Here is a 144,179-nt window from a genome sequence, read left to right on the forward strand (position 1 = left end):
TTAGACACTAACCATCTAAATAAGTGTTCTCGAATAAAAAGTTACTTAGGGGTAATTATAACTTGAATATTACTAGCTTGTGACTATTTTGAAAAAGAAAAAGAATTACCTTTCTTCGAAAATTATAAAAAGTGGTGATATAGTAGAAGTGATTTTTAAAGTCAAAGATTCCAAATGATAAACCAATACTTGGCTATAAAAGACACCTTGAGCAAACCTATCACATGCTTTTCACACTTCATAAAACTCAAAATAGTGCCAAACTAGTGGGCGCTCGAGCCTACGGTCGATCGTGGATCGACCGCATAGGCTCTGATCAAAATGTGCTTTTGCAATTTTAAGATCGGCCATGATTTGATACTTTTAGATGTTGATTCTTTGTAAATTGGTTTTAACATTAGTTTTACATTGTTTATTGGAAAGATCTACACATTGTTAAATGTAAAGCTATTTATTGTTATCAAATGACACTTGTTTATATAAATGATAGTGATTCCCAAACAACTATAAGTGTACACGATAAATTATTCTCACTAAAAACATGAACTTGGTTTATCAAATCTTATAATATAAACATGTATAAAAGGATAAACTCTAGTGTTTGAGAAAGGTACTAAAATGGGTTAGGGCAAGAGTATTTAATGCTAACAACCTCGGACCCAACAAACATTGGGTACCACGTTTTGTTTTTCTAACAAGTTGTAGGTTTGTTAACCAGTGTGGTGGAAGACGATGTAATCACAAGTACTCAAAACACGTCCAAGATAAATATGTCACCCCAAGACAAAGAACATGATGACGTGATGGACATATTTGAAATACCATTATCGGTAGAGGTAACATCTCTTGCAAGTAAATGTGCTACTTAAGTTTTAGCTTGCTATGTGCATATATCTTAACATGCTAGTTACGTCACAACTTATTTGAATGTAGAAAAATGTTATGCATACAATTAGGTAGAATGTCTTATATGCTTGCAAGTGAAATTGGTGAAAAGATAAGAACATGTCAATATATGCGTTGCATCAATACATGTTTTTAGATGGCATATAAGATTAGATCACATAACCATGAAACTAATCATTAGAGATCTACCTAAAATTAATATATGATGATCATTAAGTGAGCTAAGGTGTTAAAAAGATCATTCTCATTAGTTTGCTTCAACAAAGTAAATATTTGATAAACAATGATAGCAAAGAGAATCATGTTAAACAAATCTTAGGAGACATCAATAGGAGTCAAATTAGATTTGAAGTGTGTAGTCTAAGTTCTTCATTCTCTAGGTATATTATAGATTTCCAAAGTTCAACTTTGTAGTCTTAGTAGAGGGGTTATATATGATTTCCATCTTCTATGCTTAAGGAGATATATTCGTGATGATAGAACTCATTCTAGGCTCATACCTAAAATACAAAAAGAAAATGATATTATTCTTGTCTAAATTGCTAGAGTAGTAGTCATTAATAAAAATTGTTAGTTAAACGCATAAGCGTTTGTTGAGTTGTTAAAATGTCTAAAACACACTTAGAAATATTAGGACGGATGATTCTAAATCTTTGAGGTTAGAAAGTTTTAAGAATAGTTCATACTCTTAATTTCTATACTAGAATTAGGTTTGCGTCAAACTAACACCTAGAACAAACAAGTAAAATGAAAAGTTTTACTAACCTTTTAGATAAGTGCTAAGGCATTAGACACACTATGGAAATCAATGCTAGATTATCACTTAAAGGTGTATGTGTACATCTCTAGGATACTCTTTAGAAAGCAAAACCTAACTAGGTCTAAATATACGTCCGACTAGCCTTAATGAATAATCGAACATACACGAAAAGGCTATATCTTTGCGTCTTGAAAGTCTTGATAAACTTAGGACATACTTGCTTGATCATGTGTGTGAAATGGTAAAAGTTGGCAATACATTATTTGCTAAGAAGCATAAGAATAAAATGTTAACAGATGTTCATGACTTGGTTATTGATCTAATTAACCATTTTCCTTGTGAAAAGCTCCTTGAACTCATGGATGATAAGTTTGAAACATACTTGATATAGAAACTTGAATGCGTTATCATATGCTTTACACTCTAGGATTAACTCTAGGCTTCCGCTCGTTATACAGTAGGTGTAAACTGCATAATCTTTCTCTTTATCTCTCACATGTGCCATATATATGTTCATTACTTGTATAAGTGTGTGTGCAATATCTACCTGCCATATTTGTATGCTTATATGTTCTTATATGTGCAAATCTATTTGTCATACTCGCATGCTCACATGATCTTCATACTTGACAACTTGAGTTATCTCTTTCGAACATATGTTGCTTGAAATCACCTTGAAAGATGTTACCCTACACACTTAAGGATCATTAATGTACTAATTGAATTTTATTTGTGAGGGCACTGTGCTTAATATTTGCTACATCCAACATGCTATATGTTTTTCATCATGCTTATGTGCTTACGTGCTTATGATTTATTAACATGTTGAAAAATTATGCTAGGATATTTTTGTGCTCACAGAACACTCCAAATTATTAACTAAAATACGTCGATAATGTTAACCGGTTAACATTATTCATAGTCAAGTTAATAACATATGTTGACATGATGATAATTATCTTAGATCATAATTGTCGAGTGCCTAATAAGTAATTGGATATTATCTTGTTTGCCATGAACTATGTGATTGCTTGTTATGTTATATCATTTAAGTGCAATCTGGGGCTATATTTGAAAAGATAACTAAATAAGTAGTGATTTAACGTATATCGTATTTTGATATGAATTGCGAGTTAAATACCTTCCCGGTCTAGTTATTTAGGTTATGAATATGCTCATCAAAATTCATGCTATGGAACATGCCTCTATTTGATTATCATGATTACTTACTTGTTATGCATGATTGTTACTTGTAGTGTGAATTCTAATTGAGCTTATTATGCATGATTGCTTGTTTTGATGTGATATATGCTTACTATAATTATTCTTGAGTTCTATGTATGCATATATATCTAACAATGCTTGTGAGACTTCAAACGCACTGTTATGCTCATCACCCAAGAAAAGGAAAGTCCAAATATGTCACATTTTCGAGCCATTAAAAGGATCTTTAGAGAAATCTAAAGAGTTCTATGCATCATAAATATCATGTGCCTTGGAGATTCGAATAATGATGGATAGCTACTATTTAGAAGAGTGGTGTATGTGCATTAGTTGGTTTATGCATAACCTCTTGGCTCTCAAAGAAACAAACACTTGTAGCTCTCTCTCTACTACCAAAGTCGAGTATATAGCAATTGAAATATCATGTGCTCAAGGCTTATGGATGAAACAAACTTTCCTCAATTAAGGTACCACTTCTTCCGAAACTCATATATATTTGCATCATCTTGCTAAATTTGGACTAGTCAACCTAATAAGTGATTATTTGAACACCAATTTAGCTTTGATCATTACAAGTAAAATATTATCATGCTCTATATGTATAGGTTATACATATGTTCATCACTAAGTATACAAAGAGATATGCTCTTAATTGAATAACTTGAAACTTAGTGTATGATTTTTCAGTGATAACTTATCATGTGGATAACATTTCGACTTATCATATATGCCTTATTGATCACTATTGCTTGACATGCTATGCTTATGATATGTTCCATATGTATGCCATGCTTGTATCCATGCATGCTTGTTGAAACTACTATGTTAGTATCTATAGTGTTGCATGATATGATTACGTATGATGCTCTTTGATGTGTGAAATCTAGTATATAATTTATCTTGGAAAATGCCGATTTAAAGATTACTACACACTAACAGGCAGTGGACCCGATCGTGCAATAGTATAAAGTTGGTAGTTCCGAAATCGTTCCAAGGACAGTTCAAACGTGAGAATTAGATTGCAACTAACAAAAGTAAACTAAGTTAATCTATGAAAGTTGAAAGTACGAGATAATTTGTTTTACGGCTATTTAACGATTAGCCAAATCAAGATTTGATTATAAACAGAAAAAGAACAATATTTTTGGTATTTTAGAATTTAAGCCTTATTCTAAGCCTTAAAGCAAACAGACAAATAAAATAAGATAGTTTAAATCAAATAGGAAAAAACGAATGTTCGTCTAGACTCTTTACACCTAGTCTTGGATGCATTTAGATTAAGCCCCAGTTATTATCTAACCTATGCGAATTATATAATTGGCTCACCTGGAATTCACCAGTACAAACACTTCAATTAAGATTACACGACACGGAATTCCCCGTAGCCTAAGACCTCCTAATTGTGACCAAATATTTCAACTGAGATGAAGACTTGAATTGCAATCACACCAACTCTCGTTGTGTGTAATTCACCCCTATTTCGTCTAGCCTTTTGAATTCAATTTACTCTCGTCTCTGAGAAAGCAAACTAGAAATTAAGATAAACCAATTGTAAATCTATGTATTAAATTAATGAACTCTCATCCTATCAAACAAATACACAACCAATTGAATCGAAAAGTCTAACTTTAATAAGAATCGTTCTTTAATTCAAACAGCAAATCATCATAAATTAAACGAATAACTGATAAGTAGCATCCAATACATAGGTTTATAAGTCTAGACAAACATTAAATAACTTAGCCAATAACCATGGCAACAATAGAAATCAAAATAACAAATAATAAAGAAAACATTGTTTGATAAAATAGAATCAACCTAACACAATGAATCATGATGAGTGCTGATATTGATCCTTAAAATCGGAATGATTGGAGCGTTAGAGTTACCTTGGAATTCCCCAAAAGTCACTGAAAATCTCCCCTAATGCTCTCGAAATCGGCTACCAAAAAGATAACCCTCATAATAGAAATCTGCACCCTATTTATAGCAAAAGAAATCTGGCCGACTCCAAATGCGTGGTGCGCAAATAAGTGCACGGCGTGCACTAACAAACAAAAAATGATGTTCGAAAATTAATGTCTTCTGATCTATTTTGAGGTAGAACCACGCGGTGCGCACCCCAATGCGCGGCGCGCATAACTGTTTTCAGCCATTCTTGCTTTTTAAATATAACAAGTCCTGGTCACGTCCCAAATCCACAAATAACACATAAACTGCTGTAAATGCACCATAAAAACCATAATTCAATCATTTGACACTTCTCGGCTCTCAAATCATAATCTTCCAAATATTCGCGAATAATAACCAAAACCGTATTCGAATGGACTAAAAATGACGGATATTGCCATGATAAATATATGAGAAATGCGCAATATCAAATCACCCCACACTAGAGTCTTGCTTGTCCTCAAGAAAAGTCGACTCGAAAATAATCTTCTACTAGGTGATAACGTCTTCATAAGTGTAAGTAGAACCAACGAACATGAACCAAAAGAGAAACTAGCGTGGGTACGGTTTAAAGAGAACAAATTAACCATGTGGCTTCCACTTGTAATCCCGAAATCTCCAACATCCCCAATTAAAGTATCGGTATAATAAAAATAACTCGAACAACGTGCACTAAATATGTAATCCAAATAAATGTAGAGAATCTCGAACCTGATAATGTCTTCAAATATATGAAACAAGGGATACAAGTGGAAGCCATGAGCCGAGAAGGTGAAACACACTAACTAAAGAACCGTACGGGTTACCCCGCAATTGGTCAAGCCAATGCCTCCCACAGTACCTAACATCGTGAGATTTCGGTAAGAAAATAATGTGCTTTGGAGGATACACATTACGTCCAGATATCATCGATAATCATGAGGTAATCATCTAATCCGTTAAGTCAACCATAAAGATTGAAATTCATCAGGCTTAAAAGCTGATATCTTACCTTTCTGAAGGTTATCTACTAGGAATCTGATCAATCACTGACATTTTGTGTATCATGGTGCGCTTCCCATTTGGCTAGCAAATCTCCCTCATTGAGATAAGCTTTGACTACCAGTTTCCCTGTTTGATGTTGTGTTTGATGTTGAGGCCTGGTAGATTTCCAGTCGATTTTAGCAATGACTTTTCAAGATTTTTCGTCACCCTACAATGAGGATCACCCTGTTTAAATTTGTCGATCTAGCGCATGGTCCGGTTTCGACCACACGCTACTATCACCATTCATACGGTTGACACCCGCCTTGGTGCAGATGACCTACGTATGAATTTTTATGTTCATGTACGATTTTACATTCAAAATAATGAACATGTTTTGAAAGTTCAAGACTTTCACCTCTAACAGTACCTCATCGTGAAATGATGGGTAATGAAATGGTATAGCTTAAGAGGTATACGTACCAAGTGAAACGGTCGAAAGACTTTACTTCCTTAATGAGTGGATCTGAGTCACTCGAAAGTACCAATCTATTTCAATTGACACTTGATTTAAATCCCAAAAACCTTTGGGTGCCATAGCTTTTGGCTATGGATTGTGTTGTCTAAGCAAACACAAGCACGTAGCTATTGTTCCTAAAAAGGACAACACTGGTGAAGCTCAAGGCTCCTCTTCCCACAGTATCACACTATTAGATGATGTAATAATAAAATGGTATAGTTTCGGAAGTCTGCTATACCAAGAAACCAAAAGTTTTTTATCTGGCACGTGATTCGATCACAATCACACTATGCAATCACCGCTCTCTCACGGTTTACACCCGTTTTGGTACATGTGACCTACTATTGAGTTCCCCGAACTCGTAGGATTTCATGTCCAATGGTAATGAACATGTGAAACAATTTTGGCTTCTTTGAAATTACGAAATATGCCATAAAATACCAAGCCAATTTTCATAATAAAGGTTTTGACCGAATTTTCAATTGTTTTTCTACTTTTTTTTATTTTAAACTAACTTTTTTATTTTTTTTTATTTTACCCCTAATTTTTTTCATTTTTTTACGACCAAAACCCGTGAAACGTCAAGCCTTTTTTTAAAAATCAAAACTAATATGATGATGATTCCATTAACAACCAACCCGAGAGATTTTACGTCCCCCACCCCACACTTGAGATCAAGTAATGTCCCCATCACTTGAGATCAAAATTAGATAAAAATTGAAAGGATTATGTGAGAAAGAAAATATAAAAACTTATTGAGCTTAACCACTGATCGAGGAATGCCAGTGACAGATGGCGCTGAACTGACTGCCAGCATAAGAACATCGTCCATTCTCGATCATCACACCAGTATCATCAATCATGCAGTTTGTAGTGACCCGAACTTTTCCGAACCTTTCTATGATTATATGTTTAATGAAAACTATATTTACATGATTAAATGTTTCCAACATGTTAAGCAATCAAACTTGTTAAGACTTGGTTAATTGAAACGGAAATTTTGTAAACGTCTGATTACCCAGTTTGACCAATGATTCACGAACGCTATAAGTTGTATATGACATGATGATACATAAATGAATAAATATATATGTTTAACATGATATAATGATCATCAAGTATCTCATTAAAAATAGTAACAATAAGTTATATACTTAAAAAGGAGACTATTGACGTATGAAACTCGAAACGATACATATAACGATTATCGTTATAACCACGTCTTACTAAATATATATGAAGCATATTAATACATTGTTATATTATATATAACATGATAATATGATAATTAAATATATCATTAAGTGTATTAACAATGAACTACATAAGTAAAAACAAGACTACTAACTTAAGGATTTCGAAACGAGACATATATGTAACGATTATCATTGTAACGACATTTAAATGTATATATCATATTAATATTAAGATATATTAATATATAATAATATCATGATAATATTATAATTTAAAATCTCATTTGATATTATAAACTTGGGTTACAAGATCGTTAACCTAAAGGGCTCAAAACAACACTTACATGTAACGACTAACGATGACTTAACGACTTAGTTAAAATGTATATACATGTATTGTTTTAATATGTATTCATACACTTTTGAAATACTTCAAGACACTTATCAAAATACTTCTACTTACCAAAAATGCTTACAATTACATCCTCGTTCAGTTTCATCAACAATTCTACTCGTATGCACCCGTATTCGTACTCGTACAATACACAGCTTTTAGATGTATGTACTATTGGTATATACACTCCAATGATCAGCTCTTAGCAGTCCATGTGAGTTACCTAACACATGTGGGAACCATCATTTGGCAACTAGCATGAAATATCTCATAAAATTACAAAAATATGAGTAATCATTCATGACTTATTTACATGAAAACAAAATTACATATCCTTTATATCTAATCCATACACCAACGACCAAAAACACCTACAAACACTTTAATTCTTCAATTTTCTTCATCTAATTTATCTCTCTCAAGTTCTATCTTCAAGTTCTAAGTGTTCTTCATAAATTCTACAAGTTCTAGTTTCATAAAATCAAGAATACTTCCAAGTTTGCTAGCTTACTTCCAATCTTTTAGAGTGATCATCCAATCTCAAGAAATCTTTCTTAATTACAGTAAGATATCTTTCTAATACAATGTAATACTCATATTCAAACTTTGATTCAATTTCTATAACTATAACAATCTTATTTCGAGTAGAAATCTTACTTAAACTTGTTTTCGTGTCATGATTCTACTTCAAGAACTTTCAAGCCATCCAAGATTCTTTGAAGCTAGATCCATTTGTCTCTTTTCCAGTAGGTTTATCCACAAAACTTGAGTTAGTAATGATGTTCATAACATATTCGATTCATACATATAAAACTATCTTATTCGAAGGTTTAAACTTGTAATCACTAGAACATAGTTTAGTTAATTCTAAACTTGTTCACAAACAAAATTTAATCCTTCTGACATGACTTTTAAAATCAACTAAACACATTTTCTATATCTATATGATATGCTAACTTAATGATTTAAAATCTAGAAACACGAAGAACACCGTAAAACCGGACATACACCGTCATAGTAACACCGCGGGCTGTTTTGGGTTAGTTAATTAAAAACTATGACAAACTTTGATTTAAAAGTTGTTCTTCTGGTAAAATGATTTTTCTTATGAACATGAAACTATATCCAAAAATTATGGTTAAACTCAAAGTGAAAGTATGTTTTCCAAAATGGTCATCAAGATGTAATTTTTTCGACAGAAATGACTACCTCTTTATTAATTGACATGTAACTTAAATTTCTGACAATAAACCTATACAATTTCTGTTTATATTCTTAAATTAGAGTTCAATATGAAACCATAGCAATTTGATTCACTCAAAACGGATTTAAAATAAAGAAGTTATGGGTAAAACAAGATTGGATAATTTTTCTCATTTTAGCTACGTGAAAATTGGTAACAAATCTATTCCAACCATAACTTAATCAACTTGTATTGTATATTATGTAATCTTGAGATACCATAGACACGTATACAATTTTTCGACCTATCATGTCGACACATCTATATATATTTTGGAACAACCATAGACACTCTATATGTGAATGTTGGAGTTAGCTATACAGGGTTGAGGTTGATTTCAAAATATATATAGTTTGAGTTGTGATCAATACTGAGATATGTATACACTGGGTCGTGGATTGATTCAAGATAATATATATCGATTTATTTCTGTACATCTAACTGTGGACAACTAGTTGTAGGTTACTAACGACGACAACTGACTTAATAAACTTAAAACATCAAAATGTATTAAAAGTGTTGTAAATTATATTTTGAACATACTTTGATATATATGTACATATTTGTTATAGGTTCGTGAATCGACCAGTGGCCAAATCTTACTTCCCGACGAAGTAAAAAAATCTGTGAAAGTGAATTATAGTCCCACTTTTAAAATCTAATATTTTTGGGATGAGAATACATGCAGGTTTTATAAATGATTTACAAAATAGACACAAGTATGTGAAGCTACATTCTATGGTTGAATTATCGAAATCGAATATGCCCCTTTTTATTAAGTCTGGTAATCTAAGAATTAGGGAACAGAAACCCTAATTGATGCGAATCCTAAAGATAGATCTATTGGGCCTAACAAACCCCATCCAAATTACCGGATGCTTTAGTACTTCGAAATTTATATCATATCCGAAGGGTGTCCCGGAATGATGGGGATATTCTTAAATATGCATCTTGTTAATGTCGGTTACCAGGTGTTCACCATATGAATGATTTTTATCTCTATGTATGGGATGTGTATTGAAATATGAAATCTTGTGGTCTATTATTATGATTTGATAATATATAGGTTAAACCTATAACTCACCAACATTTTTGTTGATGTTTTAAGCATGTTTATTCTCAGGTGATTATTAAGAGCTTCCGCTGTCGCATACTTAAATAAGGATGAGATTTGGAGTCCATGCTTGTATGATATTGTGTAAAAACTGCATTCAAGAAACTTATTTCGTTGTAACATATTTGTATTGTAAACCATTATGTAATGGTCGTGTGTAAACAGGATATTTTAGATTATCATTATTTGATAATCTACGTAAAGCTTTTTAAACATTTATTGATGAAATAAAGGTTATGGTTTGTTTTAAAATGTGTGCAGTCTTTGAAAAACGTCTCATATAGAGGTCAAAATCTCGCAACGAAATCAATTAATATGGAACGTTTTTTAATCAATAAGAACGGGACATTTCAGTTGGTATCCGAGCGTTGGTCTTAGAGAACCAGAAAATTTGCATTTGTGTGTCTTATCAAGTTTGTTAGGATGCATTAGTGAGTCTGGACTTCGACCGTGTTTTCTTTAAAAATGATTGCTTAACATTTTTGTTGGAAACTATATGTTACTAACATGTATATATTATGTGATATATTAATCTCTTAACATGTTTGATATTGTGTGATAGATGTCTACCTCTAGCACAAATCTCATTGACTCACCTAATAATAACGAAGAGTTGAATATATATTGGACTGATTCACAAGTTCCTGAAGAGGAACCAGAAGAAGAATCAGAACCGGAAGAAGAATCAGAACCTGAAGAGGAGGAACCGGAGGAGGAAATAGAACCGGTGGGGGAAATAATAAAATTGTTAAGTAAAAGAAAATCCTCAACCAACCGACCAAGGTTAATTATGGTCAATGGTGTTTCCGCTGTGATGACCCGGGAATTTCCGACCAAATTTAAACTTAATGTTTATTCGATTTCGACACGAGAAGCAAAGTTTGTAATATTGAGTCTCAAAACTTTTGAACTGTTTACATGTATACTTTTACCTTTCGACAATTCCCGCCGATTCACGAACCATTGTTGTAAATTCATATGTAACATATGTATGTAATTATATATTATGTATAAATTTGAAGATAAGTATATATATAATAATATGAAATAATAAAATACAAAATCAATCATTAGAATTAATAGTATACAAAATAATTAAGCTACTATTAAAAAAAAAAATATATATATATATATATATATATATATATATATATATATATATATATATATATATATATATATATATATATGACTCTATACAAAGTAAATGTTGAAAATATATAAATTATAATTACAAGTTTAGATATAGAACTATATCAATATTATTATTACCCTCATTATTATTATTGATATGGATATTAATATTATTATTTGTATTATTAACATCCTCATAATATGTTGTTATGAAATTTAAGATGTATGATTTGTTATATTGTTATTATCATAATAATAATAATATCAATATTGTTGTAAGTAATATTATTATTAGTATGCTTATTAATAATAATAATAATATCAATATTATTATTAATATAATTATTAATTATTAAAAATTGAAATAATATCTATAGAATCAGATATATATACGTTTATATGCTTGTGATATATGGTCGACCAAGGGAGTCAGTAAATCAATCTATTTTTTTTCCTTTTCCTTAGCAATCGATCTATAAAAAAAATCATTCTTCATCACAAATCAAATACCGCTACTCCTTTTTGGTACAGGCGGTTGATAAATTTTTTATTTATTTTTTTTTCCTCTGTCGTATAACTCTTTTGCTCATAACTCGAAATCGAATTCATTTTAAAAATATAACAATGCAGTAAGGTTAGGATTCAGTTAGTTAATCTTTCTGCAAAATTTCGTATTTCAATTCTTATTATCAAACTCAAATTTTGGAGTCAAACTTTAATTTGTAAAAGTCAAACCTTTTGTTCTTGGTGCAAATTCGGAATTGTTTTGATATTTCAAGTAAAATTAATGATTCGTATAGTTTACATAAACAATTTAAAGCTTGTTCCATGTTATAACCATAGCCTAATATGTAATCAAAAGCGAAAATCAAATTTTTTTTTAAAAAATTCTGCGACGAACAGGGAACAGCAAAAGAGCTGTTTTAAATTTTTTTTTTGTGTTTCCATTCAATATAAACTCTTGATATTAATTAGTTATTATTATCTGGAAATATACAAATTATTATTTTTTGATGATTGGAACGTATTGGTCGATTAAGCTATGAAGCAAGAAGAAGATGGAAACTGTTATAAAATACCGTTTATAAAAATTGAACTCAGCTTAATTATAGAAATGTTAGACGGATCAGTTGGTTGGTGTGTTTATGTGGGAAAGAGGGGGTCATGGGTTCGAGTCTGAATGGGGGCTTTTCTTTTTATCAAATAAATTGAGGTAGTAAATCCTTTCATTATTATTATTATTATTATTATTATTATTATTATTATTATTATTATTATTATTATTATTAACTTTATTAGCATTATTATTATTGATATTGTTATTATTAATTATTTTTATTTATAATTATTGTTAGCATTACAAGCATTACAAGTGTTATTATTATTATCATTAAAATTTATGAATATTATGATTATTATCATTATTATCATTAAGTATTAGAATTAGAATTATTATTAGTGTTAATATTACGTATTACGAACACTAGTTATTATTATTATTATTATTATTATTATTATTATTATTATTATTATTATTATTATTAGTAATACCCATATCATTAGAAATATTATGATTATTAAAATAAATAAATATATATATATACATACATATTTAATACAAAACTTAACTATACAGATGTGGTTATTTACTTAATATATATATAAAATGATACATATAGGCTTCTAACAAGAACTATATTAATAATAATAATAATTACATATATATTTTTTTTCGATTACAATTATGTATATTAATTTAAATACAAATGATATAGGTTCGTGAATCCGAGGCCAACCTTGCATTGTTCAGTTGTTCAATATAGTCATATGTATTTTTACTACAAAATACATTAGGTGAGTTTCATTTACCTTTTTACCCTTTATATTTTTAGGCTGAGAATACATGCGCAATTTTTATAAATGTTTTACGAAATAGACACAAGTAATCGAAACTACATTATATGGTTGAATTATCGAAATCGAATATGCCCCTTTTTATTAAGTGTGGTAATCTAAGAATTAGGGAAGGTACTGTAGTGACCCGAACTTTTCCATGTTTATATATATTAATTGAGATTGATATTTACATGATTAAATGTTTCCAACATGTTAAGCAATCAAACTTGTTAAGACTTGATTAATTGAAATATGTTTCATATAGACAATTGACCACCCAAGTTGACCGGTGATTCAAGAACGTTAAAACTTGTAAAAACTATATGATGACATATATATGGATATATATATATATATATATATAGTTAACATGATACTATGATAAGTAAACATATCATTAAGTATATTAACACTGAACTACATATGTAAAAACAAGACTACTAACTTAATGATTTTTAAACGAGACATATATGTAACGATTATCGTTGTAAAGACATTTAATGTATATATATCATATTAAGAGATATTCATACATGATAATATCATGATAATATAATAATTTAAAATCTCATTTGATATTATAAACATTGGGTTAACAACATTTAAAAAGATCGTTAACCTAAAGGTTTCAAAACAACACTTACATGTAACGACTAACGATGACTTAACGACTCAGTTAAAATGTATATACATGTAGTGTTTTAATATGTATTTATACACTTTTGGAAGACTTCAATACACTTATCAAAATACTTCTACTTAACAAAAATGCTTACAATTACATCCTCGTTCAGTTTCATCAACAATTCTACTCGTATGCACCCGTATTCGTACTCGTACAATACACAGCTTTTAGATGTATGTACTATTGGTATATACACTCCAATGATTAGCTCTTAGCAGCCCATGTGAGTCACCTAACACATGTGGGAACCATCATTTGGCAACTAGCATGAAATATCTCATAAAATTACAAAAATATGAGTAATCATTCATGACTTAATTACATGAAAATAAAATTACATATCCTTTATATCTAATCCATACACCAACGACCAAAAACACCTACAAACACTTTCATTCTTCAATTTTCTTCATCTAATTGATCTCTCTCAAGTTATATCTTCAAGTTCTAAGTGTTCTTCATAAATTCTACAAGTTCTAGTTACATAAAATCAAGAATACTTTCAAGTTTGCTAGCTCACTTCCAATCTTGTAAGGTGATCATCCAACCTCAAGAAATCTTTGTTTCTTACAGTAGGTTATCATTCTAATACAAGGTAATAATCATATTCAAACTTTGATTCAATTTCTATAACTATAACAATCTTATTTCAAGTGATGATCTTACTTGAACTTGTTTTCGTGTCATGATTCTGCTTCAAGAACTTCGAGCCATCCAAGGATCCGTTGAAGCTAGATCCATTTTTCTCTTTTCCAGTAGGTTTATCCAAGGAACTTAAGGTAGTAATGATGTTCATAACATCATTCGATTCATATATATAAAGCTATCTTATTCGAAGGTTTAAACTTGTAATCACTAGAACATAGTTTAGTTAATTCTAAACTTGTTCGCAAACAAAAGTTAATCCTTCTAACTTGACTTTTAAAATCAACTAAACACATGTTCTATATCTATATGATATGCTAACTTAATGATTTAAAACCTGGAAACACAAAAAACACCGTAAAACCGGATTTACGCCGTCGTAGTAACACCGCGGGCTGTTTTGGGTTAGTTAATTAAAAACTATGATAAACTTTGATTTAAAAGTTGTTATTTTGAGAAAATGATTTTTATTATGAACATGAAACTATATCCAAAAATTATAGTTAAACTCAAAGTGGAAGTATGTTTTCTAAAATGGTCATCTAGACGTCGTTCTTTCGACTGAAATGACTACCTTTACAAAAACGACTTGTAACTTATTTTTCCGACTATAAACCTATACTTTTTCTATTTAGATTCATAAAATAGAGTTCAATATGAAACCATAGCAATTTGATTCACTCAAAACGGATTTAAAATGAAGAAGTTATGGGTAAAACAAAATTGGATAATTTTTCTCATTTTAGCTACGTGAAAATTGGTAACAAATCTATTCCAATCATAACTTAATAAACTTGTATTGTATATTATGTAATCTTGAGATACCATAGACACGTATACAATGTTTCGACCTATCATGTCGACACATCTATATATATTTCGGAACAACCATAGACACTCTATATGTGAATGTTGGAGTTAGCTATACAGGGTTGAGGTTGATTCCAAAATATATATAGTTTGAGTTGTGATCAATACTGAGATACGTATACACTGGGTCGTGGATTGATTCAAGATAATATTTATCGATTTATTTCTGTACATCTAACTGTGGACAACTAGTTGTAGGTTACTAACGAGGACAGCTGACTTAATAAACTTAAAACATCAAAATATATTAAAAGTGTTGTAAATATATTTTGAACATACTTTGATATATATGTATATATTGATATAGGTTCGTGAATCAACCAGTGGCCAAGTCTTACTTCCCGACGAAGTAAAATCTGTGAAAGTGAGTTATAGTCTCACTTTTAAAATCTAATATTTTTGGGATGAGAATACATGCAGGTTTTATAAATGATTTACAAAATAGACACAAGTACGTGAAACTACATTCTATGGTTGAATTATCGAAATCGAATATGCCCCTTTTTATTAAGTCTGGTAATCTAAGAATTAGGGAACAGACACCCTAATTGACGCGAATCCTAAAGATAGATCTATTGGGCCTAACAAACCCCATCCAAAGTACCGGATGCTTTAGTACTTCGAAATTTATATCATATCCGAAGGGTGTCCCGGAATGATGGGGATATTCTTATATATGCATCTTGTTAATGTCGGTTACCAGGTGTTCACCATATGAATGATTTTTATCTCTATGTATGGGATGTGTATTGAAATATGAAATCTTGTGGTCTATTATTATGATTTGATATATATAGGTTAAACCTATAACTCACCAACATTTTTGTTGACGTTTTAAGCATGTTTATTCTCAGGTGATTATTAAGAGCTTTCGCTGTCGCATACTTAAATAAGGACGAGATTTGGAGTCCATGCTTGTATTATATTGTGTAAAAACTGCATTCAAGAAACTTATTTTGTTGTAACATATTTGTATTGTAAACCATTATGTAATGGTCGTGTGTAAACAGGATATTTTAGATTATCATTATTTGATAATCTACGTAAAGCTTTTTAAACCTTTATTGATGAAATAAAGGTTATGGTTTGTTTTAAAATGAATGCAGTCTTTGAAAAACGTCTCATATAGAGGTCAAAACCTCGCAACGAAATCAATTAATATGGAACGTTTTTAATCAATAAGAACGGGACATTTCAGTTGGTATCCGAGCGTTGGTCTTAGAGAACCAGAAAATTTGCATTAGTGTGTCTTATCGAGTTTGTTAGGATGCATTAGTGAGTCTGGACTTCGACCGTGTTTTCTTTAAAAATGATTGCTTAACATTTTTGTTGGAAACTATATATTTTTAACATATGAATATTATGTGATATATTAATCTCTTATCGTGTTTGATATTATGTGATAGATGTCTACCTCTAGAACAAGTCCCATTGACTCACCTAATAATAATGAAGAGTCAAATGTAAATTGGAATGATTCGTGGACTGATTCACAAGTTCCCGAAGAGGAACCGGAAGAAGAGTCAGAACCGGAAGAAGAATCGGAACCGGAAGAAGAATCGGAACCGGAAGAAGAAATAGAACCGGTGGGGAAAATAATAAAACGGTTAAGTAAAAGAGAATCCTCAACCAACCGACCAAGGTTAATTATGGTCAATGGTGTTTCCGCCAAGGAAGCAAAATATTGGGAGGATTACCAATTCTCCGATGAATCGGATTCCGACGAGAATTCCGATGATGTTATAGAAATTACCCCAACTGAATTTAAAAAGGCAAAAGAAAATAATAAGGGAAAGGGCATAAAAATAGAGAAATCTAATTCCAACCCCGATGAACTTTATATGTATCGTCAACCACCGAAGTCCTTAAGTTGTAACAATGACCCGGGAACCTCTAAACCACCAGGTTTTTCTAAACCAATGTGGATAACGACGGCTCGTATTAGGGGAACATCATATATCCCTAGAAACTTGGCAAAACGAACCAAAACCGAACAAGAAGAAATGAGCGAGTCGGAATAAGATAGTTATATTCGTGTGGTATAATATATGTAATATAGTGTGCTTATGCTTTATGATATATGTAAAAATTGCTTGTATTAATAAGTATTTTTTTTTATGAATCTAACTCTTGTCTATTTTACAGTATAAAAACACAAAATAGATAGACAACCCAATATTTTAAGAGACCTACCCGGAGACATGATTGATGAAATCTTGTCCAGAGTCGGTCAGAATTCCTCGGCACAACTATTTAAGGCGAGATCAGTTTGTAAGACATTCGAAGAACGTTCCAAGAATGCCTTGGTTTATAAAAGGCTTTCGTTTGGAAGATGGGGAATATCACATTGGGAAATCCATAAGTTACGATGTGTTTACTTTGACGCATATATTGCGGGGAACCCAAATGCTATTTTACGCAACGGGTTAAGAAATTATTTTGACTCAGTATATCCGAATATAGGACTTCGTGATTTAGAAAAAGCGGCTAACATGCAACATAAAGAAGCATGTTATGCTTACGGGTTAGTAATGTTCGCTTCTCACCAAAGTGAGAACAAGAACATCGGGCTACAACTATTAAACAAAACGTTCCCACAAGTGACGGAGTCGGTAATTGGGGTAAGAAATGAGGTTTTTAGGTTATTACGAGACTGTTGGTCATTACGTAACCCTCGTCCCTTTGATGACGTTACAACACGCTGTCTTATCAACGGCCATAACAGTTATGTTCCAAAAGACCAAGGATGGGAAGTAGTCCTAGTAAAACCAGAATGCATGACTTGTTTCTGGACGTATGAATTACGTGTCTTTATTGCCTTTGCTGAACGACTTGTGTACTAGCTAGAATTATCTTCACAACTATCTTGTATCAAAGTTATTGTGTGCTATATTTCATGCTTTATGTAAAATAAGCGGTATTGTAAGTTTGTAAAATATTGTATAAAAGTTTGAACGCGAAATATTATTACAATCAGTTTTTCATATAGAATTGTAGTAGTTGAATTGTATATTAGCTACTAAGTATGAACTTAACGGGTAGGTACTACCCGAATTTAAACTTATAAAACGCTAATATGAAGAAAAAGCTTTTATAAATGAGTTCATATTATGCTACGAAATACTATTAACTACTCTTAATATTCTGTATGATTAACTTGTTCCATTTGACTATTTTGAAGGAAATGGCACCAACTACTCGACACACCGTGAATATGAATGAAGAGGAATTCCGTACTTTTCTAGCTTCAAACATAGCCGCAGTACAGGCTGCGCTACATACCAACAATAACCTTGGATCTGGCAGTACATGAAATCGTGTAGGATGCACCTACAAAGAATTCACTGCCTGCAAACCTTTGGAATTTGATGGAACCGAAGGACCGATCGGATTGAAACGGTGGACCGACAAGGTCGAATCGGTGTTTGCCATAAGTAAGTGTACTGAAGAGGACAAAGTGAAGTACGCTACGCATACCTTCACAGGTTCTGCGTTAACATGGTGGAATACCTATCTAGAGCAAGTGGGACAAGATGATGCGTACGCACTACCGTGGTCAGCATTCAAGCACTTGATGAACGAGAAGTACCGTCCCAGAACCGAGGTCAATAAGCTTAAGACAGAACTTAGAGGGTTACGAACCCAAGGATTTGATATTACCACGTACGAAAGACGATTCACAGAATTGTGCCTATTGTGTCCGGGAGCATTCGAAGATGAGGAAGAGAAGATCGACGCGTTTGTGAAAGGATTACCGGAAAGAATCCAAGAAGATATAAGTTCACACGAGCCCGCCTCCATACAACAGGCATGTAGAATGGCTCACAAACTAGTGAACCAGATTGAAGAAAGAATTAAAGAACAGACTGCTGAAGAGGCCAATGTGAAGCAAGTCAAAAGAAAGTGGGAGGAAAACGGTGATAAGAATCACCAATACAACAACAATAGCAATTACAACAATAATCGCAACAATTATCCCAACAATCGCAACATCAATCGCAACTACAACAAACGGCCCAACAACAACAACAACAACAACAACAACAGCAACAGCAACTACAACAATCATCCCAACAACAATAATAACCGCAACAACAACAACAATCAGAAGCAGCTATGCCAAAGGTGTGAAAAGTATCACTCGGGGTTCTGCATAAAATTTTGCAACAAGTGTAAAAGAAATGGTCATAGCGCGGCGAAGTGTGAGGTCTACGGACCAGGGGTTAATAGAACGAAAGGAACAAATGGTGTCGGAACGAGTAATGGCGGAGCAAGTAGTGTCGGAGCAAGTTATGCCAATGTAGTTTGTTATAAATGTGGAAAACCGGGCCACATTATTAGAAATTTCCCGAACCAGGAGAACACGAATGGACAAGGCCGCGGAAGAGTTTTCAATATTAATGCGGCAGAGGCACAGGAAGACCCGGAGCTTGTTACGGGTACGTTTCTTATTGACAATAAATCTGCTTACGTTTTATTTGATTCGGGTGCGGATAGAAGCTATATGAGTAGAGATTTTTGTGCTAAATTAAGTTGTCCATTGACGCCTTTGGATAGTAAATTTTTACTCAAATTAGCAAATGGTAAATTAATTTCAGCAGATAATATATGTCGGAATCAAGAAATTAAACTGGTTAGTGAAACATTTAAGATTGATTTGATACCAGTAGAGTTAGGGAGTTTTGATGTGATAATCGGTATGGACTGGTTGAAAGAAGTGAAAGCAGAGATCGTTTGTTACAAAAATGCAATTCGCATTATACGAGAAAAAGGAAAACCCTTAATGGTGTACGGAGAAAAGGGCAACACGAAGCTACATATTATTAGTAATTTGAAGGCACAAAAACTAATAAGAAAAGGTTGCTATGCTGTTCTAGCACACGTCGAGAAAGTACAAACTGAAGAAAAGAGCATCAATGATGTTCCCATTGCAAAAGAATTTCCCGATGTATTTCCGAAAGAATTACCGGGATTACCCCCACATCGATCCATTGAATTTCAAATAGATCTTGTACCAGGAGCTGCACCAATAGCTCGTGCTCCTTACAGACTCGCACCCAGCGAGATGAAAGAACTGCAAAGCCAATTACAAGAACTTTTAGAGCGTGGTTTCATTCGACCAAGCACATCACCGTGGGGAGCTCCTGTTTTGTTTGTCAAGAAGAAAGATGGTACATTCAGGTTGTGTATCGACTACCGAGAGTTGAACAAACTTACCATCAAGAACCGCTACCCACTACCAAGAATCGATGACTTATTTGATCAACTACAAGGCTCGTCTATTTATTCAAAGATTGACTTACGTTCCGGGTATCATCAAATGCGGGTGAAAGAAGATGATATTCCAAAGACTGCTTTCAGAACACGTTACGGTCATTACGAGTTTATGGTCATGCCATTTGGTTTAACTAATGCACCAGCTGTGTTCATGGATCTTATGAACCGAGTGTGTGGACCATACCTTGACAAATTTGTCATTGTTTTCATTGATGACATACTTATTTACTCAAAGAATGACCAAGAACATGGTGAACATTTGAGAAAGGTGTTAGAAGTATTGAGGAAGGAAGAATTGTACGCTAAGTTTTCAAAGTGTGCATTTTGGTTGGAAGAAGTTCAATTCCTCGGTCACATAGTGAACAAAGAAGGTATTAAGGTGGATCCGGCAAAGATAGAAACTGTTGAAAAGTGGGAAACCCCGAAAACTCCGAAACACATACGCCAGTTTTTAGGACTAGCTGGTTACTACAGAAGGTTCATCCAAGACTTTTCCAGAATAGCAAAACCCTTGACTGCATTAACGCATAAAGGGAAGAAATTTGAATGGAATGATGAACAAGAGAAAGCGTTTCAGTTATTAAAGAAAAAGCTAACTACGGCACCTATATTGTCATTGCCTGAAGGGAATGATGATTTTGTGATTTATTGTGACGCATCAAAGCAAGGTCTCGGTTGTGTATTAATGCAACGAACGAAGGTGATTGCTTATGCGTCTAGACAATTGAAGATTCACGAACAAAATTATACGACGCATAATTTGGAATTAGGCGCGGTTGTTTTTGCATTAAAGACTTGGAGGCACTACTTATATGGGGTCAAAAGTATTATATATACCGACCACAAAAGTCTTCAACACATATTTAATCAGAAACAACTGAATATGAGGCAGCGTAGGTGGATTGAATTATTGAATGATTACGACTTTGAGATTCGTTACCACCCGGGGAAGGCAAATGTGGTAGCCGATGCCTTGAGCAGGAAGGACAGAGTACCCATTCGAGTAAAATCTATGAATATAATGATTCATAATAACCTTACTACTCAAATAAAGGAGGCGCAACAAGGAGTTTTAAAAGAGGGAAATTTAAAGGTTGAAATACCCAAAGGATCGGAGAAGCATCTTAATATTCGGGAAGACGGAACCCGGTATAGGGCTGAAAGGATTTGGGTACCAAAATTTGGAGATATGAGAGAAATGGTACTTAGAGAAGCTCATAAAACCAGATACTCAATACATCCTGGAACGGGGAAAATGTACAAGGATCTCAAGAAACATTTTTGGTGGCCGGGTATGAAAGCCGATGTTGCTAAATACGTAGGAGAATGTTTGACGTGTTCTAAGGTCAAAGCTGAGCATCAAAAACCATCAGGTCTACTTCAACAACCCGAAATCCCGGAATGGAAATGGGAAAACATTACCATGGATTTCATCACTAAATTGCCAAGGACTGCAAGTGGTTTTGATACTATTTGGGTAATAGTTGATCGTCTCACCAAATCAGCACACTTCCTGCCAATAAGAGAAGATTACAAGATGGAGAAGTTAGCACGACTGTATTTGAAGGAAGTCGTCTCCAGACATGGAATACCAATCTCTATTATCTCTGATAGGGATGGCAGATTTATTTCAAGATTCTGGCAGACATTACAGCAAGCATTAGGAACTCGTCTAGACATGAGTACTGCCTATCATCCACAAACTGATGGGCAGAGTGAAAGGACGATACAAACGCTTGAAGACATGCTACGAGCATGCGTTATTGATTTCGGAAACAGTTGGGATCGACATCTACCGTTAGCAGAATTTTCCTACAACAACAGCTACCATTCAAGCATTGAGATGGCACCGTTTGAAGCACTTTATGGTAGAAAGTGCAGGTCTCCGATTTGTTGGAGTGAAGTGGGGGATAGACAGATTACGGGTCTGGAGATTATACAAGAAACTACCGAGAAGATCATCCAAATTCAACAACGGTTGAAAACCGCCCAAAGTCGACAAAAGAGCTACGCTGACATTAAAAGAAAAGATATAGAATTTGAAATTGGAGAGATGGTCATGCTTAAAGTTGCACCTTGGAAAGGCATTGTTCGATTTGGTAAACGAGGGAAATTAAATCCAAGGTATATTGGACCATTCAAGATTATTGATCGTGTCGGACCAGTAGCTTACCGACTTGAGTTACCTCAACAACTCGCGGCTGTACATAACACTTTCCACATCTCGAATTTGAAGAAATGTTTTGCTAAAGAAGATCTCACTATTCCGTTAGATGAAATCCAAATCAACGAAAAACTTCAATTCATCGAAGAACCCGTCGAAATAATGGATCGTGAGGTTAAAAGACTTAAGCAAAACAAGATACCAATTGTTAAGGTTCGATGGAATGCTCGTAGAGGACCCGAGTTCACCTGGGAGCGTGAAGATCAGATGAAGAAGAAATACCCGCATCTATTTCCAGAAGATTCGTCAACACCTTCAACAGCTTAAAATTTCGGGACGAAATTTATTTAACGGGAAGGTACTGTAGTGACCCGAACTTTTCCATGTTTATATATATTAATTGAGATTGATATTTACATGATTAAATGTTTCCAACATGTTAAGCAATCAAACTTGTTAAGACTTGATTAATTGAAATATGTTTCATATAGACAATTGACCACCCAAATTGACCGGTGATTCACGAACGTTAAAACTTGTAAAAACTATATGATGACATATATATGGATATATATATATATAGTTAACATGATACTATGATAAGTAAACATATCATTAAGTATATTAACAATGAACTACATATGTAAAAACAAGACTACTAACTTAATGATTTTTAAACGAAACATATATGTAACGATTATCGTTGTAAAGACATTTAATGTATATATATCATATTAAGAGATATTCATACATGATAATATCATGATAATATAATAATTTAAAATCTCATTTGATATTATAAACATTGGTTTAACAACATTTAAAAAGATCGTTAACCTAAAGGTTTCAAAACAACACTTACATGTAACGACTAACGATGACTTAACGACTCAGTTAAAATGTATATACATGTAGTGTTTTAATATGTATTTATACACTTTTGGAAGACTTCAATACACTTATCAAAATACTTCTACTTAACAAAAATGCTTACAATTACATCCTCGTTCAGTTTCATCAACAATTCTACTCGTATGCACCCGTATTCGTACTCGTACAATACACAGCTTTTAGATGTATGTACTATTGGTATATACACTCCAATGATCAGCTCTTAGCAGCCCATGTGAGTCACCTAACACATGTGGGAACCATCATTTGGCAACTAGCATGAAATATCTCATAAAATTACAAAAATATGAGTAATCATTCATGACTTAATTACATGAAAACAAAATTACATATCCTTTATATCTAATCCATACACCAACGACCAAAAACACCTACAAACACTTTCATTCTTCAATTTTCTTCATCTAATTGATCTCTCTCAAGTTCTATCTTCAAGTTCTAAGTGTTCTTCATAAATTCTACAAGTTCTAGTTACATAAAATCAAGAATACTTTCAAGTTTGCTAGCTCACTTCCAATCTTGTAAGGTGATCATCCAACCTCAAGAAATCTTTGTTTCTTACAGTAGGTTATCACTCTAATACAAGGTAATAATCATATTCAAACTTTGATTCAATTTCTATAACTATAACAATCTTATTTCAAGTGATGATCTTACTTGAACTTGTTTTCGTGTCATGATTCTGCTTCAAGAACTTCGAGCCATCCAAGGATCCGTTGAAGCTAGATCCATTTTTCTCTTTTCCAGTAGGTTTATCCAAGGAACTTAAGGTAGTAATGATGTTCATAACATCATTCGATTCATACATATAAAGCTATCTTATTCGAAGGTTTAAACTTGTAATCACTAGAACATAGTTTAGTTAATTCTAAACTTGTTCGCAAACAAAAGTTAATCCTTCTAACTTGACTTTTAAAATCAACTAAACACATGTTCTATATCTATATGATATGCTAACTTAATGATTTAAAACCTGGAAACACAAAAAACACCGTAAAACCGGATTTACGCCGTCGTAGTAACACCGCGGGCTGTTTTGGGTTAGTTAATTAAAAACTATGATAAACTTTGATTTAAAAGTTGTTATTTTGAGAAAATGATTTTTATTATGAACATGAAACTATATCCAAAAATTATAGTTAAACTCAAAGTGGAAGTATGTTTTCTAAAATGGTCATCTAGACGTCGTTCTTTCGACTGAAATGACTACCTTTACAAAAACGACTTGTAACTTATTTTTCCGACTATAAACCTATACTTTTTCTATTTAGATTCATAAAATAGAGTTCAATATGAAACCATAGCAATTTGATTCATTCAAAACGGATTTAAAATGAAGAAGTTATGGGTAAAACAAAATTGGATAATTTTTCTCATTTTAGCTACGTGAAAATTGGTAACAAATCTATTCCAATCATAACTTAATAAACTTGTATTGTATATTATGTAATCTTGAGATACCATAGACACGTATACAATGTTTCGACCTATCATGTCGACACATCTATATATATTTCGGAACAACCATAGACACTCTATATGTGAATGTTGGAGTTAGCTATACAGGGTTGAGGTTGATTCCAAAATATATATAGTTTGAGTTGTGATCAATACTGAGATACGTATACACTGGGTCGTGGATTGATTCAAGATAATATTTATCGATTTATTTCTGTACATCTAACTGTGGACAACTAGTTGTAGGTTACTAACGAGGACAGCTGACTTAATAAACTTAAAACATCAAAATATATTAAAAGTGTTGTAAATATATTTTGAACATACTTTGATATATATGTATATATTGATATAGGTTCGTGAATCAACCAGTGGCCAAGTCTTACTTCCCGACGAAGTAAAATCTGTGAAAGTGAGTTATAGTCTCACTTTTAAAATCTAATATTTTTGGGATGAGAATACATGCAGGTTTTATAAATGATTTACAAAATAGACACAAGTACGTGAAACTACATTCTATGGTTGAATTATCGAAATCGAATATGCCCCTTTTTATTAAGTCTGGTAATCTAAGAATTAGGGAACAGACACCCTAATTGACGCGAATCCTAAAGATAGATCTATTGGGCCTAACAAACCCCATCCAAAGTACCGGATGCTTTAGTACTTCGAAATTTATATCATATCCGAAGGGTGTCCCGGAATGATGGGGATATTCTTATATATGCATCTTGTTAATGTCGGTTACCAGGTGTTCACCATATGAATGATTTTTATCTCTATGTATGGGATGTGTATTGAAATATGAAATCTTGTGGTCTATTATTATGATTTGATATATATAGGTTAAACCTATAACTCACCAACATTTTTGTTGACGTTTTAAGCATGTTTATTCTCAGGTGATTATTAAGAGCTTTCGCTGTCGCATACTTAAATAAGGACGAGATTTGGAGTCCATGCTTGTATTATATTGTGTAAAAACTGCATTCAAGAAACTTATTTTGTTGTAACATATTTGTATTGTAAACCATTATGTAATGGTCGTGTGTAAACAGGATATTTTAGATTATCATTATTTGATAATCTACGTAAAGCATTTTAAACCTTTATTGATGAAATAAAGGTTATGGTTTGTTTTAAAATGAATGCAGTCTTTGAAAAACGTCTCATATAGAGGTCAAAACCTCGCAACGAAATCAATTAATATGGAACGTTTTTAATCAATAAGAACGGGACATTTCACAGACACCCTAATTGACGCGAACTCTAAAGATAGATCTATCGGGCTCAACAAGCCCCATCCAAAGTACCGGATGCTTTAGTACTTCGAAATTTATATCATGTCCGAAGGAGGATCCCGGAATGATGGGGATATTCTTATATGCATATTGTGAATGTCGGTTACCAGGTGTTCAATCCATATGAATGATTTTTGTCTCTATGCATGGGACGTATATTTATGAGAAATGAAAATCTTGTGGTCTATTAAAATGATGGAAATGATTATTTATGTTAAACTAATGAACTCACCAACCTTTTGGTTGACACTTGAAAGCATGTTTATTCTCAGGTACGAAAGAAATCTTCCGCTGTGCATTTGCTCATATTAGAGATATTACTTGAAGTCATTCATGACATATTTCAAAAGACATTGCATTCGAGTCGTTGAGTTCATCAAGATTATTATTAAGTCAATTATAATTGGATATATTATGAAATGGTATGCATGCCGTCAACTTTCGGTGTAATGAAAGATTGTCTTTTCAAAAACGAATGCAATGTTTGTAAAATGTATCATATAGAGGTCAATTACCTCGCGATGTAATCAACTGTTGTGAATCGTTTGTAATCAATATGGACTTCGTCCGGATAGATTAGGACGGGTCTCTACAGTTGGTATCAGAGCGGTGGTCTTAGCGAACCAGGTCTGCATTAGTGTGTCTAACTGATAAGTCATTAGGATACATTAGCGAGTCTGGACTTCGACCGTGTCTGCATGTCAAAAGTTTTGCTTATCATTTCGTGTCGAAAATCATCAGTTTATCATCCTAAGGAAATTACCTGCTTATCATTCTTAGTCTAGACATGTCTTATTGCCTCTATTATATAGACAGAGTATAGATAAATACATATCTTAGCGTAGCTGTTATTGTTACCTTTGCCTAACAGCTTCCGTAGATTCCTCCGTAACTTATGGGATTTTAGTATTATATATGCATATATAAATTATGTATTGCAGGGTACTAATCTACATCCTATAATCTATTTCTTATCAAAAATCCTTCATCTGATCGTACGAGATGAATCCTTCAACTAGTTCAAGTCCTTCGGATTCCGACAGCTATTCCGATAGTTATCCCGACAGTTATTCCGAATGGATAGTCATCTAAGCTCTGGAAGCAACATCACCAGAATGAATCAACCAATCATCCATCCCCAATTCATCTGATGGATTCGTAGTTGACTTAATCAATGGAGACACGCAGAAGGCGATCCCTTCCATTAACCGAATTCACCTTTTGGCGAAGAACTTGAAGCACTTACCGGCGAACCTGTTCGTAACACCATTTTCACCCTCATTTCTCGAATATCTCGCCACGACTATATCATAACTCAGGTTCTAAACCTTATTCATCCGCTCGTTTCGATCGACAATCATCCCGGAGTAATACAAGAAGTCAATGAACTTTGCGCTCTAGTAATCAATTTGGAGAATATGGTGCAAAACGTACCAGCTTCAGCAACATCACCAGCGCCAACATCAATACCAGTACCACCAACAACTCAAGTTCACATCATACACCTCAACATCTAATTATGCACCTCGAGCATAATCATCAATCTGCGAATCGTTCTACATCATTTATCTTCGTTGAACATGACGATTATGTAATCTTCAATGTTTAAGAGATTATATATTCTAGTTCTAACGGTAACTCAAATGAGATTAATATTATATTAACTCATTAAATCTATGATTACATCTGAAGAAAATATATATGTAAGTATATTTTCATAAAGATTGTAATTAAAAATTCTTTCGTATAAACTGTTAATGGTGAAAATATTTTAACGGGTTGGTAATACCCGAGGAATATTTAGATTTCACTTTAATAAGTTATACTGTACATTCTTCGAATCTGATTCAACATCCATTTACTATCCTACTTACATCTACAGAGATACAAATCCGTTCACCGCAGAATAACCATTTTTTTATTTATTTATTCAATTTCATATTTGGATTTTGATTTATCACAATCCAACAAGTGGCATAATGAAGAAAACATTAGATAAAATAAAAGTTGTTAGAAACAAACGAATTAACTAATTGAAATTTTGTTAAGAATCCACGCTAACAAAATCCTAGCTAACTGTTCCTAGCTAACTGTTAATTCCGTATTACATTTTATTTATCGCAATTTAATTATCGCAATTTATTTTATCGCAATTTATATTCTCGCAATTTTATTTATTGTCATTTAATTTCTGTTATTTACTTTACGCACTTTATTTATCGTTATTTAATTTCTGTTATTTATTTTACGCACTTTAAATATCAGGACACGTATACAAGGATTTGACATATCATATCGACGCATCTATATATATTATTTGGAATCACCATAGACACTCTATATGCAGTAATGATCGAGTTCTCTATACAGGGTTGAGGTTGATTCTACAATAATATATATAGTTTGAGTTGTGATCGAGTCTGAGACGTATACGGGTCACGACACATATTAATTAATTCGAATATTATATATTAAACTATATATGAATTATTGGACTGTCAACTGTGGACTATCAACTGATGACTACCAACCTTGGACAATTAAAATGAATTAAAATATTGATTATAATATATGAAACTAAACAATTCTTCAAGTTTGCCACTTGATTTCATCTTAACCCTTATTTGTATCTTGACGATTACTATCTGCATTCAAAACCTTTCATGATTCTTGAAAACACCCCAATCGAGAGGATGAACCAACCGCACTTCATTTACGAAAGAAAAGATTGATGCATATATTCATGCACCTGAAAATACTCAAAACATGAGTAAACGTTTAACACGTATCTGTGCTAGTTTCTTTGGCGTAATTATTAACGAAAATAACCTTGCAACTCCTATTCGAGATAGCTAATTTTGTCACAGCTCCAGCAAATCAACTTCGACTTTTCATTCGAATTAGCCTTATTATAACCTTGATATATAAGTTTGCCTTCGTCTTCGTTACCGGGTAACCTTTTATATTCCATCATATTACCAGCAGACGTACCAGCAACCTCGTTGCTCCTTGGTTTAAATCCCTCCGACAAATCACTATATTTATCTATTGAAGTCTCATCATGTACTCATCCACATCTTGTAACAAGAATTGCCATACTAAGTACCGGGAATTAGCAATCAGTATTTTGAAATCTCGCAGCATGTCTATGCCAACAGTTATATGTGTACATATAACGTCTATCATATGGACTTACATGCTTGAATGTGAAGTTTCTGAAAAACAACCCGAACTGCGAACTAGTCATCGAAATGCCGATGAAGTAGCAAAAACCGTAAAACGACATTAATCGTCGGAAGTTTTATGATAAAGAATAGTATGTTGGAAAAGCTCAGAAAGGTTGGGACTGGAAAACGGATTGAGCTAACCACAAAGGAGACCAAGGACAAATACAAGAACCATACCCTATATTCAAAGAATCCAGATAACTCTGGATCCGATGAAATCTTTAGAGAATATCTTGCTCCGAGGTCATGTTAAAATCTTGCGGAAAATCTTCCTTCATCAACCATTGAACTTAGAAATTCCAAAATATCATCATCAATATCTTCGATATTTCTGAGGATATTTTCATAAATATTCTCGTCCAAAATTATACACCTCTTCGTGCTTCCTGTGTATCATTATATTGGAAACATTCAATAGAAAATTTAGTACCGAAAAGCAGATTATGAGAAACTATGAAGAAAGCCGTGGACAAATCACAAAGAATAAGTTTGACTTCAAAGAATCCAAATGATTCTGTTTCTGATAAAATCTTTAACAAATATCTTGCTTCCGAATCTAAACCCTTACGGATAAATCTTCTTCATCATCCATCGATATTAGAAATTCCAAGATATCATCGTATCTTTCATTATAAATATCCTCCATATTTCTGAAGATATTTTCATAACTGTTCTTATCTGAAATCATTAATCTCTTCGTGCTATCAGTGTTACATCATATAGAAGCTGTTAGTTTCTATATTCTGTAAACTTTCGAGCTTAAAATACGAATGTTATTGAAGTAATGTTGGGAACTGATGCATGAGTTAGTATAATATAATGACACTTGATCAACGTGATTATATTACAGTAAGTCATGCTGAGTTTCTAATGGGACGTGATGATTCACAGATCATAACGTCATCATGTGCCATGTTACATAACTCTTTCATTCTGCTTAACTTCTGAACATATCAAGAAAATATATTCTTGATAGTTCTATTCTCAGTGATTCAGGTAATTTGACAAAATAAATCGTGCTACTACCTTTCCTTTCTACCTTGTATATTATGATAATTCGAAACTCCATACCTATGAATTCTGGGCCGTTACTTGCGAAAATTAAACCAAAGCATGAAGCTCCGAAATAGAAAGGGGGTATAAATCGCAGCAAATAGGGGGAAGTATTAACTGGGGATGACAATGATTATAGACAACAGAAGCAAGGACTTCGAAGTATAAGGTAAGATATAAAGCCCGATAACAACACATAAATTACAAATCGTGGATATTAATACAAATAGCAATATATAGACACGGTAGGATTAAGAATAGTATCACCCCAAGGTAATAGTAGAAGTAACCAGATTCTTCTGGTGGAAGATTAAAAAGTGTGATGACCCGGAAATTTCTGATCAAAATTAAACTTTAATATTTATATGTTTCCGACACGATAAGAAAAATCTGTAATATTGAGTCTTAAAAAAAATCTTGAAATCTTTATTTATGTAATCAATTACCCTTTGACTATTCCCGACGATTCACGAACAATTGTTTGTAAATAACTAAATGTATATAAATGTGTATATGTATATGTACATATATAAACAAAAGTATATATAATAATTTGAATTAGTATAATACCAATTAATCATTTGAATTAAATAGATAGGGTAATGTACCAAAATAAATAAGATGTTATTAAATATATATATATATATATATATATATATATATATATATATATATATATATATATATATATATATATATATATATATATTTGTATACATAGGTAATATTATATATATATTGTAATATATAAAATTGATAAATAATAAATATCCAAGGTATGTTATTATATAATATATAATTAGTTAAGATGATTAACAAGTTGTAATATTACGATATTAAATATAATTACGAGTTAAAAATATAGTTATTATATCAATGTTATTATTTTCATTAAAATCAGTATTATTATTAGATACATATAATATAGATATATATGATAGTTGATACATTTAATTGCCAATATTATTGTTATTAGTAATATCGGTATTATTATAATTAATAGTCAAAATTATGATTATGATTTTAGTTATTATTAAGATTATTATTATTATTAATATTATTATTATTATTAATTGTATATATATTTATTAAAAATAATTTAAGTATATAAAGTATAAATAATAAAGGAATCAGTATGATTTCCTTTTGAATTCAAGATCAAACTATTTCCAAAATTTGTTTCTGCCTCTAATCTGTTACCCATCATTTTCAATTCGTACAAATTTGTGGAATTTAGCTAATTGAACGTTTTTTGATAAATCCCTGAACGAATATTTCCTTTTTGTTAGATATTCTGTCAACTTCAATTTTACTAGAAAACAACCCAACTAGTGACTACAGCAATCAATTAACTACATGATATTATCTCTGTTAAAGAGAGTCGATTGAAAAAAAAGAAACAGAAAAATTAAATTAAAACTTCCAAAGAACATCACCACCACCTTGATCACAAACAACCATAGATCACTTTCATGACCCTCACCAAATCGAAATCCATTTAACTCAACATCACCATACTTGCTCTTGTTCTGTTCAAACACCACGATCATCATCTTGTGTTTCCACTTTCCACCACCATTTTTCTTTTACCATCGATTACCTTCACCTTCGAACCACCTTAAACAACCAACGACCATCAATCTACAATATCGTTTCCTTTTGCCAACATGAATCCATCTTCAACCACCAAGATCACCTTAATATCACCACCGTCGCCATCTTTTTAGTTCACCATCGATGCAATAACCACACGAACAACTATTCCCTTCAAGAAACCCTTATTGATGCTTACTGCCTTTTCGTTTCATTTGTGAATTACCTAAACCGCCACTTGATCATTATTTTTTTTGTTGTCTCTTAACCGAGACCCAGAGAACCACCAATATTTATAATTTTTTTTACGACATAAAGGAGTGCAAAAACAACCATTATATTTTTTTCCTTGAGTGGTACACGTAAATTTTTTTTTTGTTTCTTTTTCACATTGGCCTACCATGTTGTTGTAGGAACATCATTTTTTATTTTTTTATTTTAGTTATAATGAGTGATGAATTGGTGGGGAGAGCATGCGTGATTTAGATTAGTATTATTATTATTATTATTATTATTATTATTATTTAAAAGACTAAAGTGTCGACCCATTTTGCTCCACCCTCTTGCTTCGTTTATTTTTAAAAAAAAAATGAGTGGAACTACTTTATGCTTTTGACCGAAATAGGGTAATCAATTACCCACTTGTTTCATATTTTTTTTTATACACCACTCTATAACTGGTTCCATTATTCTATATATTTTTTTTACAAAACCCCAACTGGATATGTGGTTGGGCCGTAGACTTTTAAAAGAAGGTGATGTACCTATATTTTTTTTTTACGCAGAAAGAATAGAAAAGGAAAGGAAAGGGTTATATCTAATTAGTTGTTGATATAAATCAGAAAAATTGGAATGGAGGAGTGGTATAGAGTGTTGATGAGTTAGCATGAGGTCATGGGTTCAATCCATGTGCCATTTTTTTTATTAGAAAAAGAACCAGAAATATGTTGGGCCATGATTAGTTTATTGGGTCAAGAACTAAGCTCATTTATTGGGCCGAAATTTAAAGATAATAAATTTAAGAGTGTACATTAAAACAGAAAGTAAGCAACAGAGGAACAGTTAAGGATGTTATCGGGTTAGCGGGAGGTCGCAGGTTCAAATCCGGATTTGGGCATATTTTTTTTATGAGCTACTCCTTTGAGGTAGTTATTACAAAAACTCTTATTATTTTTATTACATTATTTTTTTTATTTATTGTTATTATTATTATTATTATTATTATTATTATTATTATTATTATTATTATTATTATTATTATTATTATTATTATTATTGTTTAATATTGATTGTTATTAGGTAATTACTATTATTATCAATATTAGAAATAAGATCACTAGTATAATTAATATTATTATCATTATTATTATTATTATTAAAATATATAGTATTATCATTAATATGACTATTAAAATTCTATTAGAATCAACACTTTTATTAAAAGTACCATTATTATTTAAAATATTATTTTATGAAAACTAACATTTTTATCTTATCATTATTATCTTTTCATTTAAAATTATTATTATTACTAACATTACTTTCATTACTAGTATTATTATCAAAACTATTAATAGCAATATCATTACGAAATCTAATTACTTTTAGTATTATTATTATTAACATAAAAAGATATAAATTTTTATTTATTATTATTGATATTATTTTACCAAATAAATAACTATATAAGAATATATTTAAAACATATCGCATAACAACATTAATATTTTCATAATAAATACTAATTATTTATCTAAAGTATATAAAATAAATATAGTTAAAATAGTTACCAATGAAACATACAAATTACTGAAATAATAATTAATAATAATATCTAAACTTTTTCGATTACAAGTATACGTTTTAATAAATATATGAATAATATAGGTTCGTGAATCCGAGGCCAACCCTACACTGGTTCAATGTTGTCATATGTATTTTTACTACAAAATACATTAGGTGAGTTTCATTACTCCCTTTTTATATATATATTTTTGGTACTGAGAATACATGCGCTGCTTTTATAAATGTTTTACGTTATAGACACAAGTAATCGAAACTACATTATATGGTTGAATTATCGAAATCGAATATGCCCCTTTTTATTAAGTCTGGTAATCTAAGAATTAGGGAACAGACACCCTAATTGACGCGAATCCTAAAGATAGATCTATCGGGCCCAACAAGCCCCATCCAAAGTACCAGATGCTTTAGTACTTCGAAATTTATATCATGTCCGAAGGAGGATCCCGGAATGATGGGGATATTCTTATATGCATATTGTGAATGTCGGTTACCAGGTGTTCAATCCATATGAATGATATTTTTGTCTCTATGCATGGGACGTATGTTTATGAGAAATGGAAATGAAAATCTTGTGGTCTATTAAAATGATGGAAGTGATTATTTATGTTAAACCAACGAACTCACCAACCTTTTGGTTGACACTTGAAAGCATGTTTATTCTCAGGTACGAAAGAAATCTTCCGCTGTGCATTTGCTCATTTTATAGATATTACTTGGAGTCAATCATGGCATATTTCAAAAGACGTTGCATTCGAGTAGTCAAGTTCATCAAGATTATTATCAAGTCAATTATAGTTGGATATATTATGAAATGGTATGCAAGCCTGTCAACTTTCGATGAAATGAAAGATTGTCTTTTCAAAAACGAATGCAATGTTTGTAAAATGTATCATATAGAGGTCAAGTACCTCGCGATGTAATCAACTGTTGTGAATCGTTTATAATTGATATGGACTTCGTCCGGATGGATTAGGACGGGTCTTCACAGTTGGTATCAGAGCGGTGGTCTTAGCGAACCGGTCTGCATTAGGGTGTCTAACTGATAAGTCGTTAGGATGCATTAGTGAGTCTGGACTTCGACCGTGTCTGCATGTCAAAAGTTTTGCTTATCATTTCTAGTCGGAAATCATTTGCTTATCATCCTTAAAGTTTAGACACGTCTTACTGCCTCTATTGCATAGACTGTGTATAGATAAATTCATATCTTAGCGTGTCTGTTATTGTTACCTTTGCCTGACAGCTTCCGTAGATTTCTCCGTAACTTATGGAATTTTAGTATTATGTATGCATATGTAAATCATGTACTGCAGGGTACTAATCTACATCCTATAATCTATTTCTTATCGAAAATCCTTCATCTGATCGTACGAGATGAATCCCTTAACCAGTTCGAGTCCCTTAGACTTCGATAGCTATTCCGATAGTTATTCCGATAACTATTCTGACATAGATATTCACCTAAGCTCTGAAGCGGTGTCACCAGAATGAATCAACCAATCATCCATCCCCAATTCATCTGATGAGTTCGTAGTTGACTTAATCAATGGAGACGCGAAGAAGGCGATCCTTTTCACAACTGAATTTATCTCTTCGCAATGAACCTGAAGCACTTATCAGCGAACCAGTCCGAAACACCATATTTACCCTCAATTCCAGGATATCTCACAATGATTGTATGATATCCCAAAATTCCCAACATTATTCACCCGCTTGTTCCAACCGACAATCATCCCGGAGTAATAGAAGAAGTCAACGAGCTTCGCGCTTGAGTAATAAATCTAGAAAATATGGTGCAAAACGTACCAGCTTCAACAATATCACCGGCACCAACAGTACCACCAACATCAATACCAGTACCATCAACAATCCATGCCTCAACATCTCATTCTGTACCTCGAGTATAATCATCGTACTACATATCGTTCTACATCAATTATCTTCGCTCGACATGGCGATTATGTAATCTCTAATGTTTTAGAGATTATATATTCTTGTTCAAATGGTAAATCAAATGAGTTTAATATCATATTGACTCATTAAATCCATGATTACATCTGAAGAAAATATATATGTATATATATTTTTCATAAAGATTGTTATTAAAAATTCTTTCATACAAACTGTTAATGGTGAAAATATTTTAACGGGTAGGTAATACCCGAGAAATATTTAGATTTCACATTAATAAGATACATTGTACATTCTTCGAATCTGATTCAACAATCATTTACTATCCTATTTACATCTACCGATATACGAATCCGTTCACCACAGAATAACCATTTTCATTCAAATTCAATTTCATATTTGGATTTTGACTTACCAGAATCCAACAAGTGGCATAATGAAGAAATAATGAACACAATAAAAATTGATTAGAAACAGACTAATTAACAATATGAAATTTTGTTAAGAAACCACGCTAACAAGATCCTAGCTAACTGTTCCTAGCTAACTGATTACATTTTATTTATAGCAGTTTATTTATCGCAATTTAATTATCGCAATTTACATTCTCGCAATCTTATTTATCGTCATTTAATTTCTGTTATTTACTTTACGCACTTTATTTATCGTTATTTAATTTCTGTTATTTATTTTACGCACTTTAAATATCGGGACACGTATACAAGGTTTTGACATATCATATCGACGCATCTATATATATTATTTGGAACCACCATAGACACTCTATATGCAGTAATGATCGAGTTCTCTATACAGAGTTGAGGTTGATTCTATAATAATATATATACTTTGAGTTGTGGTCGAGTCTGAGACGTATACGGGTCACGACACGTATTAGTTAATTCGAATATTATATTAAACTATATATGAATTATTGGACTGTCGACTGTGGACTAATAACATTGGACAATTAAAATGAATTAAAATATTGATTATAACATATGAAACTAAATAATTCTTCAAGTTTGCCACTTGATTTCGTCTTAAACCTCATTTGTATCTTCACGCTTACATTCTGCGTTCAAACCTTTCATGATTCTTGAAAACACCTCAATCAATAGGATGAATCAACCGCACTTCATCTACGGAAGGAAAGATTTATGCATATAGTTATGCACCTGAGAAACTCTCGGCAACTGAGTAAAAGTTTAACACGTAGTCGCGTCAGGTCCTCTGGCATTTATTAGCAAAAAATAACTTTGCGATCCCTTTTCAAGGTAGCCAATTTTGTCACAGCTCCAGCAAGTCAACTTTGACTTTTCATTCGAAGTAGCCTTACTATAATCCTGATATATACGATTACCCTTTTGATACCGGAGAATTCTTTTATATTCCACCATATTACCAGCAGACATACCAGCAACCTCGTTACTTCTTGGCTTAAATCTCTCTGACAAATCATTATATTTATTCATTGAAACCCTATCATATACTCATCCGTATCTTGTAACGAGAACTGCCATACCAATTACCAGAAATCAGCAATCAGTACTTTGAAAACTCACAGCATATCTACATCAACAGTTATATGTATGACATTTATCTTTTAGAATTATGGTCTCTTATTCTGAAATTCTGAAAAGCACTCAATCTACAAATTAATACTCTGAATGTTGAAAAAGCTGAATGAAGTAGCAGAAACTGTAGGCAACCGTAAACGACTTTAGTCATTAGAAGTTTGATGATAAAGAATAATATGTTGGAAAAGCTCAGAAACGTTGGAATTGGAAAACGGATAGAGTTAACCATGAAGGAGACCAAGGACAAATACAAGAACCATACCCTATATTCAAAGAATCCAGATAATTCTGGATCCGTTGAAATCTTTAGAGAATATCTTGCTCCCAAGTCATGTTAAAATCTTGTGAAAAATCTTTCTCCATCAACCATCGAACTTAGAAATTCCAAAATATCATCATCAATATCTTCGATATTTCTGAGGATATTTTCATAAATATTCTCGTCCGAAATTATATACCTCTTTGTGCTTCCTGTGTATCATTATATTGGAAACATTCAAGAGAAAATTTTGTACCGAAAAACAGATTATGCGAAACTATGAAGAAAGCCGTGGACAAATCACAACGAATAAGTTTGACTTCAAAGAATCCAAATGATTCAATGTCTGCTAAAGTCTTTAGTGAATATCTTACTCCTTACTCTAAACCCTTGCGGACAATAGTTTCTATCATCCTCTGATCTTAGATATTCCGAGATATTATCGTATCTTTCATTATAAATATCCTTGATATTTCTGAATATATTTTCATAACTAATCTTATCTGAAATCATTAATCTCTTCGTGCTATCAGTATTACATCATATAGAAACTGTTAGTTTCTATATTCTATAAACTTCCGAGCTTAAAATGTGAATGTTATTGAAGTAATGTTGGAAACTGATGCATGAGTTAGGATAATATAATGACACTTGATCAACGTGATTATGTTACAGTAAGTCATGCTGAGTTTCTAATGGGACGTGATGATTCACAGATCCTAACGTCATCACGTGCCATGTTACATAACTCTTTCATTATGCTTAACTTCTGAACATATCAAGAAAGTATTTTCTTGATAGTTCTATTCTCAGTTATTCTGGTAATTTGATAAATCAAATCATGCTGATACATTAGTTCTTATTTAGAACACGATGTTTATTCGAAATTCCATACTTACAAATTCTGGACCGTTACTCGCTTTACTAGAAGCCGGGAAGATAATAAAAAGGCAAAGAGCTCCAAAATATAAGAGAAAATGTAAAGCCAAACAATCACACAGAAATTACAAACCGTGGATATTAGTGCGTATAACAATATAAAGACACGGGAGGATTATAAATACAATAATCCCTAAAGCATAGTAGAAATAAACAGATTCCTCCGGTGGAAGTTGGAAAAGGAGAATGATGGTTGCGATAATCAGGATAAGGACAAGGATCAGAACTGGATTAAGCATTTTCATAAATCTTTTGAATTTGGGAATTGAGTATAGAAGTGGTGAAAATAAATGGAACGGAAAAGGTAAATTTTTAAAGAAAATATCAGACGTAGTAATCGGGGCAGATCACCGTATTTAATTAAAGAGATCTTAATTTTCATAAATCTCGAAGAATCAGATCTTATAGATCTTCAAGATTTTCTTTAAATCCCTTGAATTCCGGAATTCAACCAAGGCAATGTCAAAAGTTAAGACGCGCCTTATTTTCTAAATTCAAACCTGACTACGTCAAAAGTTGAAAACAAATCTTTGTTTCTCATTTCATTCTTTTGTGAATAGCTTCACTCGTACTCTTCGAATAATCAAATTGTTTTATCCATATTACTCAATGATGATAAAACTCTATTTATCAACTCATATTCGTCATGAAGACATTCTTATTGTTAACCATGACAACCACACTCAAATTTCGGGATGAAATTTCTTTAACGGGTAGGTACTGTGATGACCCGGAAATTTCCGATCAAAATTAAACTTTAATATTTATATGTTTCCGACACGATAAGAAAAATCTGTAATATTGAGTCTTAAAAAAAAATCTTGAAATCTATATTTATGTAATCAATTACCCTTTGACTATTCCCGACGATTCACGAACAATTGTTTGTAAATAACTAAATGTATATAAATGTGTATATGTATATGTACATATATAAACAAAAGTATATATAATAATTTAAATTAGTATAATACCAATTAATCATTTGAATTAAATAGATAGGGTAATGTACCAAAATAAATAAGATGTTATTAAATAAATATATATATATATTTGTATACATATGTAATATTATATATATATTGTAATATATAAAATTGATAAATAATAAATATCCAAGGTATGTTATTATATAATATATAATTAGTTAAGATGATTAACAAGTTGTAATATTACGATATTAAATATAATTACGAGTTGAAAATATAGTTGTTATATCAATGTTATTATTTTCATTAAAATCAGTATTATTATTAGATACATATAATATAGATATATATATGATAGTTGATACATTAATTGCCAATATTATTGTTATTAGTAATATCGGTATTATTATAATTAATAGTCAAAATTATGATTATGATTTTAGTTATTATTAAGATTATTATTATTATTAATATTATTATTATTATTAATTGTATATATATTTATTAAAAATAATTTAAGTATATAAAGTATAAATAATAAAGGAATCAGTATGATTTCCTTTTGAATTCACAATCAAACTATTTCCAAAATTTGTTTCTGCCTCTAATCTGTTACCCATCATTTTCAATTCGTACAAATTTGTGGAATTTAGCTAATTGAACGTTTTTTGATAAATCCCTGAACGAATATTTCCTTTTTGTTAGATATTCTGTCAACTTCAATTTTACTAGAAGACAACCCAACTAGTGACTACAGCAATCAATTAACTACATGATATTATCTCTGTTAAAGAGAGTCGATTGAAAAAAAAAAAAGAAACAGAAAAATTAAATTAAAACTTCCAAAGAACATCACCACCACCTTGATCACAAACAACCATAGATCACTTTCATGACCCTCACCAAATCGAAATCCATTTAACTCAACATCACCATACTTGCTCTTGTTCTGTTCAAACACCACGATCATCATCTTGTGTTTCCACTTTCCACCACCATTTTTCTTTTACCATCGATTACCTTCACCTTCGAACCACCTTAAACAACCAACGACCATCAATCTACAATATCGTTTCCTGTTGCCAACATGAATCCATCTTCAACCACCAAGATCACCTTAATATCACCACCGTCGCCATCTTTTTAGTTCACCATCGATGCAAGAACCACACGAACAACTATTCCCTTCAAGAAACCCTTATTGATGCTTACTGCCTTTTCGTTTCATTTGTGAATTACCCAAACCGCCACTTGATCATTATTTTTTTTTGTCTCTTAACCGAGACCCAGAGAACCACCAATATTTATAATTTTTTTTTACGACATAAAGGAGTGCAAAAACAACCATTATAATTTTTTCCTTGAGTGGTACACGTAAATTTTTTTTGTTTCTTTTTCACATTGGCCGACCATGTTGTTGTAGGAACATCATTTTTTATTTTTTTATTTTAGTTATAATGAGTGATGAATTGGTGGGGAGAGCATGCGTGATTTAGATTAGTATTATTATTATTATTATTTTTTTTAAAAGACTAAAGTGTCGACCCATTTTGCTCCACCCTCTTGCTTCGTTTATTTAAAAAAAAAATGAGTGGAACTACTTTATGCTTTTGACCGAAATAGGGTAATCAATTACCCACTTGTTTCATATTTTTTTTTATACACCACTCTATAACTGGTTCCATTATTCTATAATTTTTTTTTTACAAAACCCCAACTGGATATGTGGTTGGGCCATAGACTTTTAAAAGAAGGTGATGTACCTATATTTTTTTTTACGCAGAAAGAATAGAAAAGGAAAGGAAAGGGTTATATCTAATTAGTTGTTGATATAAATCAGAAAAATTGGAACGGAGGAGTGGTATAGAGTGTTGATGAGTTAGCATGAGGTCATGGGTTCAATCCCTGTGCCATTTTTTTTATTAGAAAAAGAACCAGAAATATGTTGGGCCATGATTAGTTTATTGGGTCAAGAACTAAGCTCATTTATTGGGCCGAAATTAAAAGATAATAAATTTAAGAGTGTACATTAAAACAGAAAGTAAGCAACAGAGGAACAGTTAAGGATGTTATCGGGTTAGCGGGAGGTCGCAGGTTCAAATCCGGATTTGGGCATTTTTTTTTATGAGCTACTCCTTTGAGGTAGTTATTACAAAAACTCTTATTATTTTTATTACATTATTTTTTTATTTATTGTTATTATTATTATTATTATTAGTATTATTATTATTATTATTATTATTATTATTATTATTATTATTATTATTATTATTATTGTTTAATATTGATTGTTATTAGGTAATTACTATTATTATCAATATTAGAAATAAGATCACTAGTATAATTAATATTATTATCATTATTATTATTATTAAAATATATAGTATTATCATTAATATGACTATTAAAATTCTATTAGAATCAACACTTTTATTAAAAGTACCATTATTATTTAAAATATTATTTTATGAAAACTAACATTTTTATCTTATCATTATTATCTTTTCATTTAAAATTATTATTATTACTAACATTACTTTCATTACTAGTATTATTATCAAAACTATTAATAGCAATATCATTACGAAATCTAATTACTTTTAGTATTATTATTATTAACATAAAAAGATATAAATTTTTATTTATTATTATTGATATTATTTTACCAAATAAATAACTATATAAGAATATATTTAAAACATATCGCATAACAACATTAATATTTTCATAATAAATACTAATTATTTATCTAAAGTATATAAAATAAATATAGTTAAAATAGTTACCAATGAAACATACAAATTACTGAAATAATAATTAATAATAATATCTAAACTTTTTCGATTACAAGTATACGTTTTAATAAATATATGAATAATATAGGTTCGTGAATCCGAGGCCAACCCTACACTGGTTCAATGTCGTCATATGTATTTTTACTACAAAATACATTAGGTGAGTTTCATTACTCCCTTTTTATATATATATTTTTGGGACTGAGAATACATGCGCTGCTTTTATAAATGTTTTACATTATAGACACAAGTAATCGAAACTACATTATATGATTGAATTATCGAAGTCGAATATGCCCCTTTTTATTAAGTCTGGTAATCAAAGAATTAGGGAACAGACACCCTAATTGACGCGAATCCTAAAGATAGATCTATCGGGCCCAACAAGCCCCATCCAAAGTACCGAATGCTTTAGTACTTCGAAATTTATATCATGTCTAAAGGAGGATCCCGGAATGATGGGGATATTCTTATATGCATATTGTGAATGTCGGTTACCAGGTGTTCAATCCATATGAATGATATTTTTGTCTCTATGCATGGGACGTATGTTTATGAGAAATGGAAATGAAAATCTTGTGGTCTATTAAAATGATGGAAGTGATTATTTATGTTAAACCAACGAACTCACCAACCTTTTGGTTGACACTTGAAAGCATGTTTATTCTCAGGTACGAAAGAAATCTTCCGCTGTGCATTTGCTCATTTTATAGATATTACTTGGAGTCAATCATGGCATATTTCAAAAGACGTTGCATTCGAGTAGTCAAGTTCATCAAGATTATTATCAAGTCAATTATAGTTGGATATATTATGAAATGGTATGCAAGCCTGTCAACTTTCGATGAAATGAAAGATTGTCTTTTCAAAAACGAATGCAATGTTTGTAAAATGTATCATATAGAGGTCAAGTACCTCGCGATGTAATCAACTGTTGTGAATCATTTATAATTGATATGGACTTCGTCCGGATGGATTAGGACAGGTCTTCACAAAAAGAAGGATGATAGAAATGATAATTAAGAAAATATCAAGGAGTAGGACTGGATGAAGCATTTTCCCAATCTTTTAGAAGTAAGACTTAAGAATGAAAGAATAGGAATGATGAAAATAAGGGAACGGAAGAAGTTCATTTATAGTGGAGATACCGGACAAAGCAATCGATACAGATCATCGCATTTAATTATAGAGATCTTAATTTCCTTACTTGCCGAAGAATCAAATCTTTTAGATTTCGAAGATTTTCTTCAAATCCCTTAAATTCCGGAATTCAACCAAAACAATGACAAAAGTTAAGATGCATCTTACTTTCAAAATTTAACCCTGACACTGTCAAAAGTTACGACGAATCTTTATTTATCCTATTTCAATCTCTTGTGATAATCTCATTCGTACGCTTCGAATAATTGGGTTGTTTTATTCAAATCACCTGATGGTGATAAAACTTTAATTATTAACTCATATTCGTCATGAAAACATTTTTATTGTTAGCCATGACGACCACACTCAAATTTCGGGACCAAATTTCTTTAACGGGTAGGTACTGTGATGACCCGGGAATTTCCGACCAAATTTAAACTTAATGTTTATTCGATTTCGACACGAGAAGCAAAGTTTGTAATATTGAGTCTCAAAACTTTTGAACTGTTTACATGTATACTTTTACCTTTCGACAATTCCCGCCGATTCACGAACCATTGTTGTAAATTCATATGTAACATATGTATATAATTATATATTATGTATAAATTTGAAGATAAGTATATATATAATAATATGAAATAATAAAATACAAAATCAATCATTAGAATTAATAGTATACAAAATAATTAAGCTACTATTAAATATATATATATATATATATATATATATATATATATATATATATATATATATATATATATATATATATATATATATATATATATATATATGACTCTATACAAAGTAAATGTTGAAAATATATAAATTATAATTACAAGTTTAGATATAGAACTATATCAATATTATTATTACTCTCATTATTATTATTGATATGGATATTAATATTATTATTTGTATTATTAACATCCTCATAATATGTTGTTATGAAATTTAAGATGTATGATTTGTTATATTGTTATTATCATAATAATAATAATATCAATATTATTGTAAGTAAATTATTATTATTAGTATGCTTATTAATAATAATAATAATATCAATATTATTATTAATATAATTATTAATTATTAAAAATTGAAATAATATATATAGAATCAGATATATATATGTTTATATAAAATATAAACACGAATAAATATAAATACTGAAAATGCGTGATCTGATGAATATCAACATCTGCTTTATTTTATTTATTATTTTTTTTTTTTTGCTGTATGCTTGTGATATATGGTCGACCAAGGGAGTCAGTAAATCAATCTATTTTTTTTCCTTTTCCTTAGCAATCGATCTATAAAAAAAAATCATTCTTCATCACAAATCAAATACCGCTACTCCTTTTTGGTACAGGCGATTGATAAATTTTTTATTTATTTTTTTATTTTTTTTCCTCTGTCGTATAACTCTTTTGCTCATAACTCGAAATCGAATTCATTTTAAAAATCTAACAATGCAGTAAGGTTAGGATTCAGTTAGTTAATCTTTTTGCAAAATTTCGTATTTCAATTCTTATTATCAAACTCAAATTTTAGAGTCAAACTTTAATTTGTAAAAGTCAAACCTTTTGTTCTTGGTGCAAATTCGGAATTGTTTTGATATTTCAAGTAAAATTAATGATTCGTATAGTTTACATAAACAATTTAAAACTTGTTCCATGTTATAACCTTAGCCTAATATGTAATCAAAAGCGAAAATCAAATTTTTTTTTTTTAAAATTCTGCGAGGAACAGGGAACAGCAAAAGAGCAGTTTTAAATTTTTTTTTTTGTGTTTCCATTCAATATAAACTCTTGATATTAATTAGTTATTATTATCTGGAAATATACAAATTATTATTTTTTGATGATTGGAACGTATTGGTCGATTAAGCTATGAAGCAAGAAGAAGATGGAAACTATTATAAAATTCCGTTTATAAAAATTGAACTCAGCTTAATTACAGAAATGTTGGACGGATCAGTTGGTTGGTGTGTTTGTGTGGGAAAGAGGGGGTCATGGGTTCGAGTCTGAATGGGGGCTTTTCTTTTTATCAAATAAATTGAGGTAGTAAATCCTTTCATTATTATTATTATTATTAACTTTATTAGCATTATTATTATTGATATTGTTATTATTAATTATTTTTATTTATAATTATTGTTAGCATTACAAGCATTACAAGTGTTATTATTATTATCATTAAAATTTATGAATATTATGATTATTATCATTATTATCATTAAGTATTAGAATTATAATTATTATTAGTGTTAATATTACGTATTACGAACACTAGTTATTATTATTATTATTATTATTATTATTATTATTATTATTATTATTATTATTATTATTATTATTATTATTATTATTACTAACATGAGTATTAGTTACCCATTATTATTTATTATTATCATAACCTTAGTTACAAATATGATTAATATTAGTATTACTATTATTATTATCGTGATTATTATGTTAACCGAGATACTACATAACTATTAAAACTATTAATCTAACTATTAATAGCTGCAGAAGTATCATTTTTTTTATTTAAAATTTATTATCAATGTTATCATTATTATTATTGGTATTATTGTTATTAGTATTATCATTAAGTTAACAAACAAAAGATATTTATAAAATAAATAAATATATATACATACATATTTAATAGAAAACTTAACTATACAGATGTGGTTATTTACTTAATATATATATAAAATGATACATATAGGCTTCTAACAGGAACTATATTAATAATAATAATAATTACATATATATTTTTTTTTCGATTACAATTATGTATATTAATATAAATACAAATGATATAGGTTCGTAAATCCGAGGCCAACCCTGCATTGTTCAGTTGTTCAATATAGTCATATGTATTTTTACTACAAAATACATTAGGTGAGTTTCATTTACCTTTTTACCCTTTATATTTTTGGGCTGAGAATACATGCACAATTTTTATAAATGTTTTACGAAATAGACACAAGTAATCGAAACTACATTATATGGTTGAATTATCGAAATCGAATATGCCCCTTTTTATTAAGTCTGGTAATCTAAGAATTAGGGAACAGACACCCTAATTGATGCGAACTCTAAAGATAGATCTATCGGGCTCAACAAGCCCCATCCAAAGTACCGGATGCTTTAGTACTTCGAAATTTATATCATGTCCGAAGGAGGATCCCAGAATGATGGGGATATTCTTATATGCATATTGTGAATGTCGGTTACCAGGTGTACAATCCATATGAATGATTTTTGTCTCTATGCATGGGACGTATATTTATGAGAAATGAAAATCTTGTGGTCTATTAAAATGATAGAAATGATTATTTATGTTAAACTAATGAACTGACCAACCTTTTGGTTGACACTTGAAAGCATGTTTATTCTCAGGTACGAAAGAAATCTTCCGCTGTGCATTTGCTCATATTAGAGATATTACTTGAAGTCATTCATGATATATTTCAAAAGACGTTGCATTCGAGTCGTTGAGTTCATCAAGATTATTATTAAGTCAATTATAATTGGATATATTATGAAATGGTATGCATGCCGTCAACTTTCGGTGTAATGAAAGATTGTCTTTTCAAAAACGAATGCAATGTTTGTAAAATGTATCATATAGAGGTCAATTACCTCGCGATGTAATCAACTGTTGTGAATCGTTTGTAATCGATATGGACTTCGTCCGGATAGATTAGGACGGGTCTCTACATTCGCCAAGGAATCAAAATATTGGGAGGATTACCAATTCTCCGATGAATCAAATTCCGACGAGAATTCCGATGATGTTATAGAAATTACCCCAACTGAATTTAAAAAGGCAAAAGAAAATAATAAGGGAAAGGGCATAAAAATAGAGAAATCTAATTCCAACCCCGATGAACTTTATATGTATCGTCAACCCCCGAAGTCCTTAAGTTGTAACAATGACCCGGGAACCTCTAAACCACCAGGTTTTTCTAAACCGTTGTGGAAAACGACAGCTAGTATTAGGGGAACATCATATAACCCTAGAAACTTGGAAAAACGAACCAAAACCGAAGAAGAAGAAACGAGCGAGTCAGAATAAGATAGTTGTATTCGTGTGGTGTAATATATGTAATATAGTGTGCTTATGCTTTATGATATATGTAAAAATTGCTTGTATTAATAAGTATTTTTTTTATGAATCTGACTCTTGTCTATTTTACAGTATAAAAACACAAAATGGATAGACAACCCAATATTTTAAGAGACCTACCCGGAGACATGATTGATGAAATCTTGTCTAGAGTCGGTCAGAATTCTTCGGCACAACTATTTACGGCGAAATCAGTTTGTAAGACATTCGAAGAACGTTCCAAGAATGCCTTGGTTTATAAAAGACTTTCGTTTGAAAGATGGGGGATATCACATTGGCAAACCCATAAGTTACGATGTGTTAACTTTGACGCATATATTGCGGGGAACCCAAGTGCTATTTTACGCAACGGTTTAAGAAATTATTTTGACTCAATGTATCCGAACATAGGACTTCATGATTTAGAAAAAGCGGCTAACATACAACATAAAGAAGCATGTTATGCTTACGGGTTAGTAATGTTCGCTTCTCACCAAAGTGAGAACAAGAACATAGGGCTACAACTATTAAACAAAACATTTCCACAACTAACGGACTCAGTAGTTGGGGTGAGAAACAAGGTTTTTAGATTGTTACGAGACTGTTGGACATTACGTAACCATCGTCCCTTTGACGACGTTACAACACGCTGTCTTATCAACGGCCATAACGGTTATGTTCCGCAAGACCAAGGATGGGAAGTAGTCCTAGTAAAACCAGAATGCATGACTTGTTTCTGGACGTATGAATTACGTGTCTTTATTGCCTTTACTGAACGACTTGTGTGCTAGCTAGAATTATCTTCACAACTATCTTGTATCAAAGTTATTGTGTGCTATATTTCATGCTTTATGAAAAATAAGCGGTATCGTAAATTTGTAAAATATTGTATAAAAGTTTGAACGCGAAATATTATTATAATCAGTTTTTCATATAGAATTGTAGTAGTTGAATTGTATATAGCTACTAAGTATGAACTTAACGGATAGGTGCTACCCGAATTTAAACTTATAAAACGCTAATATGAAGAAAAAACTTTTATAAATGAGTTCATATTATGCTACGAAATACTATTAACTACTCTTAATATTCTGTATGATTAACTTGTTCCATTTGACTATTTTGAAGGAAATGGCACCGACTACTCGACACACCGTGAATATGAATGAAGAGGAATTCCGTACTTTTCTAGCTTCAAACATAGCCGCAGTACAGGCTGCGCTACATACCAACAATAACCTTGGATCTAGCAGTACAGGAAATTGTGTAGGATGCACCTACAAAGAATTCACTGCCTGCAAACCTTTGGAATTTGATGGAACCGAAGGACCGATCGGATTGAAACGGTGGACCGAGAAGGTCGAATCGGTGTTTGCCATAAGTAAGTGTACTGAAGAGGACAAAGTGAAGTACGCTACGCATACCTTCACAGGTTCTGCGTTAACATGGTGGAACACCTATCTAGAGCAAGTGGGACAAGATGATGCGTACGCACTACCGTGGTCAGCATTTAAGCACTTGATGAACGAGAAGTACCATCCCAGAACCGAGGTCAATAAGCTGAAGACAGAACTTAGAGGGTTACGAACCCAAGGATTTGATATTACCACGTACGAAAGAAGATTCACAGAATTGTGCCTATTTTGTCCGGGAGCGTTCGAAGATGAGAAAGAGAAGATCGACGCATTTGTGAAAGGATTACCGGAAAGAATCCAAGAAGATATAAGTTCACACGAGCCCGCCTCCATACAACAGGCATGTAGAATGGCTCACAAACTAGTGAACCAGATTGAGGAAAGAATTAAAGAGCAGACGGCTGAAGAGGCCAATGTGAAGCAAGTCAAAAGAAAGTGGGAGGAAAACGGTGATAAGAATCACCAATACAACAACAATAGCAATTACAACAATAATCGCAACAATTATCCCAACAACAACAACAACATCAATCGTAACAACAACAAACGGCCCAACAACAACAACAACAACAACAACAACAACAACAACAACAACAACAACAACAACAACAACAACAACAACAACAACAACAACAACAACAACAACAACAACAACAACAACAACAACAACAACAACAACAACAACAACAACAACAACAACAACAACAACAACAACAACAACAACAACAACAACAACAACAACAACAACAACAACAACAACAACAACAACAACAACAACAACAACAACAACAACAACAACAACAACAACAACAACAACAACAACAACAACAACAACAACAACAACAACAACAACAACAACAACAACAACAACAACAACAACAACAACAACAACAACAACAACAACAACAACAACCACCACAACAACAACCACAACAACAACCACAACAACAACAACAACAACAACAACACCACCACCACCACCAACACCAACACCAACACCAACAGCAACAGCAACAACAGCAACAGCAACAGCAACAGCAATAACCACAACCACAACCACAACCACCACCACCACCACAACAACCACAACAACAACAACAACAACAACAACAACAACAACAGTAACAACAGCAACAGTAACTACAACAATCATCCCAACAATAATAACAACCGCAACAACAACAACAATCAGAAGCAGCTATGCCAAAGGTGTGAAAAGTATCACTCGGGGTTCTGCACCAAATTTTGCAACAAGTGTAAAAGAAATGGTCATAGCGCAGCGAAGTGTGAGGTCTACGGACCAGAGGTTAACAGAACGAAAGGAATAAATAGTGTTAGAACGAGTAATGGCAGAGCAAGTAGTTTCAGAGCAAGTTATGCCAATGTAGTTTGTTATAAATGTGGAAAACTGGGCCACATTATTAGAAATTGCCCGAACCAAGAGAACACGAATGGACAAGGCCGCGGAAGAGTTTTCAATATTAATGCGGCAGAGGCACAGGAAGACCCGGATCTTGTTACTGGTACGTTTCTTATTGACAATAAATCTGCTTACGTTTTATTTGATTCGGGTACGGATAGAAGCTATATGAGTAGAGATTTTTGTGCTAAATTAAGTTGTCCATTGACGCCGTTGGATAGTAAATTTTTACTCGAATTAGCAAACGGTAAATTAATTTCAGCATATAATATATGCCGGAATCGAGAAATTAAACTGGGTAGCGAAATATTTAAGATTGATTTGATACCAGTAGAGTTAGGGAGTTTTGACGTAATAGTTGGCATGGACTGGCTGAAGAAGATGAAAGCAGAGATTGTATGTTATGAAAATGCAATTCGCATTGTACGAGTAGAAGGAGAACCCTTAATGGTGTACGGAGAAAAGGGCAACACGAAGCTACATCTTATTAGTAATTTGAAGGCACAAAAACTAATAAGAAAATGTTGCTATGCTGTTCTAGCACATATCGAGAAAGTACAAACTGAAGAAAAGAGCATCAATGATGTTTTTGTCGCAAAAGAATTTCCCGATGTATTTCCGAAAGAATTACCGGGACTACCTCCACATCGATCTGTTGAATTTCAAATAGATCTTGTACCAGGAGCTGCACCAATAGCTCGTGCTCCTTACAGACTCGCACCCAGCGAGATGAAAGAACTGCAAAGCCAACTGCAAGAACTATTAGAATGTGGTTTCATTCGATCAAGCACGTCACCATGGGGAGCTCCTGTTTTGTTTGTCAAGAAGAAGGATGGTACATTTAGGTTGTGTATTGACTACAGAGAGTTGAACAAACTTACCATCAAAAACCGTTATCCACTGCCGAGAATTGACGACTTATTTGATCAACTACAAGGCTCGTCGATTTATTCGAAGATCGATTTACGTTCTGGATATCATCAAATGCGAGTAAAGGAGGATGATATTCCAAAACAGCTTTTAGGACGCGTTATGGTCATTACGAGTTTATGGTTATGCCGTTTGGATTGACTAACGCACCAGCTGTGTTCATGGACCTTATGAACTGAGTGTGTGGGCCATATCTTGACAAGTTTGTCATTGTTTTCATCGATGACATACTTATTTACTCAAAGAATGATCAAGAGCACGAAGAACATTTGAGAAAAGTGCTAGAAGTATTGAGGAAAGAAAAACTGTACGCTAAGTTTTCAAAGTGTGCATTTTGGTTGGAAGAAGTTCAATTCCTCGGTCACATAGTGAACAAAGAAGGTATCCAGGTAGACCCGGCAAAGATCGAAACCGTTGAAAAGTGAGAAACCCCGAAAACTCCGAAACACATACGCCAGTTTTTAGGACTAGCTGGTTACTACAGAAGGTTCATCCAAGACTTTTCCAGAATAGCAAAACCCTTGACTGCATTAACGCATAAAGGGATGAAATTTGAATGGAAGGATGAACAAGAGAAAGCGTTTCAGTTATTGAAGAAAAAGTTAACTACAGCACCTATATTGTCATTACCTGAAGGGAATGATGATTTTGTGATATATTGTGACACCTCAAAGCAAGGTCTCGGTTGTGTATTAATGCAACGAACAAAATTAATTGCTTATGCGTCTAGACAATTGAAGATTCACGAACAAAATTATACGACGCATGATTTGGAATTAGGCGCGGTTGTTTTTACATTAAAGACTTGGAGGCATTACTTATATGGGGTCAAAAGTATTATATATATCGACCACAAAAGTCTTCAACACATATTTAATCAAAAACAACTGAACATGAGGCAGCGTAGGTGGATTGATTTGTTGAATTATTATGACTTTGAGATTCGTTACCACGCGGGGAAGGCAAATGTGGTAGCCGACGCCTTGAGTAGAAAGGACAGAGAACCCATTCGAGTAAAATCTATGAATATAATGATTCACAATAACCTTACTACTCAAATAAAGGAGGCGCAACAAGGAGTTTTAAAAGAGGGAAATTTAAAGAATGAAATACCCAAAGGATCGGAGAAGCATCTTAATATTCGGGAAGATGGAACCTGGTATAGGGCTGAAAGGATTTAGGTACCATAATTTGGAGATATGAGAGAAATGGTACTTAGAAAAGCTCATAAAACCAGATACTCAATACATCCTGGAACGGGGAAGATGTACAAGGATCTCAAGAAATATTTTTGGTGGCCAGGTATGAAAGCCGATGTTGCTAAATACGTAGGGGAATGTTTGACGTGTTCTAAGGTCAAAGCGGAGCATCAGAAACCATCAGGTCTACTTCAACAACCCGAAATCCCGGAATGGAAATGGGAAAACATTACCATGGATTTCATCACTAAATTTCCAAGGACTTCAAGTGATTTTGATACTATTTGGGTAATAGTTGATCGTCTCACCAAATCAGCACACTTCCTGCCAATAAGAGAAGATGACAAGATGGAGAAGCTAGCACGACTGTATTTGAAGGAAGTCGTCTCCAGACATGGAATACCAATCTCTATTATCTCTGATAGGGATGGCAGATTTATTTCAAGATTCTGGCAGACATTACAGCAAGCATTAGGAACTTGTCTAGACATGAGTACTGCCTATCATCCACAAACTGATGGGCAGAGTGAAAGGACGATACAAACGCTTGATGGGCAGACTATTATATGTTTAATGAAAACTATATTTATATGATTAAATGTTTCCAACATGTTAAGCAATCAAACTTGTTAAGACTTGGTTAATTGAAACGGAAATTTTGTAAACGTCTGATTACCCAGTTTGACCAATGATTCACGAACGCTATAAGTTGTATATGATATGATGATACATAAATGAATAAATATATATGTTTAACATGATATAATGATCATCAAGTATCTCATTAAAAATAGTAACAATAAGTTATATACTTAAAAAGGAGACTATTGACGTATGAAACTCGAAACGATACATATAACGATTATCGTTATAACCACGTCTTACTAAATATATATAAAGCATATTAATACATTGTTATATTATATATAACATGATAATATGATAATTAAATATATCATTAAGTGTATTAACAATGAACTACATAAGTAAAAACAAGACTACTAACTTAAGGATTTCGAAACGAGACATATATGTAACGATTATCGTTGTAACGACATTTAAATGTATATATCATATTAAGATATATTAATATATAATAATATCATGATAATATAATAATTTAAAATCTCATTTGATATTATAAACTTGGGTTAACAACATTTAACAAGATCGTTAACCTAAAGGGCTCAAAACAACACTTACATGTAACGACTAACGATGACTTAACGACTCAGTTAGAATGTATATACATGTAGTGTTTTAATATGTATTCATACACTTTTGAAAGACTTCAAGACACTTATCAAAATACTTCTACTTAACAAAAATGCTTACAATTACATCCTCGTTCAGTTTCATCAACAATTCTACTCGTATGCACCCGTATTCGTACTCGTACAATACACAGCTTTTAGATGCATGTACTATTGGTATATACACTCCAATGATCAGCTCTTAGCAGCCCATGTGAGTCACCTAACACATGTGGGAACCATCATTTGGCAACTAGCATGAAATATCTCATAAAATTACAAAAATATGAGTAATCATTGATGACTTATTTACATGAAAACAAAATTACATATCCTTTATATCTAATCCATACACCAACGACCAAAAACACCTACAAACACTTTAATTCTTCAATTTTCTTCATCTAATTGATCTCTCTCAAGTTCTATCTTCAAGTTCTAAGTGTTCTTCATAAATTCTACAAGTTCTAGTTTCATAAAATCAAGAATACTTCCAAGTTTGCTAGCTTACTTCCAATCTTGTAGAGTGATCATCAAACCTCAAGAAATCTTTCTTAATTACAGTAAGATATCTTTCTAATACAAGGTAATACTCATATTCAAACTTTGATTCAATTTCTATAACTATAACAATCTTATTTCGAGTGGAAATCTTACTTAAACTTGTTTTCGTGTCATGATTCTACTTCAAGAACTTTCAAGCCATCCAAGATCCTTTGAAGCTAGATCCATTTGTCTCTTTTCTAGTAGGTTTATCCACAAAACTTGAGGTAGTAATGATGTTCATAACATCATTCGATTCATACATATAAAGCTATCTTATTCGAAGGTTTAAACTTGTAATCACTAGAACATAGTTTAGTTAATTCTAAACTTGTTCACAAACAAAAGTTAATCCTTCTAACATGACTTTTAAAATCAACTAAACACATGTTCTATATCTATATGATATGCTAACTTAATGATTTAAAATCTGGAAACACGAAGAACACCGTAAAACCGGACATACACCGTCGTAGTAACACCGCGGGCTGTTTTGGGTTAGTTAATTAAAAACTATCATAAACTTTGATTTAAAAGTTGTTCTTCTAGGAAAATGATTTTTCTTATGAACATGAAACTATATCCAAAAATCATGGTTAAACTCAAAGTGAAAGTATGTTTTTCAAAATGGTCATCAAGATGTCGTTTTTTCGACGGAAATGACTACCTCTTTAGTAATTGACATGTAACTTAAATTTCCGACTATAAACCTATACCTTTTATGTTTATATTCTTAAATTAGAGTTCAATATGAAACCATAGCAATTTGATTCATTCAAAACGGATTTAAAATAAAGAAGTTATGGGTAAAACAAGATTGGATAATTTTTCTCATTTTAGCTACGTGAAAATTGGTAACAAATCTATTCCAACCATAACTTAATCAACTTGTATTGTATATTATGTAATCTTGAGATACCATAGACACGTATACAATGTTTCGACCTATCATGTCGACACATCTATATATATTTTGGAACAACCATAGACACTCTATATGTAAATGTTGGAGTTAGCTATACAGGGTTGAGGTTGATTCCAAAATATATATAGTTTAAGTTGTGATCAATACTGAGATATGTATACACTGGGTCGTGGATTGATTCAAGATAATATATTACGATTTATTTCTGTACATCTAACTGTGGACAACTAGTTGTAGGTTACTAACGAGGACAGCTGACTTAATAAACTTAAAACATCAAAATGTATTAAAAGTGTTGTAAATTATATTTTGAACATACTTTGATATATATGTACATATTTTTTATAGGTTCGTGAATCGCCCAGTGGCCAAGTCTTACTTCCCGACGAAGTAAAAAAATCTGTGAAAGTGAGTTATAGTCCCACTTTTAAAATCTAATATTTTTGGGATGAGAATACATGCAGGTTTTATAAATGATTTACAAAATAGACACAAGTACGTGAAACTACATTCTATGGTTGAATTATCGAAATCGAATATGCCCCTTTTTATTAAGTCTGGTAATCTAAGAATTAGGGAACAGACACCCTAATTGACGCGAATCCTAAAGATAGATCTATTGGGCCTAACAAACCCCATCCAAAGTACCGGATGCTTTAGTACTTCGAAATTTATATCATATTCGAAGGGTGTCCCAGAATGATGGGGATATTCTTAAATATGCATCTTGTCAATGTCGGTTACCAGGTGTTCACCATATGAATGATTTTTATCTCTATGTATGGGATGTGTATTGAAATATGAAATCTTGTGGTCTATTATTATGATTTGATAATATATAGGTTAAACCTATAACTCACCAACATTTTTGTTGACGTTTTAAGCATGTTTATTCTCAGGTGATTATTAAGAGCTTCCACTATCGCATACTTAAATAAGGACGAGATTTGGAGTCCATGCTTGTATGATATTGTGTAAAAACTGCATTCAAGAAACTTATTTCGTTGTAACATATTTGTATTGTAAACCATTATGTAATGGTCGTGTGTAAACAGGATATTTTAGATTATCATTATTTGATAATCTACGTAAAGCTTTTTAAACCTTTATTGATGAAATAAAGGTTATGGTTTGTTTTAAAATAAATACAGTCTTTGAAAAACGTCTCATATAGAGGTCAAAACCTCGCAACGAAATCAATTAATATGGAACGTTTTTTAATCAATAAGAACGGGACATTTCACAGTTTTGCTGAACTTAATGCCAGACTTGAAAAAAAATCGTTTCACCAACAAACCTAACAAACATAAAAGTAACTACATGAAACGGGACAAGGTGGCACCACCCGGTACCGAAACGCCTTGTCCCCGAATAAATCCACAGTACATAATTAAAGAAAATAGTTATCAAAGTACAGAACCAAATAAAATGTTTGCAAACAAATACAACATGATCAACAGGCACGCAGGCCCTCAACCTTGGTAATCATCAAACGGCCATCCATAGGTTCCAGAACCGCTCCTGCTCGGACGCCCGCCCGGATACTCCTGCTGGAACCTCAACTGTGCATCCCTCATAGCCTCTGTCTCTCTATAACGCGGCGAATGCTCAGAACGGTTCTGATCATAATAATAAACCGACTCCTGACTCGTCGTACCATAATACTGCTCCGGGTTTGAAAAATACAAACGCGAATTATGGCGTTACCAATCGACACCATATGCAATCATCCCTGTATCATAATGATTAGCTCTTGCGAGCTCCTCCGTTCGCTGCTGACTCTCCCACATCTGAGCATTGTGTCGACTAACCTCGTCATTATGCTTTTCCACCACCTCGGTATGCCTACGAATGTCACGATGGAACTTCGCATTATCAGCTTGATCCATAGTATACTGATACACATGATTTTCTACCTGACCTGCAACATCGCCATAATCTAAACCCATTCTATTCACACTGTTTATCAGACTGTCCCAACCTTCCTGACTCGGGTACCAAGAACTTTCAAAATATGTACTAGCAGATGGACCAACTCCCGTGCTAAGTCCCGATGAAGAACCACCTACAGCCCCAGCTGCACTCATACCTGCCGCACCAGAACCCACAGGTTCCCAATACATCACCAATCAATTTTCAAAACCGTGCATCAAAATCTTCCCATTAGTATAGAACATCGAACCAAAAACTGGCATACTCTGATCTGTCGTACGCAACCTGCTCAAATCCACATTCAACTTTCTCGTAAACATAGTAATATAATGGCAACCCAAGAGCTTCTTTCCCGGAGCCGTATCGCTTGCACATTTGCTCAAGTAAGTAGCTATAGAACCAACAATGTCAGTATGCTTCCCCCTCTTGATTTTATCCATGTACCACAAATCCTTATTATTTGGTTTCTCATTCCCATTTACCCGCGCATTAAAAGTACAAGCCACTAACCTTTGCAACAACCGATCGAATGGTAATTTAATTTTCTCATAGCTTACTCTTCCTGCATGAAAAATTTCACCTCCGGTCAATCTACTCCAAAAAGCGACAGTGTTAAAAGGCTCCTGCTTGTAAAATTCAGTCCTAATCAAATAATTCGGAAGTCGGATATTATCCAATTCTAGATATAAATCTAAAGCTCGAGCAATTTGAGACCGACTCATCGCTTGATTTTGGCCACCCAAACGAAACCGCATAAAATTACGCTCATTCGGATCCCCATTCGGATCTCGGGTATTAGTAACCACCAAAGAAGAGACAAACTCCTTGCATAACAACGGATAAATATCATCATGAAGCGAAAACACCCTCTCCCACGGGAGGAGAATCGTGTTGTTATAAGACAACACTAGCATAGAATCAAACTCTCGACGAACTTGAGCTTCCTCAAGAAAGCTCCAATCAAAGTACCAAGTGAGACCAATAACCCGATCATTTATCCTTGCAAACTCAGTCTGGTACTCATTCCTGACGTACTCAATCCAATCTCGCGAATCCTCTTGCGGTGCTTGTGCTTCTGCTGAAGCACTTGGTGTGGTTCTAGTATGCTTTGCTTGACTCTGCATTCACAATTTTAACCACAAAACAACCACAAAAACTCAAAAGTTAGTGTTAGCTAAATTTAAACTCGCAAACATCCTCTTTTACTCATTTTCCTTTTCTAATTAAACATCACATAAGAGCATGTCTCAAAATAACACTATCCTTCGCAACCAACTAAACAATCATGCCATGTTACATGAAAAGCTAGAATCAAAGTATCAATAAAATTCAATTTCCAAACAAAATAGGCTTAGCAATTCATGTATATAAACTTGAACTAACTCAAAATCATCTTTGAAAATGCTACAATGCATGAAAAGCTCCAAACATGCTCAAACATACTCAAAATTATTAACTTAATTAGCATTTCAACTCAAAACATCAAAAACCAAGTAACTTCACACTTGACCCGCCCAAATTACCCCACACTATCATGAACTACCTCCATTAACCATCTCACACACAAAACCCCAAATTAAAACTTCAAATTCGTATTTAATCTCATAGTAAACCCTAGCATCAATAATATGCACTAATCACATGTAAACATCATACAAACAAAGCATATTAGGCATTATTAACACTAATCATGTGAATAATTAAGCATTAAATGAATTAGGGTTAACCCCACACTTGAACTTCAATTAATCATCAATTAAAGCATAACTAGCACAAATAGAGATGAAATTAAGTGTAAGAGTAAGAGAAACGGACCCTAGGAGGCATGATTCACAAGTAATTTGAGATAAAATCACAAAAAGTTTGAACTTTGAAGAAACCCTAGCCCTTAATAATCGATCGTATGTGTTTGTGTGTGTTTGATTGGGTGTAAATTGGTTTAAAATAACCCTAAAAGCCCCTAAAAATCGACTGGACCCATTTGGAATTCGGGTTATAAAAGTTGGGTTCGGGTAAGTTAAAACAGCGATCGGGCCTGATATCAGAAATGCGCGGCACGCAGTGACATGTGCGGTGCACTTTTGTACGTGTGCAAATGTGTGCGGTGCGTGTAGTGATGCGCGGCGCACGGTATAACGTGAAATGACATCAGAAATCCAACCAAAACGCCTAGTTATTTCCCTTTACAATCGCGCGGTGCCCATAGAAGTGCGCGGCGCGCATATGCCCAGACTCAAATTTTCAATCTTTTTATCACACTTAGCTCATTTTACTCATCTAAATCAATTCTCCATGAACCAAAACAATACCGTTGATCAAATTGCACCTGTTTCAAGCATTAAATATACAAAACAAAAGCAAAAAGTATACAATCTCTACAACAAAAAATTACCACCAAGATTATCACGTGTCGGTAGAGGTAAAGATGAGTTTAACCTCATCATCCACCTCTTACGGTTCATTGACATAATGCTTTATCCGATGACCGTTAACCTTAAACTCTTCCCCCTTCGAATTAACCAAATCAACCGCCCCATGGGAATAAACCTTACGAACCATAAAGGGTCCCGACCACTTAGACTTTAACTTTTCCGAAAACAAACGAAACCGTGAATTGAAAAGAAGCACTTGATCCCCTTCCTTAAAATCCTTAGGATCTTTTAAATGACTATCGTGCCACTTCTTCGTCCTCTCCTTACTAATCAACGAATTTTCATAAGCATCGAGCCTCAATTCCTCTAACTCATTTAATTGGCTCAAACGAAGGCGACCCGCCTCCTTAAGATCAACATTGCTCTTTTTGAGAGCCCAAAAAGCTTTGTGTTCAATCTCTACCGGGAGATGACACGCTTTACCATAGCGTAAACGAAAAGGAGTGGTTCCGGTTGGCGTTTTGTACGCCGTTCTAAATGCCCATAAGGCATCATCAAGCTTAAACGACCACTCTTTAGGATTAGAACCAATTGTTTTTTCAAGAATCCTCTATAAAGCTCTTTGGTGTTTTCGACTTGCCCATTGGTTTGAGGATGGTAGGATATCGAAACTTTATGGGTCACCCCATATCGCTTCAACACCTTTCAAGTTGGGCATTGCAAAAGTGAGTTCCCCGATCACTAATTAAAGCTTTTGGGGCACCAAACCGAGAAATGATTTGTTTAAGGAACAAAACTACAACCCGTGCATCATTAGTGGGCAAAGCTTGCGCTTCGACCCATTTTGAAACATAATCGATGGCAACAAGAATGTAGAGCTTATTATTAGATTTTGGAAACGGGCCCATGAAGTCAATCCCCCATATATCAAAAACCTCGCAAACTTAGATAACATTTTGCGACATCTCATCTCCTTGGATGATTTGACCCACCCGTTGACATGAATCGCACGATTGACATATTTGGTGGGCATCCTTGAAGATAGTAGGGCAATAGAAACAGGCCTCATAGACTTTCTGCCCCGTAACTTGGGGACCATAATGACCACCCGTAGGTCCATGTTGGCATTGGATCAGAATGCGCGTGCACTCATCTCCGGAAATGCATCGGCGAATCATCGCATCGAAACATCGCCTAAAAAGATAAGGGTCCTCCCAGAAATAGTACTTGAGGTCACTAAAGAATTTCTTCCTCTTGTGATGTGACTAACCTTTCTCTAGGAATCTCCCAAAAAGGTAGTTGGCAATATCCACATACCATGGCTCGTCCACCTTGTCCACATTCATGAGATACTTGTCGGGAAAATCAACATGGATACTCGACTCATGAAGGACTTCGAGATTTGGATTCTCGAGTCTAGACAAATGGTCGGCAGCAAGATTTTCAGCACCTTTCTTATCTCGGATCTCGATATCGAATTCTTGCAAAATCAAGATCCATCTAAGCAGTCGAGGTTTAGCATCCGATTTTGAGAATAGGTACTTTAACGTCGAATGGTCCGTAAAAACAATAGTCTTAGACAAGACTAAGTAGGATCGGAACTTGTCACACGAAAAGACCACCGCAAGGAGCTCTTTTTTAGTGGTAGTATAATTTAATTATGCTCCTTACAAGGTCTTCCTTGCATAGTAAATGGGTCAGAAATGTTTCTCGACCCTTTGGCCCAAAACTGAGCTAACAGCAAAATCAGATGCATCGCACATAAGCTTGAATAGAAGAGACCAATTCGGAGCAATTATGATGGGTGCATTGATGAGCTTCTCCTTAAGAAGATCAAATTCCTTTTGGCACTCGTCGGAGAAGTTCCATGGCGTGTCCTTTTCGAGGAGTTTGTTCATCGGGTTAGCAATCTTAGAAAAATCCTTAATGAAACGTCGGTAAAAACTGGCGTGCCCGAGAAAACTCCGAACACCCTTAACATCGGTGGGAAGTGGAAGGTTCTTAATAGCCGTTACCTTCACGGGATCCACCTCGATACCATTCTTAGAAATCTTGTGCCCGAGAACTATGCCCCCTTGCACCATGAAATGACACTTTTCCCAATTGAGCACAAGATTAGACTTCTCACACCTTTCCAACATCCGTTCTAAATTAAGAAGGCATGAATCAAAAGTGTCACCGAAGATCGAAAAGTCATCCATGAACACATCCATGCAATCCTCTATCATATCATGGAATATGGCCATCATGCACCTTTGAATAGTGGCCGGAGCATTGCAAAGGCCAAAGGGCATGCGTCGGTATGAAAATGTGCCATACGGGCACGTGAAAGTTGTTTTCTCCTGGTCCTGAGGCGAGATAGGAATTTGGAAATAGCCCGAAAAACCATTAAGAAAACAATAAAAGCTGTTTCCCGCTAACCTCTCTAGCATTTGATCCATGAAAGGTAACGGGAAGTGGTCTTTGCGTGTGGCGTCGTTCAACTTCCGATAGTCAATACAAACACGCCACCCCGTGACAGTCCGAGTGGAAATTAACTCGTTTTTGTCACACCCCCAAATAGGGCCAGGGGTATTTGTGACTAATTATATCAAATCACAGTTGTAATAACGAGAACGACTCTAAATGAGACGTTTTGAATAAGCATTTATTAATAAAACAGCGGAAGCATAAATCAAATTCAAACTGAAATAATAATGGTAGTCTTAATGTAAAGTAAATGTAATGAAATGAAGACTCCATGTAGCAGCATTCAATTCATCAAGTAGCAGTCATGGCAATCATCTTATTCGTCACCTGAGTCAAAACATACTTAAAGTGTCAACCAAAAAGGTTGAGTGAAGTTCATAGGTTTAACAAAAAGTTTGACCGTTGTCTTAGACCACAAGATTTAGTTTGTAAAGTTGATCTCGAAAGATCGAAAGAAATAGTTATGCCAATTCGTGATATTTAAACTAAACGATAGTATGCCCCATGACAAGTTAGTTCTACTTGTCGGTTTAATTTCATTATCAAGTAATACAAAGACATAGTCAAATGTATCGGGGGCGTTACTCCCGATAGGCCTATTCACAATAATTAAGTTTGCATTTAAACGTAGCAATTAACGATATTACGGTAGGGATTTAGCATGAATCAAAGCATGACAGCATAGTTAACAATTTAGTACTTGTGTCTAAGCGTAAAATAGTCATAAAGCAAGCATGTGTCTCACCCCAAAATTTATAAAACATTTATGAAACAGTAAAAAGTGGGGCTATGAAGTTCACCTTAAATAGCAGTTGAAGTATTTCACGCAAGACTGGAAAGTAAAGCAAGTAAGTGACCGGGATATCAACTAGAAGTAGTTCTTTAAGAGAGAAATGAGAGATTAAGGTGCAAGTTTGAAATGAGAAATGTATGTGGTATTTATAGTTGAAAATGTTAGGTAAAAAAATAAAATAAGTAAAAGAAATAAAAAGAAAAATATATATTAAATCTTAAAATAATAAAAGTAGTTTGTATTTTTATTAAAAGTAATTCGTAAAAGTTAAAATAAGAAAAAGTAGTTTGTATTTTTATTAAAAGTAAATCTTAAAAGTTAAAATAAGAAAAGGTAGTTTGTATTTTTATTAAAAGTAAATCTTAAAAGTTAAAATAAGAAAAAGTTGTTTGTATTTTTATTAAAAGTAAATCTTAAAAGTTAAAATAAGAAAAACTAGTTTGTATTTTTATTAAAAGTAAATCTTAAAAGTTAAAATAAGAAAAAGTAGTTTGTATTTTTATTAAAAGTAAACCTTAAAAGTTAAAATAAGAAAAAGTTGTTTGTATTTTTATTAAAAGTAAATCTTAAAAGTTAAAATAAGAAAAAGTAGTTTGTATTTTATTAAAAGTAAATCTTAAAAGTTAAAATAAGAAAAAGTAGTTTGTATTTTTATTAAAAGTAAATCTTAAAAGTTAAAATAAGAAAAAGTAGTTTTTATTTTTATTAAAAGTAAATCTTAAAAGTTATAATAAGAAAAAGTAGTTTGTATTTTTATTAAAAGTAAATCTTAAAAGTTAAAATAAGAAAAAGTAGTTTGTATTTTTATTAAAATTAAATCTTAAAAGTTAAAATAAGAAAAAGTAGTTTGTATTTTTATTAAAAATAAATCTTAAAAGTTAAAATAAGAAAAAGTAGTTTATATTTTTATTAAAAGTAAATCTTAAAAGTTAAAATAAGAAAAAGTAGTTTGTATTTTTATTAAAAGTAAATCTTAAAAGTTAAAATAAGAAAAAGTAGTTTGTATTTTTATTAAAAGTAAATCTTAAAAGAAAAAGTAGTTTGCATTTTTATTAAAAGTAAATCTTAAAAGTTAAAATAAGAAAAAGTAGTTTGTATTTTTATTAAACGTAAATCTTAAAAGTTAAAATAACAAAAAGTAGTTTGTATTTTTATTAAAAGTAAATCTTAAAAGGTAAAATAACAAAAAGTAGTTTGTATTTTTATTAAAAGTAAATCTTAAAAGTTAAAATAAGAAAAAGTAGTTTGTATTTTTATTAAAAGTAAATCTTAAAAGTTAAAATAAGAAAAAGTAGTTTGTATTTTTATTAAAAGTAAATCTTAAAAGAAAAAGTAGTTTGAATTTTTATTAAAAGTAAATCTTAAAAGTCAAAATAAGAAAAAGTAGTTTGTAATTTTATTAAAAGTAAATCTAAAATAAGAAAAAGTAGTTTGTATTTTTATTAAAAGTAAATCTTAAAAGTTAAAATAAGAAAAAGTAGTTTGTATTTTTATTAAAAGTAAATCTTAAAAGTTAAAATAAGAAAAAGTAGTTTGTATTTTTATTAAAAGTAAATCTTAAAAGAAAAAGTAGTTTGTATTTTTATTAAAAGTAAATCTTAAAAGTTAAAATAAGAAAAAGTAGTTTGTATTTTTATTAAAAGTAAATCTTAAAAGTTAAAATAAGAAAAAGTAGTTTGTATTTTTATTAAAAGTAAATCTTAAAAGAAAAAGTAGTTTGTATTTTTATTAAAAGTAAATCTTAAAAGTTAAAATAAGAAAAAGTAGTTTGTATTTTTATTAAAAGTAAATCTTAAAAGTTAAAATAAGAAAAAGTAGTTTGTATTTTTATTAAAAGTAAATCTTAAAAGTTAAAATAAGAAAAAGTAGTTTGTATTTTTATTAAAAGTAAATCTTAAAAGTTAAAATAAGAAAAAGTAGTTTTTATTTTTATTAAAAGTAAATCTTAAAAGTTATAATAAGAAAAAGTAGTTTGTATTTTTATTAAAAGTAAATCTTAAATGTTAAAATAAGAAAAAGTAGTTTGTATTTTTATTAAAAGTAATTCTTAAAAGTTAAAATAAGAAAAAGTAGTTTGTATTTTTATTAAAAATAAATCTTAAAAGTAAAAATAAGAAAATGTAGTTTATATTTTTATTAAAAGTAAATCTTAAAAGTTAAAATAAGAAAAAGTAGTTTGTATTTTTATTAAAAGTAAATCTTAAAAGTTAAAATAAGAAAAAGTAGTTTGTATTTTTATTAAAAATAAATCTTAAAAGAAAAAGTAGTTTGTATTTTTATTAAAAGTAAATCTTAAAAGTTAAAATAAGAAAAAGTAGTTTGTATTTTTATTAAAAGTAAATCTTAAAAGTTAAAATAAGAAAAAGTAGTTTGTATTTTTATTAAATGTAAATCTTAAAAGTTAAAATAAGAAAAAGTAGTTTGTATTTTTATTAAAAGTAAATCTTAAAAGTTAAAATAAGAAAAAGTAGTTTGTATTTTTATTAAAAGTAAATCTTAAAAGAAAAAGTAGTTTGTATTTTTATTAAAAGTAAATCTTAAAAGTTAAAATAAGAAAAAGTAGTTTGTATTTTTATTAAAAGTAAATCTTAAAAGTTAAAATAAGAAAAAGTAGTTTGTATTTTTATTAAAAGTAAATCTTAAAAGTTAAAATAAGAAAAAGTAGTTTGTATTTTTATTAAAAGTAAATCTTAAAAGAAAAAGTAGTTTGTATTTTTATTAAAAGTAAATCTTAAAAGTTAAAATAAGAAAAAGTAGTTTGTATTTTTATTAAAAGTAAATCTTAAAAGTTAAAATAAGAAAAAGTAGTTTGTATTTTTATTAAAAGTAAATCTTAAAAGTTAAAATAAGAAAAAGTGGTTTGTATTTTTATTAAAAGTGAATCTTAAAAGTTAAAATAAGAAAAAGTAGTTTTTATTTTTATTAAAAGTAAATCTTGAAAGTTATAATAAGAAAAAGTAGTTTGTATTTTTATTAAAAGTAAATCTTAAATGTTAAAATAAGAAAAAGTAGTTTGTATTTTTATTAAAAGTAAATCTTAAAAGTTAAAATAAGAAAAAGTAGTTTGTATTTTTATTAAAAATAAATTTTAAAAGTAAAAATAAGAAAATGTAGTTTATATTTTTATTAAAAGTAAATCTTAAAAGTTAAAATAAGAAAAAGTAGTTTGTATTTTTATTAAAAGTAAATCTTAAAAGTTAAAATAAGAAAAAGTAGTTTGTATTTTTATTAAAAGTAAATCTTAAAAGAAAAAGTAGTTTGTATTTTTATTAAAAGTAAATCTTAAAAGTTAAAATAAGAAAAAGTAGTTTGTATTTTTATTAAAAGTAAATCTTAAAAGTTAAAATAAGAAAAAGTAGTTTGTATTTTTATTAAAAATAAATCTTAAAAGTAAAAATAAGAAAATGTAGTTTATATTTTTATTAAAAGTAAATCTTAAAAGTTAAAATAAGAAAAAGTAGTTTGTATTTTTATTAAAAGTAAATCTTAAAAGTTAAAATAAGAAAAAGTAGTTTGTATTTTTATTAAAAATAAATCTTAAAAGAAAAAGTAGTTTGTATTTTTATTAAAAGTAAATCTTAAAAGTTAAAATAAGAAAAAGTAGTTTGTATTTTTATTAAAAGTAAATCTTAAAAGTTAAAATAAGAAAAAGTAGTTTGTATTTTTATTAAAAATAAATCTTAAAAGTAAAAATAAGAAAATGTAGTTTATATTTTTATTAAAAGTAAATTTTAAAAGTTAAAATAAGAAAAAGTAGTTTGTATTTTTATTAAAAGTAAATCTTAAAAGTTAAAATAAGAAAAAGTAGTTTGTATTTTTATTAAAAGTAAATCTTAAAAGAAAAAGTAGTTTGTATTTTTATTAAAAGTAAATCTTAAAAGTTAAAATAAGAAAAAGTAGTTTGTATTTTTATTAAAAGTAAATCTTAAAAGTTAAAAGTAAATCTTAAAAGTTAAAATAAGATAAAGTAGTTTGTATTTTTATTAAAAGTAAATCTTAAATGTTAAAATAAGAAAAAGTAGTTTGTATTTTTATTAAAAGTAAATCTTAAAAGAAAAAGTAGTTTGTATTTTTATTAAAAGTAAATCTTAAAAGTTAAAATAAGAAAAAGTAGTTTGTATTTTTATTAAAAGTAAATCTTAAAAGTTAAAATAAGAAAAAGTAGTTTGTATTTTTATTAAAAGTAAATCTTAAAAGTTAAAATAAGAAAAAGTGGTTTGTATTTTTATTAAAAGTGAATCTTAAAAGTTAAAATAAGAAAAAGTAGTTTTTATTTTTATTAAAAGTAAATCTTGAAAGTTATAATAAGAAAAAGTAGTTTGTATTTTTATTAAAAGTAAATCTTAAATGTTAAAATAAGAAAAAGTAGTTTGTATTTTTATTAAAAGTAAATCTTAAATGAAAAAGTAGTTTGTATTTTTATTAAAAGTAAATCTTAAAAGTTAAAATAAGAAAAAGTAGTTTGTATTTTTATTAAAAGTAAATCTTAAAAGTTAAAATAAGAAAAAGTAGTTTGTATTTTTATTAAAAGTAAATCTTAAAAGTTAAAATAAGAAAAAGTGGTTTGTATTTTTATTAAAAGTGAATCTTAAAAGTTAAAATAAGAAAAAGTAGTTTTTATTTTTATTAAAAGTAAATCTTGAAAGTTATAATAAGAAAAAGTAGTTTGTATTTTTATTAAAAGTAAATCTTAAATGTTAAAATAAGAAAAAGTAGTTTGTATTTTTATTAAAAGTAAATCTTAAAAGTTAAAATAAGAAAAAGTAGTTTGTATTTTTATTAAAAATAAATCTTAAAAGTAAAAATAAGAAAATGTAGTTTATATTTTTATTAAAAGTAAATCTTAAAAGTTAAAATAAGAAAAAGTAGTTTGTATTTTTATTAAAAGTAAATCTTAAAAGTTAAAATAAGAAAAAGTAGTTTGTATTTTTATTAAAAGTAAATCTTAAAAGAAAAAGTAGTTTGTATTTTTATTAAAAGTAAATCTTAAAAGTTAAAATAAGAAAAAGTAGTTTGTATTTTTATTAAAAGTAAATCTTAAAAGTTAAAATAAGAAAAAGTAGTTTGTATTTTTATTAAAAATAAATCTTAAAAGAAAAAGTAGTTTGTATTTTTATTAAAAGTAAATCTTAAAAGTTAAAATAAGAAAAAGTAGTTTGTATTTTTATTAAAAGTAAATCTTAAAAGTTAAAATAAGAAAAAGTAGTTTGTATTTTTATTAAAAGTAAATCTTAAAATTTAAAATAAGAAAAAGTAGTTTGTATTTTTATTAAAAGTAAATCTTAAAAGAAAAAGTAGTTTGTATTTTTATTAAAAGTAAATCTTAAAAGTTAAAATAAGAAAAAGTAGTTTGTATTTTTATTAAAAGTAAATCTTAAAAGTTAAAATAAGAAAAAGTAGTTTGTATTTTTATTAAAAGTAAATCTTAAAAGTTAAAATAAGAAAAAGTAGTTTGTATTTTTATTAAAAGTAAATCTTAAAAGAAAAAGTAGTTTGTATTTTTATTAAAAGTAAATCTTAAAAGTTAAAATAAGAAAAAGTAGTTTGTATTTTTATTAAAATTAAATCTTAAAAGAAAAAGTAGTTTGTATTTTTATTAAAAGTAAATCTTAATAGTTAAAATAAGAAAAAGTAGTTTGTATTTTTATTAAAAGTAAATCTTAAAAGTTAAAATAAGAAAAAGTAGTTTGTATTTTTATTAAAAGTAAATCTTAAAAGTTAAAATAAGAAAAAGTAGTTTGTATTTTTATTAAAAGTAAATCTTAAAAGTTAAAATAAGAAAAAGTAGTTTTTATTTTTATTAAAAGTAAATCTTAAAAGTTATAATAAGAAAAAGTAGTTTGTATTTTTATTAAAAGTAAATCTTAAATGTTAAAATAAGAAAAAGTAGTTTTTATTTTTATTAAAAGTAAATCTTAAAAGTTATAATAAGAAAAAGTAGTTTGTATTTTTATTAAAAGTAAATCTTAAATGTTAAAATAAGAAAAAGTAGTTTGTATTTTTATTAAAAGTAATTCTTAAAAGTTAAAATAAGAAAAAGTAGTTTGTATTTTTATTAAAAATAAATCTTAAAAGTAAAAATAAGAAAATGTAGTTTATATTTTTATTAAAAGTAAATCTTAAAAGTTAAAATAAGAAAAAGTAGTTTGTATTTTTATTAAAAGTAAATCTTAAAAGTTAAAATAAGAAAAAGTAGTTTGTATTTTTATTAAAAATAAATCTTAAAAGAAAAAGTAGTTTGTATTTTTATTAAAAGTAAATCTTAAAAGTTAAAATAAGAAAAAGTAGTTTGTATTTTTATTAAAAGTAAATCTTAAAAGTTAAAATAAGAAAAAGTAGTTTGTATTTTTATTAAATGTAAATCTTAAAAGTTAAAATAAGAAAAAGTAGTTTGTATTTTTATTAAAAGTAAATCTTAAAAGTTAAAATAAGAAAAAGTAGTTTGTATTTTTATTAAAAGTAAATCTTAAAAGAAAAAGTAGTTTGTATTTTTATTAAAAGTAAATCTTAAAAGTTAAAATAAGAAAAAGTATTTTGTATTTTTATTAAAAGTAAATCTTAAAAGTTAAAATAAGAAAAAGTAGTTTGTATTTTTATTAAAAGTAAATCTTAAAAGTTAAAATAAGAAAAAGTAGTTTGTATTTTTATTAAAAGTAAATCTTAAAAGAAAAAGTAGTTTGTATTTTTATTAAAAGTAAATCTTAAAAGTTAAAATAAGAAAAAGTAGTTTGTATTTTTATTAAAAGTAATTCTTAAAAGTTAAAATAAGAAAAAGTAGTTTGTATTTTTATTAAAAGTAAATCTTAAAAGTTAAAATAAGAAAAAGTAGTTTGTATTTTTATTAAAAGTAAATCTTAAAAGTTAAAATAAGAAAAAGTAGTTTTTATTTTTATTAAAAGTAAATCTTAAAAGTTAAAATAAGAAAAAGTAGTTTGTATTTTTATTAAAAATAAATCTTAAAAGAAAAAGTAGTTTGTATTTTTATTAAAAGTAAATCTTAAAAGTTAAAATAAGAAAAAGTAGTTTGTATTTTTATTAAAAGTAAATCTTAAAAGAAAAAGTAGTTTGTATTTTTAAAAGTAAATCTTAAAAGTTAAAATAAGAAAAAGTAGTTTGTATTTTTATTAAAAGTAAATCTTAAAAGTTAAAATAAGAAAAAGTAGTTTGTATTTTTATTAAAAGTAAATCTTAAAAGGTAAAATAAGAAAAAGTAGTTTGTATTTTTTTATTAAAAGTAAATCTTAAAAGTTAAAATAAGAAAAAGTAGTTTGTATTTTTATTAAAAGTAAATTTTAAAAGTTAAAATAAGAAAAAGTAGTTTGTATTTTTATTAAAAGTAAATCTTAAAAGAAAAATTAGTTTGAATTTTTATTAAAAGTAAATCTTAAAAGTTAAAATAAGAAAAAGTAGTTTGTAATTTTATTAAAAGTAAATCTTAAAAGTTAAAATAAGAAAAAGTAGTTTGTATTTTTATTAAAAGTAAATCTTAAAAGTTAAAATAAGAAAAAGTAGTTTGTATTTTTATTAAAAGTAAATCATAAAAGTTAAAATAAGAAAAAGTAGTTTGTATTTTTATTAAAAGTAAATCTTAATAGTTAAAATAAGAAAAAGTAGTTTATGTTTTTATTAAAAGTAAATCTTAAAAGAAAAAGTAGTTTGTATTTTTATTAAAAGTAAATCTTAAAAGTTAAAATAAGAAAAAGTAGTTTGTATTTTTATTAAAAGTAAATCTTAAAAGTTAAAATAAGAAAAAGTAGTTTGTATTTTTATTAAAAGTAAATCTTAAAAGGTAAAATAAGAAAAAGTAGTTTGTATTTTTTATTAAAGGTAAATCTTAAAAGTTCAAAATAAGAAAAAGTAGTTTGTATTTTTATTAAAAGTAAATCTTAAAAGTTAAAATAAGAAAAAGTAGTTTGTATTTTTATTAAAATTAAATCTTAAAATAAGAAAAAGTAGTTTGTATTTTTATTAAAAGTAAATCTTAAAAGTTAAAATAAGAAAAAGTAGTTTGTATTTTTATTAAAAGTAAATCTTAAAAGTTAAAATAAGAAAAAGTAGTTTTTATTTTTATTAAAAGTAAATCTTGAAAGTTATAATAAGAAAAAGTAGTTTGTATTTTTATTAAAATTAAATCTTAAAAGAAAAAGTAGTTTGTATTTTTATTAAAAGTAAATGTTAAAAGTTAAAATAAGAAAAAGTAGTTTGTATTTTTATTAAAAGTAAATCTTAAAAGTTAAAATAAGAAAAAGTAGTTTGAATTTTTATTAAAAGTAAATCTTAAAAGTTAAAATAAGAAAAAGTAGTTTGTATTTTTATTAAAAGTAAATCTTAAAAGTTAAAATAAGAAAAAGTTGTTTGTATTTTTATTAAAAGTAAATCTTAAAAGTTAAAATAAGAAAAAGTAGTTTGTATTTTTATTAAATGTAAATCTTAAAAGTTAAAATAAGAAAAAGTAGTTTGTATTTTTATTAAAAGTAAATCTTAAAAGTTAAAATAAGAAAAAGTAGTTTGTATTTTTATTAAAAGTAAATCTTAAAAGAAATAGTAGTTTGTATTTTTATTAAAAGTAAATCTTAAAAGTTAAAATAAGAAAAAATATTTTGTATTTTTATTAAAAGTAAATCTTAAAAGTTAAAATAAGAAAAAGTAGTTTGTATTTTTATTAAAAGTAAATCTTAAAAGTTAAAATAAGAAAAAGTAGTTTGTATTTTTATTAAAAGTAAATCTTAAAAGAAAAAGTAGTTTGTATTTTTATTAAAAGTAAATCTTAAAAGTTAAAATAAGAAAAAGTAGTTTGTATTTTTATTAAAAGTAAATCTTAAAAGTTAAAATAAGAAAAAGTAGTTTGTATTTTTATTAAAAGTAAATCTTAAAAGTTAAAATAAGAAAAAGTAGTTTGTATTTTTATTAAAAGTAAATCTTAAAAGTTAAAATAAGAAAAAGTAGTTTTTATTTTTATTAAAAGTAAATCTTAAAAGTTATAATAAGAAAAAGTAGTTTGTATTTTTATTAAAAGTAAATCTTAAATGTTAAAATAAGAAAAAGTAGTTTGTATTTTTATTAAAAGTAAATCTTAAAAGTTAAAATAAGAAAAAGTAGTTTGTATTTTTATTAAAAATAAATCTTAAAAGTAAAAATAAGAAAATGTAGTTTATATTTTTATTAAAAGTAAATCTTAAATGTTAAAATAAGAAAAAGTAGTTTGTATTTTTATTAAAAGTAAATCTTAAAAGTTAAAATAAGAAAAAGTAGTTTTTATTTTTATTAAAAGTAAATCTTAAAAGAAATAGTAGTTTGTATTTTTATTAAAAGTAAATCTTAAAAGTTAAAATAAGAAAAAGTATTTTGTATTTTTATTAAAAGTAAATCTTAAAAGTTAAAATAAGAAAAAGTAGTTTGTATTTTTATTAAAAGTAAATCTTAAAAGTTAAAATAAGAAAAAGTAGTTTGTATTTTTATTAAAAGTAAATCTTAAAAGAAAAAGTAGTTTGTATTTTTATTAAAAGTAAATCTTAAAAGTTAAAATAAGAAAAAGTAGTTTGTATTTTTATTAAAAGTAAATCTTAAAAGTTAAAATAAGAAAAAGTAGTTTGTATTTTTATTAAAAGTAAATCTTAAAAGTTAAAATAAGAAAAAGTAGTTTGTATTTTTATTAAAAGTAAATCTTAAAAGTTAAAATAAGAAAAAGTAGTTTTTATTTTTATTAAAAGTAAATCTTAAAAGTTATAATAAGAAAAAGTAGTTTGTATTTTTATTAAAAGTAAATCTTAAATGTTAAAATAAGAAAAAGTAGTTTGTATTTTTATTAAAAGTAAATCTTAAAAGTTAAAATAAGAAAAAGTAGTTTGTATTTTTATTAAAAATAAATCTTAAAAGTAAAAATAAGAAAATGTAGTTTATATTTTTATTAAAAGTAAATCTTAAATGTTAAAATAAGAAAAAGTAGTTTGTATTTTTATTAAAAGTAAATCTTAAAAGTTAAAATAAGAAAAAGTAGTTTGTATTTTTATTAAAAATAAATCTTAAAAGTAAAAATAAGAAAATGTAGTTTATATTTTTATTAAAAGTAAATCTTAAAAGTTAAAATAAGAAAAAGTAGTTTGTATTTTTATTAAAAGTAAATCTTAAAAGTTAAAATAAGAAAAAGTAGTTTGTATTTTTATTAAAAGTAAATCTTAAAAGTTAAAATAAGAAAAAGTAGTTTTTATTTTTATTAAAAGTAAATCTTAAAAGTTATAATAAGAATAAGTAGTTTGTATTTTTATTAAAAGTAAATCTTAAAAGTTAAAATAAGAAAAAGTAGTTTGTATTTTTATTAAAAGTAAATCTTAAAAGTTAAAATAAGAAAAAGTAGTTTGTATTTTTATTAAAAATAAATCTTAAAAGTAAAAATAAGAAAATGTAGTTTATATTTTTATTAAAAGTAAATCTTAAAAGTTAAAATAAGAAAAAGTAGTTTGTATTTTTATTAAAAGTAAATCTTAAAAGTTAAAATAAGAAAAAGTAGTTTGTATTTTTATTAAAAATAAATCTTAAAAGAAAAAGTAGTTTGTATTTTTATTAAAAGTAAATCTTAAAAGTTAAAATAAGAAAAAGTAGTTTGTATTTTTATTAAAAGTAAATCTTAAAAGTTAAAATAAGAAAAAGTTGTTTGTATTTTTATTAAAAGTAAATCTTAAAAGTTAAAATAAGAAAAAGTAGTTTGTATTTTTATTAAAAGTAAATCTTAAAAGTTAAAATAAGAAAAAGTAGTTTGTATTTTTATTAAAAGTAAATCTTAAAAGAAATAGTAGTTTGTATTTTTATTAAAAGTAAATCTTAAAAGTTAAAATAAGAAAAAGTATTTTGTATTTTTATTAAAAGTAAATCTTAAAAGTTAAAATAAGAAAAAGTAGTTTGTATTTTTATTAAAAGTAAATCTTAAAAGTTAAAATAAGAAAAAGTAGTTTGTATTTTTATTAAAAGTAAATCTTAAAAGAAAAAGTAGTTTGTATTTTTATTAAAAGTAAATCTTAAAAGTTAAAATAAGAAAAAGTAGTTTGTATTTTTATTAAAAGTAAATCTTAAAAGTTAAAATAAGAAAAAGTAGTTTGTATTTTTATTAAAAGTAAATCTTAAAAGTTAAAATAAGAAAAAGTAGTTTGTATTTTTATTAAAAGTAAATCTTAAAAGTTAAAATAAGAAAAAGTAGTTTTTATTTTTATTAAAAGTAAATCTTAAAAGTTATAATAAGAAAAAGTAGTTTGTATTTTTATTAAAAGTAAATCTTAAATGTTAAAATAAGAAAAAGTAGTTTGTATTTTTATTAAAAGTAAATCTTAAAAGTTAAAATAAGAAAAAGTAGTTTGTATTTTTATTAAAAATAAATCTTAAAAGTAAAAATAAGAAAATGTAGTTTATATTTTTATTAAAAGTAAATCTTAAATGTTAAAATAAGAAAAAGTAGTTTGTATTTTTATTAAAATTAAATCTTAAAAGTTAAAATAAGAAAAAGTAGTTTGTATTTTTATTAAAAATAAATCTTAAAAGTAAAAATAAGAAAATGTAGTTTATATTTTTATTAAAAGTAAATCTTAAAAGTTAAAATAAGAAAAAGTAGTTTGTATTTTTATTAAAAGTAAATCTTAAAAGTTAAAATAAGAAAAAGTAGTTTGTATTTTTATTAAAAGTAAATCTTAAAAGTTAAAATAAGAAAAAGTAGTTTTTATTTTTATTAAAAGTAAATCTTAAAAGTTATAATAAGAATAAGTAGTTTGTATTTTTATTAAAAGTAAATCTTAAAAGTTAAAATAAGAAAAAGTAGTTTGTATTTTTATTAAAAGTAAATCTTAAAAGTTAAAATAAGAAAAAGTAGTTTGTATTTTTATTAAAAATAAATCTTAAAAGTAAAAATAAGAAAAAGTAGTTTGTATTTTTATTAAAAGTAAATCTTAAAAGTTAAAATAAGAAAAAGTAGTTTGTATTTTTATTAAAAGTAAATCTTAAAAGTTAAAATAAGAAAAAGTAGTTTGTATTTTTATTAAAAGTAAATCTTAAAAGAAAAAGTAGTTTGTATTTTTATTAAAAGTAAATCTTAAAAGTTAAAATAAAAAAAAGTAGTTTGTATTTTTATTAAAAGTAAATCTTAAAAGTTAAAATAAGAAAAAGTAGTTTGTATTTTTATTAAAAATAAATCTTAAAAGTAAAAATAAGAAAATGTAGTTTATATTTTTATTAAAAGTAAATCTTAAAAGTTAAAATAAGAAAAAGTAGTTTGTATTTTTATTAAAAGTAAATCTTAAAAGTTAAAATAAGAAAAAGTAGTTTGTATTTTTATTAAAAATAAATCTTAAAAGAAAAAGTAGTTTGTATTTTTATTAAAAGTAAATCTTAAAAGTTAAAATAAGAAAAAGTAGTTTGTATTTTTATTAAAAGTAAATCTTAAAAGTTAAAATAAGAAAAAGTAGTTTATATTTTTTTTAAAAATAAATCTTAAAAGTAAAAATAAGAAAATGTAGTTTATATTTTTATTAAAAGTAAATCTTAAAAGTTAAAATAAGAAAAAGTAGTTTGTATTTTTATTAAAAGTAAATCTTAAAAGTTAAAATAAGAAAAAGTAGTTTGTATTTTTATTAAAAATAAATCTTAAAAGAAAAAGTAGTTTGTATTTTTATTAAAAGTAAATCTTAAAAGTTAAAATAAGAAAAAGTAGTTTGTATTTTTATTAAAAGTAAATCTTAAAAGTTAAAATAAGAAAAAGTAGTTTGTATTTTTATTAAAAGTAAATCTTAAAATTTAAAATAAGAAAAAGTAGTTTGTATTTTTATTAAAAGTAAATCTTAAAAGAAAAAGTAGTTTGTATTTTTATTAAAAGTAAATCTTAAAAGTTAAAATAAGAAAAAGTAGTTTGTATTTTTATTAAAAGTAAATCTTAAAAGTTAAAATAAGAAAAAGTAGTTTGTATTTTTATTAAAAGTAAATCTTAAAAGTTAAAATAAGAAAAAGTAGTTTGTATTTTTATTAAAAGTAAATCTTAAAAGAAAAAGTAGTTTGTATTTTTATTAAAAGTAAATCTTAAAAGTTAAAATAAGAAAAAGTAGTTTGTATTTTTATTAAAATTAAATCTTAAAAGAAAAAGTAGTTTGTATTTTTATTAAAAGTAAATCTTAATAGTTAAAATAAGAAAAAGTAGTTTGTATTTTTATTAAAAGTAAATCTTAAAAGTTAAAATAAGAAAAAGTAGTTTGTATTTTTATTAAAAGTAAATCTTAAAAGTTAAAATAAGAAAAAGTAGTTTGTATTTTTATTAAAAGTAAATCTTAAAAGTTAAAATAAGAAAAAGTAGTTTTTATTTTTATTAAAAGTAAATCTTAAAAGTTATAATAAGAAAAAGTAGTTTGTATTTTTATTAAAAGTAAATCTTAAATGTTAAAATAAGAAAAAGTAGTTTTTATTTTTATTAAAAGTAAATCTTAAAAGTTATAATAAGAAAAAGTAGTTTGTATTTTTATTAAAAGTAAATCTTAAATGTTAAAATAAGAAAAAGTAGTTTGTATTTTTATTAAAAGTAATTCTTAAAAGTTAAAATAAGAAAAAGTAGTTTGTATTTTTATTAAAAATAAATCTTAAAAGTAAAAATAAGAAAATGTAGTTTATATTTTTATTAAAAGTAAGTCTTAAAAGTTAAAATAAGAAAAAGTAGTTTGTATTTTTATTAAAAGTAAATCTTAAAAGTTAAAATAAGAAAAAGTATTTTGTATTTTTATTAAAAATAAATCTTAAAAGAAAAAGTAGTTTGTATTTTTATTAAAAGTAAATCTTAAAAGTTAAAATAAGAAAAAGTAGTTTGTATTTTTATTAAAAGTAAATCTTAAAAGTTAAAATAAGAAAAAGTAGTTTGTATTTTTATTAAATGTAAATCTTAAAAGTTAAAATAAGAAAAAGTAGTTTGTATTTTTATTAAAAGTAAATCTTAAAAGTTAAAATAAGAAAAAGTAGTTTGTATTTTTATTAAAAGTAAATCTTAAAAGAAAAAGTAGTTTGTATTTTTATTAAAAGTAAATCTTAAAAGTTAAAATAAGAAAAAGTATTTTGTATTTTTATTAAAAGTAAATCTTAAAAGTTAAAATAAGAAAAAGTAGTTTGTATTTTTATTAAAAGTAAATCTTAAAAGTTAAAATAAGAAAAAGTAGTTTGTATTTTTATTAAAAGTAAATCTTAAAAGAAAAAGTAGTTTGTATTTTTATTAAAAGTAAATCTTAAAAGTTAAAATAAGAAAAAGTAGTTTGTATTTTTATTAAAAGTAATTCTTAAAAGTTAAAATAAGAAAAAGTAGTTTGTATTTTTATTAAAAGTAAATCTTAAAAGTTAAAATAAGAAAAAGTAGTTTGTATTTTTATTAAAAGTAAATCTTAAAAGTTAAAATAAGAAAAAGTAGTTTTTATTTTTATTAAAAGTAAATCTTAAAAGTTAAAATAAGAAAAAGTAGTTTGTATTTTTATTAAAAATAAATCTTAAAAGAAAAAGTAGTTTGTATTTTTATTAAAAGTAAATCTTAAAAGTTAAAATAAGAAAAAGTAGTTTGTATTTTTATTAAAAGTAAATCTTAAAAGAAAAAGTAGTTTGTATTTTTAAAAGTAAATCTTAAAAGTTAAAATAAGAAAAAGTAGTTTGTATTTTTATTAAAAGTAAATCTTAAAAGTTAAAATAAGAAAAAGTAGTTTGTATTTTTATTAAAAGTAAATCTTAAAAGGTAAAATAAGAAAAAGTAGTTTGTATTTTTTTATTAAAAGTAAATCTTAAAAGTTAAAATAAGAAAAAGTAGTTTGTATTTTTATTAAAAATAAATCTTAAAAGAAAAAGTAGTTTGTATTTTTATTAAAAGTAAATCTTAAAAGTTAAAATAAGAAAAAGTAGTTTGTATTTTTATTAAAAGTAAATCTTAAAAGTTAAAATAAGAAAAAGTAGTTTATATTTTTTTTAAAAATAAATCTTAAAAGTAAAAATAAGAAAATGTAGTTTATATTTTTATTAAAAGTAAATCTTAAAAGTTAAAATAAGAAAAAGTAGTTTGTATTTTTATTAAAAGTAAATCTTAAAAGTTAAAATAAGAAAAAGTAGTTTGTATTTTTATTAAAAATAAATCTTAAAAGAAAAAGTAGTTTGTATTTTTATTAAAAGTAAATCTTAAAAGTTAAAATAAGAAAAAGTAGTTTGTATTTTTATTAAAAGTAAATCTTAAAAGTTAAAATAAGAAAAAGTAGTTTGTATTTTTATTAAAAGTAAATCTTAAAATTTAAAATAAGAAAAAGTAGTTTGTATTTTTATTAAAAGTAAATCTTAAAAGAAAAAGTAGTTTGTATTTTTATTAAAAGTAAATCTTAAAAGTTAAAATAAGAAAAAGTAGTTTGTATTTTTATTAAAAGTAAATCTTAAAAGTTAAAATAAGAAAAAGTAGTTTGTATTTTTATTAAAAGTAAATCTTAAAAGTTAAAATAAGAAAAAGTAGTTTGTATTTTTATTAAAAGTAAATCTTAAAAGAAAAAGTAGTTTGTATTTTTATTAAAAGTAAATCTTAAAAGTTAAAATAAGAAAAAGTAGTTTGTATTTTTATTAAAATTAAATCTTAAAAGAAAAAGTAGTTTGTATTTTTATTAAAAGTAAATCTTAATAGTTAAAATAAGAAAAAGTAGTTTGTATTTTTATTAAAAGTAAATCTTAAAAGTTAAAATAAGAAAAAGTAGTTTGTATTTTTATTAAAAGTAAATCTTAAAAGTTAAAATAAGAAAAAGTAGTTTGTATTTTTATTAAAAGTAAATCTTAAAAGTTAAAATAAGAAAAAGTAGTTTGTATTTTTATTAAAAGTAAATCTTAAAAGTTAAAATAAGAAAAAGTAGTTTGTATTTTTATTAAAAGTAAATCTTAAAAGTTAAAATAAGAAAAAGTAGTTTTTATTTTTATTAAAAGTAAATCTTAAAAGTTATAATAAGAAAAAGTAGTTTGTATTTTTATTAAAAGTAAATCTTAAATGTTAAAATAAGAAAAAGTAGTTTTTATTTTTATTAAAAGTAAATCTTAAAAGTTATAATAAGAAAAAGTAGTTTGTATTTTTATTAAAAGTAAATCTTAAATGTTAAAATAAGAAAAAGTAGTTTGTATTTTTATTAAAAGTAATTCTTAAAAGTTAAAATAAGAAAAAGTAGTTTGTATTTTTATTAAAAATAAATCTTAAAAGTAAAAATAAGAAAATGTAGTTTATATTTTTATTAAAAGTAAATCTTAAAAGTTAAAATAAGAAAAAGTAGTTTGTATTTTTATTAAAAGTAAATCTTAAAAGTTAAAATAAGAAAAAGTAGTTTGTATTTTTATTAAAAATAAATCTTAAAAGAAAAAGTAGTTTGTATTTTTATTAAAAGTAAATCTTAAAAGTTAAAATAAGAAAAAGTAGTTTGTATTTTTATTAAAAGTAAATCTTAAAAGTTAAAATAAGAAAAAGTAGTTTGTATTTTTATTAAATGTAAATCTTAAAAGTTAAAATAAGAAAAAGTAGTTTGTATTTTTATTAAAAGTAAATCTTAAAAGTTAAAATAAGAAAAAGTAGTTTGTATTTTTATTAAAAGTAAATCTTAAAAGAAAAAGTAGTTTGTATTTTTATTAAAAGTAAATCTTAAAAGTTAAAATAAGAAAAAGTATTTTGTATTTTTATTAAAAGTAAATCTTAAAAGTTAAAATAAGAAAAAGTAGTTTGTATTTTTATTAAAAGTAAATCTTAAAAGTTAAAATAAGAAAAAGTAGTTTGTATTTTTATTAAAAGTAAATCTTAAAAGAAAAAGTAGTTTGTATTTTTATTAAAAGTAAATCTTAAAAGTTAAAATAAGAAAAAGTAGTTTGTATTTTTATTAAAAGTAATTCTTAAAAGTTAAAATAAGAAAAAGTAGTTTCTATTTTTATTAAAAGTAAATCTTAAAAGTTAAAATAAGAAAAAGTAGTTTGTATTTTTATTAAAAGTAAATCTTAAAAGTTAAAATAAGAAAAAGTAGTTTTTATTTTTATTAAAAGTAAATCTTAAAAGTTAAAATAAGAAAAAGTAGTTTGTATTTTTATTAAAAATAAATCTTAAAAGAAAAAGTAGTTTGTATTTTTATTAAAAGTAAATCTTAAAAGTTAAAATAAGAAAAAGTAGTTTGTATTTTTATTAAAAGTAAATCTTAAAAGAAAAAGTAGTTTGTATTTTTAAAAGTAAATCTTAAAAGTTAAAATAAGAAAAAGTAGTTTGTATTTTTATTAAAAGTAAATCTTAAAAGTTAAAATAAGAAAAAGTAGTTTGTATTTTTATTAAAAGTAAATCTTAAAAGGTAAAATAAGAAAAAGTAGTTTGTATTTTTTTATTAAAAGTAAATCTTAAAAGTTAAAATAAGAAAAAGTAGTTTGTATTTTTATTAAAAGTAAATTTTAAAAGTTAAAATAAGAAAAAGTAGTTTGTATTTTTATTAAAAGTAAATCTTAAAAGACAAAGTAGTTTGAATTTTTATTAAAAGTAAATCTTAAAAGTTAAAATAAGAAAAAGTAGTTTGTAATTTTATTAAAAGTAAATCTTAAAAGTTAAAATAAGAAAAAGTAGTTTGTATTTTTATTAAAAGTAAATCTTAAAAGTTAAAATAAGAAAAAGTAGTTTGTATTTTTATTAAAAGTAAATCATAAAAGTTAAAATAAGAAAAAGTAGTTTGTATTTTCATTAAAAGTAAATCTTAATAGTTAAAATAAGAAAAAGTAGTTTATGTTTTTATTAAAAGTAAATCTTAAAAGAAAAAGTAGTTTGTATTTTTATTAAAAGTAAATCTTAAAAGTTAAAATAAGAAAAAGTAGTTTGTATTTTTATTAAAAGTAAATCTTAAAAGTTAAAATAAGAAAAAGTAGTTTGTATTTTTATTAAAAGTAAATCTTAAAAGGTAAAATAAGAAAAAGTAGTTTGTATTTTTTATTAAAGGTAAATCTTAAAAGTTCAAAATAAGAAAAAGTAGTTTGTATTTTTATTAAAAGTAAATCTTAAAAGTTAAAATAAGAAAAAGTAGTTTGTATTTTTATTAAAATTAAATCTTAAAATAAGAAAAAGTAGTTTGTATTTTTATTAAAAGTAAATCTTAAAAGTTAAAATAAGAAAAAGTAGTTTGTATTTTTATTAAAAGTAAATCTTAAAAGTTAAAATAAGAAAAAGTAGTTTTTATTTTTATTAAAAGTAAATCTTGAAAGTTATAATAAGAAAAAGTAGTTTGTATTTTTATTAAAATTAAATCTTAAAAGAAAAAGTAGTTTGTATTTTTATTAAAAGTAAATGTTAAAAGTTAAAATAAGAAAAAGTAGTTTGTATTTTTATTAAAAGTAAATCTTAAAAGTTAAAATAAGAAAAAGTAGTTTGAATTTTTATTAAAAGTAAATCTTAAAAGTTAAAATAAGAAAAAGTAGTTTGTATTTTTATTAAAAGTAAATCTTAAAAGTTAAAATAAGAAAAAGTTGTTTGTATTTTTATTAAAAGTAAATCTTAAAAGTTAAAATAAGAAAAAGTAGTTTGTATTTTTATTAAATGTAAATCTTAAAAGTTAAAATAAGAAAAAGTAGTTTGTATTTTTATTAAAAGTAAATCTTAAAAGTTAAAATAAGAAAAAGTAGTTTGTATTTTTATTAAAAGTAAATCTTAAAAGAAATAGTAGTTTGTATTTTTATTAAAAGTAAATCTTAAAAGTTAAAATAAGAAAAAGTATTTTGTATTTTTATTAAAAGTAAATCTTAAAAGTTAAAATAAGAAAAAGTAGTTTGTATTTTTATTAAAAGTAAATCTTAAAAGTTAAAATAAGAAAAAGTAGTTTGTATTTTTATTAAAAGTAAATCTTAAAAGAAAAAGTAGTTTGTATTTTTATTAAAAGTAAATCTTAAAAGTTAAAATAAGAAAAAGTAGTTTGTATTTTTATTAAAAGTAAATCTTAAAAGTTAAAATAAGAAAAAGTAGTTTGTATTTTTATTAAAAGTAAATCTTAAAAGTTAAAATAAGAAAAAGTAGTTTGTATTTTTATTAAAAGTAAATCTTAAAAGTTAAAATAAGAAAAAGTAGTTTTTATTTTTATTAAAAGTAAATCTTAAAAGTTATAATAAGAAAAAGTAGTTTGTATTTTTATTAAAAGTAAATCTTAAATGTTAAAATAAGAAAAAGTAGTTTGTATTTTTATTAAAAGTAAATCTTAAAAGTTAAAATAAGAAAAAGTAGTTTGTATTTTTATTAAAAATAAATCTTAAAAGTAAAAATAAGAAAATGTAGTTTATATTTTTATTAAAAGTAAATCTTAAATGTTAAAATAAGAAAAAGTAGTTTGTATTTTTATTAAAAGTAAATCTTAAAAGTTAAAATAAGAAAAAGTAGTTTTTATTTTTATTAAAAGTAAATCTTAAAAGTAAAAATAAGAAAATGTAGTTTATATTTTTATTAAAAGTAAATCTTAAAAGTTAAAATAAGAAAAAGTAGTTTGTATTTTTATTAAAAGTAAATCTTAAAAGTTAAAATAAGAAAAAGTAGTTTGTATTTTTATTAAAAGTAAATCTTAAAAGTTAAAATAAGAAAAAGTAGTTTTTATTTTTATTAAAAGTAAATCTTAAAAGTTATAATAAGAATAAGTAGTTTGTATATTTATTAAAAGTAAATCTTAAAAGTTAAAATAAGAAAAAGTAGTTTATATTTTTATTAAAAGTAAATCTTAAAAGTTAAAATAAGAAAAAGTAGTTTGTATTTTTATTAAAAATAAATCTTAAAAGTAAAAATAAGAAAATGTAGTTTATATTTTTATTAAAAGTAAATCTTAAAAGTTAAAATAAGAAAAAGTAGTTTGTATTTTTATTAAAAGTAAATCTTAAAAGTTAAAATAAGAAAAAGTAGTTTGTATTTTTATTAAAAATAAATCTTAAAAGAAAAAGTAGTTTGTATTTTTATTAAAAGTAAATCTTAAAAGTTAAAATAAGAAAAAGTAGTTTGTATTTTTATTAATAGTAAATCTTAAAAGTTAAAATAAGAAAAAGTAGTTTGTATTTTTATTAAAAGTAAATCTTAAAAGTTAAAATAAGAAAAAGTAGTTTGTATTTTTATTAAAAGTAAATCTTAAAAGAAAAAGTAGTTTGTATTTTTATTAAAAATATATATTAAATCTTAAAATAATAAAAGTAGTTTGTATTTTTATTAAAAGTAATTCGTAAAAGTTAAAATAAGAAAAAGTAGTTTGTATTTTTATTAAAAGTAAATCTTAAAAGTTAAAATAAGAAAAAGTAGTTTGTATTTTTATTAAAAGTAAATCTTAAAAGAAAAAGTAGTTTGTATTTTTATTAAAAGTAAATCTTAAAAGTTAAAATAAGAAAAAGTAGTTTGTATTTTTATTAAAAGTAAATCTTAAAAGTTAAAATAAGAAAAAGTAGTTTGTATTTTTATTAAAAGTAAATCTTAAAAGTTAAAATAAGAACAAGTAGTTTGTATTTTTATTAAAAGTAAATCTTAAAAGAAAAAGTAGTTTGTATTTTTATTAAAAGTAAATCTTAAAAGTTAAAATTAGAAAAAGTAGTTTGTATTTTTATTAAAAGTAAATCTTAAAAGTTAAAATAAGAAAAAGTAGTTTGTATTTTTATTAAAAGTAAATCTTAAAAGTTAAAATAAGAAAAAGTAGTTTGTATTTTTATTAAAAGTAAATATTAAAAGTTAAAATAAGAAAAAGTAGTTTTTATTTTTATTAAAAGTAAATCTTAAAAGTTATAATAAGAAAAAGTAGTTTGTATTTTTATTAAAAGTAAATCTTAAATGTTAAAATAAGAAAAAGTAGTTTGTATTTTTATTAAAAGTAAATCTTAAAAGTTAAAATAAGAAAAAGTAGTTTGTATTTTTATTAAAAATAAATCTTAAAAGTAAAAATAAGAAAATGTAGTTTATATTTTTATTAAAAGTAAATCTTAAAAGTTAAAATAAGAAAAAGTAGTTTGTATTTTTATTAAAAGTAAATCTTAAAAGTTAAAATAAGAAAAAGTAGTTTGTATTTTTATTAAAAGTAAATCTTAAAAGAAAAAGTAGTTTGTATTTTTAAAAGTAAATCTTAAAAGTTAAAATAAGAAAAAGTAGTTTATATTTTTATTAAAAGTAAATTTTAAAAGTTAAAATAAGAAAAAGTAGTTTGTATTTTTATTAAAAGTAAATCTTAAAAGGTAAAATAAGAAAAAGTAGTTTGTATTTTTTTATTAAAAGTAAATCTTAAAAGTTAAAATAAGAAAAAGTAGTTTGTATTTTTATTAAAAGTAAATTTTAAAAGTTAAAATAAGAAAAAGTAGTTTGTATTTTTATTAAAAGTAAATCTTAAAAGAAAAAGTAGTTTGAATTTTTATTAAAAGTAAATCTTAAAAGTTAAAATAAGAAAAAGTAGTTTGTATTTTTATTAAAAGTAAATCTTAAAAGTTAAAATAAGAAAAAGTAGTTTGTATTTTTATTAAAAGTAAATCTTAAAAGTTAAAATAAGAAAAAGTAGTTTGTATTTTTATTAAAAGTAAATCTTAAAAGTTAAAATAAGAAAAAGTAGTTTTTATTTTTATTAAAAGTAAATCTTAAAAGTTATAATAAGAAAAAGTAGTTTGTATTTTTATTAAAAGTAAATCTTAAATGTTAAAATAAGAAAAAGTAGTTTGTATTTTTATTAAAAGTAAATCTTAAAAGTTAAAATAAGAAAAAGTAGTTTGTATTTTTATTAAAAATAAATCTTAAAAGTAAAAATAAGAAAATGTAGTTTATATTTTTATTAAAAGTAAATCTTAAAAGTTAAAATAAGAAAAAGTAGTTTGTATTTTTATTAAAAGTAAATCTTAAAAGTTAAAATAAGAAAAAGTAGTTTGTATTTTTATTAAAAGTAAATCTTAAAAGAAAAAGTAGTTTGTATTTTTAAAAGTAAATCTTAAAAGTTAAAATAAGAAAAAGTAGTTTGTATTTTTATTAAAAGTAAATTTTAAAAGTTAAAATAAGAAAAAGTAGTTTGTATTTTTATTAAAAGTAAATCTTAAAAGGTAAAATAAGAAAAAGTAGTTTGTATTTTTTTATTAAAAGTAAATCTTAAAAGTTAAAATAAGAAAAAGTAGTTTGTATTTTTATTAAAAGTAAATTTTAAAAGTTAAAATAAGAAAAAGTAGTTTGTATTTTTATTAAAAGTAAATCTTAAAAGAAAAAGTAGTTTGAATTTTTATTAAAAGTAAATCTTAAAAGTTAAAATAAGAAAAAGTAGTTTGTAATTTTATTAAAAGTAAATCTTAAAAGTTAAAATAAGAAAAAGTAGTTTGTATTTTTATTAAAAGTAAATCTTAAAAGTTAAAATAAGAAAAAGTAGTTTGTATTTTTATTAAAAGTAAATCATAAAAGTTAAAATAAGAAAAAGTAGTTTGTATTTTTATTAAAAGTAAATCTTAATAGTTAAAATAAGAAAAAGTAGTTTATATTTTTATTAAAAGTAAATCTTAAAAGAAAAAGTAGTTTGTATTTTTATTAAAAGTAAATCTTAAAAGTTAAAATAAGAAAAAGTAGTTTGTATTTTTATTAAAAGTAAATCTTAAAAGTTAAAATAAGAAAAAGTAGTTTGTATTTTTATTAAAAGTAAATCTTAAAAGGTAAAATAAGAAAAAGTAGTTTGTATTTTTTATTAAAGGTAAATCTTAAAAGTTCAAAATAAGAAAAAGTAGTTTGTATTTTTATTAAAAGTAAATCTTAAAAGTTAAAATAAGAAAAAGTAGTTTGTATTTTTATTAAAATTAAATCTTAAAATAAGAAAAAGTAGTTTGTATTTTTATTAAAAGTAAATCTTAAAAGTTAAAATAAGAAAAAGTAGTTTGTATTTTTATTAAAAGTAAATCTTAAAAGTTAAAATAAGAAAAAGTAGTTTTTATTTTTATTAAAAGTAAATCTTGAAAGTTATAATAAGAAAAAGTAGTTTGTATTTTTATTAAAATTAAATCTTAAAAGAAAAAGTAGTTTGTATTTTTATTAAAAGTAAATCTTAAAAGTTAAAATAACAAAAAGTAGTTTGTATTTTTATTAAAAGTAAATCTTAAAAGTTAAAATAAGAAAAAGTAGTTTGAATTTTTATTAAAAGTAAATCTTAAAAGTTAAAATAAGAAAAAGTAGTTTGTATTTTTATTAAAAGTAAATCTTAAAAGTTAAAATAAGAAAAAGTAGTTTGTATTTTTATTAAAAGTAAATCTTAAAAGTTAAAATAAGAAAAAGTAGTTTGTATTTTTATTAAATGTAAATCTTAAAAGTTAAAATAAGAAAAAGTAGTTTGTATTTTTATTAAAAGTAAATCTTAAAAGTTAAAATAAGAAAAAGTAGTTTGTATTTTTATTAAAAGTAAATCTTAAAAGAAAAAGTAGTTTGTATTTTTATTAAAAGTAAATCTTAAAAGTTAAAATAAGAAAAAGTATTTTGTATTTTTATTAAAAGTAAATCTTAAAAGAAAAAGTAGTTTGTATTTTTATTAAAAGTAAATCTTAAAAGTTAAAATAAGAAAAAGTAGTTTGTATTTTTATTAAAAGTAAATCTTAAAAGTTAAAATAAGAAAAAGTAGTTTGTATTTTTATTAAAAGTAAATCTTAAAAGTTAAAATAAGAACAAGTAGTTTGTATTTTTATTAAAATTAAATCTTAAAAGAAAAAGTAGTTTGTATTTTTATTAAAAGTAAATCTTAAAAGTTAAAATTAGAAAAAGTAGTTTGTATTTTTATTAAAAGTAAATCTTAAAAGTTAAAATAAGAAAAAGTAGTTTGTATTTTTATTAAAAGTAAATCTTAAAAGTTAAAATAAGAAAAAGTAGTTTGTATTTTTATTAAAAGTAAATCTTAAAAGTTAAAATAAGAAAAAGTAGTTTTTATTTTTATTAAAAGTAAATCTTAAAAGTTATAATAAGAAAAAGTAGTTTGTATTTTTATTAAAAGTAAATCTTAAATGTTAAAATAAGAAAAAGTAGTTTGTATTTTTATTAAAAGTAAATCTTAAAAGTTAAAATAAGAAAAAGTAGTTTGTATTTTTATTAAAAATAAATCTTAAAAGTAAAAATAAGAAAATGTAGTTTATATTTTTATTAAAAGTAAATCTTAAAAGTTAAAATAAGAAAAAGTAGTTTATATTTTTATTAAAAGTAAATCTTAAAAGTTAAAATAAGAAAAAGTAGTTTGTATTTTTATTAAAAGTAAATCTTAAAAGAAAAAGTAGTTTGTATTTTTAAAAGTAAATCTTAAAAGTTAAAATAAGAAAAAGTAGTTTGTATTTTTATTAAAAGTAAATTTTAAAAGTTAAAATAAGAAAAAGTAGTTTGTATTTTTATTAAAAGTAAATCTTAAAAGGTAAAATAAAAAAAAGTAGTTTGTATTTTTTTATTAAAAGTAAATCTTAAAAGTTAAAATAAGAAAAAGTAGTTTGTATTTTTATTAAAAGTAAATTTTAAAAGTTAAAATAAGAAAAAGTAGTTTGTATTTTTATTAAAAGTAAATCTTAAAAGAAAAAGTAGTTTGAATTTTTATTAAAAGTAAATCTTAAAAGTTAAAATAAGAAAAAGTAGTTTGTATTTTTATTAAAAGTAAATCTTAAAAGTTAAAATAAGAAAAAGTAGTTTGTATTTTTATTAAAAGTAAATCTTAAAAGTTAAAATAAGAAAAAGTAGTTTGTATTTTTATTAAAAGTAAATCTTAAAAGTTAAAATAAGAAAAAGTAGTTTTTATTTTTATTAAAAGTAAATCTTAAAAGTTATAATAAGAAAAAGTAGTTTGTATTTTTATTAAAAGTAAATCTTAAATGTTAAAATAAGAAAAAGTAGTTTGTATTTTTATTAAAAGTAAATCTTAAAAGTTAAAATAAGAAAAAGTAGTTTGTATTTTTATTAAAAATAAATCTTAAAAGTAAAAATAAGAAAATGTAGTTTATATTTTTATTAAAAGTAAATCTTAAAAGTTAAAATAAGAAAAAGTAGTTTGTATTTTTATTAAAAGTAAATCTTAAAAGTTAAAATAAGAAAAAGTAGTTTGTATTTTTATTAAAAGTAAATCTTAAAAGAAAAAGTAGTTTGTATTTTTAAAAGTAAATCTTAAAAGTTAAAATAAGAAAAAGTAGTTTGTATTTTTATTAAAAGTAAATTTTAAAAGTTAAAATAAGAAAAAGTAGTTTGTATTTTTATTAAAAGTAAATCTTAAAAGGTAAAATAAGAAAAAGTAGTTTGTATTTTTTTATTAAAAGTAAATCTTAAAAGTTAAAATAAGAAAAAGTAGTTTGTATTTTTATTAAAAGTAAATTTTAAAAGTTAAAATAAGAAAAAATAGTTTGTATTTTTATTAAAAGTAAATCTTAAAAGAAAAAGTAGTTTGAATTTTTATTAAAAGTAAATCTTAAAAGTTAAAATAAGAAAAAGTAGTTTGTAATTTTATTAAAAGTAAATCTTAAAAGTTAAAATAAGAAAAAGTAGTTTGTATTTTTATTAAAAGTAAATCTTAAAAGTTAAAATAAGAAAAAGTAGTTTGTATTTTTATTAAAAGTAAATCATAAAAGTTAAAATAAGAAAAAGTAGTTTGTATTTTTATTAAAAGTAAATCTTAATAGTTAAAATAAGAAAAAGTAGTTTATATTTTTATTAAAAGTAAATCTTAAAAGAAAAAGTAGTTTGTATTTTTATTAAAAGTAAATCTTAAAAGTTAAAATAAGAAAAAGTAGTTTGTATTTTTATTAAAAGTAAATCTTAAAAGTTAAAATAAGAAAAAGTAGTTTGTATTTTTATTAAAAGTAAATCTTAAAAGGTAAAATAAGAAAAAGTAGTTTGTATTTTTTATTAAAGGTAAATCTTAAAAGTTCAAAATAAGAAAAAGTAGTTTGTATTTTTATTAAAAGTAAATCTTAAAAGTTAAAATAAGAAAAAGTAGTTTGTATTTTTATTAAAATTAAATCTTAAAATAAGAAAAAGTAGTTTGTATTTTTATTAAAAGTAAATCTTAAAAGTTAAAATAAGAAAAAGTAGTTTGTATTTTTATTAAAAGTAAATCTTAAAAGTTAAAATAAGAAAAAGTAGTTTTTATTTTTATTAAAAGTAAATCTTGAAAGTTATAATAAGAAAAAGTAGTTTGTATTTTTATTAAAATTAAATCTTAAAAGAAAAAGTAGTTTGTATTTTTATTAAAAGTAAATCTTAAAAGTTAAAATAACAAAAAGTAGTTTGTATTTTTATTAAAAGTAAATCTTAAAAGTTAAAATAAGAAAAGTAGTTTGAATTTTTATTAAAAGTAAATCTTAAAAGTTAAAATAAGAAAAAGTAGTTTGTATTTTTATTAAAAGTAAATCTTAAAAGTTAAAATAAGAAAAAGTAGTTTGTATTTTTATTAAAAGTAAATCTTAAAAGTTAAAATAAGAAAAAGTAGTTTGTATTTTTATTAAATGTAAATCTTAAAAGTTAAAATAAGAAAAAGTAGTTTGTATTTTTATTAAAAGTAAATCTTAAAAGTTAAAATAAGAAAAAGTAGTTTGTATTTTTATTAAAAGTAAATCTTAAAAGAAAAAGTAGTTTGTATTTTTATTAAAAGTAAATCTTAAAAGTTAAAATAAGAAAAAGTAGTTTGTAATTTTATTAAAAGTAAATCTTAAAAGTTAAAATAAGAAAAAGTAGTTTGTAATTTTATTAAAAGTAAATCTTAAAAGTTAAAATAAGAAAAAGTAGTTTGTATTTTTATTAAAAGTAAATCTTAAAAGTTAAAATAAGAAAAAGTATTTTGTATTTTTATTAAAAGTAAATCTTAAAAGTTAAAATAAGAAAAAGTAGTTTGTATTTTTATTAAAAGTAAATCTTAAAAGTTAAAATAAGAAAAAGTAGTTTGTATTTTTATTAAAAGTAAATCTTAAAAGAAAAAGTAGTTTGTATTTTTATTAAAAGTAAATCTTAAAAGTTAAAATAAGAAAAAGTAGTTTGTATTTTTATTAAAAGTAAATCTTAAAAGTTAAAATAAGAAAAAGTAGTTTGTATTTTTATTAAAAGTAAATCTTAAAAGTTAAAATAAGAAAAAGTAGTTTGTATTTTTATTAAAAGTAAATCTTAAAAGTTAAAATAAGAAAAAGTAGTTTTTATTTTTATTAAAAGTAAATCTTAAAAGTTATAATAAGAAAAAGTAGTTTGTATTTTTATTAAAAGTAAATCTTAAATGTTAAAATAAGAAAAAGTAGTTTGTATTTTTATTAAAAGTAAATCTTAAAAGTTAAAATAAGAAAAAGTAGTTTGTATTTTTATTAAAAATAAATCTTAAAAGTAAAAATAAGAAAATGTAGTTTATATTTTTATTAAAAGTAAATCTTAAATGTTAAAATAAGAAAAAGTAGTTTGTATTTTTATTAAAAGTAAATCTTAAAAGTTAAAATAAGAAAAAGTAGTTTGTATTTTTATTAAAAATAAATCTTAAAAGTAAAAATAAGAAAATGTAGTTTATATTTTTATTAAAAGTAAATCATAAAAGTTAAAATAAGAAAAAGTAGTTTGTATTTTTATTAAAAGTAAATCTTAAAAGTTAAAATAAGAAAAAGTAGTTTGTATTTTTATTAAAAGTAAATCTTAAAAGTTAAAATAAAAAAAAGTAGTTTTTATTTTTATTAAAAGTAAATCTTAAAAGTTATAATAAGAAAAAGTAGTTTGTATTTTTATTAAAAGTAAATCTTAAATGTTAAAATAAGAAAAAGTAGTTTGTATTTTTATTAAAAGTAAATCTTAAAAGTTAAAATAAGAAAAAGTAGTTTGTATTTTTATTAAAAGTAAATCTTAAAAGTTAAAATAAGAAAAAGTGGTTTGTATTTTTATTAAAAGTGAATCTTAAAAGTTAAAATAAGAAAAAGTAGTTTTTATTTTTATTAAAAGTAAATCTTGAAAGTTATAATAAGAAAAAGTAGTTTATATTTTTATTAAAATTAAATCTTAAAAGAAAAAGTAGTTTGTATTTTTATTAAAAGTAAATCTTAAAAGTTAAAATAAGAAAAAGTAGTTTGTATTTTTATTAAAAATAAATCTTAAAAGTAAAAATAAGAAAATGTAGTTTATATTTTTATTAAAAGTAAATCTTAAAAGTTAAAATAAGAAAAAGTAGTTTGTATTTTTATTAAAAGTAAATCTTAAAAGTTAAAATAAGAAAAAGTAGTTTGTATTTTTATTAAAAGTAAATCTTAAAAGAAAAAGTAGTTTGTATTTTTATTAAAAGTAAATCTTAAAAGTTAAAATAAGAAAAAGTAGTTTGTATTTTTATTAAAAGTAAATCTTAAAAGTTAAAATAAGAAAAAGTAGTTTGTATTTTTATTAAAAATAAATCTTAAAAGTAAAAATAAGAAAATGTAGTTTATATTTTTATTAAAAGTAAATCTTAAAAGTTAAAATAAGAAAAAGTAGTTTGTATTTTTATTAAAAGTAAATCTTAAAAGTTAAAATAAGACAAAGTAGTTTGTATTTTTATTAAAAATAAATCTTAAAAGAAAAAGTAGTTTGTATTTTTATTAAAAGTAAATCTTAAAAGTTAAAATAAGAAAAAGTAGTTTGTATTTTTATTAAAAATAAATCTTAAAAGTAAAAATAAGAAAATGTAGTTTATATTTTTATTAAAAGTAAATCTTAAAAGTTAAAATAAGAAAAAGTAGTTTGTATTTTTATTAAAAGTAAATCTTAAAAGTTAAAATAAGAAAAAGTAGTTTGTATTTTTATTAAAAATAAATCTTAAAAGAAAAAGTAGTTTGTATTTTTATTAAAAGTAAATCTTAAAAGTTAAAATAAGAAAAAGTAGTTTGTATTTTTATTAAAAGTAAATCTTAAAAGTTAAAATAAGAAAAAGTAGTTTGTATTTTTATTAAAAGTAAATCTTAAAAGTTAAAATAAGAAAAAGTAGTTTGTATTTTTATTAAAAGTAAATCTTAAAAGAAAAAGTAGTTTGTATTTTTATTAAAAGTAAATCTTAAAAGTTAAAATAAGAAAAAGTAGTTTGTATTTTTATTAAAAGTAAATCTTAAAAGTTAAAATAAGAAAAAGTAGTTTGTATTTTTATTAAAAGTAAATCTTAAAAGAAAAAGTAGTTTGTATTTTTATTAAAAGTAAATCTTAAAAGTTAAAATAAGAAAAAGTAGTTTGTATTTTTATTAAAAGTAAATCTTAAAAGTTAAAATAAGAAAAAGTAGTTTGTATTTTTATTAAAAGTAAATCTTAAAAGTTAAAATAAGAAAAAGTAGTTTGTATTTTTATTAAAAGTAAATCTTAAAAGTTAAAATAAGAAAAAGTAGTTTTTATTTTTATTAAAAGTAAATCTTAAAAGTTATAATAAGAAAAAGTAGTTTGTATTTTTATTAAAAGTAAATCTTAAATGTTAAAATAAGAAAAAGTAGTTTGTATTTTTATTAAAAGTAAATCTTAAAAGTTAAAATAAGAAAAAGTAGTTTGTATTTTTATTAAAAATAAATCTTAAAAGTAAAAATAAGAAAATGTAGTTTATATTTTTATTAAAAGTAAATCTTAAAAGTTAAAATAAGAAAAAGTAGTTTGTATTTTTATTAAAAGTAAATCTTAAAAGTTAAAATAAGAAAAAGTAGTTTGTATTTTTAAAAGTAAATCTTAAAAGTTAAAATAAGAAAAAGTAGTTTGTATTTTTATTAAAAGTAAATCTTAAAAGTTAAAATAAGAAAAAGTAGTTTGTATTTTTATTAAAAGTAAATCTTAAAAGGTAAAATAAGAAAAAGTAGTTTGTATTTTTTTATTAAAAGTAAATCTTAAAAGTTAAAATAAGAAAAAGTAGTTTGTATTTTTATTAAAAGTAAATTTTAAAAGTTAAAATAAGAAAAAGTAGTTTGTATTTTTATTAAAAGTAAATCTTAAAAGAAAAAGTAGTTTGAATTTTTATTAAAAGTAAATCTTAAAAGTTAAAATAAGAAAAAGTAGTTTGTAATTTTATTAAAAGTAAATCTTAAAAGTTAAAATAAAAAAAAGTAGTTTGTATTTTTATTAAAAGTAAATCTTAAAAGTTAAAATAAGAAAAAGTAGTTTGTATTTTTATTAAAAGTAAATCATAAAAGTTAAAATAAGAAAAAGTAGTTTGTATTTTTATTAAAAGTAAATCTTAATAGTTAAAATAAGAAAAAGTAGTTTATATTTTTATTAAAAGTAAATCTTAAAAGAAAAAGTAGTTTGTATTTTTATTAAAAGTAAATCTTAAAAGTTAAAATAAGAAAAAGTAGTTTGTATTTTTATTAAAAGTAAATCTTAAAAGTTAAAATAAGAAAAAGTAGTTTGTATTTTTATTAAAAGTAAATCTTAAAAGGTAAAATAAGAAAAAGTAGTTTGTATTTTTTATTAAAGGTAAATCTTAAAAGTTCAAAATAAGAAAAAGTAGTTTGTATTTTTATTAAAAGTAAATCTTAAAAGTTAAAATAAGAAAAAGTAGTTTGTATTTTTATTAAAAGTAAATCTTAAAAGTTAAAATAAGAAAAAGTAGTTTGTATTTTTATTAAAAGTAAATCTTAAAAGTTAAAATAAGAAAAAGTAGTTTGTATTTTTATTAAAAGTAAATCTTAAAAGTTAAAATAAGAAAAAGTAGTTTTTATTTTTATTAAAAGTAAATCTTAAAAGTTATAATAAGAAAAAGTAGTTTGTATTTTTATTAAAAGTAAATCTTAAAAGTTAAAATAAGAAAAAGTAGTTTTTATTTTTATTAAAAGTAAATCTTAAAAGTTATAATAAGAAAAAGTAGTTTGTATTTTTATTAAAAGTAAATCTTAAATGTTAAAATAAGAAAAAGTAGTTTGTATTTTTATTAAAAGTAAATCTTAAAAGTTAAAATAAGAAAAAGTAGTTTGTATTTTTATTAAAAGTAAATCTTAAAAGTTAAAATAAGAAAAAGTGGTTTGTATTTTTATTAAAAGTGAATCTTAAAAGTTAAAATAAGAAAAAGTAGTTTTTATTTTTATTAAAAGTAAATCTTGAAAGTTATAATAAGAAAAAGTAGTTTGTATTTTTATTAAAATTAAATCTTAAAAGAAAAAGTAGTTTGTATTTTTATTAAAAGTAAATCTTAAAAGTTAAAATAAGAAAAAGTAGTTTGTATTTTTATTAAAAATAAATCTTAAAAGTAAAAATAAGAAAATGTAGTTTATATTTTTATTAAAAGTAAATCTTAAAAGTTAAAATAAGAAAAAGTAGTTTGTATTTTTATTAAAAGTAAATCTTAAAAGTTAAAATAAGAAAAAGTAGTTTGTATTTTTATTAAAAGTAAATCTTAAAAGAAAAAGTAGTTTGTATTTTTATTAAAAGTAAATCTTAAAAGTTAAAATAAGAAAAAGTAGTTTGTATTTTTATTAAAAGTAAATCTTAAAAGTTAAAATAAGAAAAAGTAGTTTGTATTTTTATTAAAAATAAATCTTAAAAGTAAAAATAAGAAAATGTAGTTTATATTTTTATTAAAAGTAAATCTTAAAAGTTAAAATAAGAAAAAGTAGTTTGTATTTTTATTAAAAGTAAATCTTAAAAGTTAAAATAAGACAAAGTAGTTTGTATTTTTATTAAAAATAAATCTTAAAAGAAAAAGTAGTTTGTATTTTTATTAAAAGTAAATCTTAAAAGTTAAAATAAGAAAAAGTAGTTTGTATTTTTATTAAAAGTAAATCTTAAAAGTTAAAATAAGAAAAAGTAGTTTGTATTTTTATTAAAAATAAATCTTAAAAGTAAAAATAAGAAAATGTAGTTTATATTTTTATTAAAAGTAAATCTTAAAAGTTAAAATAAGAAAAAGTAGTTTGTATTTTTATTAAAAGTAAATCTTAAAAGTTAAAATAAGAAAAAGTAGTTTGTATTTTTATTAAAAATAAATCTTAAAAGAAAAAGTAGTTTGTATTTTTATTAAAAGTAAATCTTAAAAGTTAAAATAAGAAAAAGTAGTTTGTATTTTTATTAAAAGTAAATCTTAAAAGTTAAAATAAGAAAAAGTAGTTTGTATTTTTATTAAAAGTAAATCTTAAAAGTTAAAATAAGAAAAAGTAGTTTGTATTTTTATTAAAAGTAAATCTTAAAAGAAAAAGTAGTTTGTATTTTTATTAAAAGTAAATCTTAAAAGTTAAAATAAGAAAAAGTAGTTTGTATTTTTATTAAAAGTAAATCTTAAAAGTTAAAATAAGAAAAAGTAGTTTGTATTTTTATTAAAAGTAAATCTTAAAAGAAAAAGTAGTTTGTATTTTTATTAAAAGTAAATCTTAAAAGTTAAAATAAGAAAAAGTAGTTTGTATTTTTATTAAAAGTAAATCTTAAAAGTTAAAATAAGAAAAAGTAGTTTGTATTTTTATTAAAAGTAAATCTTAAAAGTTAAAATAAGAAAAAGTAGTTTGTATTTTTATTAAAAGTAAATCTTAAAAGTTAAAATAAGAAAAAGTAGTTTTTATTTTTATTAAAAGTAAATCTTAAAAGTTATAATAAGAAAAAGTAGTTTGTATTTTTATTAAAAGTAAATCTTAAATGTTAAAATAAGAAAAAGTAGTTTGTATTTTTATTAAAAGTAAATCTTAAAAGTTAAAATAAGACAAAGTAGTTTGTATTTTTATTAAAAATAAATCTTAAAAGAAAAAGTAGTTTGTATTTTTATTAAAAGTAAATCTTAAAAGTTAAAATAAGAAAAAGTAGTTTGTATTTTTATTAAAAGTAAATCTTAAAAGTTAAAATAAGAAAAAGTAGTTTGTATTTTTATTAAAAGTAAATCTTAAAAGTTAAAATAAGAAAAAGTAGTTTGTATTTTTATTAAAAGTAAATCTTAAAAGAAAAAGTAGTTTGTATTTTTATTAAAAGTAAATCTTAAAAGTTAAAATAAGAAAAAGTAGTTTGTATTTTTATTAAAAGTAAATCTTAAAAGTTAAAATAAGAAAAAGTAGTTTGTATTTTTATTAAAAGTAAATCTTAAAAGAAAAAGTAGTTTGTATTTTTATTAAAAGTAAATCTTAAAAGTTAAAATAAGAAAAAGTAGTTTGTATTTTTATTAAAAGTAAATCTTAAAAGTTAAAATAAGAAAAAGTAGTTTGTATTTTTATTAAAAGTAAATCTTAAAAGTTAAAATAAGAAAAAGTAGTTTGTATTTTTATTAAAAGTAAATCTTAAAAGTTAAAATAAGAAAAAGTAGTTTTTATTTTTATTAAAAGTAAATCTTAAAAGTTATAATAAGAAAAAGTAGTTTGTATTTTTATTAAAAGTAAATCTTAAATGTTAAAATAAGAAAAAGTAGTTTGTATTTTTATTAAAAGTAAATCTTAAAAGTTAAAATAAGAAAAAGTAGTTTGTATTTTTATTAAAAATAAATCTTAAAAGTAAAAATAAGAAAATGTAGTTTATATTTTTATTAAAAGTAAATCTTAAAAGTTAAAATAAGAAAAAGTAGTTTGTATTTTTATTAAAAGTAAATCTTAAAAGTTAAAATAAGAAAAAGTAGTTTGTATTTTTATTAAAAGTAAATCTTAAAAGAAAAAGTAGTTTGTATTTTTAAAAGTAAATCTTAAAAGTTAAAATAAGAAAAAGTAATTTGTATTTTTATTAAAAGTAAATCTTAAAAGTTAAAATAAGAAAAAGTAGTTTGTATTTTTATTAAAAGTAAATCTTAAAAGGTAAAATAAGAAAAAGTAGTTTGTATTTTTTTATTAAAAGTAAATCTTAAAAGTTAAAATAAGAAAAAGTAGTTTGTATTTTTATTAAAAGTAAATTTTAAAAGTTAAAATAAGAAAAAGTAGTTTGTATTTTTATTAAAAGTAAATCTTAAAAGAAAAAGTAGTTTGAATTTTTATTAAAAGTAAATCTTAAAAGTTAAAATAAGAAAAAGTAGTTTGTAATTTTATTAAAAGTAAATCTTAAAAGTTAAAATAAAAAAAAGTAGTTTGTATTTTTATTAAAAGTAAATCTTAAAAGTTAAAATAAGAAAAAGTAGTTTGTATTTTTATTAAAAGTAAATCATAAAAGTTAAAATAAGAAAAAGTAGTTTGTATTTTTATTAAAAGTAAATCTTAATAGTTAAAATAAGAAAAAGTAGTTTATATTTTTATTAAAAGTAAATCTTAAAAGAAAAAGTAGTTTGTATTTTTATTAAAAGTAAATCTTAAAAGTTAAAATAAGAAAAAGTAGTTTGTATTTTTATTAAAAGTAAATCTTAAAAGTTAAAATAAGAAAAAGTAGTTTGTATTTTTATTAAAAGTAAATCTTAAAAGGTAAAATAAGAAAAAGTAGTTTGTATTTTTTATTAAAGGTAAATCTTAAAAGTTCAAAATAAGAAAAAGTAGTTTGTATTTTTATTAAAAGTAAATCTTAAAAGTTAAAATAAGAAAAAGTAGTTTGTATTTTTATTAAAATTAAATCTTAAAATAAGAAAAAGTAGTTTGTATTTTTATTAAAAGTAAATCTTAAAAGTTAAAATAAGAAAAAGTAGTTTGTATTTTTATTAAAAGTGAATCTTAAAAGTTAAAATAAGAAAAAGTAGTTTTTATTTTTATTAAAAGTAAATCTTGAAAGTTATAATAAGAAAAAGTAGTTTGTATTTTTATTAAAATTAAATCTTAAAAGAAAAAGTAGTTTGTATTTTTATTAAAAGTAAATCTTAAAAGTTAAAATAAGAAAAAGTAGTTTGTATTTTTATTAAAATTAAATCTTAAAAGTTAAAATAAGAAAAAGTAGTTTGTATTTTTATTAAAAGTAAATCTTAAAAGTTAAAATAAGAAAAAGTAGTTTGTATTTTTATTAAAATTAAATCTTAAAATAAGAAAAAGTAGTTTGTATTTTTATTAAAAGTAAATCTTAAAAGTTAAAATAAGAAAAAGTAGTTTGTATTTTTATTAAAAGTGAATCTTAAAAGTTAAAATAAGAAAAAGTAGTTTTTATTTTTATTAAAAGTAAATCTTGAAAGTTATAATAAGAAAAAGTAGTTTGTATTTTTATTAAAATTAAATCTTAAAAGAAAAAGTAGTTTGTATTTTTATTAAAAGTAAATCTTAAAAGTTAAAATAAGAAAAAGTAGTTTGTATTTTTATTAAAATTAAATCTTAAAAGTTAAAATAAGAAAAAGTAGTTTGTATTTTTATTAAAAGTAAATCTTAAAAGTTAAAATAAGAAAAAGTAGTTTGTATTTTTATTAAAAGTAAATCTTAAAAGTTAAAATAAGAAAAAGTAGTTTTTATTTTTATTAAAAGTAAATCTTAAAAGTTATAATAAGAAAAAGTAGTTTGTATTTTTATTAAAAGTAAATCTTAAATGTTAAAATAAGAAAAAGTAGTTTTTATTTTTATTAAAAGTAAATCTTAAAAGTTATAATAAGAAAAAGTAGTTTGTATTTTTATTAAAAGTAAATCTTAAAAGTTAAAATAAGAAAAAGTAGTTTGTATTTTTATTAAAAGTAAATCTTAAAAGTTAAAATAAGAAAAAGTAGTTTGTATTTTTATTAAAAGTAAATCTTAAAAGTTAAAATAAGAAAAAGTAGTTTGTATTTTTATTAAAAGTAAATCTTAAAAGTTTAAATAAGAAAAAGTAGTTTTTATTTTTATTAAAAGTAAATCTTAAAAGTTATAATAAGAAAAAGTAGTTTGTATTTTTATTAAAAGTAAATCTTAAATGTTAAAATAAGAAAAAGTAGTTTGTATTTTTATTAAAAGTAAATCTTAAAAGTTAAAATAAGAAAAAGTAGTTTGTATTTTTATTAAAAATAAATCTTAAAAGTAAAAATAAGAAAATGTAGTTTATATTTTTATTAAAAGTAAATCTTAAATGTTAAAATAAGAAAAAGTAGTTTGTATTTTTATTAAAAGTAAATCTTAAAAGTTAAAATAAGAAAAAGTAGTTTGTATTTTTATTAAAAATAAATCTTAAAAGTAAAAATAAGAAAATGTAGTTTATATTTTTATTAAAAGTAAATCTTAAAAGTTAAAATAAGAAAAAGTAGTTTGTATTTTTATTAAAAGTAAATCTTAAAAGTTAAAATAAGAAAAAGTAGTTTGTATTTTTATTAAAAGTAAATCTTAAAAGTTAAAATAAGAAAAAGTAGTTTTTATTTTTATTAAAAGTAAATCTTAAATGTTAAAATAAGAAAAAGTAGTTTGTATTTTTATTAAAAGTAAATCTTAAAAGTTAAAATAAGAAAAAGTAGTTTGTATTTTTATTAAAAGTAAATCTTAAAAGTTAAAATAAGAAAAAGTGGTTTGTATTTTTATTAAAAGTGAATCTTAAAAGTTAAAATAAGAAAAAGTAGTTTTTATTTTTATTAAAAGTAAATCTTGAAAGTTATAATAAGAAAAAGTAGTTTGTATTTTTATTAAAAGTAAATCTTAAATGTTAAAATAAGAAAAAGTAGTTTGTATTTTTATTAAAAGTAAATCTTAAAAGTTAAAATAAGAAAAAGTAGTTTGTATTTTTATTAAAAATAAATCTTAAAAGTAAAAATAAGAAAATGTAGTTTATATTTTTATTAAAAGTAAATCTTAAAAGTTAAAATAAGAAAAAGTAGTTTGTATTTTTATTAAAAGTAAATCTTAAAAGTTAAAATAAGAAAAAGTAGTTTGTATTTTTATTAAAAGTAAATCTTAAAAGAAAAAGTAGTTTGTATTTTTATTAAAAGTAAATCTTAAAAGTTAAAATAAGAAAAAGTAGTTTGTATTTTTATTAAAAGTAAATCTTAAAAGTTAAAATAAGAAAAAGTAGTTTGTATTTTTATTAAAAATAAATCTTAAAAGTAAAAATAAGAAAATGTAGTTTATATTTTTATTAAAAGTAAATCTTAAAAGTTAAAATAAGAAAAAGTAGTTTGTATTTTTATTAAAAGTAAATCTTAAAAGTTAAAATAAGACAAAGTAGTTTGTATTTTTATTAAAAATAAATCTTAAAAGAAAAAGTAGTTTGTATTTTTATTAAAAGTAAATCTTAAAAGTTAAAATAAGAAAAAGTAGTTTGTATTTTTATTAAAAGTAAATCTTAAAAGTTAAAATAAGAAAAAGTAGTTTGTATTTTTATTAAAAATAAATCTTAAAAGTAAAAATAAGAAAATGTAGTTTATATTTTTATTAAAAGTAAATCTTAAAAGTTAAAATAAGAAAAAGTAGTTTGTATTTTTATTAAAAGTAAATCTTAAAAGTTAAAATAAGAAAAAGTAGTTTGTATTTTTATTAAAAATAAATCTTAAAAGAAAAAGTAGTTTGTATTTTTATTAAAGGTAAATCTTAAAAGTTAAAATAAGAAAAAGTAGTTTGTATTTTTATTAAAAGTAAATCTTAAAAGTTAAAATAAGAAAAAGTAGTTTGTATTTTTATTAAAAGTAAATCTTAAAACTTAAAATAAGAAAAAGTAGTTTGTATTTTTATTAAAAGTAAATCTTAAAAGAAAAAGTAGTTTGTATTTTTATTAAAAGTAAATCTTAAAAGTTAAAATAAGAAAAAGTAGTTTGTATTTTTATTAAAAGTAAATCTTAAAAGTTAAAATAAGAAAAAGTAGTTTGTATTTTTATTAAAAGTAAATCTTAAAAGTTAAAATAAGAAAAAGTAGTTTGTATTTTTATTAAAAATAAATCTTAAAAGTAAAAATAAGAAAATGTAGTTTATATTTTTATTAAAAGTAAATCTTAAAAGTTAAAATAAGAAAAAGTAGTTTGTATTTTTATTAAAAGTAAATCTTAAAAGTTAAAATAAGACAAAGTAGTTTGTATTTTTATTAAAAATAAATCTTAAAAGAAAAAGTAGTTTGTATTTTTATTAAAAGTAAATCTTAAAAGTTAAAATAAGAAAAAGTAGTTTGTATTTTTATTAAAAGTAAATCTTAAAAGTTAAAATAAGAAAAAGTAGTTTGTATTTTTATTAAAAATAAATCTTAAAAGAAAAAGTAGTTTGTATTTTTATTAAAAGTAAATCTTAAAAGTTAAAATAAGAAAAAGTAGTTTGTATTTTTATTAAAAGTAAATCTTAAAAGTTAAAATAAGAAAAAGTAGTTTGTATTTTTATTAAAAGTAAATCTTAAAAGTTAAAATAAGAAAAAGTAGTTTGTATTTTTATTAAAAGTAAATCTTAAAAGAAAAAGTAGTTTGTATTTTTATTAAAAGTAAATCTTAAAAGTTAAAATAAGAAAAAGTAGTTTGTATTTTTATTAAAAGTAAATCTTAAAAGTTAAAATAAGAAAAAGTAGTTTGTATTTTTATTAAAAGTAAATCTTAAAAGAAAAAGTAGTTTGTATTTATATTAAAAGTAAATCTTAAAAGTTAAAATAAGAAAAAGTAGTTTGTATTTTTATTAAAAGTAAATCTTAAAAGTTAAAATAAGAAAAAGTAGTTTGTATTTTTATTAAAAGTAAATCTTAAAAGTTAAAATAAGAAAAAGTAGTTTGTATTTTTATTAAAAGTAAATCTTAAAAGTTAAAATAAGAAAAAGTAGTTTTTATTTTTATTAAAAGTAAATCTTAAAAGTTATAATAAGAAAAAGTAGTTTGTATTTTTATTAAAAGTAAATCTTAAATGTTAAAATAAGAAAAAGTAGTTTGTATTTTTATTAAAAGTAAATCTTAAAAGTTAAAATAAGAAAAAGTAGTTTGTATTTTTATTAAAAATAAATCTTAAAAGTAAAAATAAGAAAATGTAGTTTATATTTTTATTAAAAGTAAATCTTAAAAGTTAAAATAAGAAAAAGTAGTTTGTATTTTTATTAAAAGTAAATCTTAAAAGTTAAAATAAGAAAAAGTAGTTTGTATTTTTATTAAAAGTAAATCTTAAAAGAAAAGGTAGTTTGTATTTTTAAAAGTAAATCTTAAAAGTTAAAATAAGAAAAAGTAGTTTGTATTTTTATTAAAAGTAAATCTTAAAAGTTAAAATAAGAAAAAGTAGTTTGTATTTTTATTAAAAGTAAATCTTAAAAGGTAAAATAAGAAAAAGTAGTTTGTATTTTTTATTAAAAGTAAATCTTAAAACTTAAAATAAGAAAAAGTAGTTTGTATTTTTATTAAAAGTAAATTTTAAAAGTTAAAATAAGAAAAAGTAGTTTGTATTTTTATTAAAAGTAAATCTTAAAAGAAAAAGTAGTTTGAATTTTTATTAAAAGTAAATCTTAAAAGTTAAAATAAGAAAAAGTAGTTTGTAATTTTATTAAAAGTAAATCTTAAAAGTTAAAATAAAAAAAAGTAGTTTGTATTTTTATTAAAAGTAAATCTTAAAAGTTAAAATAAGAAAAAGTAGTTTGTATTTTTATTAAAAGTAAATCATAAAAGTTAAAATAAGAAAAAGTAGTTTGTATTTTTATTAAAAGTAAATCTTAATAGTTAAAATAAGAAAAAGTAGTTTATATTTTTATTAAAAGTAAATCTTAAAAGAAAAAGTAGTTTGTATTTTTATTAAAAGTAAATCTTAAAAGTTAAAATAAGAAAAAGTAGTTTGTATTTTTATTAAAAGTAAATCTTAAAAGTTAAAATAAGAAAAAGTAGTTTGTATTTTTATTAAAAGTAAATCTTAAAAGGTAAAATAAGAAAAAGTAGTTTGTATTTTTTATTAAAGGTAAATCTTAAAAGTTCAAAATAAGAAAAAGTAGTTTGTATTTTTATTAAAAGTAAATCTTAAAAGTTAAAATAAGAAAAAGTAGTTTGTATTTTTATTAAAATTAAATCTTAAAATAAGAAAAAGTAGTTTGTATTTTTATTAAAAGTAAATCTTAAAAGTTAAAATAAGAAAAAGTAGTTTGTATTTTTATTAAAAGTGAATCTTAAAAGTTAAAATAAGAAAAAGTAGTTTTTATTTTTATTAAAAGTAAATCTTGAAAGTTATAATAAGAAAAAGTAGTTTGTATTTTTATTAAAATTAAATCTTAAAAGAAAAAGTAGTTTGTATTTTTATTAAAAGTAAATCTTAAAAGTTAAAATAAGAAAAAGTAGTTTGTATTTTTATTAAAATTAAATCTTAAAAGTTAAAATAAGAAAAAGTAGTTTGTATTTTTATTAAAAGTAAATCTTAAAAGTTAAAATAAGAAAAAGTAGTTTGTATTTTTATTAAAATTAAATCTTAAAATAAGAAAAAGTAGTTTGTATTTTTATTAAAAGTAAATCTTAAAAGTTAAAATAAGAAAAAGTAGTTTGTATTTTTATTAAAAGTGAATCTTAAAAGTTAAAATAAGAAAAAGTAGTTTTTATTTTTATTAAAAGTAAATCTTGAAAGTTATAATAAGAAAAAGTAGTTTGTATTTTTATTAAAATTAAATCTTAAAAGAAAAAGTAGTTTGTATTTTTATTAAAAGTAAATCTTAAAAGTTAAAATAAGAAAAAGTAGTTTGTATTTTTATTAAAATTAAATCTTAAAAGTTAAAATAAGAAAAAGTAGTTTGTATTTTTATTAAAAGTAAATCTTAAAAGTTAAAATAAGAAAAAGTAGTTTGTATTTTTATTAAAAGTAAATCTTAAAAGTTAAAATAAGAAAAAGTAGTTTTTATTTTTATTAAAAGTAAATCTTAAAAGTTATAATAAGAAAAAGTAGTTTGTATTTTTATTAAAAGTAAATCTTAAATGTTAAAATAAGAAAAAGTAGTTTTTATTTTTATTAAAAGTAAATCTTAAAAGTTATAATAAGAAAAAGTAGTTTGTATTTTTATTAAAAGTAAATCTTAAAAGTTAAAATAAGAAAAAGTAGTTTGTATTTTTATTAAAAGTAAATCTTAAAAGTTAAAATAAGAAAAAGTAGTTTGTATTTTTATTAAAAGTAAATCTTAAAAGTTAAAATAAGAAAAAGTAGTTTGTATTTTTATTAAAAGTAAATCTTAAAAGTTAAAATAAGAAAAAGTAGTTTTTATTTTTATTAAAAGTAAATCTTAAAAGTTATAATAAGAAAAAGTAGTTTGTATTTTTATTAAAAGTAAATCTTAAATGTTAAAATAAGAAAAAGTAGTTTGTATTTTTATTAAAAGTAAATCTTAAAAGTTAAAATAAGAAAAAGTAGTTTGTATTTTTATTAAAAATAAATCTTAAAAGTAAAAATAAGAAAATGTAGTTTATATTTTTATTAAAAGTAAATCTTAAATGTTAAAATAAGAAAAAGTAGTTTGTATTTTTATTAAAAGTAAATCTTAAAAGTTAAAATAAGAAAAAGTAGTTTGTATTTTTATTAAAAATAAATCTTAAAAGTAAAAATAAGAAAATGTAGTTTATATTTTTATTAAAAGTAAATCTTAAAAGTTAAAATAAGAAAAAGTAGTTTGTATTTTTATTAAAAGTAAATCTTAAAAGTTAAAATAAGAAAAAGTAGTTTGTATTTTTATTAAAAGTAAATCTTAAAAGTTAAAATAAGAAAAAGTAGTTTGTATTTTTATTAAAAGTAAATCTTAAAAGTTAAAATAAGAAAAAGTAGTTTGTATTTTTATTAAAAGTAAATCTTAAAAGAAAAAGTAGTTTGTATTTTTATTAAAAGTAAATCTTAAAAGTTAAAATAAGAAAAAGTAGTTTGTATTTTTATTAAAAGTAAATCTTAAAAGTTAAAATAAGAAAAAGTAGTTTGTATTTTTATTAAAAGTAAATCTTAAAAGTTAAAATAAGAAAAAGTAGTTTGTATTTTTATTAAAAGTAAATCTTAAAAGTTAAAATAAGAAAAAGTAGTTTTTATTTTTATTAAAAGTAAATCTTAAAAGTTATAATAAGAAAAAGTAGTTTGTATTTTTATTAAAAGTAAATCTTAAATGTTAAAATAAGAAAAAGTAGTTTGTATTTTTATTAAAAGTAAATCTTAAAAGTTAAAATAAGAAAAAGTAGTTTGTATTTTTATTAAAAATAAATCTTAAAAGTAAAAATAAGAAAATGTAGTTTATATTTTTATTAAAAGTAAATCTTAAAAGTTAAAATAAGAAAAAGTAGTTTGTATTTTTATTAAAAGTAAATCTTAAAAGTTAAAATAAGAAAAAGTAGTTTGTATTTTTATTAAAAGTAAATCTTAAAAGAAAAGGTAGTTTGTATTTTTAAAAGTAAATCTTAAAAGTTAAAATAAGAAAAAGTAGTTTGTATTTTTATTAAAAGTAAATCTTAAAAGTTAAAATAAGAAAAAGTAGTTTGTATTTTTATTAAAAGTAAATCTTAAAAGGTAAAATAAGAAAAAGTAGTTTGTATTTTTTTATTAAAAGTAAATCTTAAAACTTAAAATAAGAAAAAGTAGTTTGTATTTTTATTAAAAGTAAATTTTAAAAGTTAAAATAAGAAAAAGTAGTTTGTATTTTTATTAAAAGTAAATCTTAAAAGAAAAAGTAGTTTGAATTTTTATTAAAAGTAAATCTTAAAAGTTAAAATAAGAAAAAGTAGTTTGTAATTTTATTAAAAGTAAATCTTAAAAGTTAAAATAAAAAAAAGTAGTTTGTATTTTTATTAAAAGTAAATCTTAAAAGTTAAAATAAGAAAAAGTAGTTTGTATTTTTATTAAAAGTAAATCATAAAAGTTAAAATAAGAAAAAGTAGTTTGTATTTTTATTAAAAGTAAATCTTAATAGTTAAAATAAGAAAAAGTAGTTTATATTTTTATTAAAAGTAAATCTTAAAAGAAAAAGTAGTTTGTATTTTTATTAAAAGTAAATCTTAAAAGTTAAAATAAGAAAAAGTAGTTTATATTTTTATTAAAAGTAAATCTTAAAAGTTAAAATAAGAAAAAGTAGTTTGTATTTTTATTAAAAGTAAATCTTAAAAGGTAAAATAAGAAAAAGTAGTTTGTATTTTTTATTAAAGGTAAATCTTAAAAGTTCAAAATAAGAAAAAGTAGTTTGTATTTTTATTAAAAGTAAATCTTAAAAGTTAAAATAAGAAAAAGTAGTTTGTATTTTTATTAAAATTAAATCTTAAAATAAGAAAAAGTAGTTTGTATTTTTATTAAAAGTAAATCTTAAAAGTTAAAATAAGAAAAAGTAGTTTGTATTTTTATTAAAAGTGAATCTTAAAAGTTAAAATAAGAAAAAGTAGTTTTTATTTTTATTAAAAGTAAATCTTGAAAGTTATAATAAGAAAAAGTAGTTTGTATTTTTATTAAAATTAAATCTTAAAAGAAAAAGTAGTTTGTATTTTTATTAAAAGTAAATCTTAAAAGTTAAAATAAGAAAAAGTAGTTTGTATTTTTATTAAAATTAAATCTTAAAAGTTAAAATAAGAAAAAGTAGTTTGTATTTTTATTAAAAGTAAATCTTAAAAGTTAAAATAAGAAAAAGTAGTTTGTATTTTTATTAAAATTAAATCTTAAAATAAGAAAAAGTAGTTTGTATTTTTATTAAAAGTAAATCTTAAAAGTTAAAATAAGAAAAAGTAGTTTGTATTTTTATTAAAAGTGAATCTTAAAAGTTAAAATAAGAAAAAGTAGTTTTTATTTTTATTAAAAGTAAATCTTGAAAGTTATAATAAGAAAAAGTAGTTTGTATTTTTATTAAAATTAAATCTTAAAAGAAAAAGTAGTTTGTATTTTTATTAAAAGTAAATCTTAAAAGTTAAAATAAGAAAAAGTAGTTTGTATTTTTATTAAAATTAAATCTTAAAAGTTAAAATAAGAAAAAGTAGTTTGTATTTTTATTAAAAGTAAATCTTAAAAGTTAAAATAAGAAAAAGTAGTTTGTATTTTTATTAAAAGTAAATCTTAAAAGTTAAAATAAGAAAAAGTAGTTTTTATTTTTATTAAAAGTAAATCTTAAAAGTTATAATAAGAAAAAGTAGTTTGTATTTTTATTAAAAGTAAATCTTAAATGTTAAAATAAGAAAAAGTAGTTTTTATTTTTATTAAAAGTAAATCTTAAAAGTTATAATAAGAAAAAGTAGTTTGTATTTTTATTAAAAGTAAATCTTAAAAGTTAAAATAAGAAAAAGTAGTTTGTATTTTTATTAAAAGTAAATCTTAAAAGTTAAAATAAGAAAAAGTAGTTTGTATTTTTATTAAAAGTAAATCTTAAAAGTTAAAATAAGAAAAAGTAGTTTGTATTTTTATTAAAAGTAAATCTTAAAAGTTAAAATAAGAAAAAGTAGTTTTTATTTTTATTAAAAGTAAATCTTAAAAGTTATAATAAGAAAAAGTAGTTTGTATTTTTATTAAAAGTAAATCTTAAATGTTAAAATAAGAAAAAGTAGTTTGTATTTTTATTAAAAGTAAATCTTAAAAGTTAAAATAAGAAAAAGTAGTTTGTATTTTTATTAAAAATAAATCTTAAAAGTAAAAATAAGAAAATGTAGTTTATATTTTTATTAAAAGTAAATCTTAAATGTTAAAATAAGAAAAAGTAGTTTGTATTTTTATTAAAAGTAAATCTTAAAAGTTAAAATAAGAAAAAGTAGTTTGTATTTTTATTAAAAATAAATCTTAAAAGTAAAAATAAGAAAATGTAGTTTATATTTTTATTAAAAGTAAATCTTAAAAGTTAAAATAAGAAAAAGTAGTTTGTATTTTTATTAAAAGTAAATCTTAAAAGTTAAAATAAGAAAAAGTAGTTTGTATTTTTATTAAAAGTAAATCTTAAAAGTTAAAATAAGAAAAAGTAGTTTTTATTTTTATTAAAAGTAAATCTTAAAAGTTAAAATAAGAAAAAGTAGTTTGTATTTTTATTAAAAGTAAATCTTAAAAGTTAAAATAAGAAAAAGTGGTTTGTATTTTTATTAAAAGTGAATCTTAAAAGTTAAAATAAGAAAAAGTAGTTTTTATTTTTATTAAAAGTAAATCTTGAAAGTTATAATAAGAAAAAGTAGTTTGTATTTTTATTAAAAGTAAATCTTAAATGTTAAAATAAGAAAAAGTAGTTTGTATTTTTATTAAAAGTAAATCTTAAAAGTTAAAATAAGAAAAAGTAGTTTGTATTTTTATTAAAAGTAAATCTTAAAAGTAAAAATAAGAAAATGTAGTTTATATTTTTATTAAAAGTAAATCTTAAAAGTTAAAATAAGAAAAAGTAGTTTGTATTTTTATTAAAAGTAAATCTTAAAAGTTAAAATAAGAAAAAGTAGTTTGTATTTTTATTAAAAGTAAATCTTAAAAGAAAAAGTAGTTTGTATTTTTATTAAAAGTAAATCTTAAAAGTTAAAATAAGAAAAAGTAGTTTGTATTTTTATTAAAAGTAAATCTTAAAAGTTAAAATAAGAAAAAGTAGTTTGTATTTTTATTAAAAATAAATCTTAAAAGTAAAAATAAGAAAATGTAGTTTATATTTTTATTAAAAGTAAATCTTAAAAGTTAAAATAAGAAAAAGTAGTTTGTATTTTTATTAAAAGTAAATCTTAAAAGTTAAAATAAGACAAAGTAGTTTGTATTTTTATTAAAAATAAATCTTAAAAGAAAAAGTAGTTTGTATTTTTATTAAAAGTAAATCTTAAAAGTTAAAATAAGAAAAAGTAGTTTGTATTTTTATTAAAAGTAAATCTTAAAAGTTAAAATAAGAAAAAGTAGTTTGTATTTTTATTAAAAATAAATCTTAAAAGTAAAAATAAGAAAATGTAGTTTATATTTTTATTAAAAGTAAATCTTAAAAGTTAAAATAAGAAAAAGTAGTTTGTATTTTTATTAAAAGTAAATCTTAAAAGTTAAAATAAGAAAAAGTAGTTTGTATTTTTATTAAAAATAAATCTTAAAAGAAAAAGTAGTTTGTATTTTTATTAAAAGTAAATCTTAAAAGTTAAAATAAGAAAAAGTAGTTTGTATTTTTATTAAAAGTAAATCTTAAAAGTTAAAATAAGAAAAAGTAGTTTGTATTTTTATTAAAAGTAAATCTTAAAACTTAAAATAAGAAAAAGTAGTTTGTATTTTTATTAAAAGTAAATCTTAAAAGAAAAAGTAGTTTGTATTTTTATTAAAAGTAAATCTTAAAAGTTAAAATAAGAAAAAGTAGTTTGTATTTTTATTAAAAGTAAATCTTAAAAGTTAAAATAAGAAAAAGTAGTTTGTATTTTTATTAAAAGTAAATCTTAAAAGAAAAAGTAGTTTGCATTTTTATTAAAAGTATATCTTAAAAGTTAAAATAAGAAAAAGTAGTTTGTATTTTTATTAAAAGTAAATCTTAAAAGTTAAAATAAGAAAAAGTAGTTTGTATTTTTATTAATAGTAAATCTTAAAAGTTAATATAGAAAAAGTAGTTTGTATTTTTATTAAAAGTAAATCTTAAAAGTTAAAATAAGAAAAAGTAGTTTTTATTTTTATTAAAAATAAATCTTAAAAGTTATAATAAGAAAAAGTAGTTTGTATTTTTATTAAAAGAAAATCTTAAAAGTTAAAATAAGAAAAAGTAGTTTGTATTTTTATTAAAAGTAAATCTTAAAATTTAAAATAAGAAAAAGTAGTTTGTATTTTTATTAAAAATAAATCTTAAAAGTTAAAATAAGAAAAAATAGTTTATATTTTTATAAAAAGTAAATCTTAAAAGTTAAAATAAGAAAAAGTAGTTTTTATTTTTATTAAAAGTAAATCTTGAAAGTTATAATAAGAAAAAGTAGTTTGTATTTTTATTAAAATTAAATCTTAAAAGAAAAAGTAGTTTGTATTTTTATTAAAAGTAAATCTTAAAAGTTAAAATAAGAAAAAGTAGTTTGTATTTTTATTAAAATTAAATCTTAAAAGTTAAAATAAGAAAAAGTAGTTTGTATTTTTATTAAAAGTAAATCTTAAAAGTTAAAATAAGAAAAAGTAGTTTGTATTTTTATTAAAATTAAATCTTAAAATAAGAAAAAGTAGTTTGTATTTTTATTAAAAGTAAATCTTAAAAGTTAAAATAAGAAAAAGTAGTTTGTATTTTTATTAAAAGTGAATCTTAAAAGTTAAAATAAGAAAAAGTAGTTTTTATTTTTATTAAAAGTAAATCTTGAAAGTTATAATAAGAAAAAGTAGTTTGTATTTTTATTAAAATTAAATCTTAAAAGAAAAAGTAGTTTGTATTTTTATTAAAAGTAAATCTTAAAAGTTAAAATAAGAAAAAGTAGTTTGTATTTTTATTAAAATTAAATCTTAAAAGTTAAAATAAGAAAAAGTAGTTTGTATTTTTATTAAAAGTAAATCTTAAAAGTTAAAATAAGAAAAAGTAGTTTGTATTTTTATTAAAAGTAAATCTTAAAAGTTAAAATAAGAAAAAGTAGTTTTTATTTTTATTAAAAGTAAATCTTAAAAGTTATAATAAGAAAAAGTAGTTTGTATTTTTATTAAAAGTAAATCTTAAATGTTAAAATAAGAAAAAGTAGTTTTTATTTTTATTAAAAGTAAATCTTAAAAGTTATAATAAGAAAAAGTAGTTTGTATTTTTATTAAAAGTAAATCTTAAAAGTTAAAATAAGAAAAAGTAGTTTGTATTTTTATTAAAAGTAAATCTTAAAAGTTAAAATAAGAAAAAGTAGTTTGTATTTTTATTAAAAGTAAATCTTAAAAGTTAAAATAAGAAAAAGTAGTTTGTATTTTTATTAAAAGTAAATCTTAAAAGTTTAAATAAGAAAAAGTAGTTTTTATTTTTATTAAAAGTAAATCTTAAAAGTTATAATAAGAAAAAGTAGTTTGTATTTTTATTAAAAGTAAATCTTAAATGTTAAAATAAGAAAAAGTAGTTTGTATTTTTATTAAAAGTAAATCTTAAAAGTTAAAATAAGAAAAAGTAGTTTGTATTTTTATTAAAAATAAATCTTAAAAGTAAAAATAAGAAAATGTAGTTTATATTTTTATTAAAAGTAAATCTTAAATGTTAAAATAAGAAAAAGTAGTTTGTATTTTTATTAAAAGTAAATCTTAAAAGTTAAAATAAGAAAAAGTAGTTTGTATTTTTATTAAAAATAAATCTTAAAAGTAAAAATAAGAAAATGTAGTTTATATTTTTATTAAAAGTAAATCTTAAAAGTTAAAATAAGAAAAAGTAGTTTGTATTTTTATTAAAAGTAAATCTTAAAAGTTAAAATAAGAAAAAGTAGTTTGTATTTTTATTAAAAGTAAATCTTAAAAGTTAAAATAAGAAAAAGTAGTTTTTATTTTTATTAAAAGTAAATCTTAAATGTTAAAATAAGAAAAAGTAGTTTGTATTTTTATTAAAAGTAAATCTTAAAAGTTAAAATAAGAAAAAGTAGTTTGTATTTTTATTAAAAGTAAATCTTAAAAGTTAAAATAAGAAAAAGTGGTTTGTATTTTTATTAAAAGTGAATCTTAAAAGTTAAAATAAGAAAAAGTAGTTTTTATTTTTATTAAAAGTAAATCTTGAAAGTTATAATAAGAAAAAGTAGTTTGTATTTTTATTAAAAGTAAATCTTAAATGTTAAAATAAGAAAAAGTAGTTTGTATTTTTATTAAAAGTAAATCTTAAAAGTTAAAATAAGAAAAAGTAGTTTGTATTTTTATTAAAAATAAATCTTAAAAGTAAAAATAAGAAAATGTAGTTTATATTTTTATTAAAAGTAAATCTTAAAAGTTAAAATAAGAAAAAGTAGTTTGTATTTTTATTAAAAGTAAATCTTAAAAGTTAAAATAAGAAAAAGTAGTTTGTATTTTTATTAAAAGTAAATCTTAAAAGAAAAAGTAGTTTGTATTTTTATTAAAAGTAAATCTTAAAAGTTAAAATAAGAAAAAGTAGTTTGTATTTTTATTAAAAGTAAATCTTAAAAGTTAAAATAAGAAAAAGTAGTTTGTATTTTTATTAAAAATAAATCTTAAAAGTAAAAATAAGAAAATGTAGTTTATATTTTTATTAAAAGTAAATCTTAAAAGTTAAAATAAGAAAAAGTAGTTTGTATTTTTATTAAAAGTAAATCTTAAAAGTTAAAATAAGACAAAGTAGTTTTTATTTTTATTAAAAGTAAATCTTAAAAGTTATAATAAGAAAAAGTAGTTTGTATTTTTATTAAAAGTAAATCTTAAAAGTTAAAATAAGAAAAAGTAGTTTGTATTTTTATTAAAAGTAAATCTTAAAAGTTAAAATAAGAAAAAGTAGTTTGTATTTTTATTAAAAATAAATCTTAAAAGTAAAAATAAGAAAATGTAGTTTATATTTTTATTAAAAGTAAATCTTAAAAGTTAAAATAAGAAAAAGTAGTTTGTATTTTTATTAAAAGTAAATCTTAAAAGTTAAAATAAGAAAAAGTAGTTTGTATTTTTATTAAAAGTAAATCTTAAAAGAAAAGGTAGTTTGTATTTTTAAAAGTAAATCTTAAAAGTTAAAATAAGAAAAAGTAGTTTGTATTTTTATTAAAAGTAAATCTTAAAAGTTAAAATAAGAAAAAGTAGTTTGTATTTTTATTAAAAGTAAATCTTAAAAGGTAAAATAAGAAAAAGTAGTTTGTATTTTTTTATTAAAAGTAAATCTTAAAACTTAAAATAAGAAAAAGTAGTTTGTATTTTTATTAAAAGTAAATTTTAAAAGTTAAAATAAGAAAAAGTAGTTTGTATTTTTATTAAAAGTAAATCTTAAAAGAAAAAGTAGTTTGAATTTTTATTAAAAGTAAATCTTAAAAGTTAAAATAAGAAAAAGTAGTTTGTAATTTTATTAAAAGTAAATCTTAAAAGTTAAAATAAAAAAAAGTAGTTTGTATTTTTATTAAAAGTAAATCTTAAAAGTTAAAATAAGAAAAAGTAGTTTGTATTTTTATTAAAAGTAAATCATAAAAGTTAAAATAAGAAAAAGTAGTTTGTATTTTTATTAAAAGTAAATCTTAATAGTTAAAATAAGAAAAAGTAGTTTATATTTTTATTAAAAGTAAATCTTAAAAGAAAAAGTAGTTTGTATTTTTATTAAAAGTAAATCTTAAAAGTTAAAATAAGAAAAAGTAGTTTGTATTTTTATTAAAAGTAAATCTTAAAAGTTAAAATAAGAAAAAGTAGTTTGTATTTTTATTAAAAGTAAATCTTAAAAGGTAAAATAAGAAAAAGTAGTTTGTATTTTTTATTAAAGGTAAATCTTAAAAGTTCAAAATAAGAAAAAGTAGTTTGTATTTTTATTAAAAGTAAATCTTAAAAGTTAAAATAAGAAAAAGTAGTTTGTATTTTTATTAAAATTAAATCTTAAAATAAGAAAAAGTAGTTTGTATTTTTATTAAAAGTAAATCTTAAAAGTTAAAATAAGAAAAAGTAGTTTGTATTTTTATTAAAAGTGAATCTTAAAAGTTAAAATAAGAAAAAGTAGTTTTTATTTTTATTAAAAGTAAATCTTGAAAGTTATAATAAGAAAAAGTAGTTTGTATTTTTATTAAAATTAAATCTTAAAAGAAAAAGTAGTTTGTATTTTTATTAAAAGTAAATCTTAAAAGTTAAAATAAGAAAAAGTAGTTTGTATTTTTATTAAAATTAAATCTTAAAAGTTAAAATAAGAAAAAGTAGTTTGTATTTTTATTAAAAGTAAATCTTAAAAGTTAAAATAAGAAAAAGTAGTTTGTATTTTTATTAAAATTAAATCTTAAAATAAGAAAAAGTAGTTTGTATTTTTATTAAAAGTAAATCTTAAAAGTTAAAATAAGAAAAAGTAGTTTGTATTTTTATTAAAAGTGAATCTTAAAAGTTAAAATAAGAAAAAGTAGTTTTTATTTTTATTAAAAGTAAATCTTGAAAGTTATAATAAGAAAAAGTAGTTTGTATTTTTATTAAAATTAAATCTTAAAAGAAAAAGTAGTTTGTATTTTTATTAAAAGTAAATCTTAAAAGTTAAAATAAGAAAAAGTAGTTTGTATTTTTATTAAAATTAAATCTTAAAAGTTAAAATAAGAAAAAGTAGTTTGTATTTTTATTAAAAGTAAATCTTAAAAGTTAAAATAAGAAAAAGTAGTTTGTATTTTTATTAAAAGTAAATCTTAAAAGTTAAAATAAGAAAAAGTAGTTTTTATTTTTATTAAAAGTAAATCTTAAAAGTTATAATAAGAAAAAGTAGTTTGTATTTTTATTAAAAGTAAATCTTAAATGTTAAAATAAGAAAAAGTAGTTTTTATTTTTATTAAAAGTAAATCTTAAAAGTTATAATAAGAAAAAGTAGTTTGTATTTTTATTAAAAGTAAATCTTAAAAGTTAAAATAAGAAAAAGTAGTTTGTATTTTTATTAAAAGTAAATCTTAAAAGTTAAAATAAGAAAAAGTAGTTTGTATTTTTATTAAAAGTAAATCTTAAAAGTTAAAATAAGAAAAAGTAGTTTGTATTTTTATTAAAAGTAAATCTTAAAAGTTAAAATAAGAAAAAGTAGTTTTTATTTTTATTAAAAGTAAATCTTAAAAGTTATAATAAGAAAAAGTAGTTTGTATTTTTATTAAAAGTAAATCTTAAATGTTAAAATAAGAAAAAGTAGTTTGTATTTTTATTAAAAGTAAATCTTAAAAGTTAAAATAAGAAAAAGTAGTTTGTATTTTTATTAAAAATAAATCTTAAAAGTAAAAATAAGAAAATGTAGTTTATATTTTTATTAAAAGTAAATCTTAAATGTTAAAATAAGAAAAAGTAGTTTGTATTTTTATTAAAAGTAAATCTTAAAAGTTAAAATAAGAAAAAGTAGTTTGTATTTTTATTAAAAATAAATCTTAAAAGTAAAAATAAGAAAATGTAGTTTATATTTTTATTAAAAGTAAATCTTAAAAGTTAAAATAAGAAAAAGTAGTTTGTATTTTTATTAAAAGTAAATCTTAAAAGTTAAAATAAGAAAAAGTAGTTTGTATTTTTATTAAAAGTAAATCTTAAAAGTTAAAATAAGAAAAAGTAGTTTGTATTTTTATTAAAAGTAAATCTTAAAAGTTAAAATAAGAAAAAGTAGTTTGTATTTTTATTAAAAGTAAATCTTAAAAGAAAAAGTAGTTTGTATTTTTATTAAAAGTAAATCTTAAAAGTTAAAATAAGAAAAAGTAGTTTGTATTTTTATTAAAAGTAAATCTTAAAAGTTAAAATAAGAAAAAGTAGTTTGTATTTTTATTAAAAGTAAACCTTAAAAGTTAAAATAAGAAAAAGTAGTTTGTATTTTTATTAAAAGTAAATCTTAAAAGTTAAAATAAGAAAAAGTAGTTTTTATTTTTATTAAAAGTAAATCTTAAAAGTTATAATAAGAAAAAGTAGTTTGTATTTTTATTAAAAGTAAATCTTAAATGTTAAAATAAGAAAAAGTAGTTTGTATTTTTATTAAAAGTAAATCTTAAAAGTTAAAATAAGAAAAAGTAGTTTGTATTTTTATTAAAAATAAATCTTAAAAGTAAAAATAAGAAAATGTAGTTTATATTTTTATTAAAAGTAAATCTTAAAAGTTAAAATAAGAAAAAGTAGTTTGTATTTTTATTAAAAGTAAATCTTAAAAGTTAAAATAAGAAAAAGTAGTTTGTATTTTTATTAAAAGTAAATCTTAAAAGAAAAGGTAGTTTGTATTTTTAAAAGTAAATCTTAAAAGTTAAAATAAGAAAAAGTAGTTTGTATTTTTATTAAAAGTAAATCTTAAAAGTTAAAATAAGAAAAAGTAGTTTGTATTTTTATTAAAAGTAAATCTTAAAAGGTAAAATAAGAAAAAGTAGTTTGTATTTTTTTATTAAAAGTAAATCTTAAAACTTAAAATAAGAAAAAGTAGTTTGTATTTTTATTAAAAGTAAATTTTAAAAGTTAAAATAAGAAAAAGTAGTTTGTATTTTTATTAAAAGTAAATCTTAAAAGAAAAAGTAGTTTGAATTTTTATTAAAAGTAAATCTTAAAAGTTAAAATAAGAAAAAGTAGTTTGTAATTTTATTAAAAGTAAATCTTAAAAGTTAAAATAAAAAAAAGTAGTTTGTATTTTTATTAAAAGTAAATCTTAAAAGTTAAAATAAGAAAAAGTAGTTTGTATTTTTATTAAAAGTAAATCATAAAAGTTAAAATAAGAAAAAGTAGTTTGTATTTTTATTAAAAGTAAATCTTAATAGTTAAAATAAGAAAAAGTAGTTTATATTTTTATTAAAAGTAAATCTTAAAAGAAAAAGTAGTTTGTATTTTTATTAAAAGTAAATCTTAAAAGTTAAAATAAGAAAAAGTAGTTTATATTTTTATTAAAAGTAAATCTTAAAAGTTAAAATAAGAAAAAGTAGTTTGTATTTTTATTAAAAGTAAATCTTAAAAGGTAAAATAAGAAAAAGTAGTTTGTATTTTTTATTAAAGGTAAATCTTAAAAGTTCAAAATAAGAAAAAGTAGTTTGTATTTTTATTAAAAGTAAATCTTAAAAGTTAAAATAAGAAAAAGTAGTTTGTATTTTTATTAAAATTAAATCTTAAAATAAGAAAAAGTAGTTTGTATTTTTATTAAAAGTAAATCTTAAAAGTTAAAATAAGAAAAAGTAGTTTGTATTTTTATTAAAAGTGAATCTTAAAAGTTAAAATAAGAAAAAGTAGTTTTTATTTTTATTAAAAGTAAATCTTGAAAGTTATAATAAGAAAAAGTAGTTTGTATTTTTATTAAAATTAAATCTTAAAAGAAAAAGTAGTTTGTATTTTTATTAAAAGTAAATCTTAAAAGTTAAAATAAGAAAAAGTAGTTTGTATTTTTATTAAAATTAAATCTTAAAAGTTAAAATAAGAAAAAGTAGTTTGTATTTTTATTAAAAGTAAATCTTAAAAGTTAAAATAAGAAAAAGTAGTTTGTATTTTTATTAAAATTAAATCTTAAAATAAGAAAAAGTAGTTTGTATTTTTATTAAAAGTAAATCTTAAAAGTTAAAATAAGAAAAAGTAGTTTGTATTTTTATTAAAAGTGAATCTTAAAAGTTAAAATAAGAAAAAGTAGTTTTTATTTTTATTAAAAGTAAATCTTGAAAGTTATAATAAGAAAAAGTAGTTTGTATTTTTATTAAAATTAAATCTTAAAAGAAAAAGTAGTTTGTATTTTTATTAAAAGTAAATCTTAAAAGTTAAAATAAGAAAAAGTAGTTTGTATTTTTATTAAAATTAAATCTTAAAAGTTAAAATAAGAAAAAGTAGTTTGTATTTTTATTAAAAGTAAATCTTAAAAGTTAAAATAAGAAAAAGTAGTTTGTATTTTTATTAAAAGTAAATCTTAAAAGTTAAAATAAGAAAAAGTAGTTTTTATTTTTATTAAAAGTAAATCTTAAAAGTTATAATAAGAAAAAGTAGTTTGTATTTTTATTAAAAGTAAATCTTAAATGTTAAAATAAGAAAAAGTAGTTTTTATTTTTATTAAAAGTAAATCTTAAAAGTTATAATAAGAAAAAGTAGTTTGTATTTTTATTAAAAGTAAATCTTAAAAGTTAAAATAAGAAAAAGTAGTTTGTATTTTTATTAAAAGTAAATCTTAAAAGTTAAAATAAGAAAAAGTAGTTTGTATTTTTATTAAAAGTAAATCTTAAAAGTTAAAATAAGAAAAAGTAGTTTGTATTTTTATTAAAAGTAAATCTTAAAAGTTAAAATAAGAAAAAGTAGTTTTTATTTTTATTAAAAGTAAATCTTAAAAGTTATAATAAGAAAAAGTAGTTTGTATTTTTATTAAAAGTAAATCTTAAATGTTAAAATAAGAAAAAGTAGTTTGTATTTTTATTAAAAGTAAATCTTAAAAGTTAAAATAAGAAAAAGTAGTTTGTATTTTTATTAAAAATAAATCTTAAAAGTAAAAATAAGAAAATGTAGTTTATATTTTTATTAAAAGTAAATCTTAAATGTTAAAATAAGAAAAAGTAGTTTGTATTTTTATTAAAAGTAAATCTTAAAAGTTAAAATAAGAAAAAGTAGTTTGTATTTTTATTAAAAATAAATCTTAAAAGTAAAAATAAGAAAATGTAGTTTATATTTTTATTAAAAGTAAATCTTAAAAGTTAAAATAAGAAAAAGTAGTTTGTATTTTTATTAAAAGTAAATCTTAAAAGTTAAAATAAGAAAAAGTAGTTTGTATTTTTATTAAAAGTAAATCTTAAAAGTTAAAATAAGAAAAAGTAGTTTTTATTTTTATTAAAAGTAAATCTTAAAAGTTAAAATAAGAAAAAGTAGTTTGTATTTTTATTAAAAGTAAATCTTAAAAGTTAAAATAAGAAAAAGTGGTTTGTATTTTTATTAAAAGTGAATCTTAAAAGTTAAAATAAGAAAAAGTAGTTTTTATTTTTATTAAAAGTAAATCTTGAAAGTTATAATAAGAAAAAGTAGTTTGTATTTTTATTAAAAGTAAATCTTAAATGTTAAAATAAGAAAAAGTAGTTTGTATTTTTATTAAAAGTAAATCTTAAAAGTTAAAATAAGAAAAAGTAGTTTGTATTTTTATTAAAAGTAAATCTTAAAAGTAAAAATAAGAAAATGTAGTTTATATTTTTATTAAAAGTAAATCTTAAAAGTTAAAATAAGAAAAAGTAGTTTGTATTTTTATTAAAAGTAAATCTTAAAAGTTAAAATAAGAAAAAGTAGTTTGTATTTTTATTAAAAGTAAATCTTAAAAGAAAAAGTAGTTTGTATTTTTATTAAAAGTAAATCTTAAAAGTTAAAATAAGAAAAAGTAGTTTGTATTTTTATTAAAAGTAAATCTTAAAAGTTAAAATAAGAAAAAGTAGTTTGTATTTTTATTAAAAATAAATCTTAAAAGTAAAAATAAGAAAATGTAGTTTATATTTTTATTAAAAGTAAATCTTAAAAGTTAAAATAAGAAAAAGTAGTTTGTATTTTTATTAAAAGTAAATCTTAAAAGTTAAAATAAGACAAAGTAGTTTGTATTTTTATTAAAAATAAATCTTAAAAGAAAAAGTAGTTTGTATTTTTATTAAAAGTAAATCTTAAAAGTTAAAATAAGAAAAAGTAGTTTGTATTTTTATTAAAAGTAAATCTTAAAAGTTAAAATAAGAAAAAGTAGTTTGTATTTTTATTAAAAATAAATCTTAAAAGTAAAAATAAGAAAATGTAGTTTATATTTTTATTAAAAGTAAATCTTAAAAGTTAAAATAAGAAAAAGTAGTTTGTATTTTTATTAAAAGTAAATCTTAAAAGTTAAAATAAGAAAAAGTAGTTTGTATTTTTATTAAAAATAAATCTTAAAAGAAAAAGTAGTTTGTATTTTTATTAAAAGTAAATCTTAAAAGTTAAAATAAGAAAAAGTAGTTTGTATTTTTATTAAAAGTAAATCTTAAAAGTTAAAATAAGAAAAAGTAGTTTGTATTTTTATTAAAAGTAAATCTTAAAACTTAAAATAAGAAAAAGTAGTTTGTATTTTTATTAAAAGTAAATCTTAAAAGAAAAAGTAGTTTGTATTTTTATTAAAAGTAAATCTTAAAAGTTAAAATAAGAAAAAGTAGTTTGTATTTTTATTAAAAGTAAATCTTAAAAGTTAAAATAAGAAAAAGTAGTTTGTATTTTTATTAAAAGTAAATCTTAAAAGAAAAAGTAGTTTGCATTTTTATTAAAAGTATATCTTAAAAGTTAAAATAAGAAAAAGTAGTTTGTATTTTTATTAAAAGTAAATCTTAAAAGTTAAAATAAGAAAAAGTAGTTTGTATTTTTATTAATAGTAAATCTTAAAAGTTAATATAGAAAAAGTAGTTTGTATTTTTATTAAAAGTAAATCTTAAAAGTTAAAATAAGAAAAAGTAGTTTTTATTTTTATTAAAAATAAATCTTAAAAGTTATAATAAGAAAAAGTAGTTTGTATTTTTATTAAAAGAAAATCTTAAAAGTTAAAATAAGAAAAAGTAGTTTGTATTTTTATTAAAAGTAAATCTTAAAATTTAAAATAAGAAAAAGTAGTTTGTATTTTTATTAAAAATAAATCTTAAAAGTTAAAATAAGAAAAAATAGTTTATATTTTTATAAAAAGTAAATCTTAAAAGTTAAAATAAGAAAAAGTAGTTTGTATTTTTATTAAAAGTAAATCTTAAAAGTTAAAATAAGAAAAAGTAGTTTGTATTTTTATTAAGAGTAAATCTTAAAAGAAAAAGTAGTTTGTATTTTTATTAAAAGTAAATCTTAAAAGTTAAAATAAGAAAAAGTAGTTTGTATTTTTATTAAAAGTAAATCTTAAAAGTTAAAATAAGAAAAAGTAGTTTGTATTTTTATTAAAAGTAAATCTTAAAAGTTAAAATAAGAAAAAGTAGTTTGTATTTTTATTAAAAGTAAATCTTAAAAGAAAAAGTAGTTTATATTTTTATTAAAAGTAAATTTTAAAAGTTAAAATAAGAAAAAGTAGTTTGTATTTTTATTAAAAGTAAATCTTAAAAGTTAAAATAAAAAAAAGTAGTTTGTATTTTTATTAAAAGTAAATCTTCAAAGAAAAAGTAGTTTGTATTTTTATTAAAAGTAAATCTTAAAATTTAAAATAAGAAAAAGTAGTTTGTATTTTTATTAAAAGTAAATCTTAAAAGTTAAAATAAGAAAAAGTAGTTTGTATTTTTATTAAAAGTAAATCTTAAAAGAAAAAGTAGTTTGTATTTTTATTAAAAGTAAATCTTAAAAGTTAAAATAAGAAAAAGTAGTTTGTATTTTTATTAAAAGTAAATCTTAAAAGTTAAAATAAGAAAAAGTAGTTTGTATTTTTATTAAAAGTAAATCTTAAAAGAAAAAGTAGTTTGTATTTTTATTAAAAGTAAATCTTAAAAGTTAAAATAAAAAAAAGTAGTTTGTATTTTTATTAAAAGTAAATCTTAAAAGTTAAAATAAGAAAAAGTAGTTTATATTTTTATTAAAAGTAATTCTTAAAAGTTAAAATAAGAAAAAGTAGTTTGTATTTTTATTAAAAGTAAATCTTAAAAGTTAAAATAAGAAAAAGTAGTTTGAATTTTTATTAAAAGTAAATCTTAAAAGAAAAAGTAGTTTGTATTTTTATTAAAAGTATGTCTTAAAAGTTAAAATAAGAAAAAGTAGTTTGTATTTTTATTAAAAGTAAATCTTAAAAGTTAAAATAAGAAAAAGTAGTTTGTATTTTTATTAAAAGTAAATCTTAAAAGTTAAAATAAGAAAAAGTAGTTTGTATTTTTATTAAAAGTAAATCTTAAAAGAAAAAGTAGTTTGTATTTTTATTAAAAGTAAATCTTAAAAGTTAAAATAAGAAAAAGTAGTTTGTATTTTTATTAAAAGTGAATCTTAAAAGTTAAAATAAGAAAAAGTAGTTTGTATTTTTATTAAAAGTAAATCTTAAAATTTAAAATAAGAAAAAGTAGTTTGTATTTTTATTAAAAGTAAATCTTAAAAGTTAAAATAAGAAAAAGTAGTTTGTATTTTTATTAAAAGTAAATCTTAAAAGTTAAAATAAGAAAAAGTAGTTTGTATTTTTATCAAAAGTAAATCTTAAAAGAAAAAGTAGTTTATATTTTTATTAAAAGTAAATCTTAAAAGTTAAAATAAGAAAAAGTAGTTTGTATTTTTATTAAAAGTAAATCTTAAAAGTTAAAATAAGAAAAAGTAGTTTGTATTTTTATTAAAAGTAAATCTAAAAAGAAAAAGTAGTTTGTATTTTTATTAAAAGTAAATCTTAAAAGTTAAAATAAGAAAAAGTAGTTTGTATTTTTATTAAAAGTAAATCTTAAAAGTTAAAATAAGAAAAAGTAGTTTGTATTTTTATTAAAAGTAAATCTTAAAAGAAAAAGTAGTTTGTATTTTTATTAAAAGTAAATCTTAAAAGTTAAAATAAGAAAAAGTAGTTTGTATTTTTATTAAAAGTAAATCTTAAAAGTTAAAATAAGAAAAAGTAGTTTGTATTTTTATTAAAAGTAAATCTTAAAAGAAAAAGTAGTTTGTATTTTTATTAAAAGTAAATCTTAAAAGTTAAAATAAGAAAAAGTAGTTTGTATTTTTATTAAAAGTAAATCTTAAAAGAAAAAGTAGTTTGTATTTTTATTAAAAGTAAATCTTAAAAGTTAAAATAAGAAAAAGTAGTTTGTATTTTTATTAAAAGTAAATCTTAAAAGTTAAAATAAGAAAAAGTAGTTTGTATTTTTATTAAAAGTAAATCTTAAAAGTTAAAATAAGAAAAAGTAGTTTGTATTTTTATTAAAAGTAAATCTTAAAAGAAAAAGTAGTTTGTATTTTTATTAAAAGTAAATCTTAAAAGTTAAAATAAGAAAAAGTAGTTTATATTTTTATTAAAAGTAAATCTTAAAAGAAAAAGTAGTTTGTATTTTTATTAAAAGTAAATCTTAAAAGTTAAAATAAGAAAAAGTAGTTTGTATTTTTATTAAAAGTAAATCTTAAAAGTTAAAATAAGAAAAAGTAGTTTGTATTTTTATTAAAAGTAAATCTTAAAATTTAAAATAAGAAAAAGTAGTTTGTATTTTTATTAAAAGTAAATCTTAAAAGTTAAAATAAGAAAAAGTAGTTTGTATTTTTATTAAAAGTAAATCTTAAAAGTTAAAATAAGAAAAAGTAGTTTGTATTTTTATCAAAAGTAAATCTTAAAAAAAAAAGTAGTTTATATTTTTATTAAAAGTAAATCTTAAAAGTTAAAATAAGAAAAAGTAGTTTGTATTTTTATTAAAAGTAAATCTTAAAAGTTAAAATAAGAAAAAGTAGTTTGTATTTTTATTAAAAGTATATCTTAAAAGAAAAAGTAGTTTGTATTTTTATTAAAAGTAAATCTTAAAAGTTAAAATAAGAAAAAGTAGTTTGTATTTTTATTAAAAATAAATCTTAAAAGTTAAAATAAGAAAAAGTAGTTTGTATTTTTATTAAAAGTAAATCTTAAAAGAAAAAGTAGTTTGTATTTTTATTAAAAGTAAATCTTAAAAGTTAAAATAAGAAAAAGTAGTTTGTATTTTTATTAAAAGTAAATCTTAAAAGTTAAAATAAGAAAAAGTAGTTTGTATTTTTATTAAAAGTAAATCTTAAAAGTTAAAATAAGAAAAAGTAGTTTGTATTTTTATTAAAAGTAAATCTTAAAAGAAAAAGTAGTTTGTATTTTTATTAAAAGTAAATCTTAAAAGTTAAAATAAGAAAAAGTAGTTTGTATTTTTATTAAAAGTAAATCTTAAAAGAAAAAGTAGTTTGTATTTTTATTAAAAGTAAATCTTAAAAGTTAAAATAAGAAAAAGTAGTTTGTATTTTTATTAAAAGTAAATCTTAAAAGTTAAAATAAGAAAAAGTAGTTTGTATTTTTATTAAAAGTAAATCTTAAAAGTTAAAATAAGAAAAAGTAGTTTGTATTTTTATTAAAAGTAAATCTTAAAAGAAAAAGTAGTTTGTATTTTTATTAAAAGTAAATCTTAAAAGAAAAAGTAGTTTGTATTTTTATTAAAAGTAAATCTTAAAAGTTAAAATAAGAAAAAGTAGTTTGTATTTTTATTAAAAGTAAATCTTAAAAGTTAAAATAAGAAAAAGTAGTTTGTATTTTTATTAAAAGTAAATCTTAAAAGTTAAAATAAGAAAAAGTAGTTTGTATTTTTATTAAAAGTAAATCTTAAAAGAAAAAGTAGTTTGTATTTTTATTAAAAGTAAATCTTAAAAGTTAAAATAAGAAAAAGTAGTTTGTATTTTTATTAAAAGTAAATCTTAAAAGTTAAAATAAGAAAAAGTAGTTTGTATTTTTATTAAAAGTAAATCTTAAAAGTTAAAATAAGAAAAAGTAGTTTATATTTTTATTAAAAGTAAATCTTAAAAGAAAAAGTAGTTTGTATTTTTATTAAAAGTAAATCTTAAAAGTTAAAATAAGAAAAAGTAGTTTGTATTTTTATTAAAAGTAAATCTTAAAAGTTAAAATAAGAAAAAGTAGTTTATATTTTTATTAAAAGTAAATCTTAAAAGTTAAAATAAGAAAAAGTAGTTTGTATTTTTATTAAAAGTAAATCTTAAAAGTTAAAATAAGAAAAAGTAGTTTGAATTTTTATTAAAAGTAAATCTTAAAAGAAAAAGTAGTTTGTATTTTTATTAAAAGTATGTCTTAAAAGTTAAAATAAGAAAAAGTAGTTTGTATTTTTATTAAATGTAAATCTTAAAAGTTAAAATAAGAAAAAGTAGTTTGTATTTTTATTAAAAGTAAATCTTAATAGTTAAAATAAGAAAAAGTAGTTTGTATTTTTATTAAAAGTAAATCTTAAAAGAAAAAGTAGTTTGTATTTTTATTAAAAGTAAATCTTAAAAGTTAAAATAAGAAAAAGTAGTTTGTATTTTTATTAAAAGTAAATCTTAAAAGTTAAAATAAGAAAAAGTAGTTTGTATTTTTATTAAAAGTAAATCTTAAAAGTTAAAATAAGAAAAAGTAGTTTGTATTTTTATTAAAAGTAAATCTTAAAAGTTAAAATAAGAAAAAGTAGTTTGTATTTTTATTAAAAGTAAATCTTAAAAGTTGAAATAAGAAAAAGTAGTTTGTATTTTATTAAAAGTAAATCTTAAAAGTTAAAATAAGAAAAAGTAGTTTGTATTTTTATTAAAAGTAAATCTTAAAAGTTAAAATAAGAAAAAGTAGTTTTTATTTTTATTAAAAGTAAATCTTAAAAGTTATAATAAGAAAAAGTAGTTTATATTTTTATTAAAAGTAAATCTTAAAAGTTAAAATAAGAAAAAGTAGTTTGTATTTTAATTAAAAGTAAATCTTAAAAGTTAAAATAAGAAAAAGTAGTTTATATTTTTATTAAAAATAAATCTTAAAAGTTAAAATAAGAAAAAGTAGTTTATATTTTTATTAAAAGTAAATCTTAAAAGTTAAAATAAGAAAAAGTAGTTTGTATTTTTATTAAAAGTAAATCTTAAAAGTTAAAATAAGAAAAAGTAGTTTGTATTTTTATTAAAAGTAAATCTTAAAAGTTAAAATAAGAAAAAGTAGTTTGTATTTTTATTAAAAGTAAATCTTAAAAGAAAAAGTAGTTTGTATTTTTATTAAAAGTAAATCTTAAAAGTTAAAATAAGAAAAAGTAGTTTGTATTTTTATTAAAAGTAAATCTTAAAAGTTAAAATAAGAAAAAGTAGTTTGTATTTTTATTAAAAGTAAATCTTAAAAGTTAAAATAAGAAAAAGTAGTTTGTATTTTTATTAAAAGTAAATCTTAAAAGAAAAAGTAGTTTGTATTTTTATTAAAAGTAAATCTTAAAAGTTAAAATAAGAAAAAGTAGTTTGTATTTTTATTAAAAGTAAATCTTAAAAGAAAAAGTAGTTTGTATTTTTATTAAAAGTAAATCTTAAAAGTTAAAATAAGAAAAAGTAGTTTGTATTTTTATTAAAAGTAAATCTTAAAAGTTAAAATAAGAAAAAGTAGTTTGTATGTTTATTAAAAGTAAATCTTAAAAGTTAAAATAAGAAAAAGTAGTTTGTATTTTTATTAAAAGTAAATCTTAAAAGAAAAAGTAGTTTGTATTTTTATTAAAAGTAAATCTTAAAAGTTAAAATAAGAAAAAGTAGTTTGTATTTTTATTAAAAGTAAATCTTAAAAGTTAAAATAAGAAAAAGTAGTTTGTATTTTTATTAAAAGTAAATCTTAAAAGAAAAAGTAGTTTGTATTTTTATTAAAAGTAAATCTTAAAAGTTAAAATAAGAAAAAGTAGTTTGTATTTTTATTAAAAGTAAATCTTAAAAGAAAAAGTAAGAAAAAGTAGTTTGTATTTTTATTAAAAGTAAATCTTAAAAGTTAAAATAAGAAAAAGTAGTTTGTATTTTTATTAAAAGTAAATCTTAAAAGAAAAAGTAGTTTGTATTTTTATTAAAAGTAAATCTTAAAAGTTAAAATAAGAAAAAGTAGTTTGTATTTTTATTAAAAGTAAATCTAAAAAGAAAAAGTAGTTTGTATTTTTATTAAAAGTAAATCTTAAAAGTTAAAATAAGAAAAAGTAGTTTGTATTTTTATTAAAAGTAAATCTTAAAAGTTAAAATAAGAAAAAGTAGTTTGTATTTTTATTAAAAGTAAATCTTAAAAGAAAAAGTAGTTTGTATTTTTATTAAAAGTAAATCTTAAAAGTTAAAATAAGAAAAAGTAGTTTGTATTTTTATTAAAAGTAAATCTTAAAAGTTAAAATAAGAAAAAGTAGTTTGTATTTTTATTAAAAGTAAATCTTAAAAGAAAAAGTAGTTTGTATTTTTATTAAAAGTAAATCTTAAAAGTTAAAATAAGAAAAAGTAGTTTGTATTTTTATTAAAAGTAAATCTTAAAAGAAAAAGTAGTTTGTATTTTTATTAAAAGTAAATCTTAAAAGTTAAAATAAGAAAAAGTAGTTTGTATTTTTATTAAAAGTAAATCTTAAAAGTTAAAATAAGAAAAAGTAGTTTGTATTTTTATTAAAAGTAAATCTTAAAAGAAAAAGTAGTTTGTATTTTTATTAAAAGTAAATCTTAAAAGTTAAAATAAGAAAAAGTAGTTTATATTTTTATTAAAAGTAAATCTTAAAAGAAAAAGTAGTTTGTATTTTTATTAAAAGCAAATCTTAAAAGTTAAAATAAGAAAAAGTAGTTTGTATTTTTATTAAAAGTAAATCTTAAAAGTTAATATAAGAAAAAGTAGTTTGTATTTTTATTAAAAGTAAATCTTAAAATTTAAAATAAGAAAAAGTAGTTTGTATTTTTATTAAAAGTAAATCTTAAAAGTTAAAATAAGAAAAAGTAGTTTGTATTTTTATTAAAAGTAAATCTTAAAAGTTAAAATAAGAAAAAGTAGTTTGTATTTTTATCAAAAGTAAATCTTAAAAAAAAAAGTAGTTTATATTTTTATTAAAAGTAAATCTTAAAAGTTAAAATAAGAAAAAGTAGTTTGTATTTTTATTAAAAGTAAATCTTAAAAGTTAAAATAAGAAAAAGTAGTTTGTATTTTTATTAAAAGTAAATCTTAAAAGAAAAAGTAGTTTGTATTTTTATTAAAAGTAAATCTTAAAAGTTAAAATAAGAAAAAGTAGTTTGTATTTTTATTAAAAATAAATCTTAAAAGTTAAAATAAGAAAAAGTAGTTTGTATTTTTATTAAAAGTAAATCTTAAAAGAAAAAGTAGTTTGTATTTTTATTAAAAGTAAATCTTAAAAGTTAAAATAAGAAAAAGTAGTTTGTATTTTTATTAAAAGTAAATCTTAAAAGTTAAAATAAGAAAAAGTAGTTTGTATTTTTATTAAAAGTAAATCTTAAAAGTTAAAATAAGAAAAAGTAGTTTGTATTTTTATTAAAAGTAAATCTTAAAAGAAAAAGTAGTTTGTATTTTTATTAAAAGTAAATCTTAAAAGTTAAAATAAGAAAAAGTAGTTTGTATTTTTATTAAAAGTAAATCTTAAAAGAAAAAGTAGTTTGTATTTTTATTAAAAGTAAATCTTAAAAGTTAAAATAAGAAAAAGTAGTTTGTATTTTTATTAAAAGTAAATCTTAAAAGTTAAAATAAGAAAAAGTAGTTTGTATTTTTATTAAAAGTAAATCTTAAAAGAAAAAGTAGTTTGTATTTTTATTAAAAGTAAATCTTAAAAGAAAAAGTAGTTTGTATTTTTATTAAAAGTAAATCTTAAAAGTTAAAATAAGAAAAAGTAGTTTGTATTTTTATTAAAAGTAAATCTTAAAAGTTAAAATAAGAAAAAGTAGTTTGTATTTTTATTAAAAGTAAATCTTAAAAGTTAAAATAAGAAAAAGTAGTTTGTATTTTTATTAAAAGTAAATCTTAAAAGAAAAAGTAGTTTGTATTTTTATTAAAAGTAAATCTTAAAAGTTAAAATAAGAAAAAGTAGTTTGTATTTTTATTAAAAGTAAATCTTAAAAGTTAAAATAAGAAAAAGTAGTTTGTATTTTTATTAAAAGTAAATCTTAAAAGTTAAAATAAGAAAAAGTAGTTTATATTTTTATTAAAAGTAAATCTTAAAAGAAAAAGTAGTTTGTATTTTTATTAAAAGTAAATCTTAAAAGTTAAAATAAGAAAAAGTAGTTTGTATTTTTATTAAAAGTAAATCTTAAAAGTTAAAATAAGAAAAAGTAGTTTATATTTTTATTAAAAGTAAATCTTAAAAGTTAAAATAAGAAAAAGTAGTTTGTATTTTTATTAAAAGTAAATCTTAAAAGTTAAAATAAGAAAAAGTAGTTTGAATTTTTATTAAAAGTAAATCTTAAAAGAAAAAGTAGTTTGTATTTTTATTAAAAGTATGTCTTAAAAGTTAAAATAAGAAAAAGTAGTTTGTATTTTTATTAAATGTAAATCTTAAAAGTTAAAATAAGAAAAAGTAGTTTGTATTTTTATTAAAAGTAAATCTTAATAGTTAAAATAAGAAAAAGTAGTTTGTATTTTTATTAAAAGTAAATCTTAAAAGAAAAAGTAGTTTGTATTTTTATTAAAAGTAAATCTTAAAAGTTAAAATAAGAAAAAGTAGTTTGTATTTTTATTAAAAGTAAATCTTAAAAGTTAAAATAAGAAAAAGTAGTTTGTATTTTTATTAAAAGTAAATCTTAAAAGTTAAAATAAGAAAAAGTAGTTTGTATTTTTATTAAAAGTAAATCTTAAAAGTTAAAATAAGAAAAAGTAGTTTGTATTTTTATTAAAAGTAAATCTTAAAAGTTGAAATAAGAAAAAGTAGTTTGTATTTTATTAAAAGTAAATCTTAAAAGTTAAAATAAGAAAAAGTAGTTTGTATTTTTATTAAAAGTAAATCTTAAAAGTTAAAATAAGAAAAAGTAGTTTTTATTTTTATTAAAAGTAAATCTTAAAAGTTATAATAAGAAAAAGTAGTTTATATTTTTATTAAAAGTAAATCTTAAAAGTTAAAATAAGAAAAAGTAGTTTGTATTTTAATTAAAAGTAAATCTTAAAAGTTAAAATAAGAAAAAGTAGTTTATATTTTTATTAAAAATAAATCTTAAAAGTTAAAATAAGAAAAAGTAGTTTATATTTTTATTAAAAGTAAATCTTAAAAGTTAAAATAAGAAAAAGTAGTTTGTATTTTTATTAAAAGTAAATCTTAAAAGTTAAAATAAGAAAAAGTAGTTTGTATTTTTATTAAAAGTAAATCTTAAAAGTTAAAATAAGAAAAAGTAGTTTGTATTTTTATTAAAAGTAAATCTTAAAAGAAAAAGTAGTTTGTATTTTTATTAAAAGTAAATCTTAAAAGTTAAAATAAGAAAAAGTAGTTTGTATTTTTATTAAAAGTAAATCTTAAAAGTTAAAATAAGAAAAAGTAGTTTGTATTTTTATTAAAAGTAAATCTTAAAAGTTAAAATAAGAAAAAGTAGTTTGTATTTTTATTAAAAGTAAATCTTAAAAGAAAAAGTAGTTTGTATTTTTATTAAAAGTAAATCTTAAAAGTTAAAATAAGAAAAAGTAGTTTGTATTTTTATTAAAAGTAAATCTTAAAAGAAAAAGTAGTTTGTATTTTTATTAAAAGTAAATCTTAAAAGTTAAAATAAGAAAAAGTAGTTTGTATTTTTATTAAAAGTAAATCTTAAAAGTTAAAATAAGAAAAAGTAGTTTGTATTTTTATTAAAAGTAAATCTTAAAAGTTAAAATAAGAAAAAGTAGTTTGTATTTTTATTAAAAGTAAATCTTAAAAGAAAAAGTAGTTTGTATTTTTATTAAAAGTAAATCTTAAAAGTTAAAATAAGAAAAAGTAGTTTGTATTTTTATTAAAAGTAAATCTTAAAAGTTAAAATAAGAAAAAGTAGTTTGTATTTTTATTAAAAGTAAATCTTAAAAGTTAAAATAAGAAAAAGTAGTTTGTATTTTTATTAAAAGTAAATCTTAAAAGAAAAAGTAGTTTGTATTTTTATTAAAAGTAAATCTTAAAAGTTAAAATAAGAAAAAGTAGTTTGTATTTTTATTAAAAGTAAATCTTAAAAGTTAAAATAAGAAAAAGTAGTTTATATTTTTATTAAAAGTAAATCTTAAAAGTTAAAATAAGAAAAAGTAGTTTGTATTTTTATTAAAAGTAAATCTTAAAAGTTAAAATAAGAAAAAGTAGTTTGAATTTTTATTAAAAGTAAATCTTAAAAGAAAAAGTAGTTTGTATTTTTATTAAAAGTATGTCTTAAAAGTTAAAATAAGAAAAAGTAGTTTGTATTTTTATTAAATGTAAATCTTAAAAGTTAAAATAAGAAAAAGTAGTTTGTATTTTTATTAAAAGTAAATCTTAAAAGTTAAAATAAGAAAAAGTAGTTTGTATTTTTTATTAAAGGTAAATCTTAAAAGTTAAAATAAGAAAAAGTAGTTTATATTTTTATTAAAAGTAAATCTTAAAAGTTAAAATAAGAAAAAGTAGTTTGTATTTTTATTAAAAGTAAATCTTAAAAGTTAAAATAAGAAAAAGTACTTTGTATTTTTATTAAAAGTAAATCTTAAAAGTTAAAATAAGAAAAAGTACTTTGTATTTTATTAAAAGTAAATCTTAAAAGTTAAAATAAGAAAAAGTAGTTTATATTTTTATTAAAAGTAAATCTTAAAAGTTAAAATAAGAAAAAGTAGTTTTTATTTTTATTAAAAGTAAATCTTAAAAGTTATAATAAGAAAAAGTAGTGTGTATTTTTATTAAAAGTAAATCTTAAAAGTTAAAATAAGAAAAAGTAGTTTGTATTTTTATTAAAAGTAAATCTTAAAAGTTAAAATAAGAAAAAGTAGTTTGTATTTTTATTAAAAGTAAATCTTAAAAGTTAAAATAAGAAAAAGTAGTTTGTATTTTTATTAAAAGTAAATCTTAAAAGTTAAAATAAGAAAAAGTAGTTTGTATTTTTATTAAAAGTAAATCTTAAAAGTTAAAATAAGAAAAAGTAGTTTGTATTTTTATTAAAAGTAAATCTTAAAAGTTGAAATAAGAAAAAGTAGTTTGTATTTTATTAAAAGTAAATCTTAAAAGTTAAAATAAGAAAAAGTAGTTTGTATTTTTATTAAAAGTAAATCTTAAAAGTTAAAATAAGAAAAAGTAGTTTTTATTTTTATTAAAAGTAAATCTTAAAAGAAAAAGTAGTTTGTATTTTTATTAAAAGTAAATCTTAAAAGTTAAAATAAGAAAAAGTAGTTTGTATTTTTATTAAAAGTAAATCTTAAAAGTTAAAATAAGAAAAAGTAGTTTGTATTTTTATTAAAAGTTAATCTTAAAAGGTAAAATAAGAAAAAGTAGTTTGTATTTTTTATTAAAGGTAAATCTTAAAAGTTAAAATAAGAAAAAGTAGTTTATATTTTTATTAAAAGTAAATCTTAAAAGTTAAAATAAGAAAAAGTAGTTTGTATTTTTATTAAAAGTAAATCTTAAAAGTTAAAATAAGAAAAAGTACTTTGTATTTTTATTAAAAGTAAATCTTAAAAGTTAAAATAAGAAAAAGTACTTTGTATTTTATTAAAAGTAAATCTTAAAAGTTAAAATAAGAAAAAGTAGTTTATATTTTTATTAAAAGTAAATCTTAAAAGTTAAAATAAGAAAAAGTAGTTTTTATTTTTATTAAAAGTAAATCTTAAAAGTTATAATAAGAAAAAGTAGTGTGTATTTTTATTAAAAGTAAATCTTAAAAGTTAAAATAAGAAAAAGTAGTTTGTATTTTTATTAAAAGTAAATCTTAAAAGTTAAAATAAGAAAAAGTAGTTTGTATTTTTATTAAAAATAAATCTTAAAAGTTAAAATAAGAAAAAGTAGTTTATATTTTTATTAAAAGTAAATCTTAAAAGTTAAAATAAGAAAAAGTAGTTTGTATTTTTATTAAAAGTAAATCTTAAAAGTTAAAATAAGAAAAAGTAGTTTGTATTTTTATTAAAAGTAAATCTTAAAAGTTAAAATAAGAAAAAGTAGTTTGTATTTTTATTAAAAGTAAATCTTAAAAGTTAAAATAAGAAAAAGTAGTTTGTATTTTTATTAAAAGTAAATCTTAAAAGGTAAAATAAGAAAAAGTAGTTTGTATTTTTTATTAAAAGTAAATCTTAAAAGTTAAAATAAGAAAAAGTAGTTTGTATTTTTATTAAAAGTAAATCTTAAAAGTTAAAATAAGAAAAAGTAGTTTGTATTTTTATTAAAAGTAAATCTTAAAAGAAAAAATAGTTTGAATTTTTATTAAAAGTAAATCTTAAAAGTTAAAATAAGAAAAAGAAGTTTGTATTTTTATTAAAAGTAAATCTTAAAAGTTAAAATAAGAAAAAGTAGTTTGTATTTTTATTAAAAGTAAATCTTAAAACTTAAAATTAGAAAAAGTAGTTTGTATTTTTAATAAAAGTAAATCTTAAAAGAAAAAGTAGTTTGTATTTTTATTAAAAGTAAATCTTAAAAGTTAAAATAAGAAAAAGTAGTTTGTATTTTTATTAAAAGTAAATCTTAAAAGTTAAAATAAGAAAAAGTAGTTTGTATTTTTATTAAAAGTAAATCTTAAAAGAAAAAGTAGTTTATATTTTTATTAAAAGTAAATCTTAAAAGTTAAAATAAGAAAAAGTAGTTTGTATTTTTATTAAAAGTAAATCTTAAAAGTTAAAATAAGAAAAAGTAGTTTGTATTTTTATTAAAAGTAAATCTTAAAAGTTAAAATAAGAAAAAGTAGTTTGAATTTTTATTAAAAGTAAATCTTAAAAGTTAAAATAAGAAAAAGAAGTTTGTATTTTTATTAAAAGTAAATCTTAAAAGTTAAAATAAGAAAAAGTAGTTTGTATTTTTATTAAAAGTAAATCTTAAAACTTAAAATAAGAAAAAGTAGTTTGTATTTTTAATAAAAGTAAATCTTAAAAGAAAAAGTAGTTTGTATTTTTATTAAAAGTAAATCTTAAAAGTTAAAATAAGAAAAAGTAGTTTATATTTTTATTAAAAGTAAATCTTAAAAGTTAAAATAAGAAAAAGTAGTTTGTATTTTTATTAAAAGTAAATCTTAAAAGAAAAAGTAGTTTGTATTTTTATTAAAAGTAAATCTTAAAAGTTAAAATAAGAAAAAGTAGTTTGTATTTTTATTAAAAGTAAATCTTAAAAGTTAAAATAAGAAAAAGTAGTTTGTATTTTTATTAAAAGTAAATCTTAAAAGTTAAAATAAGAAAAAGTAGTTTATATTTTTATTAAAAGTAAATCTTAAAAGTTAAAATAAGAAAAAGTAGTTTTTATTTTTATTAAAAATAAATCTTAAAAGTTATAATAAGAAAAAGTAGTTTGTATTTTTATTAAAAGTAAATCTTAAAAGTTAAAATAAGAAAAAGTAGTTTATATTTTTATTAAAAGTAAATCTTAAAAGTTAAAATAAGAAAAAGTAGTTTGTATTTTTATTAAAAGTAAATCTTAAAAGTTAAAATAAGAAAAAGTAGTTTGTATTTTTATTAAAAGTAAATCTTAAAAGAAAAAGTAGTTTGTATTTTTATTAAAAGTAAATCTTAAAAGTTAAAATAAGAAAAAGTAGTTTGTATTTTTATTAAAAGTAAATCTTAAAAGTTAAAATAAGAAAAAGTAGTTTGTATTTTTATTAAAAGTAAATCTTAAAATTTAAAATAAGAAAAAGTAGTTTGTATTTTTATTAAAAGTAAATCTTAAAAGTTAAAATAAGAAAAAGTAGTTTGTATTTTTATTAAAAGTAAATCTTAAAAGTTAAAATAAGAAAAAGTAGTTTGTATTTTTATCAAAAGTAAATCTTAAAAGAAAAAGTAGTTTATATTTTTATTAAAAGTAAATCTTAAAAGTTAAAATATTGTATTTTTATTAAAAGTAAATCTTAAAAGTTAAAATAAGAAAAAGTAGTTTGTATTTTTATTAAAAGTAAATCTTAAAAGAAAAAGTAGTTTGTATTTTTATTAAAAGTAAATCTTAAAAGTTAAAATAAGAAAAAGTAGTTTGTATTTTTATTAAAAGTAAATCTTAAAAGTTAAAATAAGAAAAAGTAGTTTATATTTTTATTAAAAGTAAATCTTAAAAGAAAAAGTAGTTTGTATTTTTATTAAAAGTAAATCTTAAAAGTTAAAATAAGAAAAAGTAGTTTGTATTTTTATTAAAAGTAAATCTTAAAAGTTAAAATAAGAAAAAGTAGTTTGTATTTTTATTAAAAGTAAATCTTAAAAGTTAAAATAAGAAAAAGTAGTTTGTATTTTTATTAAAAGTAAATCTTAAAAGAAAAAGTAGTTTGTATTTTTATTAAAAGTAAATCTTAAAAGGTAAAATAAGAAAAAGTAGTTTGTATTTTTATTAAAAGTAAATCTTAAAAGAAAAAGTAGTTTGTATTTTTATTAAAAGTAAATCTTAAAAGTTAAAATAAGAAAAAGTAGTTTGTATTTTTATTAAAAGTAAATCTTAAAAGTTAAAATAAGAAAAAGTAGTTTGTATTTTTATTAAAAGTAAATCTTAAAAGTTAAAATAAGAAAAAGTAGTTTTTATTTTTATTAAAAATAAATCTTAAAAGTTATAATAAGAAAAGGTAGTTTGTATTTTTATTAAAAGAAAATCTTAAAAGTTAAAATAAGAAAAAGTAGTTTGTATTTTTATTAATAGTAAATCTTAAAGGTTAAAATAAGAAAAAGTAGTTTGTATTTTTATTAAAAATAAATCTTAAAAGTTAAAATAAGAAAAAATAGTTTATATTTTTATTAAAAGTAAATCTTAAAAGTTAAAATAAGAAAAAGTAGTTTGTATTTTTATTAAAAGTAAATCTTAAAAGAAAAAGTAGTTTATATTTTTATTAAAAGTAAATCTTAAAAGTTAAAATAAGAAAAAGTAGTTTGTATTTTTATTAAAAGTAAATCTTAAAAGTTAAAATAAGAAAAAGTGGTTTGTATTTTTATTAAAAGTAAATCTTAAAAGAAAAAGTAGTTTGTATTTTTATTAAAAGTAAATCTTAAAAGTTAAAATAAGAAAATGTAGTTTGTATTTTTATTAAAAGTAAATCTTAAAAGTTAAAATAAGAAAAAGTGGTTTGTATTTTTATTAAAAGTAAATCTTAAAAGAAAAAGTAGTTTGTATTTTTATTAAAAGTAAATCTTAAAAGTTAAAATAAGAAAAAGTGGTTTGTATTTTTATTAAAAGTAAATCTTAAAAGAAAAAGTAGTTTGTATTTTTATTAAAAGTAAATCTTAAAAGTTAAAATAAGAAAATGTAGTTTGTATTTTTATTAAAAGTAAATCTTAAAAGAAAAAGTAGTTTGTATTTTTATTAAAAGTAAATCTTAAAGGTTAAAATAAGAAAAAGTAGTTTGTATTTTTATTAAAAGTAAATCTTAAAAGTTAAAATAAGAAAAAGTAGTTTGTATTTTTATTAAAAGTAAATCTTAAAAGAAAAAGTAGTTTGTATTTTTATTAAAAGTAAATCTTAAAAGTTAAAATAAGAAAAAGTAGTTTGTATTTTTATTAAAAGTAAATCTTAAAAGTTAAAATAAGAAAAAGTAGTTTGTATTTTTATTAAATGTAAATCTTAAAAGTAAAAATAAGAAAAAGTAGTTTGTATTTTTATTAAAAGTAAATCTTAAAAATTAAAATAAGAAAAAGTAGTTTGTATTTTTATTAAAAGTAAATCTTAAAAGAAAAAGTAGTTTGTATTTTTATTAAAAGTAAATCTTAAAAGTTAAAATAAGAAAAAGTAGTTTGTATTTTTATTAAAAGTAAATCTTAAAAGTTAAAATAAGAAAAAGTAGTTTGTATTTTTATTAAAAGTAAATCTTAAAAGTTAAAATAAGAAAAAGTAGTATGTATTTTTATTAAAAGTAAATCTTAAAAGAAAAAGTAGTTTGTATTTTTATTAAAAGTAAATCTTAAAAGTTAAAATAAGAAAAAGTAGTTTGTATTTTTATTAAAAGTAAATCTTAAAAGTTAAAATAAGAAAAAATAGTTTGTATTTTTATTAAAAGTAAATCTTAAAAGTTAAAATAAAAAAAAGTAGTTTGTATTTTTATTAAAAGTAAATCTTAAAAGAAAAAGTAGTTTGTATTTTTATTAAAAGTAAATCTTAAAAGTTAAAATAAGAAAAAGTAGTTTGTATTTTTTTTAAAAGTAAATCTTAAAAGTTAAAATAAGAAAAAGTAGTTTATATTTTTATTAAAAGTAAATCTTAAAAGTTAAAATAAGAAAAAGTAGTTTGTATTTTTATTAAAAGTAAATCTTAAAAGTTAAAATAAGAAAAAGTAGTTTGTATTTTTATTAAAAGTAAATCTTAAAAGAAAAAGTAGTTTGTATTTTTATTAAAAATAAATCTTAAACATTAAAATAAGAAAAAGTAGTTTGTATTTTTATTAAAAGTAAATCTTAAAAGTTAAAATAAGAAAAAGTAGTTTGTATTTTTATTAAAAGTAAATCTTAAAAGTTAAAATAAGAAAAAGTAGTTTGTATTTTTATTAAAAGTAAATCTTAAAAGTTAAAATAAGAAAAAGTAGTTTGTATTTTTATTAAAAGTAAATCTTAAAAGAAAAACTAGTTTGTATTTTTATTAAAAGTAAATCTTAAAAGTTAAAATAAGAAAAAGTAGTTTGTAATTTTATTAAAAGTAAATCTTAAAAGTTAAAATAAGAAAAAGTAGTTTGTAATTTTATTAAAAGTAAATCTTAAAAGTTAAAATAAGAAAAAGTAGTTTGTATTTTTATTAAAAGTAAATCTTAAAAGTTAAAATAAGAAAAAGTAGTTTGTATTTTTATTAACAGTAAATCTTAAAAGTTAAAATAAGAAAAAGTAGTTTGTATTTTTATTAACAGTAAATCTTAAAAGTTAAAATAAGAAAAAGTAGTTTGTATTTTTATTAAAAGTAAATCTTAAAAGAAAAAGTAGTTTGTATTTTTATTAAAAGTAAATCTTAAAAGTTAAAAAAAGAAAAAGTAGTTTGTATTTTTATTAAAAGTAAATCTTAAAAGTTAAAATAAGAAAAAGTAGTTTGTATTTTTATTAAAAGTAAATCTTAAAAGTTAAAATAAGAAAAAGTAGTTTGTATTTTTATTAAAAGTAAATCTTAAAAGTTAAAATAAGAAAAAGTAGTTTGTAATTTTATTAAAAGTAAATCCTAAAAGTTAAAATAAGAAAAAGTAGTTTGTATTTTTATTAAAAGTAAATCTTAAAAGTTAAAATAAGAAAAAGTAGTTTGCATTTTTATTAAAAGTAAATCTATAAAGAAAAAGTAGTTTGTATTTTTATTAAAAGTAAATCTTAAAAGTTAAAATAAGAAAAAGTAGTTTGTATTTTTATTAAAAGTAAATCTTAAAAGTTAAAATAAGAAAAAGTAGTTTGTATTTTTATTAAAAGTAAATCTTAAAAGTTAAAATAAGAAAAAGTAGTTTGTATTTTTTTATTAAAAGTAAATCTTAAAAGTTAAAATAAGAAAAAGTAGTTTGTATTTTTATTAAAAGTAAATCTTAAAAGTTAAAATAAGAAAAAGTAGTTTGTATTTTTATTAAAAGTAAATCTTAAAAGAAAAACTAGTTTGTATTTTTATTAAAAGTAAATCTTAAAAGTTAAAATAAGAAAAAGTAGTTTGTATTTTTATTAAAAGTAAATCTTAAAAGTTAAAATAAGAAAAAGTAGTTTGTATTTTTATTAAAAGTAAATCCTAAAAGTTAAAATAAGAAAAAGTAGTTTGTATTTTTATTAAAAGTAAATCTTAAAAGTTAAAATAAGAAAAAGTAGTTTGTATTTTTATTAAAAGTAAATCTTAAAAGTTAAAATAAGAAAAAGTAGTTTGTAATTTTATTAAAAGTAAATCTTAAAAGTTAAAATAAGAAAAAGTAGTTTGTATTTTTTTATTAAAAGTAAATCTTAAAAGTTAAAATAAGAAAAAGTAGTTTGTATTTTTATTAAAAGTAAATCTTAAAAGTTAAAATAAGAAAAAGTAGTTTGTATTTTTATTAAAAGTAAATCTTAAAAGAAAAACTAGTTTGTATTTTTATTAAAAGTAAATCTTAAAAGTTAAAATAAGAAAAAGTAGTTTGTATTTTTATTAAAAGTAAATCTTAAAAGTTAAAATAAGAAAAAGTAGTTTGTATTTTTATTAAAAGTAAATCTTAAAACTTAAAATAAGAAAAAGTAGTTTGTATTTTTAATAAAAGTAAATCTTAAAAGAAAAAGTAGTTTGTATTTTTATTAAAAGTAAATCTTAAAAGTTAAAATAAGAAAAAGTAGTTTGTATTTTTATTAAAAGTAAATCTTAAAAGTTAAAATAAGAAAAAGTAGTTTGTATTTTTATTAAAAGTAAATCTTAAAACTTAAAATAAGAAAAAGTAGTTTGTATTTTTAATAAAAGTAAATCTTAAAAGAAAAAGTAGTTTGTATTTTTATTAAAAGTAAATCTTAAAAGTTAAAATAAGAAAAAGTAGTTTGTATTTTTATTAAAAGTAAATCTTAAAAGTTAAAATAAGAAAAAGTAGTTTGTATTTTTATTAAAAGTAAATCTTAAAAGAAAAAGTAGTTTGTATTTTTATTAAAAGTAAATCTTAAAAGTTAAAATAAGAAAAAGTAGTTTGTATTTTTATTAAAAGTAAATCTTAAAAGTTAAAATAAGAAAAAGTAGTTTGTATTTTTATTAAAAGTAAATCTTAAAAGTTAAAATAAGAAAAAGTAGTTTGTATTTTTATTAAAAGTAAATCTTAAAAGTTAAAATAAGAAAAAGTAGTTTGTATTTTTTTATTAAAAGTAAATCTTAAAAGTTAAAATAAGAAAAAGTAGTTTGTATTTTTATTAAAAGTAAATCTTAAAAGTTAAAATAAGAAAAAGTAGTTTGTATTTTTATTAAAAGTAAATCTTAAAAGAAAAACTAGTTTGTATTTTTATTAAAAGTAAATCTTAAAAGTTAAAATAAGAAAAAGTAGTTTGTATTTTTATTAAAAGTAAATCTTAAAAGTTAAAATAAGAAAAAGTAGTTTGTATTTTTATTAAAAGTAAATCCTAAAAGTTAAAATAAGAAAAAGTAGTTTGTATTTTTATTAAAAGTAAATCTTAAAAGTTAAAATAAGAAAAAGTAGTTTGTAATTTTATTAAAAGTAAATCTTAAAAGTTAAAATAAGAAAAAGTAGTTTGTATTTTTTTATTAAAAGTAAATCTTAAAAGTTAAAATAAGAAAAAGTAGTTTGTATTTTTATTAAAAGTAAATCTTAAAAGTTAAAATAAGAAAAAGTAGTTTGTATTTTTATTAAAAGTAAATCTTAAAAGAAAAACTAGTTTGTATTTTTATTAAAAGTAAATCTTAAAAGTTAAAATAAGAAAAAGTAGTTTGTATTTTTATTAAAAGTAAATCTTAAAAGTTAAAATAAGAAAAAGTAGTTTGTATTTTTATTAAAAGTAAATCTTAAAACTTAAAATAAGAAAAAGTAGTTTGTATTTTTAATAAAAGTAAATCTTAAAAGAAAAAGTAGTTTGTATTTTTATTAAAAGTAAATCTTAAAAGTTAAAATAAGAAAAAGAAGTTTGTATTTTTATTAAAAGTAAATCTTAAAAGTTAAAATAAGAAAAAGTAGTTTGTATTTTTATTAAAAGTAAATCTTAAAACTTAAAATAAGAAAAAGTAGTTTGTATTTTTAATAAAAGTAAATCTTAAAAGAAAAAGTAGTTTGTATTTTTATTAAAAGTAAATCTTAAAAGTTAAAATAAGAAAAAGTAGTTTGTATTTTTATTAAAAGTAAATCTTAAAAGTTAAAATAAGAAAAAGTAGTTTGTATTTTTATTAAAAGTAAATCTTAAAAGAAAAAGTAGTTTGTATTTTTATTAAAAGTAAATCTTAAAAGTTAAAATAAGAAAAAGTAGTTTGTATTTTTATTAAAAGTAAATCTTAAAAGTTAAAATAAGAAAAAGTAGTTTGTATTTTTATTAAAAGTAAATCTTAAAAGTTAAAATAAGAAAAAGTAGTTTATATTTTTATTAAAAGTAAATCTTAAAAGTTAAAATAAGAAAAAGTAGTTTTTATTTTTATTAAAAATAAATCTTAAAAGTTATAATAAGAAAAAGTAGTTTGTATTTTTATTAAAAGTAAATCTTAAAAGTTAAAATAAGAAAAAGTAGTTTGTATTTTTATTAAAAGTAAATCTTAAAAGTTAAAATAAGAAAAAGTAGTTTGTATTTTTATTAAAAGTAAATCTTAAAAGTTAAAATAAGAAAAAGTAGTTTGTATTTTTATTAAAAGTAAATCTTAAAAGAAAAAGTAGTTTGTATTTTTATTAAAAGTAAATCTTAAAAGTTAAAATAAGAAAAAGTAGTTTGTATTTTTATTAAAAGTAAATCTTAAAAGTTAAAATAAGAAAAAGTAGTTTGTATTTTTATTAAAAGTAAATCTTAAAATTTAAAATAAGAAAAAGTAGTTTGTATTTTTATTAAAAGTAAATCTTAAAAGTTAAAATAAGAAAAAGTAGTTTGTATTTTTATTAAAAGTAAATCTTAAAAGTTAAAATAAGAAAAAGTAGTTTGTATTTTTATCAAAAGTAAATCTTAAAAGAAAAAGTAGTTTATATTTTTATTAAAAGTAAATCTTAAAAGTTAAAATATTGTATTTTTATTAAAAGTAAATCTTAAAAGTTAAAATAAGAAAAAGTAGTTTGTATTTTTATTAAAAGTAAATCTTAAAAGAAAAAGTAGTTTGTATTTTTATTAAAAGTAAATCTTAAAAGTTAAAATAAGAAAAAGTAGTTTGTATTTTTATTAAAAGTAAATCTTAAAAGTTAAAATAAGAAAAAGTAGTTTGTATTTTTATTAAAAGTAAATCTTAAAAGAAAAAGTAGTTTGTATTTTTATTAAAAGTAAATCTTAAAAGTTAAAATAAGAAAAAGTAGTTTGTATTTTTATTAAAAGTAAATCTTAAAAGTTAAAATAAGAAAAAGTAGTTTGTATTTTTATTAAAAGTAAATCTTAAAAGTTAAAATAAGAAAAAGTAGTTTGTATTTTTATTAAAAGTAAATCTTAAAAGAAAAAGTAGTTTGTATTTTTATTAAAAGTAAATCTTAAAAGGTAAAATAAGAAAAAGTAGTTTGTATTTTTATTAAAAGTAAATCTTAAAAGAAAAAGTAGTTTGTATTTTTATTAAAAGTAAATCTTAAAAGTTAAAATAAGAAAAAGTAGTTTGTATTTTTATTAAAAGTAAATCTTAAAAGTTAAAATAAGAAAAAGTAGTTTGTATTTTTATTAAAAGTAAATCTTAAAAGTTAAAATAAGAAAAAGTAGTTTTTATTTTTATTAAAAATAAATCTTAAAAGTTATAATAAGAAAAGGTAGTTTGTATTTTTATTAAAAGAAAATCTTAAAAGTTAAAATAAGAAAAAGTAGTTTGTATTTTTATTAATAGTAAATCTTAAAGGTTAAAATAAGAAAAAGTAGTTTGTATTTTTATTAAAAATAAATCTTAAAAGTTAAAATAAGAAAAAATAGTTTATATTTTTATTAAAAGTAAATCTTAAAAGTTAAAATAAGAAAAAGTAGTTTGTATTTTTATTAAAAGTAAATCTTAAAAGAAAAAGTAGTTTATATTTTTATTAAAAGTAAATCTTAAAAGTTAAAATAAGAAAAAGTAGTTTGTATTTTTATTAAAAGTAAATCTTAAAAGTTAAAATAAGAAAAAGTGGTTTGTATTTTTATTAAAAGTAAATCTTAAAAGAAAAAGTAGTTTGTATTTTTATTAAAAGTAAATCTTAAAAGTTAAAATAAGAAAATGTAGTTTGTATTTTTATTAAAAGTAAATCTTAAAAGTTAAAATAAGAAAAAGTGGTTTGTATTTTTATTAAAAGTAAATCTTAAAAGAAAAAGTAGTTTGTATTTTTATTAAAAGTAAATCTTAAAAGTTAAAATAAGAAAAAGTGGTTTGTATTTTTATTAAAAGTAAATCTTAAAAGAAAAAGTAGTTTGTATTTTTATTAAAAGTAAATCTTAAAAGTTAAAATAAGAAAATGTAGTTTGTATTTTTATTAAAAGTAAATCTTAAAAGAAAAAGTAGTTTGTATTTTTATTAAAAGTAAATCTTAAAGGTTAAAATAAGAAAAAGTAGTTTGTATTTTTATTAAAAGTAAATCTTAAAAGTTAAAGTAAGAAAAAGTAGTTTGTATTTTTATTAAAAGTAAATCTTAAAAGAAAAAGTAGTTTGTATTTTTATTAAAAGTAAATCTTAAAAGTTAAAATAAGAAAAAGTAGTTTGTATTTTTATTAAAAGTAAATCTTAAAAGTTAAAATAAGAAAAAGTAGTTTGTATTTTTATTAAATGTAAATCTTAAAAGTAAAAATAAGAAAAAGTAGTTTGTATTTTTATTAAAAGTAAATCTTAAAAATTAAAATAAGAAAAAGTAGTTTGTATTTTTATTAAAAGTAAATCTTAAAAGAAAAAGTAGTTTGTATTTTTATTAAAAGTAAATCTTAAAAGTTAAAATAAGAAAAAGTAGTTTGTATTTTTATTAAAAGTAAATCTTAAAAGTTAAAATAAGAAAAAGTAGTTTGTATTTTTATTAAAAGTAAATCTTAAAAGTTAAAATAAGAAAAAGTAGTTTGTATTTTTATTAAAAGTAAATCTTAAAAGTTAAAATAAGAAAAAGTAGTTTGTATTTTTATTAAAAGTAAATCTTAAAAGTTAAAATAAGAAAAAGTAGTATGTATTTTTATTAAAAGTAAATCTTAAAAGAAAAAGTAGTTTGTATTTTTATTAAAAGTAAATCTTAAAAGTTAAAATAAGAAAAAGTAGTTTGTATTTTTATTAAAAGTAAATCTTAAAAGTTAAAATAAGAAAAAATAGTTTGTATTTTTATTAAAAGTAAATCTTAAAAGTTAAAATAAAAAAAAGTAGTTTGTATTTTTATTAAAAGTAAATCTTAAAAGAAAAAGTAGTTTGTATTTTTATTAAAAGTAAATCTTAAAAGTTAAAATAAGAAAAAGTAGTTTGTATTTTTTTTAAAAGTAAATCTTAAAAGTTAAAATAAGAAAAAGTAGTTTATATTTTTATTAAAAGTAAATCTTAAAAGTTAAAATAAGAAAAAGTAGTTTGTATTTTTATTAAAAGTAAATCTTAAAAGTTAAAATAAGAAAAAGTAGTTTGTATTTTTATTAAAAGTAAATCTTAAAAGAAAAAGTAGTTTGTATTTTTATTAAAAATAAATCTTAAACATTAAAATAAGAAAAAGTAGTTTGTATTTTTATTAAAAGTAAATCTTAAAAGTTAAAATAAGAAAAAGTAGTTTGTATTTTTATTAAAAGTAAATCTTAAAAGTTAAAATAAGAAAAAGTAGTTTGTATTTTTATTAAAAGTAAATCTTAAAAGTTAAAATAAGAAAAAGTAGTTTGTATTTTTATTAAAAGTAAATCTTAAAAGAAAAACTAGTTTGTATTTTTATTAAAAGTAAATCTTAAAAGTTAAAATAAGAAAAAGTAGTTTGTAATTTTATTAAAAGTAAATCTTAAAAGTTAAAATAAGAAAAAGTAGTTTGTAATTTTATTAAAAGTAAATCTTAAAAGTTAAAATAAGAAAAAGTAGTTTGTATTTTTATTAAAAGTAAATCTTAAAAGTTAAAATAAGAAAAAGTAGTTTGTATTTTTATTAACAGTAAATCTTAAAAGTTAAAATAAGAAAAAGTAGTTTGTATTTTTATTAACAGTAAATCTTAAAAGTTAAAATAAGAAAAAGTAGTTTGTATTTTTATTAAAAGTAAATCTTAAAAGAAAAAGTAGTTTGTATTTTTATTAAAAGTAAATCTTAAAAGTTAAAAAAAGAAAAAGTAGTTTGTATTTTTATTAAAAGTAAATCTTAAAAGTTAAAATAAGAAAAAGTAGTTTGTATTTTTATTAAAAGTAAATCTTAAAAGTTAAAATAAGAAAAAGTAGTTTGTATTTTTATTAAAAGTAAATCTTAAAAGTTAAAATAAGAAAAAGTAGTTTGTAATTTTATTAAAAGTAAATCCTAAAAGTTAAAATAAGAAAAAGTAGTTTGTATTTTTATTAAAAGTAAATCTTAAAAGTTAAAATAAGAAAAAGTAGTTTGCATTTTTATTAAAAGTAAATCTATAAAGAAAAAGTAGTTTGTATTTTTATTAAAAGTAAATCTTAAAAGTTAAAATAAGAAAAAGTAGTTTGTATTTTTATTAAAAGTAAATCTTAAAAGTTAAAATAAGAAAAAGTAGTTTGTATTTTTATTAAAAGTAAATCTTAAAAGTTAAAATAAGAAAAAGTAGTTTGTATTTTTTTATTAAAAGTAAATCTTAAAAGTTAAAATAAGAAAAAGTAGTTTGTATTTTTATTAAAAGTAAATCTTAAAAGTTAAAATAAGAAAAAGTAGTTTGTATTTTTATTAAAAGTAAATCTTAAAAGAAAAACTAGTTTGTATTTTTATTAAAAGTAAATCTTAAAAGTT

Source organism: Rutidosis leptorrhynchoides, chromosome 11 (assembly GCF_046630445.1).
Source record: "Rutidosis leptorrhynchoides isolate AG116_Rl617_1_P2 chromosome 11, CSIRO_AGI_Rlap_v1, whole genome shotgun sequence".
Taxonomy (NCBI): domain Eukaryota; kingdom Viridiplantae; phylum Streptophyta; class Magnoliopsida; order Asterales; family Asteraceae; genus Rutidosis; species Rutidosis leptorrhynchoides.